The sequence below is a fragment of the Lampetra fluviatilis genome, chromosome 1 (genome assembly GCF_964198595.1).
Source record: "Lampetra fluviatilis chromosome 1, kcLamFluv1.1, whole genome shotgun sequence".
NCBI lineage: Eukaryota > Metazoa > Chordata > Hyperoartia > Petromyzontiformes > Petromyzontidae > Lampetra > Lampetra fluviatilis.
In genome coordinates this window covers 20844322-20988500 of record NC_136275.1, presented here as the reverse complement: position 1 = coordinate 20988500, position 144179 = coordinate 20844322, and the positions used below count along the sequence as shown (strand labels likewise).

The 144179-nt window shown below is 52.0% G+C and overlaps 2 protein-coding genes across 4 annotated transcripts in view; one reads left to right on the top strand and one right to left on the bottom strand.

Annotated features, from left to right (window-relative positions):
* The window catches only part of WNT1 (Wnt family member 1), a 26373-nt gene extending 6108 nt beyond the window's left edge, over positions 1-20265 (bottom strand). The window contains exons 1-2 of the mRNA XM_078864677.1: positions 20110-20265; positions 13825-14090 (exon numbers count right to left, since the gene is read on the bottom strand). Of these exons, the coding sequence (XP_078720803.1) occupies positions 13825-14090; positions 20110-20219 (376 nt within the window). The 5' untranslated portion in view covers positions 20220-20265. The remainder of the gene's footprint in view (positions 1-13824; positions 14091-20109) is intronic.
* A 31891-nt stretch (positions 20266-52156) lies between these two features.
* Positions 52157-109304, top strand: WNT6 (Wnt family member 6). Of its 3 annotated transcripts, none has more exons than XM_078859165.1 (4): positions 52157-52506; positions 69424-69644; positions 86971-87350; positions 104163-109304. In XM_078859165.1, the coding sequence occupies exons 2-4, from the start codon at positions 69446-69448 to the stop codon at positions 104622-104624; spliced, it is 1041 nt and encodes a 346-aa protein (XP_078715291.1). In that variant the 5' UTR covers positions 52157-52506; positions 69424-69445; the 3' UTR covers positions 104625-109304. The 3 variants fall into 3 exon arrangements, with proteins under 3 accessions (XP_078715291.1, XP_078715272.1, XP_078715281.1); XM_078859146.1 differs by having other exon boundaries at positions 52161-53822; XM_078859155.1 differs by having other exon boundaries at positions 52162-53822; positions 86974-87350.
* The last annotated feature ends 34875 nt before the right edge of the window (positions 109305-144179 follow it).

The window sequence follows — 144179 nt, the reverse complement described above, 5'->3', positions numbered from 1 at the left end:
TACTTTGGACACTGATGCCAGTGATACGGGCATCGGCGCTGTATTGTCGCAAACGATTGACGGGGTTGAAAGGGTCGTCGCGTATGGCAGCCGGGCACTGTCCCCGGCAGAACAAAGGTTTTGTGTAACGCGCAGGGAATTATTGACGATTGTTCACTTTGTGCATTTGTATCGACCATACTTGTACGGGCGACAATTTTTGGTCCGCACCGACCACGCGGCACTGCAGTACTCCTTGCGGATCGATCAACCCTCGGGCCAAATGGCCCGCTGGCTTGAGGTCCTGCAGGGATACTCATTTACGGTCCAGCACAGGAATGGTATGCGTCACGTTAACGTGAATGCTCTGTCCCGGTTGCATTAGGCATCGGGCTCGTGTAGATGCTCCGAAGGATCGCTGTGTTGTGGGCTGCCGCTGCAGAGCATGCCGAGCATGGCCGCTGCAGCTAATTCGAACCAGGTTGACGAAGCACCGGCTACTGAGCCTGGGTTGCTGGGATTGTCACGGGGGCGTTGGGTGCGGTTGCAAATAGACGATCCGTCGCTTACCAAGATGAGGCTACGTGCCTCTCGTTCCAAACAGTCGGATGATCGGGCCTTGACTCATTGACGACCTCCTGGTTAGATGGGATGTCGTCTTACAGAAATTTTGTATAGTGGTGCCACTGTGTTTACGAGGGAAACTCATTTCCGACACGCACGAGCGATTTGATGCACTCGGGGGAGAAGAAAACCGCTTTGACTTTGAGTAACGATTTCTATTGGCCGGGTTTACAGAATGATGTTCATTTGTATGTTAAAGCTTGTCACGAGTGCGCACGGCGGAAGGCGCCGGCCCAGCCATGCCGGGTACCATTAACAATCGATACGTGTTTCGCGGGTCAATGAAATTGTAGCTCTTGACATTCTGGGACCGTTCCCCGTTACCCCGCGGGGTCACAAATACCTGCTCGTGGGGGTCGAGTACTTAACTCGGTGGCCTATGGCATGGCCGCTAGTGGACCAATCAGCGGGATCAATCGTGGAGGCCTTCCTGCAGGGTTACGTTTTCGATAAAGGGGCCCCAGAGCACCTGCTTACAGACTAGGGTAGAAATTTTTCGTCCCGCCTTTTGAAGGAGGTGTGTGATGCATTGGGTACGAGGAAAATCCGGACATCCCCATACCACCCGCAAACCGACGGAATGGTCGTGCGTCTTCATTGAACATTGACATCTATGTTGTGCCAACAGGTTAATTCGGCTCAGACAGATTGGGATTTACATGTCCCGGCGGCTTTAGCCGCTTATAGATTGGCCCCACACGCTTCCACAGGGTATTCGCCATTTTATCTAATGTATGGGCATGAACCAGAAGCCCCGGCCTTGGTCAGGCTGGGTGTGAAATCTAAGAGCAAGTCGCCAGTGGTGGCCGTCCCCATGCGCGAGTCATTGGATCGGTTGAATTAGGCCAGGGAGGCCTCGCTGCGAAACACGGAACGAAGGCAGGCAGCTAATGAGCGTCTGCACGGTGGGCAGTCTCCACGGGAACCATGGCAGGTGGGGGACAAGGCTTGGTTACATTGTCCGATGGTGCCGGTGGGCACGTCACCAAAATTCCACCGGCCCTGGTAGGGGCCCGTTGAGATTGTGGAAGTTCGTCGGGATCAAAGTGTAAGGATTCGCTACGGTCGACGGTTGTGGCACATTCACCCGTCACGGTTGAAAAGATATGTGGTGCCATATGATGCGTCATCTCCAATCCCGGAACGGCTGGTATTGTATGTTTCTGACGAGTGTCCTGGGGGCGATGGAAGGATGCACCTCAGCGGTTTACCCCCCGTGTGTCTGCAGGAGCACCATTTTTGAGGCAACGGTCACACCGGGACGCACAAGGCCGTGGGTGGCTCTCGTCGAGGAATGGACAGGGTGATGGAGATGGATGCACGATTCGGGCAAAACGCTGCCCTGTGGCCACGGACAGGGATGCCCTAGCCCCTGTTCAATCGAGTCGGGGTGACGGACCGGCCGCGGAAACACGTTCAAGAAGATTAACTTTTACTTAATTCCTTGGGGACTTGTTGTGTGTATATTGAGCATCTGTTGTACTTCTTGTGTATTGTGGGTTCCGCGTGGCGCGTTGTCTTTAGCCGGGACGGCTATTTTTTCAACAGGGGGGGGGGGGGGTGATGTAGGACTTGAGTTATAGCGCGCCACGCATTCTCTTCCACTGTTGCTATGCGAGCGAGCAGAGTATAGTGGGGTGTGTGTGAGGACACGGTTGTTGTTGTGGCATTAGGTGAGAGGGTCGTTAAGTGTTGAGACAGGTGTTCGGGGTAGCCGGGGGGGACACAGGCAAGCGATTGGCTAAGAGGGTAATTGGTTATTAGCTGCCGTCACTCTGGCGGCAATAACAAGGTCACGTGAGACCGGGGGCCAGGGGGCGAGTGATAAGCGGGGGGTTGAGATAATTAATGGGGATTAATTGGTGTGGGGCTATAAGCCACAGCGCGATGGAGAGAGGGTCTTCTTGTCTTGGTCGGATGGAGCTGCAGCGACGGTGCCCGGGGAATCGCAGAGCAGGCGGTGACGGTAGTAGAGCAGAGATAGAGTGGGTTAGCGGCGACAGATGGAGTAGAGTATAGAGAGACAGTGATAGCGAGAACGCAGTGTGCGAACAGGGGTAGCCATGCATCTGAAGGATGCAGTGTAGAATAGCAGGGGAGTCGACAGACCTAGAGAGAGAGAGGGAGACGCGGAGGAGACGCGGCGCGGCGAGAGAGAGAGAGACGCGGAGCGACGCGGAGCGGAGTGAGGGCACGGAGAGACGCAGAGTGGTGGCGCTGCAGAGAGAGACGCGGAGCGGAGTGAGGCCGCGCCGAGACGTGGAGCGGTGGCGCTGCGGAGGTGGACTATTGAGCGGAAAATAAAGAGAACAGAAAGACAGCCGAGTACGAGTCCTACAACGATATAAAAACGCCGATCGCATTTGGTGTTCGCCTAAATCGGTTACATTTCAGCTCCGGAGGATTTAAACATCCAGGTTTTTTTTTGTTACTGCGATGTGATTATAGCGGTTGGCTACGTACGCTGCGAAAGAGGCTCAACATTGATCTGCGTGGCAAAGGGGCGTGTGGGGACGTGCTCCCCCCTCGTGTGCGTTTAATAGGGGTCACACCAAGACATCTGAGAAGTTGTAAGAAGTAGTTCAATGATGTTTCCTTCCACGGGCCGTACACAAACATGGACACACGTGCTGCGCTGCGATATTTATGAAGAGGCATGAGGACCATAACACTAAACCAATACTACTACGACCACCGATATTTTCTTTTCCACCGCACCTACTATCATAACGGTTGTCTACGCACGGTGCTAAATAAGTTAAACATTACATAATGCATTATATTTACCCATGAAACCCCTCGCCCCGAGTCCTCTACAAAAGGGTTTTCAGCTCGTGGGTGGAGACTGCGGTACCTGGAAAACCCCGCGCACACGAGGGCACAACAACTCAGAGCTCCGCACAGATAGATTCAATCCGCGGCATGGCACTGCCATCTCCCGGAAGTCCCAGGCAAATAACCCACGTGAAGAAATATATGAAACAGCAAAGAGAAAGGTGACTCTCAACATCGGCCAATTGACAGACGCGTACAAGGCACTGGTAGTTAATTATTTTACTAGATAAGGCCCACCGAGCTACGTAGCGCTTTTGTAGAAGCGACCTGGCCACAAAGTATAGCTCAGCGAAGTGGCTTATCACGTGGGCATTTAAAGCACCCAGGTACTCGAAACGCGTGTTCATTTCTAAATGTGGAGGGAAAAACCGGATGACCCGGAGAAACATCCACGCGACCACGGGAAGGGAGACACCGCAAACTCCAAATATACAGCAGCAGGCGGTCAGGGTATGGGATCGAACCCACGAACTCCTGTATACCAGGCGAGGTAGTTAAGATCTCCTCGCCACCGCGGCGCCCGCTATCTCCGATTGAGTTCCAGTTCCGGCGGTTGTGAGGCGGCGATATTCTCCTGCTCGCAGCACGGAGCCGGCGGTGGAAATTCCTCGTTCATATGACGGGAGCCAATACACCCAGACCGTCTTCAGGTGAGAGACTCTCACCTGAAGACGGTCGCTTGCGTTGCGATCGAAACGTCGTGATCTATTAATTTTCTATCTACGTGACTTTACCGAAAGAACCAAAGACTATGGATTCCTGAAGTCACGAAAGCTTCAAATCAAGATCCCCCACATAGCCTGTAACAGACTGTTGGGGCAAGTGCTGTTAGCGAGCACCTACGAAGGCCGGCACGGCACACGAGGGGGTGGGTGGCCAGCACCACACCGCACCAGTTACTCATTTTTGAGGCTGATTCGACGAACAGGGGGAGGGGGGGAGGCAGAACCGGTTCAGAGAATCGTCACCGCGAGAATCGAACTCGGGTCGCCGAGGATCGTAGCGGTGGCGCGCTAAGCACTCCTCTATCGATCACCGGTTTCGATCCCTCGCTCGCTCAACTCAGATCTCACCGAGTGCCAGGCACGGTTCCAGAATCTCCACTTCACCGTCGAATTCGGATAAGCGTCGTCTCTTCAAACACACGCGCGTTTGTGTTTGTTTTTTTTTGTTTTCTCTCTCTAAAGATCGATAGCGTGGCTAAACTTGCGCGTACGTCGTTTTTGAATGGCAGTCGAGGCAAAAGATGGGCAGTGTGTGGCCGTTTGTCGCGGATGGAGCGCGGCCCTCACATTCACCCCTTGTTTTATTTCGTGCGACAAGTTCAGCTCCAAGGGAATCAATCGCCGCTATTGCAAGTTGCGAATCGACTTCTAGTTGACGTCTTCTGCCGCACCGATGCTTTGCAACACGTGAGCGAAGCAGCAGCAGCAGTAGATGGGCAGTAGCTGACGGTGATGGTGATGATGGCCATGATGACGAGGACGGCGCCGATTATTGCTGCTGATGAATATTTATGATGATGGAGACAAGCAACGATGATGATGCCGACAATGGTGATGTTGATGATGGCAGACACGACGCGAGGTACGACGATGTTCACTCCGATGATGTGGATCACACCGACGGCGGCGGTGATGATGATGACAACGATGATGACAATGATGATGACGATGATGACGATGATGATGACGATGATGATTACGATGACAATGATGACGATAATGATGATGACGATGAATATGACGATTATTATGACGATGATGACGACGATGACGAGGAGGAGGAGTGTGGCGCATGACGGGTTGCCATGTATATTTAAGAGCACGCCGGCTTCCGCACGCTCGAGGAATTTACGATCAATGGACGAAGCACATCTGGCAAGACTCGAGATTCCTCAAATATTTCGACAATCGAAATTGATTTATTTCCTTTTTTTAGAAAGTGGGCTGAAGCCATAACAGTACGAGAGGACTCATGGTTCCGAACATTACACTTGTTATTAAGCTATGTATTGATCGTCCTCCAGGGTGACCATGTTGAAATTAAGTTCATGCGTTGAGGAGAGGAGTTTACACGTGGGACTACATGCATGTACATAAACATGTTGAATTTATTTCACACCGTACGCAGCCAACCGAGCTAATCTGAGGTGCGTGGGAGGGACATCAAAGTGCGGGTAAAGGCAGACCTTGCTTAGCGCGACCCCGTAGAACGCCGATTCGTCGTTATGGCTCTGTTTGTCCTTGATATTTTTATTTTATTACAAAAATGCATTAATAAAATAAAAAAAAAACATCAATGAAGCGCTTACGAGCGGGAACACACCGCGGCGCTGTCTCGAGCTGTTTCGCTTTGTGCGGCCTTTGTTTTTTTGGAACGCATCTACCGCATAAAGCGAGGGAGCCCGTACACCAACCTCGCAATCAGTGAACCGAGCAATTCGCCTCGCAGGGAGTGTTCCTCTAAAGCCGATAGGCAGCCGGTGGCGGTGTAATGCGAGCGCTCGACTCGAAAGGGTTCGGATCTAGGTTCCGGGGGGGGGGGGGGTTGGAAGAAGGATACATTTAGCCAATCATCCTGCACGTGGTCGATACAATCCATACAAATTTTTGTATGATTTGTATCGCGGTCGTCGCGCAGATAAACTGGCCCCCGCCATGGAAATGTGTGGAACTTTTCGACTTAAAACTTTCGTGACCGCAGGAATTCATATTCTTTGGTTCGTTCGGTAAAGTCACGTAGATAGAAAAATAATAATAAAAATAAGAAACATTTATTAAAATGTTTTATTTTTTATTTGTATTTTTTTTATCTACGTGACTTTACCGAAAGAACCAAAGAATACGAAAGTGGCTCAGGGCTGCTCAGTGTTCTTCTCAGACTGCGTTCACTGTTGACTCGCAGTGCTCCTGCTGCGTACGCTGCCGGGCTATGGAATGCATTTGCTGTGCAGATGCCCTGCGTCACAGCGTGCGAGTTCTTCTCCAGAACTCGCACGCTGTGACACTCGCAATGCCATTTGGGGGGTCGGGTGGGGGCTCATAGGTCAGAGTGCTAAGCCGGCACCGCTTAGGGATCTGGGTTCGAATCCGGGTTTGTGCGATCGCGTTACGATACACTAATTCACGGAATACGATCAATCTTGTTTAGACGCTATACGCGCAGCAGCGAATCGAGCATGCTTCGAACAGATGAATATATTTTATGGCTAACGTGACCCACTGTAGCCACTAGAGGCCGCTACATGCACTTCAGAATGTAAAAAAGAAGATTTTTGAATCGCCAAAATGTATAAATCAAAGAATGGCCCTTCCGTCAATCCACGACTTCTTGGGGGGTGGGGGCATGTCTCTCCACGCTGGTGGGCACGACAGCGAAGATCATAGACGCGGGGAGCGTACAAGTGCAGTGCAACGATGTGTTGTGTGCCGCAGCGCCCTCCGCCACCCAGCACCAGGTAGCCGAAAGCACAGCCTGGCAGCTGCCTATGGCAACCCGGGCCCGCATGCCGATCGCAAGAAAAATGCGCCGTGCACTCACGGACGCCCCTTACTTGCACATGCGTGAGCGTGTGTGCGCTCGCTCGTTTGGCTCGGCACGCACGCACGCCAGCCTCACTCCCACGTTACCACGAGGTCACAACACAACCCACTATATCACCCCTCCCTCCCGCGTCTCTTCCCACACCCCCGCCTCTCTCCAAATGCTCTACCCCCCACCACCACCAGCTCACTAGCCGCCCAGCAACATCAACCATCAACCACCCCCTCTACCGCACCCTCCCTCCTCTTCATCACGAGCAGCAGCAGCAGAGCGTTGTGTCAGTCGCGTCGCTGTTCAATCATCCCCATTAATGTTTGACGAAGAGTGTTGTTCACGGATTCCAAGTAATCGTGGTTAGACCGGCCCCTATCGCCAGCGGCTCACCGCAAGAGGCACGCGGAACATACGCGACTCTGCATTCATGATAAAAGTAATAAGATTTTGTGTGGGTTTGGGGGGGGGGGAATTAGATTTAATTAAAAACTATTATTTTATTTCATTAGGTAAGGCCCAGCGACCTGGCCACAAATGATAGCTCAAAGAAAGTGGTTTATCATGGTGTGGAAATGTATTGCGGCCAAATACCATAAACGCGTGACATTGATTCTGTATGTGCAGGGAAAACCCGGAGGACCCGGAGAAAAATCCACACGACCACGGGGAGAGAGACACCGCAAACTGCAAATATGCAGCAGGCGTCAGGGTCGGAATCGACCGGGCAACCTCCTGTACACCAGTCGAGGTTGTTAACATCTCAAAGTTGTGATGAAGCGGATCTTAATTTCTCGTGAAATACTTTTTTTTATATTTCACCAGTGGAATATTTTGATTCCTCAAACTCCCTTCGAACCTCCCTGGGCAAATATTTCACAGCTCAGCTGCCGCTATGGATCCCTATGAAGTGAAGCCTCGTGGTGAGACAGAGAGAGAGAGAGCAGTGCATCACCCTGTGACATTCAAATGCCAATTTTAAATATCTTCACCGGGGGCCACATGGTGTTAAAAGCACATGCAGTGTATAACTTGAATCTACGGCCTATCTATTTACGTGCTATGAAGGAGGACCATAGCCCGAAACGTTACCATATTCCTCCTTTGAAAACCACACTGTTAGTGGACAATATATTGAGTTTTTTGTTGCCATTTGTATTTGTGCACAACTAACAACGCATTATTACCAAATAGTGCGTTAGACAACGACCTCGGGAAGTTGATATCACAGAGCCACGTCTGAGGTTATTTCCCTTGTCTATTCTCCACACTCAGGGGGAGCTGCGCCTTCCCACACGTTCTGTTCGTCGGCTATCGTAGGTTTTAGTTTGAAGTCCTCGGAGTTGGGGAAATATGTTGCCGAATTAAGTTAAAACGACATTCAGTTAAGGCGTTGAGTTGGCGGTCGTCCACCACCACGTAGAGAAGACGACGACCTCATGGCATTGGCCAATGCCACTGTCTTATAACGGAGCAATGTAAGGAGCGTGTAGCGAGATTCGTGTGCGGTGCCTGGTGACCCGACTAAGACGAGCAACTCGCTACACGTGAAAACCCGGTCCAATCACAACTCCGTCTATGCGATCTATGGTTATCTATGCGAGTCTGTGAGTTTCTGTGTGAGTCTATGGGTCTTTTTGTGAGTCTATGGGTCTATGTATGCGCCTCTGGGTTTCTGTGTGAGTCTATAGGTTTTAGTGTGAGTCAATGGTGCTTTGTGTGAGTCTATGGGTTTCTGTGGGAGTCGATAGGTCTCTGTGTGAGTCTATGGGTCTCTGTGTGAGTCTATGTGTTTCTGTGTGAGTCTATGGGTCTCTGTGTGAGCCTATGGGTTTCTGTGTGAGCCATTGGCGACCGGGCTAAGGCCATCAACCAGCTTCTCTCGAAACCTGGTTTGATTAAGAATGGCTGTGAAACCCGGATTCTAACGCAAGGATCGAAGCGGCGATGACAGCTTATTGTCTCTGACGAGGACATCATGACCCACCCCCACCACTCCACCACCCGTACAACCCTCACCCCGACGAGCCACCACTATTAACCTCAAACGAAATGCATCCCTTTTGAAAAACATCACCGTGCGCCACTTAGCTTCGCGTTTTAAGTGACGTGCCATTTGTTATTGTAACGAACGTGCACTCTCTCCCTCTCATCGCGCTCTCTCCAACGCGCGCTCTCTCCGTCCTCCGTCTCGCCAACTCTCTCTTCAACTTCTCTCACGCTCTCTTTCTCCCATGCACCCCCTCCCCCCGATACTCTACTTCTCTCTCTCTCGCTCTCTGTCACTCTCCCACCCTATTCGTGTCCTCTCCATCCAGTCGACGACACCCCCCCCCACTCCGCCGACCCCAACAGCCAGCTCTCGACGACTAAGCTCCCCCACCCACCCCCCTCCACCACAGCCACCCCCTTCCTCCTCCTCCCTCTCGATGTGTCGATCCATCTCCCTCCTCTCTCTCTCCATCTCGGTCGCCTCTCTTAACCCCCCCCCCCCCGCGTTCTCTCATGTTATCTCTCGCTCTCTCTCTTTTTTTTTACGATCAGAGGAAACAAGAAGATGCTCGGTGTAGTCGGCACTTTGCTTCGTTCATCATTTAGTATTTTTTTCAAAGCTTTGCTTTATGTGCCCCCCCACCCCGCTGTTTAAATGAAAGATTTCACGAAATATTTCACGCTCTGCTCTCCTCCTTCTTACCTCTTCCCTCTCTCTCTACCCCCCTCTCTCCCTACTCTACATCTATGTTCCCCCTGTTTTCTATATACTCTTCTTTTTTACGACAAGTGCTGCATCTGCACCCAGCCCTCCTCGCAGTCCTACGGCCTCCGACGCTCTCTCGCTCTCTCTCTCTCCGTCCATCCATCAATCATCTCGCATCGAACGTCCTCCGCTCCTCCGCCTCTGCCGTCTCTGGAACCAGGTCCGGCACGCGGCGCGAGTGAGCCACCGATGCCGGGAGCGGGGCCCAGACGCCGACCAGAGGCGACGCCCCACGACCCTCGGCACCTGCCGCCTCGACAAACAGCGCGCGTCCTCTCGAGTGTCTGACGGAGGGGCGCTCGGCTCGTCACAAACACCGCATCGCGCAGACAAACTCGCCATCGCCTCCCCACTACCCCACCCCCGGATAGCCGGACACACACACACACACCGCACGGCTCCCCCTGACACACCGCACGGCTCCCCCTGACACACACACACCGCACGGCTCTCCCTGACACACACAGACACACACGGCTCCCCCTGACACACACACACCGCACGGCTCCCCCTGAAACACACACACACACGGCTCCCCCTGACACACCGCACGGCTCCCCCTGACACACACACACACCGCACGGCTCTCCCTGACACACACAGACACACGGCTCCCCCTGACACACACACACGGCTCCCCCTGACACACACACGGCTCCCCCTGACACACATACACATACACGGCTCTCCCTGACACACACACACACCGCACGGCTCCCCCTGACACACACACACACACGGGGGCGGGGGCAGTGATGGACACTATGAAGCTGATCGTGCAGGATTGCCAACACACATCATCTTCCACACCGTAGCCATCATCGAATCATATCGCACTATCGACATTCTTCATCGCTACCGTCGCCGTGACGACATCCTCATCGTCGCAGCTCGCTCGCCGCTCGACTTGAATCGGCAGTGGATGGTTTTTATTGTCTCCTTGATTCCCTCCGGCCAATCCCCCCCCAAGCCCGAGACCACATCTCCCTGCTGCGGTGGATGTGGAGGATCGCTGCTCAAGAGCCCCCCCCCCGCAGGCGACCTCGACTCACAGCAAAGTCGGGGCCAGAACAGGAGGTGGGGGCGGGCGGGTGGAGTGCGAGGAAGACAAAGGCGGCCGGGCGTGGTGTTGCCCACCCAACCCCTTCGTGTACCATGCCGGCCTTCATGAGGGATCGCTAACAGCACTTGGCCCTGCGGTCTGTTGAGGCTTTCCGGGGGATCTTTGCCTTTACCTGTGGCAATGCAGAGAGTGGCTGTGGAGCGACATCAATTGTCGCTCGCTGCGTGCGCTCCGACTCAACGCCAATGCCAATGCCACCAACCCCCCTCCTCCTCCTCTCACCCCTCCACTGTCACTCCCACGCACTGACCGCGTGGTCAAGTATGGCCAAATAACCAACGCGGGCACGGCGTATAGGGGAGGCCGTCACCCACACCTCCGAATAGCGCGCGCCTCCGATTGATAGTCGGTTGGCTACGTACGGCGCGAAAAAAGTCCGAACGTGCATACATGCGACAAAGTTGTGCACGTACAGTTCAGCGCATTTCACCCCCCGCCCCCCACACCCGCCGCGCGCATCGATTGCCATAGCGTTGAGCACGCATTTATTATGTATTTACATCTGCAACCGACACTCATGTACGACGTATTGATTTTCTCCCAAGGAGGTCCTCGAAACAGCGTACTCCTCCCTCGCGTGTGTTTAAATCAAGGCAAACCAAGAGGTGACCCGCTGGGCACCGGGTATCGGAGGCACTCAGCCGGCTCCGCTGGGGACGCTTGCGAATCGGACGGTCTCAACAACCCCCCCCACCCCCCCCTCGGGAATTCCTGTCAGCCAGCAAGCCAGCAAAACTTTTTTATTTCTAATATAATATGATTAATCTTGATTCGAAGCTTTCGTGACTGCAGGAATCCATGCTCTTAATTCGTAATTACGTTTTAGTTTTATTTTAGTTTTCTACCTACGTGACTTTACCGAAAGAACCAAAGAGTATAATGTCTTCTTGGTTCTTTCGGTAAAGTCACGTAGAATGGAAATAATAAAATAATAAAAATAAAACATAATACAATAATTCTCACGACGTTTCGGCCACAACGCAAGCAGCCGTCCTCAGGTGGAGAACAGGTCTGTCGAGAAGACAGAGTCAGACATTACAGCAGCCTCAGACTCTGTCTTCTCGACAGGCCTGTTCCCCACCTGAGGACGGCTGCTTGCGTTGTGGCCGAAACGTCGTGAGAATTATTTTATTATGTTTTATTTGTATTATATTATTATTTCCATTCTACGTGACTTTACCGAAAGAACCAAGAAGATGAATCCCTGCAGTCACGAAAGCTTTAAATCGGAGTATAATATGATTAATAGATGTGTGTGTGTGTTTTAAGTGATGTTGCTGCTGCTTCTTCTTCTGTGTTGACAGTGGTGTGCGAGCGCAAATGACAACACGTTCGTCAATCTTGATTTGAAGCTTTCGTGACGGCAGGAATCCATATTACTCTTTGGTTATTTCGGTAAAGTCACGTGGGCAGAAAAATCATAATAAATCACGACGTTTCGATCGCCACACAAGCAACCGTCTTCAGGTGCTTGTGTGGCGATCGTAACGTCGTGAGCTACTATTATTTTTCTTCTACCTAGCTTCGTCAATACCACTTTGGCCTTAAAAGAAAAAAAACTAAATATATGATAGGCGACGTCTTGGGAAATGACTCTTCCTCATATCACGGAGAACATTTAGATACGTTATGAATCGAAGGGGCATTTCCTTGTCGGAGGATGTTGTGGGTAAGTGCTCCGTTGAGTCTGTGAATACTGAAATTTCACGTGAATGAATCCCAAGGTCGATTCTCGCTCACGGCCAACACCAGTGATGATTATCTGAATCGGTCCTGGGCCTCCGCTAGGTCGACCCAGCCTCAAATGAGTACCCAGTGCGGTGTGTAGTAAACATCGCCACTGGGGAGACAAAGGCGGTTGGGCGTGGTGCTGGCCACTCATCCTATCGTGTGTCGCCCCGGGCTTCGCAGGTGCTCGCTAACAGCACTTGCCCCGACAGTTTGTTCAAGACTAGATGGGGAATCTTTGTCTTTGTGTGTGTATGTGTGTGGCCTCCGAAGATTGTCGAGTGTCGTCCTATTGTCAATATGTGCATCCACTTTGCCGATCCACTGCTGGATGGAGGCATCCTCCACCGTCGTTGGTTATTGACGGGAGTGGTGGACCAGGGTTCGGTTCAGAAATCACCACTGATGTGAGCCGTGGTCGGGAATCGAACGGAGGTGGCTTGGTTCATAGCGCAGTGCCGCGACCCGCAGCGCTAAATCTACCACCCGCTGAACTGCATTAAAAATTGTGCTGGAGATAAATCCATTCGAGACTCATCATGGAACAGCGCGTCACTCCGCATTACAGCAGCCTGCGGAAGCAGATGTAACAGAACTACCTATCGGAATCCCTCCACGTGACGTTCGACATTCGCACACGCAACGGCGAACTTTCCACCAAACACACAAAGAAATGCCAATGGAACTAATAACGTCTCTAACTGTGGGGGGGAGTGGGGGGGGATGGGGGGCGGGAGTGGAGTGATGGGGGGGGAGTGGGGGGTGAGTGGGGGTGAGTGGGGGTCGGAGTGGAGGAGTCGGGGGGTAGTGGGGGGGGGATTGGGGGGGGAGTGGAATTAGGGGGGGAGTGGGGGGTAGTGGAAGTTGGAGTGGGGGGAGTGGGGGGGAGTGGGGTGGGAGTTGGGGAGGAGTGCGGGGTGGGAGTGGGGGGGGAATGGGGGGGGGGGTGGGGGGGGGAGTGGGGGGGGGAGTGTGGGGTTGGGAGTTGGGGGAGAGTGGGGAGAGTGGGGGGGGGAGTGGGGTGGGAGTTGGGGGGGAGTGGGGGTTGGAGTGGGGGGGAGTGCGAGGGAGTGGGATGGGAGTTGGGGGGGAGTGCGGGGGTGGGAGTGGGGGGGGAAGTATGGGGGTGGGAGTCGGAGGGCAGTGGGTGGGTGGGAGTGTGGGGGTGGGGGGGGGGAGTGTTGGGAGTGGGAGTTGGGGGTGTGGTAGGGGAGACCACGCGCACGCAGACACCGCTCACCTCGCTGCAAGATTTTGCCGAAGATGTCGGGGCCGCTGCCCGTGGTGGGGCAGTCCCAGCGCCGGTGGCGGAACTGCCACTTGCACTCGCGGACTGCCGCGTGCACGGAGGCGAGGGCGCTGTGCAGCACTCCAGGGTTGTGCCGCACCAGACGCCGCTGCCGCTTGCCCAGCGGGGCGAGCGCCAAGTCCGTGGGTTCCGCAGCGGCCGCAGGGCCCCCGTGGGCTCGGAGCAGGTTAGATGGAGTCCCCGACTGGGCGATGCCCCTTCGGGTGGGAGACGCAGCGCGGCAAGAGATGATCAGACGCGCAGAGATTTGAGGCGGGTAACATGCAGACGCTCACGCAGACCCAAAGACATAGACGCAGGTCCCCCGTGTGTGGCCCTTAACAGACTGTTGGGGCAAGTGCTGTAAGCGAGTAGCACCTATGAAGGCCGCCACGGCACACGAGGGGATGGGGTGGCCAGAACCACGCTCGATCGCCTTTGTCTCCCTAGTGGCGACATTTGCACACCGCACCAGGTACTCATTTATAACTGAATTGACCTCAGGGAGGCCCAGGACCGGTTCAAATATTCGCCACTGTTATCAATCGTGAGCGAGAATCGAACTCGGATCGCCTGGTTTCTAGCACAGTGCGATTACTGCTGCGCCACGGCTCACCCAAGATATACATGCATACAGACACACGCGCACACAAACATAAGAGTGCACTCATACATACACACATGGACACCAGCGCACACAGACACCCATACATCTGAGTTCCACAGTGGACACAGGGATGCGTTGGGCAGACCGTGGCCCGAAATGTAATTTTTCGTGGAATGTTTCTTTTTTTTTGGCGAAATTGTGGCGATGCCTCTCCATCGCCAACCACCCATTGCGGCCAGGTGGGCGGTGTCGAGGTGTAACAACCTCTGCCCGAAATGTCTGTTCGTGTTGGGAGGGTTTTATTTGTTTGTTTGTACTCTCGCAAAAGATGAATTCGCAAGGCGCTTCTATAAATGACGCGGTTGATGAATGATTTCCCAAAGACTAATGTCTGCTTTTTTTTTGTTTCAAGCCAGTTAATCCAACCGGAACACATCTTTTACGAAATCAGCCCTGGTAAGTGCGATGAAGCATGGTGATTCCTCGATGCACACGCAAGGTTCTTTATCAATCCACTGCTGGATGAGCGCCTCTCAACTCCATGCGGGTCTGTGGGAAGGGGAGCTATTTGTCCATATTTCTCTGCACTGGTCATGGGTGGCTTTGGGAACGCAGGAAAAACTAGGCATGGGAAGAAGTGAAATGACAGAATAAGTTGTGAGTCCACTGCGCTGCCCTCTGCTGCACAGCCCGTAGCCCTGCAGCCTGTAGCAACCTGACGAACGTGGCGATCGTCCATCCAAGCGAGAAGAACTCGAGCTCTGACGAGGCCGGGGGACAGTGCTGGGCGATTCGGTCACAGCGTGTGTCGCATGAGGGTGTGTGGACTGTGTCGACTACGCACTCGGCCCGCTGTAAGTTAGATTCCCGTACACGGCTGACATCAGTGGCGCGTGGTGTCCGAGCTGGACCCCGCTCTCGTCACCCCAACTCCCGTCGCCAAAACCGACGGTGATGAGCCGTGGCGAAGTGCGGTCAAGCAACTCCCACGACAAACACGGGCTCGTGGCGTGGGAAAGACCTTCGCTCGAATAACGACCTCAACGACGACAACACGAGAAAATTATAAACAAAAAACGAAATCCTAAGCACGATTCCATAACACCGTGCGAGAGCGTGAGCGCGTGAACTCCGTGCGTCGGCTTGATCACGTGGGCGGAGCTGAACACGAATGGGAGCTGCTGCAGGCGAGAGATGCGGGCAGGGGCTGGAGGCTGGGGAGAACGATGGAGACGTTTGAAAGGCAGCACTGGCGGAGCCAGTGGGGGGGGGGGGGTGGCACGTGCCCACCCAATGATCCGATCGAAATCCCTAATTTCGATCGGATCATTGGGGTTTATTACTAATAAATCGGCATTTTGCGAGCCCCACTGCAACTGGGTAGTATATTAGTACGTGTCAGGGACTCTATGAGATGATAGGACAATAGTCTGAGTCCATAATTGGCAATAAGTAACGGCAAAGCGGTTATAAGTGACTCCCAAAATTGTGCGCAGTTGCGTATACAGTGCACGACTTCCCTGAAGGCATTCACCTTCAGCGAGCGCGATGCCGATCACACAACGCGGTTCGAATTTGACCCTCTATCGATGGCTGCGCCATCACCCCACACGCGTCGAATGAAAAACAAGGGACAAGTCCTTACTTACTAACAACTCCTATAATGTTTCATTGCTGGAAGGGTTGCCCCCCCCCTACTTGAAAATCCTGGCTCCGCCATTGGAAGGCAGGAGTGAGAGGAGTCGGGATGGGGAATGAACTTGCAGGGCCTTTGGACAGAAGCAGAACGTTGCGCCGAGGGGAAGTTTTGAGCTGCACCTGAGACGCAGAGGGCACCCAAGGCTCGACTCGCGATTCACCATACTTAGCCATCACCCCTAGCCCCTAACCATAACCCTAGCGCTAACCCTAAACTCTAACTCTTAACCATAACCCCTAACCAATAAACCCTAACCTCTAACCATAACCAATAACCCTAATCCCAACCCCCAACAGGTGCGGGACATGTAATTATTTGGCTGCTATACATTGCCACGTGATAAGCCACTTCTTTGAGCTATAATTTGTGACCAGGTCGCATCTGAAAAAAACAGCTACATAGCTCAGTGGGTTTCACCTGGTAAAATAAATAGTTAATCCTAATTCTACCTATAACCCTATAACTGGAACTCTATCCACAGCTTTCCTATGAATCTAAACTATAACCCTACCTCAACCCCTAATCGGATTTTAAACGATAACTCTAACCACACATTATAATTATAACCCTACCACACGCAAGTCAAATGATAGCCCTCAAACTAACTCTCATTTTAGCTCTAATCCTAACTTCAACCATATGCCATATTCCATAACCCTTTTACATAGCTCTAGCCCTAACCCCTAACGCTGAACGTAGCCCTATAACTGTAACGCTAACTTTGGCTACATCCCTCAAATCTAACCTCACACGTAACTCTAACTCTAACCCTAAACTTTGACTCTAACCTCATCCCCTGATCTTAAACGTAACCCTAGCTCGTTCCATTACTATGGTTCCAGCTCTCATCCTTAACCCTAAACTTAACCCCAACTCAAACCCTAACCGTGACCACCATCGCAGACTCATGCCAAGATCGTGGTGAGTCGTCACTGCGACTCGCACGCTTGGAAGCTCTCGAAGCCACGACTAATGCGTTTGCTCATCATCATCATCGCTGTCATCGATGGCGACCAATGCCTTCAATCGATCGTTATTAATCGTCCGTTATCACTGTCGTCACCGTAATCATCACCACCGTCGTAATCATCATTATTTGCACGATCATCCACATCATCATCACCACCATTGTCATCGTAATCATCAACATCACCGTCCTCATAATCGTCATGGCAATCGTCAATATTTGTTGTCGTCATCATTGTTATATTCGTGATGTGCGTCACGCGTGTTGCAGCTTGTCCATGAGCGAGGAGCCACCCTTGAGATGTTCCTCCGGAATTCTTTACTGGCTGAGACAGCTGTTCGTAGCTGACTTTCGCTCGGACTATGAAAGCTCAGACGGCGTTGATGGTGTTCTTGAAAATCACCGAAAACCGCAATGATTCAACGACCTGTAAAGGTGGGATTGTGGTGGCACAGTGGTTCAGCGCACCGCGCTACGAACCTGCCGATCGAGTTCGATTCCCGGCCACGGTGCAGTATCGGTGGCGAGCGATATCTGAATCGATCGTGACACCCCCCCCCACCTCACCAGAACCCGCAAGACCAGCGTGGTGAAGTATGGTCACAGAAGCGCAAATGGCCATCACGACAAAGAAGAGGAGACCTTCATCCAGCAGTGGATTGACAAAGGGCTGTCAATTGTCGTGGCGTATATAGTCTATGAACCTTGTAAAAGCCCCTGTCACATGCACGTGACCGCAAGTACGAACGTGAGAAAACACTCGTTAGTTTGGGGTCAGACAAACATGGCAAAACCTCCTCTAGGGAGAGTCTTGAGACTCCGTGTGGACGTTCTTGAATAAAATACACGGGGCATTGATATCGTTCGTGGAGACTGTTGGATAGCAAACGCGAACGCGCGCGTGCCTGTGACACTGCTTTGACGATGGTGCACAAACACACACACACGCACAACAACCAAAAACACGCAATTGTCGATTCAGACTGCCCTGAAAGGGGACGCGTACGCGATGAGCGACGTTTCGGGCAATGCTCCTTCATCGTAGCACATAGCTAAGAAGGAGGGTTATAGCTATGAAGAGGCCCCATTGCCAGAAACGTCGCCCTTTTAACGAGATATGCTAAGTCCCTTTTAGGGGCGGTTTATTTTTTTGGGACGATTGTGGTCGAGTGAATATGTGCGGGGTGGTGCGTGGCAGCATGGGGAATGTTCGGTGCTCGGCCCTGCTGTGCTGGATCGCTGTCTCCGGCGAGTCTGCTGCAAGTCCTTGCTTGTGTGACCCGATGCGTGCGCTCGTGCATCAGCGAGTAACGGCGTGCGTGCAGGGAAAGGTTGTGTGTGTGTGTCGACGTGTGTGTGTGTGTGTCAGCGGTAGTGTAGCGGTTAGCGCGCTGCGATATTTACCCCGTGACTCGGGTTCGATTGCCGCTCACGGCCAACACCGGTGGCGATTATCTGAACCGGTCCTGGGCCTCCCCTAGGTCTAATCAGCCTCAAATGAGTACCTGGTGCGGTGTGTGAAAACATCGCCACTGGGGAGACAAAGGTGGTCGGCCGTAGTGCTGGCCACCCCCCCCCCCCTTCCCCCTTCGTGTGCCGTTCCGGCCTTCATAGGTGCTCGCTAGCAGCACTTGCCCGAACAGTCTGTTAAGGCTATACGGGGGATCTCTGCCTTTGTTTTGTGTGGCAAGTGTGTTCGTGTGTGTGTGCGCACGCTTGTGCACGCATTAATGTATGTGCGTAACGGATTCGTCAATAACCCCTGTGAAGAAGGGTCATTGCTCGAAACGTCGCTATGATTGATGAATGCCTTATTGTTGGCTGTGCTTGTCCACCACTGCCAACGCAGCGGCAGCAGCAGTAGCGTCACCAAATAAAAAAAATGCGTTAAATGAGGCGCGTAAAATAGTGTTCCAAAAACGGCAACCGTGAAAAACCGGTAACCGTTGTGATAATCGATTACCGCCTCCGAAAGTCACGACCGGTAACCGTTTTCCAGTGGAGTTTTAGCGGCAAGAGGTGGGCGTACCCACACTTTACCCCACCGCACACGACCTGCTGATATGTGGTCTAATCTTGATTTGAGGCATTTGGTGACTGCAGGAATTCATACTCTTTGGTTCTTTCGGAAAAGTCACGTAGATGGAAAAGAAAAATCAAATAAAAATAATAGATCACGATGTTTCGATCGCAATAACAAGCCATCGTCATCAGGTGGTCTACCCATTTTATACTGCGGGGTGAACGAAGGGTGGGTAGGGGGGGGATTTCATACGGTTACCGGTTATGCAAAAACCGATTGGACCACCCAAGTGTGTATGTATGGTAACGAATGCGTGCACGTTTGTTGGTATGCGCAAGAGTATGAGTTTGCAGGTCCATGAGTCACACCACCCCCTCGTGTGCCGTGCCGGCCTTAATAGGCGCTCGCTAACAGCACTTTGTATGTGCAGCTAAGTAGAATGCACGTGTCTTGTATGAACGCACGTGCGCATTCAAGTCAGTGAATACATGCATGTGTAACTTAGTCATAGAAACATTACACGTATGTTTGGGTACGTGTGTATGCATGTGTGTGTGTACGTGTGAGTGCATGTGTGTGCATAGGTACTCGCTGACAGCACTTGCCCCAACAGTCTCTTAAGGCTATAGGGGAGATCTGTGTGTGTGTGCATATGAATGCATGTGTCAACGCGCGTTTATATGTCAGTACACGTGTGTGTATGTACGTGAATGCATGTAAGTGCATGTATTTGTAAGTATATCGTTACAAGTAAGTGCATGGATATGCATAAGCGTATGCGTGCAATAATATATCGAGGAATTAATGTATGTTAGTGCATGAATGTTTGCACGTGTGTGTGTATGTCAGTGAATGTGTGTGTGTGTCAGTGCACGTGCGTGTCAGTTGAAGCCTATACGGGTGATATATGTGTGTGTGTACGTGAACGCGCGTGTACCCACCACCACGGCCGGCGCTGCCGCACAGACGAGGCCCTCGCGGCCCCGAGACCCCCGGGGAAGGCGACGAGCGGCAGCAGGACGAGCACGAGGGGCAGGGGTAGGCTGCGCATGGCGTGACCGTGCCCCCCTGCTCGGGCAGGAGGAGGAGGAGGGGTGGTGGTGGTGGTGGTGGTACGCCGAGGAGTGACGGGAGACGCAGCCTAGAACACCACCACCACCTCCCCCTTGCAAACCCCTTCCCCACCCCCCCACCCCCTACTCAGCGAAGGGGAGACGATTCTGCTCCGTGCGTCCGCGGATGTCCCAGGGCGCGAGGTGTCCGAGGGGTCAATGCGGCCGGGGTGCCGTCGACGTTGGGATGAGCCGCGTCCCCGATGGCTCGTCTCGGGCGAGGGGCCGCGCGGATGGAGAGGGGCGCGCGTGTGACCTATCGCGCGAGCAGCGCTGACCCTTTTTCAAGACTCGGGGGGGGGGGGGCAATCGAGCGCGGCGAATCTTCTCGCGCGGGAGGACGCGGAGACAGGAGCCGCTATTCCGCGCGCAGCAGTGTGCCCCCTTTTGCTCACTTTACAGGACGCGCGCGGGGGGGGTGGAGTTGATAGAGGAGATGGTGGGGGAGGGAGTGGTAAGGGGGGGAGGGAGTGATGGACAGGGTGGGGACTAACGGGAGAACGAGGGTGTCTGCGTGGTCCTAGGGGGGTGATGGTGTGGTGGTGGTGGTGGTGATGATGATGATGATGGAGGGGTGGTTGGTTGGTTGGTTGGGGGGAGCGGTGGGAGGTGTTGTGCTGGCAGCAGCAGCAGCGGCAGGAGGAGGAGGAGGAAGGGAACTATGCGAGATGTGCCCGGAGGGAGGGGAGCCGTGCTCGGGCAAGACCAGACCTCGAGCTCGGTGAGCGCCTCTGGGTGTGCGACGGCGACTTCGCGTCAAGTCGCGAAGCGAGAAGCGACAGGCGCCGCGCTCTCGCGCGCGCGCTCCGTCGTTGTCACGCGCACGCGCAGGCACAAAGCCAAAGTTCCCCCGTGTAGACTTCACGGAATGTCGGGGCAAGTTCTGTTAACGAGTAGCACCTATGGAGGAGGGTGGAGAGGCACGCGACGGAGTGTGTGGTCAGCGCCGCGCCCGGCCGCCTTTGTCTCCCTAGTGGCGATGTTTACACACCGCGCCAGGTACTCGATTTTGAGGCTAAGTCGACCTAGGGGAGGCCCAGGACCTGTTTCAGATGATCGAATTAGGGGGTCGTGGTTAGCGCAGTGCGCTATCCGCTACACTAACGTACAGAGACACACACACAGGCACACTTACGGTTACACGCTCACAGATACGCACCCGAGGAACGTAGGCACATCCGTAGAGCAACAAAAAAAGATCACGTCGACGCGTCATACGCAAGGGCAAAGGTGCAAGATCCGCAATATAGCCTGCATGGATTGCTGGGGCAAGTGACGGTAAGCGAGCATGAGTGGCGGTGCGACCAGAGCTGCCTTTGTCTCCCCAGTTCAGATGTTTAAACGCCACAACAGAGTGCTCATTTTAGGCCGAGTCGACCAAGGGGAGATCCAGGACGAAATTGTCGTCACCGATGTTCACCATGGGGTGGAATCCAACTCGGGTTGCCGGATTCGCTGTGCGATTTGCCACTTCACGATCGCTCCTCAGTGACACGTGCACGCGTGGTCGCACTTACCGACAATACAGAGATCTCCCGTATAGCCTGTAACAGACTGTTGGGGCAAGTGCTCTTGGGTGACCAACGCCACGCCCAACCGCCTTTGTCTCCCCAGTGATGATGTTTTTACACACCTCACCCGGTACCCAATTTAGGCTGAGTCGACCTAGGAGAGGCCTCGGACCTCGTTCAGATAATCGTCGCTGGTGTTGGGCGTGATCGGGGAATCGAACTCGGGATGCCGGGTTCGTAACCCAGCGCGCTAACCGCTGTACCACCACTCCCCACACACACACGCCGACACACACGAAGGCAAAGATCCCCCGTATAGACTGAACAGACTGTTGGGACAGGTGCCGTTAGCGAGCACCAATGAAGGCCGGCACGGCACACGAGGGGGTGGGTGGCCAGCCCCACGCCCCGGTCGACATAAACACACACACACCTACACACACCGATATAACACACACACACCACACACACCACGCTACAGCACCACGCTACACCACACACACCACACACACACACACCACACACACCACACACACACCACACACACACCACACACACCACACACACACCACACATACACATACCACTCACACACCACACACAACACACAACACACACACACCACACACACACACCACACACACCACACACACCACACAGACACACCACACACACCACACACACAACACACACACCACACACACCACACACACACCACACACACACCACACACACACCACACACACACCACACACACACCACACCCACACATACCACACACACACCACACACACACACACCACACACACACCACACACACAACACACACACACACCACACACACCACACACGCCACACAGAGGGGGGGACTGTGGTGGTGTGGTAGAGGGGAGGGCTGTGGTGGTGTAGTAGAGGGGGGGGGGCTGTGTTGGAGTGGTAGAGGGGGGGGGGCTGTGTTGGAGTGGTAGAGGGTGTTGGAGTTGGGGGGGGGCAGAATGGCCATCCGCGTGCGCAGCGGGTCATGAGGTCAGAGCGACACGTGTACCCGCGCGCCACGTGGAGACGAGATATCCCTGGGTTTGATCTTCCACGCAGCTCACGAGTCTACCCTGAACCGCGTTCACTGCACAAACCGTGGCAGGAGATGCGGATTCCCTAAATGTACAAATTGGAAAAATGCAAAAAGAACTCTCCAGGAGTGTGCGACTCTGGCCATCCAGAACAGAGACCGTACACCTCGTGGCGACGCAATGTTCGATCCGAAAATACGAAGGAGACATCGCAGCGATGATGCACTACTCCTGACGCGGTTCTCTGGCGTGACCACCTGAATGTGAAATTGTCGTTGTTGATCTTTCAGCCACAACAGCCGTAGGGAAGGAGAAGAAGATCAGCAGTACAGACACTCGTCGGCAGACCGAATTGATATCGATAGACATCTGTATTGACGGATAGGTTGCGAGACCGATTGATCGATATGGATATCATCGGTAGAATAAATGACCCGCGGAATGTGCCCCGTATCGTCACATCGCGGACGCTGAGCGTCGTTGAGCCTGGGTGGTGCTTGTAACGACGACCCACGCTGTGAACAAATGAAAGGAAAGTGCAGCAAAACCCCCATTGTTGTACTGGACTTCTATGCTTCCGCGTCTATGTTTCTTCGCCCTCACCGACGACGCGCACGGCGTGGGGAGGCTAGGCCCATCATCAGTGACACGTTCATGCACGGGATTTCGTGCATGAACGTGTGCACGTGAACACAATGCGGACCACTCGTCGGCACACAAATCTCCGTGTACGTGAATCAGCTCGTCGTCGTCATCGTCATAATCCTTGGGCAGATGGCACGTCGGTGTCCACTGCACATTTTCCTCGTTTGTTTCTACTTTCCTGTCCGCCTTGTGGCAGTGAGCCAGAGTAGTTTAAAACGTAGCAGGCTTTCGCGACCGGTTTCATTCATAATAAAGGTTTTCGGGTTAGATCGCGTTATTTATAAATGTTACGTAGCAAGCCTCCACCACCCGACACGGCCAATCAGAGTAAAAAAAAGTGTCACGTTAACAAAACGCCAATTAGTTACCTCTTCAGCCCACCGGTGTGTTTGAAGAGTGAATCCACAACGTTTCGAATTTGAGCGCGACGTTCCGCTGGTAAATCACATCCAGCACCTTCGGGCGATTTGCCGGAAGCAGTGGCCACACATCGTTCTGGCGTCAATCTCTTGTGTGACGCCCTCGTCCAATCCCTCTCCGCGAGGTATTCCTCCTCCTTCCTGTGGCTTCTATCTTTTTTTTCGACGGTTTTACTTAACTCGAGTCCTGTGTTTGTCGTGGTCAAATCCTGTAATCTAAATTTAGTTGAGTCGACTTCCTGTTGTCCAATCAATTCCCAAATATTTCAACGGTTTTACTTAACTTGATTCCTGTGTTTGTCGTGGTCAAATATTGTAATTTTAAAGTTAGTTTAGTCTACTTCCTGTTGTCAAATCAATTCCAAATTTTGCACACGTGCTCGGATCCGGTGACAATGCATGCCTGTATCAAAATCAATTAATCAATTAATTCGCTACTTTAAAGCAATTTACATATTGTATGGACGCCTTATTATCGAATCGCCTGCTCCGTGTGAACGAGATACGGAAGTAATCAATGAGTTCAGGTCAGCGTTGATGTGGGAGCAGACGCCACATCATTGACGTACTTCTCGACCGTGAGTTAAACGAAGTTGTTAATAAAACCGTTGTTTTTTTTAAAACTACTTTTTTAAAGGAGTTTATTCTCAATCAGCTCAAGATTCCCCTAAATCGCGTGCTTTGTGTGGCCACTCCCACTCTGAACCCCCCCTCGCCACCACCCGCTGTGAAAACAGACGCTGTTCCAGCAGCAGCAGCAGCGTCGATGCCCTCATTGTAGCCTCCTACTCCTCCGAATCCTCGTTTGTTTTCCTCACCCCGTGCTCCCGTTACTCCGTTCCTTACGCACCTCGTGCCTCTTATTACCATTTTTGCATCTTCTTTACCCTTTCCCGTTCCTTTCTCTACATGCACAAAATAAATTCTCAACTCTGAGTACTCCGATCGGCGTGGGCGTGCCACGCACACCCTCGTACACAGGCAGACACGGAAAAATGTACAAAAATTGTGTGAGCACGTCGGCAATTTTCCCGACATACCTTCGCGGCTGCTGCAAAAACCTCAGCGATCGTCACACTGACACACGCGAATAGGTCACCAACATCACTTGTACGACCTAATAGTTGATGCGGCAAATGCTCTTTGTGAACACCTGCGCACGTGACAACTTTAAACGCAAAGATCGCCCCGTACAACCTGAACAGATGTATGGAGTGCGTGCTGTTAGGAATTCATAAAGAGCGCGCTAACCACTGCGCCACCACTCCCCATGTGAACACTTCACACACACACACGAACCCGACAACAACAGCGATGACTTCATCCCGACGTACGTGCCAGGCTAAGTGCACTTTGAGGCTAGGTGAAGTGTCCAAGGCTTGCTGACAGGTTACGGGACAGATCCAGATTCCAGGGGTTGACTGACTGAAATGACCCACAAATGCGCCACCTGTGTCTCATACTGTGCCAACTTACTGCATTTTATCCACCTTGGCTCGTTGTTGTGAGCGTTGCTCCTTAGACATCCGTTATTGCCTCCAACTCTCCAGTCGCGAGCCTCCAAGAGCCTCCTTCATAGGATCAGGCACGCACACAGACATGAACACACGCACGGACACATGTCTTATGCGCACACACCCTCAAAAACAGGCACAAAGGCAAAGATCCCCCGTATAGTCTGAACAGACTGTTGGTGCAAGTGCTATTAGCGAGCACCTATGAAGGCCGGTACGGCACACGAGGGGGTGGGTGGCCAACAGCACGCCCGCCCGCCTTTGTCTCCCCCAGTGGCGATGTTTACACAACACACCAGGTATTCATTTGAGACTGAGTAGACCTAGGGGAGGCCCAGGACCGGTTCAGATGATCGTCACCGGTGTTGGCTGTTCGCCGGAATCGATCTCGGGTCGCCGGGTTCGTAGCGTAGCGCGCTGACCGCTACGCCACCGCTCTCCACTTGAACACATACGTGCTTGAACACAGACATAGGCCGCATATACATGCACGGGTTAAGTCAGCAACCTGTTACCCGCAGTCATTAGCAAACGGGAGTAGCACGCGCTACAGAGGATATGGACTGATGCCGTACACGAGGATGTGGAGCTGATTCGACTTGCCGATGACTGGTATCAGCGTTGTCAAGATCGGCCTCTGTGGAGGAGGAGGCTCCTGAAGGACGCTGCTACTGGGCAGTTGGAGGCAGTCGCCCTCCAACAATGGTGCAGGGCGGAGGAGCGACGCTCACAACAACGAGTGGAGCGAACGGTGGATAAAATCCAGCGAGTTGGCACAGGAGAGGGCACAGCTTGGGAGAAGTGAGTGTGAGAGGGAGTGTTGGGGGGAGTGGTGGTGGGAGTGTTTGAGGGAGTGTTGGTGGGAGTGTTTGGAGGGAGTGTTGGAGGGAGTGTTGGTGGGAGTGTTGGAGGGAGTGTTGGAGGGAGTGTTGGTGGGAGTGCTGGAGGGAGTGTTGGATGGAGTGTTAGAGGGAGTGTTGGAGGGAGTGTTGGTGGGAGTGTTTGTGGGAGTGTTGGTGGGAGTGTTGGAGGGAGTGTTGGAGGAAGTGTTGGGGGGAGTGTTGGAGGGAGTGTTGGTGGGAGTGTTGGGGGGAGTGTTGGCGGGAGTGTTGGAGGAAGTGTTGGTGGGAGTGTTGGAGGGAGTGTTGGAGGGAGTGTTGGGGGGACTGTTGGAGGGAGTGTTGGTGGGAGTGTTAGGTGGGAGTGTTGGAGGGAGTGTTGGTGGGAGTGTTGGGGGGAGTGTTGGGGGGAGTGTTGGTGGGAGTGTTAGTGGGAGTGTTGGGGGGAGTGTTGGGGGGAGTGTTGGAGGGAGTGTTAGTGGGAGTGTTGGAGAGAGTGTTGGTGGGAGTGTTGGGGGGAGTGTTGGAGGGAGTGTTGAAGGGAGTGTTGGTGGGAGTGGTGGTGGGAGTGTTGGAGGGAGTGTTGGTGGGAGTGTTGGGGGGTGTGTTGGTGGGAGTGTTAGTGGGAGTGTTGGGGGGAGTGTTGGGGGGAGTGTTGGAGGGAGTGTTAGTGGGAGTGTTGGAGGGAGTGTTGGTGGAGTGGTGGAGGGAGTGTTGGAGGGAGTGTTGGAGGGAGTGTTGTTGGGAGTGTTAGTGGGAGTGTTGTTGGGAGTATTTGAGGGAGTGTTGGAGGGAGTGTTGGTGGGAGTGTTGGTGGGAGTGTTGGAGGGAGTGTTGGTGGGAGTGTTGGTGGGAGTGTTGGAGGGAGTGTTGGTGGGAGTGTTTGAGGGAGTGTTGGTGGGAGTCTTGGAGGGAGTGTTGGAGGGAGTGTTGGTGGGAGTGTTGGAGGGAGTGTTGGAGGGAGTGTTGGTGGGAGTGTTGGAGGGAGTGTTGGAGGGAGTGTTGTTGGGAGTGTTAGTGGGAGTGTTGGTGGGAGTGTTTGAGGGAGTGTTGGAGGGAGTGTTGGGGGGAGTGTTGGTGGGAATGTTGGAGGGAGTGTTGGAGGGAGTGTTGTATGGAGTGTTGGAGGGAGTGTTGGAGGGAGTGTTGGAGGGAGTGTTTGAGGGAGTGCTGGAGGGAGTGTTGGTGGGAGTGTTGGAGGGAGTGTAGGAGGGAGTGTTGGAGGGAGTGTTGGTGGGAGTGTTGGAGGGAGTGTTGGAGGGAGTGTTGTTGCGAGTGTTAGTGGGAGTGTTGTATGGAGTGTTGGAGGGAGTGTTGGAGGGAGTGTTTGAGGGAGTGCTGGAGGGAGTGTTTGAAGGAGTGTTTGAAGGAGTGTTGGTGGGAGTGCTGGTGGGAATATTGGAGGGAGTGTTGGAGGAATGTTGGAGGGAGCGTTGGTGGGAGTGTTGGAGGGAGTGTTGGAGGGAGTGTTTGTGGGAGTGTTGGAGGGAATGTTGGAGGGAGTGTTGGAGGGAGTGTTGGTGGGAGTGTTAGAGGGAGTGTTGGAGGGAGTGTTGGAGGGAGTGTTGGTGGGAGTGTTAGTCGGAGTGTTGGAGGGAGTGTTGGAGGGAGTGTGATAGGGAGTGTTGGAGGGAGTGTTGGAGGGAGTCTTGGTGGGAGTGTTGGAGGGAGTGTTGGAAGGAGTGTTTGAGGGAGTGCTGAAGTGAGTGTTTGAAGGAGTGTTTGAAGAAGCGTTGGTGGGAGTGCTGGTGGGAGTGTTGGAGGGAGTGTTGGAGGGAGTGTTGGAGGGAGTGTTGGTGGGAGTGTTGGAGGGAGTGTTGGAGGGAGTGTTAGTGGGAGTGTTGGAGGGAGTGTTGGTGGGAGTATTGTAGGGAGTGTTGGAGGGAGTGTTGGAGAGAGTGTTAGTGGGAGTGTTGGAGGGAGTGTTGGAGGGAGTGTTGGTTGGAGTGTTGGTGGGAGTGTTGGAGGGAGTGTTGGTGGGAGTGTTAGAGGGAGTATTAGTGGGAGTGTTGGAGGGAGTGTGAGAGGGAGTGTGATAGGGAGTGTTGGAGGGAGTGTTGGAGGGAGTGTTAGTGGGAGTGTTGGAGGGAGTGTTGGAGGAAGTGTTGGAGGGATTGTTGGAGGGAGTGTTGGAGGGAGGGCTGGAGGGAGTGTTGGAGGGAGTGTTTTAAGGAGTGTTAGTTGGAGTGCTGGTGGGAGTGTTCGAGGGAGTGCTGGAGGGAGTGCTGGTGGGAGTGTTTGAAGGACTGTTAGTTGGAGTGTTTGAGGGAGTGCTGGTGGGAGTGCTGGAAGGAGTGTTTGAAGGAGTGTTAGTTGGAGTGCTGGTGGGAGTGTTTGGGGGAGTGCTGGAGGGAGTGCTGGTGGGAGTGTTTGAAGGAGTGTTAGTTGGAGTGTTTGAGGGAGTGCTGGAGAGAGTGCTGGTGGGAGTGTTTGAAGGAGTGTTAGTTGGAGTGCTGGTGGGAGTGTTTGAGGGAGTGCTGGAGGGAGTGCTGGTGGGAGTGTTTGAAGGACTGTTAGTTGGAGTGTTTGAGGGAGTGCTGGTGGGAGTGCTGGAAGGAGTGTTTGAAGGAGTGTTAGTTGGAGTGCTGGTGGGAGTGTTTGAGGGAGTGCTGGAGGGAGTGCTGGTGGGAGTGTTTGAAGGACTGTTAGTTGGAGTGTTTGAGGGAGTGCTGGAGGGAGTGCTGGTGGGAGTGTTTGAAGGAGTGTTAGTTGGAGTGTTTGAGGGAGTGCTGGAGGGAGTGCTGGTGGGAGTGTTTGAAGGAGTGTTAGTTGGAGTGTTTGAGGGAGTGCTGGAGGGAGTGCTGGAGGCCGGGACTCCCACCCCGCCTTGGGCGGCGTGGGAACGCACCGAGCGCGTCTTTTCGCGAGTGCGCGCGACGCTCGCGCCGACGGAAACGCGAGTCGGTGTCACCTGCCCCAGGGGCCCCTAAGTGGGCATCACCTCCGCGCGTGTGTGGATTGTGTTTACGAGTGGGCTTGTGGTTTGTGTGGGCGTGTTTGGAGGGGTGGCGGTGGAGGGTTTTAATTGTGTGTGTGTGTATGTTATATACAGCGGTAGCGTAGCGGTTAGCCCGCTGTGCTACGAACCCGGCGATCCCAGTTCGATTCCCGCTCACGGCCAATTCCGCCGAGGGATTATCAGAGCCGGTCCTGGGCCTCCCCTAGGTCGACTCAGCCTCGTATCTGTTGCGGTGCATAAAGGCGTAGCTGCCTGGTAGACAAAGGCGGCCGGGCGTGGTGCTGATCTCCCACCCCCTCGTGCGCCGTGCAGGCCTTCATAGGTGCTGCTCGCTAACAGCACTTGCCCCAACAGGCTGTTAAAGGCTACGCGTGAGATCTTTGTCTTTGTACATGTGTGCATTGTGTGTGATCGTTTCTGTTGCATGATGGGGATTGCTTTAATTGGCGGTAACTTACAACACTCTTTGTGTTATAGACGCATTCATTAAAGAAAGTCTGAGTCTTTATAGAGTTACTTCGAAAATATTTACGAAAACAACCCCAAAGATCGTTGTTTTATAGTAGGTTTCATTAATACTTTATATATTTAAAATCTCAGCCATTCTTAATCAACCAATTAACATCAGTCGTGTGGCATTTTCAACCTGACTTCATCAGGCTGGCCAGTGCGTGATGGTGAAAGGGAGGCAGGACACGATGTCACTCGCCACTGATGCGAGCCGTTTCCGGGAATCTAACTGAGACCGCCTGGTGTACTGTATAGCGACGGTGAACAGGTAGACACGTGTCTGTATACTTACACTGCACGCAGCCTGAAGTCCCGTTTGGTTTTGTGAAATTGCCTGGGCTAAAAGTAAGTCATGGCACAGTTTCGTGCCAAATTTGTCATATCCTGCTCGGAGGGTGTCTCTCTCTATGTGTGCCTTCGTCACGACGTGCGGCATAGCGGTTCTTAATTCCATTCGAACACCACACCCACAAGACAAAGCCAAAAATCCCCCTCCTATATCCGTTCAAGAAACTTTTGGGGCAAGTGCTGTTAACGAGCACCTATGAAGGCTCGGCACGGCACACGAGGGAGTCGGTGGTAAACACTACGCCCGGCCGCCTTTGTCTCCCCAGTTCTGGTGTTTATTTTTACACGAGCACCAGGTACAGAACTAAGGCTGGGTCGATCGAGGCGAAGGACCACGACCCGTTCAGATATTTTTCACTGATGTTACAAAAATCGAACCCGGGTCGCCGGATTCGTATTGCAGCGCCGCTAACCAATCAACGCTCCACGCCTGCTGTGTGCGCGTGCGTGCATGCCTGGGTGCTGTAACGAACCCCGACCGCCCGAGTTCGATTCGCGCTCACGGTCCAACACCAGTGACAAGTTATCTGAACCGGTCCTGGGCCTCCCCTAGATCCACTCAGCCTCAAATGAGTACCTGATCCGGCTGCGTAAAAAAAACATTTGCCACTAGGGAGACAAAGGCGGTCGGGTTGTGGTGTTGGCCAACCACCCGCTCGTGTGCCGTGCCGGCCTTCATAGGTGCTGCTCGCTAACAGCACTTGCCCCAACAGCATGTTAAGGCTATACGGGAAATATTTGTCTTTGTGTGCGCGTGCGTCTGTCTCTTGTGTGTGCGTGCGTGTGCGCACGTATGTGTGCATGTGCGTGCGTGTCTGTGTACGTGTGCGTGTCTGTGTGCGCGTGTGCGTGTCTGTGTGTGTGCGCACGTATGTGTGCATGTGCGTGCGTGTCTGTGTACGTGTGTGTGTCGGTGCGCATGTCTGTGTGCATGTCTGTGTGTGTGCGTGCGTGTCTGTGTTTGCGCACGTATGTGTGCATGTGCGTGCGTGTCTGTGTACGTGTGCGTGTCTGTGTGCGTGTCTGTGTGCGTGTGGGCGTGTCTGTGTGTGTGTCTGTGTGCGTGTCTGTGTGTGTGTGCGTGTCTGTGTGCGTGTGTGCGTGTATGTGTGCGTGTGTGTGTGCGTGTCTGTGCGTGTGTGCGCGAGGTTGTTCACGCAGCCCCCCGAGCGCTCTTGCCCGTTCTCCAAATAAACGCCCGACGCCGAGGACATTCGTAGGGATCGCGTACAATGTAAAACAAGCCCGCAGTTTGTGACAATAAACGGGCAAAATCGTCCACGCGAGGGAGCAGCCGGAGTGCACGAACACCCACACCACCTTGCGCCGAGGGTGAGTCAGGGTTCGAGGTGTCTTTGGTATTGATTCAACCATGGCATCGATTCAACGAACGTATTAGATAAAATAAAACAACGTGGCAACTGTGTTTGTTTCTTTACCGAGTGAGTAATGTTTAACACGTGTGGCCGTTGAAAGATAATATGCACTGACGGGATCAACGCCTTCGACCCATGCTGCACCGTGTCTGATCAGGAGGGCTGGCTCAGACGTCGTTCACTACCGATCTTGGTTATTGGGCCGATAATCGATTTCGGGAGGTCAGGTTCACAGGGCGCTGCGCTAACTGCTGCACCACCGCTCCCCCCTACGTAGTAATTACTTATCGCCATCAGCAGCAGCAGCCATGTTCAATCCACTGCTAGACAAAGTGTCAATATTGTTCATATGCCTTCGATAGTAATTGATTTAAATGCAATTTTGTTTGGTATGGAATTTGATTTATTATTCTTGTGATTTAGTTTATTTACAATGTTTTTTTTTATATATGTACAGAACTTTGAAAGGCATCCTTTGCACGACATAGTGCTATAGAAATACAGACTTCATTGATTGATAGGCCTCGGCAAGTCCCCGCCAGCGCTCACGATCCTGCGATGCAATAGTCCGGCACCTGCGCACGAAGTGATTCCATCGTTCCTTCTCCTCGCTGGTCATCCTCTCGGCTGCACTCCATTCCACGCACAACATTGCCAAAATTGATGATGGTCGTGATTGTGATGATGATGGTGGTGGTGGTGATTATGATGGTGGTGATGGTGATGATGGTGGTGATACTGATTATGATGATGGTGATGATGGTGGTGATGATGGTAATGGTAATGATGATGTTGATGATGATGGTCATGATGGTTCTGCTGCTGCTGATGATGTTAATGATGATGATGATGGAGATGGTGTTGATGATGATGATGATGCTGGTGATGATGCTGATCGTCATAGCGATGATGATGATGTTAATGAGGAACAGCAGCCACTTCGCCACGATTCCCGTGCCGAATCGTGCAAGGCGTGAGCTCTGAGGCTCTGAGGCTGCCGCACACGCAGAAGCTGCGTGCTTCACCAGGGGGCCTCGGGTTCCACGCCAGTTCACCGACCGCCGTGTTTGAAGGTGAACGCACACGCGCACACACGCACGTGTGTTCATTGTGCAATCGTTGCTGCTTCAGTGGACACACACAGTGAACCTAAGCTCACGGCAAAAAGACAAAACGCAAGGAAATACTTTTGCCTTAAGGAGGTCGAGCGGCTGAGAAGTCGAGATCTTCCTTCCCTTTCAATTACAAAAAACAATTCCCCCCCTTTCATTTGTTACGTAGCCTTCGACTCACGCGCACGCATCCCCCCCCCCCACACGTGGGACAGACCCACTTAGAGCCCTTGGTCACTCCACTGCTGGATGAAGGCCTCCACCCACCGAGCCGCCTTGGTCAGGGCTTTGTTTGATCATACTTCACCACGCTGGTCAGTGCGGGGGGTTGATGACGGCGCGGGGGAGGGGGGGGAAAGGCCTCGATTATCGATCAGATGTCTCTCGCCCACGACGTGAGCGAAGGCTGGGGATCGAACTCGGGTGATGAAGTTTATGGCGCAGTGCCACAGTCACTGCGACAACGCCGCGCTCCATGAACGGACGACTCGTTGTGTTAAACACCAAAAATCAGCATGCTCCGTCACTCACACTGCTGAGAGACCGTGGCTGATGATCAGTCGCGAAGGTCGAGTTAAGGAATCGCACTATCTCAGCAGACAGAGAATAGCCAACGGATCTCATGGCTACGAGGGGAGGGGGGGGAGAAGATAATGATGGAAGGACACACATTACCGCCTTCGCTTAGACTAAACAAATACCCGGACGCAGCCGTACAACACAAGAACACACCGACGATTGTTTCGATGTAAGCGAGAACGTCCTTAAATGTTTCGTACCATTATACTCGAGTGTATCGATCAGACGTGCCCGTCGATGAACACGAGTCGATGCGTAACATTGGTGTGCGCGCAATTTTCCTGCGCGGTGCAAAACCGATCCTCGACCCATCTAACCCGTCCACAGCATCACTCAACGTGCAGCCACTGCTCCTCGATGGCCAGAGTTGAGAGGCAACGGAGCGTGTACTCAAGCACACGATTTGTCCTGCCTAATTATAATGATATATTTTATTTTCCAATCAAGAATGTAAATCGACATCGAACAATTATGCACATGATTATAGGTTTAAACCCTTTTTTCTGGCAACAAAACAGGGTTTAAAACACCAAACTGAAACCTTTTACAAGGAATCGTGTCTGCATTAACCACAATGCTTGTGGTCAGAATGCAAACAAAAAACATACTCTGATAATATATGCAGTGTCTTTGAAACTGATTGGTCCACACCAGAGACAGCTTTCTTTTGAGCCTCGTCTCAAACGGTGTTAGACCAGAGGACGTCAAACGGCGTACAACCCCAGACATATCTGAGGACCTGAAGCTGCTGATGAGACTCTCAAAAAAATTCATCCACTCCTGGTGTTTTTTCTTCCGTTGCTTATGAAATAATTCCTGCTGTTGTGGATTGGTCTAGAAGGACTTTAAGATAACGGACTAAACCACAGGTTATTTCATTGTACGAAGAGAGAGACGGACTGTCGGATAATACACGCGTATAATGAACTATGGGGGGTTGTTTGGCCGTACTCCCCCATGCTGGTCATTTCTGGTTGATAAAGGGTAACAGGTAGGCAGACTCAGCACTTACGTTGACTGACGTTAGCCGTGTCCGGGAATCGAACTCGTGCGTCTCAGCGAAATGTCCCCGGCACACCAATCGCTTCACCTCCTCGTTGTAGCAACGCTCAAAGAAGATTCCAGAAAATAATTTGAGATGCTTTGTAGTGGCCGGGGGACGCTCAACATTCGAATAGTGGACGGTGCGAAAAGTCATCCAGGACTGCATGCCAACGTCACGTGGACATCGCCTGTAAACAACGGGCATCGTGACACAGCCATTATAAAAAAAAAGACCACCTCGAAACAAATGAAGAGGTCTTGTCTTGACTTTTTGGAGTCAAAAAATATTCTCAACTAAAACTAAACTTACTTTAATTCTATTTTAACCAGGTGAGCTCTATAGATCTCTTTCGAAAGCGACTTGGACAAAAATGATGGCTCAACGAAGTGACTTCTCATCGCGTGGAAATATGTATAGCAGCCAAATACTCTAAACGCGTGTTTCTAAATGTGATGATAGGTAAAAAAACACAAAAGAAATGACCCAGAGAAAAATCCACGCGACCACGTGTGGGTCGGGATCGAACCCACGACCTCCCGCACACCAGGCGATGGAGTTAACATCTCGCCTGAACAGGTCTTGCTATTTTTGTTTGTTTGTTGAATCGTGAAATTCGAAAACGCGCGTTTTTTTTTCGTGTGTTTTGTTTTTCAGAAGCTTGGGAATTTATCGTCGCGATCGCTGTCGCGTCGAGGGTGGCGTCAAGAGTCGCCGGACTCGAGAGAGAGGCCCCCTTCAGCGCGATGCGCGCGACATTCTTGCCTCCTCGCCACGACCGCTCGTGATGAGAACAGCGTGACACGGGGGGAGGGGAAGTGGAGCGGGGAGGGGGAAGGCAATGGTGGGAGGCGAGAGGGAGGGAGGGTGGGAGGCGAGAGTGAGGGAGGCGAGAGGGAGGTAGGCAAGGGGGAGGGGGACGGAGGGAGGCTAGAGGCGAGGGAGGTGAGAGGGAGAACTCGGGGGGGGGGGGGGATAAAACTCCCAGCACCCAGCCGAGTGCAAGTGCCCCCTACCAACCGGGGAGTGAGCGGGGGAGGCTTCGCAGGCAGGAGGATTGCGCCGTGGTGGATGGGGGCGGGGAAAGGTCGAGGAGGAGTGGTGGAGGAGTGGTTAGGGGGGCTGCGAACCCCGCCACCCGAGTTGTAAACCCCGGCAACGGCTGCCATCGATCGGAGATTGACATCGGAAGAGTTCCTTCGGTTCCTTCCGTGCCCTTCACAACCAATACGTACCGAGTCAGCATTGTTGAAGTTGTGGCCAAACAACCTCCACGTGGATGAGTGGATTCATGAAGGGTTAAATATATTTATTTAAACTATGGCGGTGAGGTGAGGATGGTGGGTGTAGGATTGTGGGTGGTGAGAGTGATGGGTGGGAGGATGGTGGTTGTAGGATTGTGGGTGGTGAGGGTGATGGGTAGGAGGATGGTGGATGTAGGATTGTGGGTGGTGAGGGTGATGGGTGGGAGGATGGTGGATGTAAGATTGTGGGTGGTGAGGGTGATGGGTGGGAGGTTGGTGGGTGTAGAATTGTGGGTGGTGAGGGTGATGGGTGGTGAGGGTGATGGGTGGGAGGATTATGGGTGGTGAGGGTGATGGGTGGGAGGATGGTGAGTGTAGGATCGTGGGTGGTGAGGGTGATGGGTTGGAGGATGGTGAGTGTAGGATCGTGGGTGGTGAGGGTGATGGGTGGGGGGATGGTGATTGTGGGATGGTGGGTGGTGAGGATGGTGAGTGAGGGGATGGTGAGTGTAGGATTGTGGGTGGTGAGGGTGTTGGGTGGGGGTATCTCGGCCTCGCTGTGCGCTGCGTTGCACCGCTAGTCGAGTAGATAACCTTGCGTTCAATAAACCCTCGGAGCCAAGATGAACGTCCAACTCCAATCGTCATTTATTGATTGTAACAAGGTAAAACTGGTGAGAAAACACAGATACAGCATCTGTTATAATCCGGAAACACCAACACAATGAACACCACAGCAACAAAACATTGTCTTAGATAATAGATCCTGGACGGACCAGGCCCCTACATTACCACTGAACAGCTAGACAAGAGCACAAGCTGGTGCGTTGCATACAGGCACATCGTGTATTCATCCCACTGCACCCCAAATGTACAGCATTACACATACCACTAAACTGTGGATGAGATATTTCGTCATCTTTACTCTCAGGATCGCAACATAGGCACAAGTCTGACTCGACCTACTAAATCACAAGTATCATCCACAATAAGGAAAGTCGCAGGCTTCGTTACTAACTAGGCCTCGTATTTACTACAACAACTTAACAGCACCATAAAGGCATTTACATCACTATAACGGGCATTCCAACATTACAACAGCATTGCCAATATTATAGGAATATAAACAAACTCACAGACAATGCTTCTTAAGCTCCCACAATGGACAAGTGCGGCTGTGGTCTCACTGAGATGTGATGCGTGCCGCCATCTTGAATTATCAGTAAGATGGCAGATGCCCGCGTGGTTCACTGAAAATCTAACATCGTCACTTCCTGGTCACGTGACCAAAATTAGCAACAAAAACAGGAACTTCCTGTATAAATACGCTCCACATCTGCCGTGAGGCAAGAAACTCCCCATCTGGTATCTAGGAGATACCACCATTTATTTCCTATCTCATAAACAAGTGTATAACAACTTCAACGGGTCTACTTATTTGTCCACATCTTTGCGAGATAGAAGTAGTACTATCTCGACTATGGGCCTGATGAAATTTCTTGTGACACCTTGCTTCGCAATCATAACCTCGACCTTTTGAACTTTTCCATCGGCACTTGGAATCGACTTGAGGATGCGACCCATTGGCCACTCATTTCGTTAAGGCTTGGTTGTCCTTCAGTAGGACGAGATCACCTTCTTGGATGTCTGGTCTGTTAGACTGCCACTTGTTGCGCACTTGGAGTGTCGCAAGGTACTCGTTTTTCCAGCGATGCCAGAACGTGTTTGCAAAGCTCTGCACTTGTCTCCATTGACGTCTGTAAAGGTCTGCAGTGCTGGCCTCCTCTGTAGGTGCTGTGAGCACGTCTGTCTTCTGGGTAAGAAGTATAGCAGGAGTCAAGATGAATGGTGACTCCGGGTCGGTTGAGACGGGGATCAGGGGTCTTGAATTAATTATGGCTGAGACTAAGGCCATGAGAGTGGGTAAGACCTCGTGAGAGAGCCGTGTGGACCCGACATCACATAGCATGGAGTCGAGAATGCGTCAAGCAATCCCGATCATGCGTTCCCAAGCTCTACCCATATGCGAAGAGTGGGGAGGATTGAAGATCCATGTGCAGTCTTGGTCACTAAGGTATTTCCTGACAGAATCATCTTCGATATTCTCCGTATTGATCTTAAGCTCTTTACATGCTCCTATGAAATTGGTTCCACAATCAGAACGGAGTTGCTTGGCTGGCCCTCTGATGGCGAAGAATCTCCGGAGTGCATTTATAAAGCTCGAAGAGTCCATGGACTCGATGACTTCGATGTGCACTGCTCGTGTACTCATACAGGTGAACAGCACTGCCCAACGTTTGCTGTTCGCGAGCCCTCCTCTGGTGCGGCGGGAGATGACTGTCCATGGTCCGAACACGTCGATCCCTACAGAGGTGAAGGGAGGTTCCACACTGAGTCGATCGGCTGGGAGGTCTGCCATTTTCTGTTCTTCCTGTTTTACACGTAGCTTACGACACCGGATACACTTGTGGGTTGTGCTGGCGATGCACCTCTTTGCTCCAACAATCCACAGCCCTGCAGATCGGATTGCTCCTTCTGTGAAGTGCCGACCTTGGTGCTTGACCTTCTCGTGGTAGTGGCGCACAAGTAAGATTGCGATGTGGCTCTGGCTTGAGATTATGAGGTTTCGTTCATTCTCATATAATTTTGCATTCCCTAGCCGACCACCGATCCTGAGCAAGTCGTCTTTGTCCATCCTGGGGTTTAGCTTCTTGAGGGTGCTGACCCTAGGAAGGTCTTCTCCCTTGTTGATGGCCTTGATCTCACTTGCATAAGCTGCCTGTTGCACACAGCGGAAGATTGATTTCCTTGCTCTGGAAAGCTCGTCTTCAGTGCGTCGCACTGTGCAGTGATGCCATCCATTGCAGCTACCAGTGGTGCCTCTCATCGGGCGATGGAAGCAGTCTGCAATATGCGTTAAATGTGATATCGCTCGCACGAGCGTCGTCCATTTCGAGAAATGTTCAAAATGGTGTGGACTCAGTGGACTTCTTGGTCGCACATTTGTTACGAAAGTTGTCACTTGAGGACGAATCTCCTTGTCGGACTCGGGCTCTATGAGTCCAAAGGTCTCCTTGGTAGTACATGGGCCACCATCACGTCGTAACAGGAACGCTGGACCCGTCAGCCAGATGGTTTGATTCAGCCGAGATGCAGGGACGGACCTAGTTGCGAGATCTGCTGGATTCTGGTCAGTTGGAACGTAATTCCATTGCTCCGGCTGCGTCGATCTCCTGATGCGCTCTACCCGGTTGCTGATGTAGGTGTAGAACCTTCTGTTTTGGTTGTTTATGTAGCCTAGTACGACCTTACTGTCCGTGTAGAACTTGACCGCATCCAGTTTGATGTCCAATTCGTCTAAGATCAGTTTCACCACCTCTGTAGCAAGAACGGCTCCACACGGCTCGAGCCTTGAGATGGTATGTTCCGGTTGTGGGGCCTTGCTGTGGAACTCCTTCCAGGATTCCCACTCGGACGACAACTCCGAGTCGAGGAACGGAGAGGCCACGGTCACAGCGACCACCGCCACGACCACCAGCAGAGCGACGAGCAGCGGCTTCATCTTAGTCTTCTTCCCGTCAGTCAGGACTGGCTTGGAGAAACTTGGAGGAACAAACTCCAGCGAAGATGGTGGATGTACAAGCGAAGTCGTGGTGGTTTCTTCGTAAGTCTGCACGGTACAGCCTTGACTTTTCTCGCCGAGTTTCTCTTTCAGCGTGAACTGGTTGGGGCACGGTTTGAAGAGCAACGTGCGTCCATTTAGGAGCATACTCGTTCTGAATGTAATAATGTGGTCTGGTTGGTGTGTTCCATCGAGACAAACATCATCCACGATGACCCATCCTAAATCGAGTCTCTGGGCGTAGGGAGCGTCGTGAGGTCCGTTGCATTGGTCGCGAACATTGTGGACTCTCAGCATGTCCCTGCCGAGCAGAAGTAAAAGCTGTGCCGCGTGATCCAATGGTGGGATGAACTCTGCTATGGGTTTCAGGTGTGGGTGGTGACATGCAACTTCGGGCGTGGGAATCTCACTCCTGTCGTCCGGTATCTCGTTGCACTGTAGGAAGGGCTAGCTTAATGGTGCTGTCTATGGTTTCCACCATGAGGCCGCTCGCTCTTCATCCCGCTGTCTCCATCAGTTCTGAGCATGTTCTGAGCGTGTATGGAAAGGAATTCCCACCTACGCTTAGCTGATCAAAGAACTCTGACCTTGCCAAAGACCTGTTGCTCTGGTCGTCCATTATGGCGTACATCCTTACTGCCCTTTCAGGATGTCCTTTGGGATACACTCGGACAAGGCATATCTTTGAGCAAGATCTTCCTTTGAAGCATTCTCCACAGACTTCTGTGCATTTGGTTGTGATTGACGAAGTGAGTGCGGCGGTCTCGCCTTGCTCCCCGCCGTGCTCTGCTTCGAGATCGGAAGCCTTAGTGCCACTGGGTTTGGAGTAAAATGTGTGCAGAGCAGTTGCGTGTTTGTCGCTGCCACATTCCTCGCACTTGATATCTGCCTTGCAATTCCTTGCAAGGTGGTTTCTAGAAGCACAGCATTTGAAGCACACTCCAAATTCTTTCAGCATGTTCTTCTGCTCTTCCAATGGCTTCCTCCTGAACTCACGGCATTTCTGGAGGGAGTGAGGTTGATCATGCAATGGGCATTGCTTCTCTGGATCCTCTATCTTCTTCTTTGTGGTGGTTGCCTGGATGGAGTTTGCGAATGTCGTAGGAGAGACCTCAGTCTTGTGTACGGAAATTGGCACTCTCGCTGTTCCTCGTTTCGTCATTGCTCTTTCCATTTTTGGGAGATCTGGACTGGAAATCCCCGTGGTGCCAAACATGAAACTCGGGTCATTTCTGGTCTTAGCCAAGTTGCGGATAAACTTTGAGAAAAAAGAGAATGGGGGGAATGCAACCTGATGCTCTGACTTGTATCTTGAACCCGCTGTTCTCCATTTTTCCTGCACGTCAAATGGCAATTTCTCTACAATGGGGTTCACGCCATGGTAGGTATTCAAGAAAATGAGACCTGGTAAGTAGGGATCAACCTGGGCTGATTCAAGCTCCATCAAAAGATCTCCAAGCTCTCGTAACCTTTTATTGTATCTTAATTTTGGAGCTTTCGTGACTGCAGGAATTATTCTTTGGTTCTTTCGGTAAAGTCACGTATAAAAATAAAATAATAAATTAAATAATAGCATACTACGACGTTTCGATTGCAACACAAGCAATCATCATCAGGTATAAAAGAAATGGCAACAAAAATCTAACCAGAAAACTATAGACAGACATATAAGCAGACAGACATCATAAAGATACACAGAGAGAGAACACCTATCGGCACAAAGAGAGAGGTCGTCTCTGTGACGGGGCCTTGTCACAGAGACGACCTCTCTCTTTGTGCCAATACGTGTTCTCTCTCTCTCTGTATCTTTATGATGTCTGTCTGCTTATATGTCTGTCTATAGTTTTCTGGTTAGATTTTTGTTGCTATTTCTTTTATACCTGATGATGATTGCTTGTGTTGCAATCGAAACGTCGTAGTATGCTATTATTTAATTTATTATTTTATCTTTATACGTGACTTTACCGAAAGAACCAAAGAATACCTTTTATTGTCTCGACCAGAGATTTTTGGAAAGTTCTGCAACTTCTTGAAGAGAGCCTTCTCAATAGTTTCTGGGCTACCATAGCACTCCTCGAGCCTCTCCCACACCGCATGCAGGCTTGAGGCGGGGTCATCAATGTTTGCTGACCGGATCCTCTTTGCGTACTCTGCAGATTCATTTCCTAACCATTTCACCAACAGGTCCAGTTCTTCACTTGCAGAGATGTCTGCATTTCGGATTGCATTCCTGAAGGTAGATCTCCAGGCTCGATAGTTCTCAGAGTGGTCATCAAACTTAACGAGTCCTGTGTTGATTAGTTCGCGGTGAGCCAGGTACCTAGCAAAGTCCCCTAGTCCTGCTGATCCAGGGTGTGTCCATACTGGCGCTTGTGAGGTGGCATTATTGGCTGCATTGCCTTGCATGCCGTCATTCGTGATTGCGTTGGACTGTGGGCCCAAAGGGTTTCGATCACGTTGGTTTGATCCCCTTATGTGACTGTCTGGAATGTGGGTCTGACTTGGTGCATCCACGTCTGACTCCACGTGCGCGACGCTGAGTCGGCGACTAACTCTCAGGGCAGGATATGCATTTCCACCATTCCCGTAGTCAGCATTCATGTTCATTCGGTGTGGAGATGGCGAAGCCTGAACGTCCACCCTTTGTTCAGTATGGTTTGGTGGAGGTGCATTGATGCATTGTTCAGACCAGTCCAAAATATTTTTTCTGGTGAGTTGATCACGGTCCTTAACAGGTATCTGCGTGCCAAACTCACTCCAATTCTCTTCCTTATCCAGGTTGGCTGCTGCTTCGAGCACCTCTGCCTGGGCCCTTGCAGCAGCTGCTTCCTTTTTGAGTTGTAGGGTGCTTAACTTAACATCCAGCTCAATTTTCATCCGTGTGGCAGTAGCCGCTAATGTACTATCTTGGTCTTCAAGCTCTGCTTTTTCTTGCTCTGCTTTCTTCCGTGCGGCAGCAGTTGCTAATATACTTTGTTGCTCTGCGAGCTCTGCTTTCCTCCGTGCATGAGCAGTTGCTATGCTTGCTTCTTCTTGTATACGAGCCTTTTGAATTAGCATGGCTTCCTCTTCGGCCATGTAGGCAATACGGGCGTTTGCTGCTTCTGCTGCTGCACGTGCCTGAGCTGCTGCCATACTAGATGATGTCTGTGAGTGCGCTGAGGCTTTAGATCTTGTGGTGGACCTGGAATGGACAGAGTGCTGAGATCGTGTCTCTCTTAAGCCCTCCACACGGTCCATTGCATCTTGTATCACTGCCTGCACATTATCATCGAGCAGTTTGAGGAAGTGTTCTTGTGTTCGCACTCCCTCAATGCCCTCATCTGTTTTCACCTTCATCAGGAGGGAGATCTATTTATTTGCCAGGAGCTTGTAGCTTGAGCTGCTCACCTTCACTCGCTGGATGGCCCGCTGAATTGAGACCACTGTGTCTGAGGCGTTTGAAGCTTCAGATAAATCTGCTTCAACCCGGTCCCATGCCCGTTGTATCCTGGCATCAAGGTCCTGTTTCTCAGCATCATAGCTTTCCAAGGCCCGTTGTGTCAACCTGACCTCTCTTTGGGGCCTTGAACTCCCTTGGTCCTCTTGAGGCAGGATCGGATGTCCTGGATTGTTTAAATCACCTTCTTCAGCATCTCTCCCTGCCGAACTGAGGCTTTCCATGCTGCGATGCTTGCAGCACGAATTTAATGTAGACTCGTTGCAGAGCTCCTTGCTTGCTGCAGGCTGACTGCAGGGCTGGCTGGGAGCTTCAAGAAGACTGTCTTTTTACTATTTCGGCCTCGCTGTGCGCTGCGTTGCACCGCTAGTCGAGTAGATAACCTTGCGTTCAATAAACCCTCGGAGCCAGGTTGAACGTCCAACTCCAATCGTCATTTATTGATTGTAACAAGGTAAAACTGGTGAGAAAACACAGATACAGCATCTGTTATAATCCGGAAACACCAACACAATGAACACCACAGCATCAGAACATTGTCTTAGATAACAATAGATCCTGGACGGACCAGGCCCCTACATTACCACTGAACAGCTAGACAAGAGCACAAGCCGGTGCGTTGCATACAGGCACATCGTGTATTCATCCCACTGCACCCCAAATGTACAGCATTACACATAACACTAAAATGTGGATGAGATACTTCGTCATCTTTACTCTCAGGATCGCAACATAGGCACAAGTCTGACTCGATCTACTAAATCACAAGTAACATCCACAATAAGGAAAGTCGCAGGCTTCGTTACTAACTAGGCCTCGTATTTACTACAACAACTTAACGGCACCATACAGGCATTTACATCACTATAACGGTCATTCCAACATTACAACAGCATTGCCAATATTATAAGAATATAAACAAACTTACAGATAATGCTTATTAAGCTCCCACAATGGACAAGTGCGGCTGTGGTCTCACTGAGATGCGATGCGTGCCGCCATCTTGAATTATCAGTAAGATGGCAGATACCCGCGTGGTTCACTGAAAATCTAACATCGTCACTTCCTGGTCACGTGACCAAAATTAGCAACAAAAACAGGAACTTCCTGTATACACACGCTCCACATCTGCCGTGAGGCAAGACAGGGTGGATGGTGGGTGTAGGATTGTGGGTGGTGAGGATGGTGGGTGAGGGATGGTGAGTGTAGGATTGTGGGTGGTGAGGTTGATGGGTGGGAGGATGGTGAGTGTAGGATTTTGGGTGGTGAGGGTGATGGGTGGGGGGATGGTGGGTGGAGGATTGTGGGTGGTGAGGGTGATGGGTGGGAGGATGGTGGGTGTAGGAGTGTGGGTGGTGAGTGTGATGGGTGGGGGCATGGTGGGTGTAGGAGTGTGGGTGGTGAGGTTGATGGATGGTGAGGGTGATGGGTGGGAGGATGGTGAGTGTAGGATTGTGGGTGGTGAGGGTGATGGGTGGGGGGATGGTGGGTGTAGGATTGTGGGTGGTGAGGGTGATGGGTGGGAGGATGGTGAGTGTAGGATCATGGGTGGTGAGGGTGATGGGTGGGGGGATGGTGGGTGTAGGATTGTGGGTGGTGAGGGTGATGGGTGGTGAGGATGGTGAGTGTAGAATTGTGGGTGGTGAGGGTGATGGGAGGTGAGGGTGATGGGTGGGAGGATTGTGGGTGGTGAGGGTGATGGGTGGGAGGATGGTGAGTGTAGGATCGTGGGTGGTGAGGATGATGGGTGGGGGTATGGTGGGTGTAGGATTGAGGGTGGTGAGGGTGATGGGTGGGAGGTTGGTGGGTGTAGGCTTGTGCATGGTGAGGGTGATGGGTGGGAAGTGGTGGGTAGAGTGGTGTGGGGGGTGTAGGGGATTGAGGTCGTGGCGGGGGAGAGAGAGGAGGGGGGGGGCAGTGTTTTCACGATGGTGATGGGTGCGATATTAAACTTGTCCAAACGCTACAATGGGGAGCTTCAATCAATCTCGCCGCGGTCGGCCTCTAATTCCCCTAAATAAAAAAATAAACTGTCGCCACCGCCGCCGCAGTCTCGGCCGCCTCTTTGCGTCCTCACCGGCTGCTGACGAGCACCAGGGGTGGATGCGGTGCATAGCCTCGACCCCGTGAGCGAGCCAAGCGATGCCCTCTCCTGTTACGGAGCAACGGAGTCACTGAGCCCCCCATGGTGGTGGTGGTGGCGGTGGAGGGGGCGTCTGCAAACCCGCGGCTCTTTTAAACGCCCGTATCTTCGCGAAGTTATTCGTTAAGGGGAAACCCAGCATCGTCTCGTGGTCACACCACGTTGCATTGGGCGGATTTTGAAATAATTTAAGGTTGTTTTTGTTGTTTAGTTTTTTACTGAAGTCAAAGACAAAAAAATGGCTCCGCTTGTAATTTGGGTTACCCGACTCACACGCAGCCGATGAGACTCACGACATTGAAACCCGTCCGATGATATGTTTAATATAATGATACATAATAACGCTACATGTTAGACAACGTATAACAACAGGCTTCGTGCGGAGGGGCACAACAATGTCTAGTGCACTATAATATAAACCATGGTACTTGAATTCGATTCCTCACCACGGCTGACGTCAGTGGCGAATGATATCTGAACCTTTGAGTTCTTTCGGTAAAGTCACGTGGGTAGAAAAATAATAGATCACGACGTTTCGATCGCAACACAAGCAATCGTCATCAGGTGGGACAACCACAGCAAGAAAAAACTTCTGAAGTGTTTTTTTCTTTAAAAAACTGTTGAAGTGTTTTTTCAGCAGTTTTTTCTTGCTGTGGTTGTCCCACCTGATGACGATTGCTTGTGTTGCGATCGAAACGTCGTGATCTATTATTTTTCTACCTACGTGACTTCACCGAAATAACCAAAGAGTATGGATTCCTGCAGTCACGAAAGCTTCAAATCAAGATTGATATCTCAACCGTTCTTTGGCTCCCGTCCCTTCACGACACATTTCTATCATCCATACTTACGGTACTGTTAGGCTTACTAAAATGCCCATCTCTGCGTACAAATCATAGGCGAAGATAAGCCTGGTCATGTAAGCGTCGTTACTGGTATAAAAGCATACGTAATATAAGATACATAAAAAAAACTTTCCTCTGTCATTAAATCTGCATGATAACAGAAAAGGTAACTTATGGGCAATTACTTTTGTGAAGTTTATTTATGGGGCGCCACGGTGGCGAGATGTTAACTGCCTCGCCTGGTATGCAGGAAGTCGTGGGTTCAAGCCCCCCCCCCCATGCCTGTATATTTGGAGTTTGCATGTTCCACCTGATGACGGAAGCTTGTGTTGCCTCCGAAACGCCGTGATCTAATTAAGTTATTTTCATTATATATTTATTATTTTTATTTTTCATCTACGTGACTTTACCGAAAGAACCAAATAGTATGGATCCTTGCAGTCACGAAAACTTCAAATCCAGTATATAAATGTGTTGTTAGATCAGCTACCACCCGACACAGCCAATGAGTAAAGATTTGCCACGTAAACAGAACGTGGCCAATTCGTCACGAGCACAGCACTAACCGGTGTGTTTGGAGAGCAAATCCACAATATGTACAACCTGAGTACGACGTTTCGCCGGCAATTACAACCGGCGTCATCAGGCGGACAGCCAAATTTGTGGTTATGGACGACATATATATAATATGGTCGCGAACGCAACTGCCTACGTCGTTCAACTACCGCTGCTAGCCCTCGCTGGCGATGTTGCTGTCTCCTTATTGCCCGTCGCGACGCGCTCTCTGGGTGGCGCTGCTGCACAAAGAGAGGAGGCGGCCGCGGTCGAGGGGGGGGGGGTGCTTGGGGCTGCTTTGGCAAGAGTCGCCACCCCCCTTTGTGCTTGGCGTGAGAGCCACCACCACCATCACCACCACCACCACCCCCACGATAGCAAGGTGAGCGGCCAGGCTCGAGGCCGGTATAACGCGTCGGCGGTGAGCCATGGTGAGATCGAGAGTCAGAGTCGTCATCGCCGTCGTCGTTCTGAATCAGAATTTTCATTCCGCGCTGGAGGAATCCGATGAGCTAAAATGCTCTTTTTTATTTCGCGATTGTCTTAGTCGTTGTTTGTTGCAAAGCGCGCATCGGGGTTTCAGGGGGGGGGGGGGGGTTGGCGGGCTGGGGGGTTGATGCGAAGGTAACGAGAGAAGCCTTCGTCAATTGGGTCGTTATCGAGGAGTGTGCTGGCGGTACAACTGCGACGAGGTTACAGCCAAAGTAGGAGAGGGAGGGGGTCGGATGGATACGGTGTTTGTGATGGTGGGGGGTAATTATTTGCACCAGAGCCCCATTCCAACCACGCCTCGATACTAACCGACGCTTATAATTGTACGCATCTACTTAATTAACGTGTGTATTGAGGAGACAGCAAGGGCCGATCTACAGATGCCCCACGCTTTCGGACGAATCGCCCCCCCCCCCCCACAAACCCCGCTGCCGTAACGCAGCTGCACCGCCTGCACACCCAATAGCTCCCCTCCCGCTGATGGAGGCCTCTCCCGTTCGCCTGGGGGGGGGGGGGGTCATCGGGGTCGCGGTCACAACGGGCACTGAGAGATGTCCGCGTGGTCACACTTGGCGAGTGGGGGGGGTGGAGATTCTCATGTGGCGATTGGTACGTGCACCCCACATCTCACATCATTGCAGGCTGCATTCGTCCGAACCACTTCCTTGAAACAAAACATCCATCCATATCCGAGCCCGTGTGATGAATTGACCACTCCGCAGGAGATGGGGAGCTGGTAAGGTTAGACGCGAGGCCGTGGACCGCACTGTTCCCCAGCTATTTAATTAGCTATTTCATTGGTTTGATTATCTCTGGGACCTTTTTTTCGTGGCCAAGTATCAAAATGATGACACCATAAGAGTAGGGTTCACCCTTTCTGGCAATAAAACAGGAGGTGTTAATAAGACATCATCATTATTATTATTAAAGCGTGTGTGTTTCAATGTTCTGCCACAAGTAATGCAGATGTGATACCTTGCAAAATGTATCTTGATTGGTGTTTGGAAATCTTAACACAATTCCTGTTTTATTGGCAGAAAGGATATTCTTTTTGAATCATTCATTGGCTTGAGTTGGTAGGATGTTCCGCTACTGGTGTACACACGTGCACCAAATAACAACAACAACAATAATGCCCTTTATTTATCCGGGAAATCCTCACAGAGACTCAAGGTCGTTTGCAGGAGCGTCCTGCTGAAATTGGACGTGCGACCCAATTCCATTTGGCGAGCGTTTAGAATGTGCCCGGATAAAACCTAGCACGCGTGCGAGTTCCACACAGATGGATTTAATAGTCCATTGCTGTACTGCCATCTCCTGGACACCTCGCAGCTGTAGACACGAGCACGCGTATGTGGAGTGGACACACACGTGTGTGTGTATTCGTCCATCGCGCGTGTACGTGCGAGAACGGTGACGGTGATGACGACGACGACTCATGATAGCGTCTAATAATAAAACAACGCAACAATATTGTCAATTCACTGCCGAACGAAGGCTTCCTCACACTGTGTCGGTCACGAGGGTTTGCTCGGACATACTTCACCACGCTGGTCAGTGCCGATCACCGCTGAATTGGCGGCGAGGAGGGTGAGGAGGGGGGGGGGGCGAGGAGGGCTGGGAAGACATTCGCTGGGAGGGGGGCCTGGGAATCGAACTCGAGTTCCCCCCGCTGTTCATATCGCAAGTTGCGCCGAACACACGCGCCGCGGCTCCTCCCGACAACGACGGACAACGTTATTCCCAAAATATCTCGAAGTCCCCACGCCCACGGAGCGAATCGCAATCACAAAGCGATTGCGATTGTGCCGAGCGGGTATGGCGGGGTGGGATGGGTGTGGGAGAGGGAGGGGTGGGTGAGGTGGGTGGGGTGGGGGGGCTGGAAGGGGATGAGATTTAGGGGCACGGGGCGACACAATTTAAGAAAAGCGGCGGCTTATTGGCGCTCGGTTTAGCTAGTTTATGGTCTTAGCGACGTGATGGTTAAGCAGCTTAGAGAGACAGCGATCCCGGGGGGAGGTGGCTGGGCAGTTCGGGATACAGGGGGAGGGGGGGCGGGAAGGATCTGCGTCCGTGCGTGTATGTGTGTGTTTGTTCATGTGTGTGTGTTTGTTCATGTGTGTGCGTGTATATAGTGGTGTAGCGGTCAGCGCTACGCTGCGCTATTAACCCGGCGATCCGGGTTCGATTCCCGCTCACGGCCAACACCAGTGACGATTATCTGAACCGGTCCTGGGCCTTCCCTAGGTCGACTCAGCCTCAAATGAGTACCTGTGTAAACATGGCCACCGGGGAGACAAAGGCGGTGGTGCAGCCTCCCCCCCCCCTCCACCGCCCCCTCGTGTACCGTGTCAGCCCTAATAGGGGCTCGTCAATTGCACTTGACCCAAATGTCTTGAAGGCTATACGGGGGTGTCTGTGTCTCAGTGTGTCTGCGTGCGTGGTTGCAGCAGTCGCCTGCAGAGCCACCGGACTCGACACCCGACTCGCGTTCTCCACGCGCTCGCACTGCGGCTCTTGTCAATACTGAGGAGTCGTTCTCTTATATTTCCTTTTTACAAAATTCGGAACGAACACAAAATTACCTTCCTTGTAATGTTGCTTGCGGACGCCTGCCACCTCCGAGCAGGTGATTTGACTTCAGGGGGGGGATTTTTGTCTTTGTGTGAGAGCACGTGGGGAGCGGTGGTGCAGCTCACGGCCAACACCTAGTCACGATTATCTGAACCGGGCCTGGGCCTCCTCTAGGTCGACTCAGCCTCAAATCGGTACCTTGTGCGGTGTGTGAGCATCGCCATTCGGGAGACAAAGGCTGTCGGGCGTAGCGCTGGTCACCCACCCCCTCGTGTACCGTTCCGGCCTTCATAGGTGCTCGCTAACAGCACTTGCCCACTATATCGATTGCGTGTGGCTCTGCATGGGTCTCTATGCGAACACGTGAGTGTGTGCGTGTGTGCGCGTGTGGACACGTGTGCCTGGATGTCTGTGTGCGTCCCCGGCATTCTGTGGGGAGCGGTGGTGTAGCGGTTACGCTACGAACCCGGCGACCCGAGTTAGATTCCCGCTCACGGCCAACACCGGTGACGATAAACTAAACCGGTCCTAGGCCTCCCCTAGGTCGACTCAGAATCAAATGAGCACCTGGTGCGGTGTGTGAAATGTCAGCACTGGGGAGACAAAAGCGGCCGGGCGTGGTGCTGGCTACCCACCCCCTCGTGTGCCGTGCCGGACTTGCCCCAACAGGGATTTTTGTCTTTGTCTATTTGTGTGTGTGAGTACATGTGTGGTGTGGTGGAAGTGTGGTGTGGTGGGAGTGTGGTGTGGAGGGAGTGTGGTGTGGTGGGAGTGTGGGGTGGTGGGAGTGTGGAGGGAGTGTCGTGTGGTGGGAGTGTGGTGTGGTGGGAGTGTGGTGTGGAGGGAGTGTGGTGTGGTGGGAGTGTGGAGGGAGTGTGGTGTGGCGCGGGTGGTGTGGAGGGAGTGTGGTGCGGTGGAAGTGTGGTGTGGTGGAAGTGTGGTGCGGTGTGAGTGTGGTGCGGTGGGAGTGTGGTGTGGTGGGAGTGTGGTGTGGTGGGAGTATGGTGTGGAGGGAGTGTGGTGCGGTGAGAGTGTGGTGCGGTGGGAGTGTGGTGTGGAGGGAGTGTGGTGTGGTGGGAGGGTGGTGTGGTGGGAGTGTGGTGCGGTGGGAGTGTGGTGGGAGTGTGGAGTGGAGAGAGTGTGGTGTGGTGGGAGTGTGATGTGGTGGGAGTGTGGTGCGGTGGGAGTGTGGTGTGTGGATGAAGTGTGGTGCGGTGGGAGTGTGGTGTGGTGGGATTGTGGTGTGGTGGGAGTGTGGTGTGGTGAGGGTGGTGTGGAGGGGGTGTGGTGTGGTGGGAGTGTGGTTCGGTGGGAGTGTGGTGGGAGTGTGGTGCGTTGTGAGTGTGGTGCGGTGGGAGTGTGGTGTGGTGGGAGTGTGGTGTTGAGGGAGTGTGGTGTGGTGGGAGTGTGGTGTGGTGGGAGTGTGGTGTGGAGGGAGTGTGGTGCGGAGTGAGTGTGGTGTGTTGGGAGTGTGGTGCTGTGGGAGTGTGGTGAGGAGGGAGTGTTGTGTGGTGTGGTGGGAGTGTGGAGGGAGTGTGGTGCGGTGTGAGTGTGGTGTGGTGGAAGTGTGGTGTGGTGGGAGTGTGGGTGGTGGGAGTGTGGTGTGGAGAGAGTGTGGTGGGAGTGTTGTGTGGTTGGAGTGTGGTGTGGTGGGAGTGTGGTGTGGTGGCAGTGTGGGGTGGAGGGAGTGTGGTGGGAGTGTGGTGTGGTGGGAGTGTGGTGCGGTGGGAGTGTGGAGGGAGTGTGGTGTGGTGGGAGTGTGTTGTGGAGGGAGTGTGGTCTGGTGGGAGTGTGGTGTGGAGGGAGTGTGGCGTGGTGGGAGTGTGGTGTGGAGGGAGTGTGGTGTGGTGGGAGTGTGGTGTGGTAGGAATGTGGTGGGAGTGTGGCGTGGTTGGAGTGTGGTGTGGTGGGAGTGTGGTGCGGTGAGAGTGTGGTGTGGTGGGAGTGTGGTGTGGTGGGAGTGTGGCGCGGTGGGAGTGCGGAGGGAGTGTGGAGCGGTGGGAGGTGGAGCGGTGGGGCGGATATTCTAAACGCATCTGTACCGCTCAAACTCCATGCTTTGAATTATTACGTTATTATTATTACCCAACTGCGCCTTATTTGTTTTACGGTTGACAGTAATATTTCTTGACATATAATGAAGGTTGCTTTCTTGAGTTTCACGACCGTTGTAGAGTGATATTTTTTTTTACTTAAAACAATATATATATTCTTCTCGTGCGTCTTAAACAAAAATGAAATTTGAACGTCACGCTACAAATTTTAACGAAAAATTGCTGACGCATTTTTTTTCATTCGCCTTTTATTCATACCCGTCCACTTGTCGGAAGAAATGTCGCGATATTCCGGCTCCTGTGTCAGAAGAGGCCCCCGCGTTCGCGTCTCTCCCGCTAATGAATCTCGCCACCGCCGCCGCCGCTGCTGTTTCAAGTCGCTTTGGGTTTCCAGCGCGCGTGGGGTGACCAGGTGCAGCGATGTATTAGTCGGGTCCGAGGCGACTTCAAGAAACCGGGGAACCGAGGTCACAGGTCCCAACACAGACCCCACCACCACCGCCACCTCGAAAGTTAGGGATGATGATCCCGACAACGGGGGCTGTTGGAGAGGGTTGTGGTAGGGGGTGTAAAGAATCATCCTGAGCTGGCGAGACATTTTTGTGTTCGTTTCAGCAGAGGAGGCAGCTCAGAGTGGCTCTGACATGAACCCTCATTTTTGGGTGTTCATGCCTCGCATTTTTCAAATCGGGGGGGGGGGGGAGAAGTTCCGACGCCGGAGGCGAGGCACGGCTGAAGGAGCGAGAGAGAGAGGGGGGGGGGGAGTGAGATAGACGCAGGGTGTTGGTGGTTTGGTGGTGGCGGTGGGGGTGGATGCGTGGTTGTGGCGAGCAATGTGATGATGGGCTAAAGCGTGGGAAGGGCGCGCGCTGAGAAGGAGGTGGTGGTGGTGGTGGTTGTAGGGGCGGGTGGAGGAGGAGGAGGATGGGGGGATAGTGAAGCAGGGGAGGGGGGTGTGAGAGTCGGTAGGTGGAGTGCGCGTTAAGTAAAGACGCCGAGGGGAGGGACGAGAGCCCCCGTGCGTCCATCGCTTGCCCGGTGCCGACAGAGTCCCGTGTAGGGGCGCGCACCGCTACCGGGGACGCGTGCGAGTCTCCGAACTGCATTACACACTGACACACACACACACACGCGCGTACACACTGACACACACACACACACGCGTACACACACTGACACACGTGGGCGCTTGGCAAGCGGCGTCGGGACATAGGGACGCCAGCGTTGCGCTATTTAAATGGAGGCCTCCGCCCCCTCGGCTCGACCCCAGGGCGCGCTCCCCTCTCCGCAGCGGGCGCCTTCACAGCTGAGAGGCGCGGCGTGCGGGCCCTGTAGTACGTGAGCGCGCGCGTGTGTGTGTGTGCGCGCGTGTGCGCGCTAACAGCACTTGCCCGAGCAGTCTGTTAAGGGCTATACGGGGGATCTTTGCGTGTGTGTGTGGGGTTCGTACGAAACCCGTGTCCGTGTGTGTCTGTGTATTCGTCTGTCCTTGTCCGTGATAGGTACGTGGGGGTGTTCGTGTGTATATGTGCAATCGCATGTGATAGGAACGAGCGTGCGTGTTTGTAAGAAATGCACGCGAGTGTGTTAAGTGCGAACGCGTGTCCACGTGTCGCTGTGTGAGTGTGTGTGGCGTGGTGCTGGCCACCCACCTCTTCGTGTGCAGTGCCGGCCTAAATAGGCGTTCGCTAACAGCACTTTCCCCCAAAAGTCTGTGAAGGCTATACGGGAAGACCTTTGTCTTTGTGTGTCCCACGTACGTACGTGCATGCGCGCGCGCGATGCGTGTCTTTCTGCGAGCGCGATTGTTTCTCTCCGACTTCCTCTCCACAGCTGTTGTGTAGTTTTGCGGTTTTGCTCGCTGCGTAAAGATCGCGGAGTTTTTACGCCTGAGTGGTGCACGGGGCGTTTGGAGGTGGTGTATGGGGGGGGGTGGTGGGTGTGGGTGTCGGTCGTGCGGCAGTGCGTGACGTGTCGGCGGGGTGGCCCGGTCAGTCGGGAGACGAATGGTGCTGACAGAAAGACACGGAGAGAGCGAGCGGAGAGAGAGAACGAGCTAACGAGCGAACGCACACGAGGGGCGAGTAGGCTAAGGCGGTGCCAGTCCCACGCACCACGAAGACACACGGACACGCGCATGCACGACAGACGCACAGGCACACTCTCGACAGACACGGGGGGGGGGGGGGGGGGTGAGCACGGAATCAAATCATGAGAACTCGAGTCGCAACCACGTTCGCCAGCAAAGGGCCGGCGGTCACCGACGCGAACGCGCGCTGACACGCGGCGCGAGTGACCGGATTTTTGAAAGCAAACGAGAAACAAAAACAAGCAAAAAAGTACAAAGAAAGCAGCAACACTCACAATAACAACAACAACAACGACGACACAGCGACCGGGGGGGGTGGAAGTTGTGGGTGGGTGCTGCCGGTAAAGGCACAGCGAGAGAGACGAGACGCAAGAGAAGGCGAGAGAGAGAGACAGACAGAGAGACAGAGAGAGAGAGACACACACACACGGGGAGAGAAGAGAGAACACGGGGCGGAGGAGGGAGCCCTCGTCGCAGGAGCAGCATGGCTCGGCTGCCCGGAGCGCCGCTTGCCCTCTTCTTCCTGCTCCTCTACCCGACCAACATCATCGGCCTGTGGTGGTGAGAGAGCCGTGCACGACACCGCCACTTCGGGGGTCACTCCCACCCTTGACACACACACACACACACAATCGCATCGATACACACACAGACACAATCGCTTACACGCAGACACATGTACACGCGCGCAGACACACACGCGCGCGCAGACAGGCATGGACATGCACGCACACGTGTATGTGCATGCGGAGATACACATGCATGCAGGTACAAAGACGTCACGCAAACGAAGACACGCAGATACACACGCGCGCGCAGATACAAAGAGACATGCAGACACGCACACACATGCACACATGCGCAAATACGCACGGATACACGCTCGCGCGCATACAGGCGCGCATACACACACGGGCATAACCACAGACACACGCGTGCACACGAAGACGCACGCGACACACATTCGTAGACACGTACCGAGGCGCACGCATACACACGGACAGCAAAGACAAGGGCACACATGGCCGAGACACACACACGCAGATAACCATGCATCATCATTATTTATTTCTTTGTATATTTATGAGATACACAAATAAAAAGGTCACCCGTGTAGTCCTAACAGACTGTTGGGGCGAGTGCTGTTAGCGAGCAGCACCTACGAAGGTCGGCACCGCACAAAGACATGCGCAGACATCATCATCAACATCACCGTCGTCGTCATTATCATCATCATTGGTTAATTATTTATAATCGCGTTTCAATCGGTCAAAGACGCGTCCCTTAGGCGCTCGGAGTCCGGGTTTAGCGTTGCCGGCAGGTCGCTACCACAGAGCAAGTTGGATTAGCGCCGTTGGCCACGTGCGGTGCGAAAGAAGTTCAGCGTAGATTGTGCAACTCGCTCCTCTGCAATGTGCGCACGTGTCCACCACCCCCCCCCCCCCCCCCCAATACGCTCGTTTGTATTATTTGGTTATTTCGGTAAAGTCACGTAGATAGGAAAAAGAGAAGTACATTTTTATTCACTTTTTTATATCGACGTGACTTTACCGAAAGAACCAAAGAATATGAATTCCTGTAGTCACGAAAGTTTGAAGTCAAAATTTCGCACGAGTTTGTGTCGCTGACGGCGAGTTCAATTGTAGACTGTTTTACAATGTGCATGGCCACGATAAATAACTCGGATGGTGACGATTTCGTCTGACAGTTGCTTATATGTTGTTTTTGTTATACAATGCGGCAAAGCAGTGCCTTGCTTGCTAAACCGCAATTAACAAAACAACATGCGCGCGCGTGTGTGTGTGTGCATATAGAGTTTTGGGTTTACATGAAATATAGAAGAAAACAATATATTAAAGATGATTCTACTTTACCATACATGTGAAACTGAGACTGCTTGCAAAGATTGACTCGGGGGGGGGGGGGGGGGGTTGGGGATGTCCCAGAGTCGGTGAGCAGTGTCCGAGGTGGTGTTAGAGCGAAAGTAGCGAGCTGGCTTGACGGAGGTTTCAGTGGATGGGTGGTGGTGGTGGTTTAGTTTTGGCGGGGTGGCAGAAAGCTGGGGGGAGGGAGGGGGGAGGGAGGGAGGGGGGAGGGAGGCTCAGCAGGGGGCGGTGGGAGGGATGAGTCCTGACCAAGGGGATCCGTCTCTTACTCCGAGGCCAAGACTCGCGGAGAGATCCCATGAATCGTGACGCAATGGAGAGACACGTCCTGCCTCTGAAAACAAACAGTTGTGAACGCGAGGGCATGCATGTTCTCTATATTATACACAGACATAAGATCCCCCGTATAGCCTTGGTAGACTGTCAGGGCAAGTGCTGGTAGCGAATAGCACCTATGAAGGCCGGCACGGCACACGAGGGGGTAGGTGGCCAACACCACTCCCGGCGGCCTTTGTTTCCCTGGTGACAATGGTTACGCACCGCAACAGGTACTCATTTGAGGCTGAGTCGACCTAGGGGAGGCCTAGGGCGGGTTCAGATAATCGTCACCGGTGTTGGCTATGAGCGGGAATCAAACTCGGGTCGCCGGGTTCGTGGCGCAGTGGTAAGTTCACTGCGATATGGACCCGGCGACCCGAGTTTGATTCTCGGCCAAGAACGGACATCAGTGGCGAGTCGTGTCGGAACCGCTCCAACCCCACCTCCTCCCCTTGTCACGAACCCACACCGAGCAGCGTGGTTAATGTTCGGTCAATTGACGGAGGGCTGCCAATTATTATGATATGTACACACGCCCACAATAGAGTACATATATACATGTAATCTCACTATCATTGATAATGTTGACTGTCATTAATATTATATTCGTCATTTAATCAATCCACTGCTGGATGAAGGCCTCCCCACGCCGTGACTGTCACGGGGTTGTCAACCATACTTTACCACGCTGGTCAATTTGTTATTCTTGTTATCACCATATAATGTGTGTACATATATGTATATAGCCTGCAGAAGAAAAAAAAACAACGTGTCAAATGCGCGCTTGTGCAACGAAGCTCCGGAATTGTGGAGCGATGCATGCTTTAGCACGAGAGTTATTTGGAAATCTGGCTGATGACATTCGCCCACAGCCGCCCAGGCTAGCGAGGTGCGTAACTTGGGTCAGTGGACTCCCTCCGTGCCAAAGACACTTTCTTCCTATAATTGAATTACGACCGCGGCTCTGTTTGTTTAAGTAAAGTGCCGGATCGGTCGTTTGCCAATTTATAACTTTCGCTTTTGAAGGAAGCGGCACTCAATCCCCCGCGTCACCGCTGCCGCGCGTCTGCGCTGGTCGATGATTAACGGGGGGTCGAGGCTCGTGGTCAATATTGAGCGCCACTTAAGAGAACGAAAAAAAATCGATGTGTGTGTTTTCTCAGGATATGTCTGTGATTATTAATGATGATTCATTCGCTCGTTTTTATTCTTATTATTGCGCAATGCTCCTATTTAACACGTGCATTATTAACTGTATAGTCATCGTATTGATTTTACATTATTGTATTTTTTTATGGCAATTACCCTCCAATTATTAGTATCCTTTTCGGTTTCGGCTGAGTTGTGTGTGTGTGTAAATAGTTTTAGGGGGTGGGGCGCTGGCCCGGTGGTTAGCACACTGAACTATGAACCCTGTGACCTCAGTTCGATTCCCGGCCACAGCGTATTATCAGTGGCGAAGTGACATTTGAACCGGCGCTGACCGCAATTTTCGCCGACGAACGCCGACAAACGCGGTTTATGATCAAACAACACCCCCACCCCCCCCCCCATTACCGGACACGCCGTGCAGATGACGAACCCTTCATCCACGGGAGTGGATTGATAAATACACGCATCGGCGTAATGGCGCACGCGTGCACACACAGCGCCCAATTTTAGACTTCGCAATCCCCATCTGAGATTCGTTAAGTGCCCTTAGATTATTTAGAGTATTTTGGCTGCTATAAATTTCCACGCGATAAGCCACTTCGCCGAGCTATCATTTATGGCCAGGTCGCTTCTGGAAAATGAGCGAATAGGTCAGTGAGCTTAGCTTGGTAGAATAAAACATTGTATATGTTACATTTTGATTTAAAGCTTTCGCGACTGCAGGGATTCATATTCTTGGTTCTTTCGGTAAAGTCACGTAGAAGGGAAATAATAAAATAATAGAAATATAAAACAATAAAAACAATTCTCACGACGTGTCGACTGCAACACAAGCAATCATCATCAGGTGTGAAATCCACAATTTTTCTTGCTTTGGGTTTCACACCTGATGATGATTGCTTGTGTTGCAGTCGAAACGTCGTGAGAATTTTTTTATTGTTTTATATTATTTTATTATTTCCCTTCTACGTGACTTTACCGAAATAACCAATAATATTGTATAAGTTCTAAGTGATTTGCTTACTTTCCCTATACTTTGCACTCCTATCGTACATTTTTTTCGTTTGTTGTTGTGACGTTATGAGACGTCTGTTAAGAAGCGCTTTTTGGCCCATTGGATTCCTCCAGTGTTCATCAATATTTCTGCTTCTGCATCGTCACCGGCACTGTGTACAAGTGTAACGATGAATGCGACAGATTGTATGCATGTACGTTGAACTTCTTTCGCACCGTACGGAGCCGACCGCGCCAAATCGGAGGCGCCAGCGAATCGAAGATGAACCGTCGATTCGTTAAGCTCACCGTACCTGGCACCGAGTCGCGTGCCCAAGGTGACTGTTGTAGATTCGTGTCGCGCGCAATGCACGTTCGCGTTGACCACCCGCGTGTCACCGGCGTTGGAAAAATTCGATTCTCGAATCGCCGTTCGAGATGTCGTGACGATTCATCGAATTGACGGTGGAGGAGAGAGAGAGAGGGGGGTGGGGAGAGGGAGCGTGGCGGTGAATCGTTACGCGCATAGAAAGTACGCGTGGGTGTTGTTCTTTTCAGACTGTAAAATAACTCCTCTGAGTTGGTGGGCCAAGCAAAAGGCGGTGCATGGCAGTGCCACGTGACACGCCAGGCACGGTAGGGTCACGTGGCACGCAAGAGGTGATGGCAGACACCGATCCTCCTTTCCCTCTGTGTGTACCGTACGTTGAACTTCTTTCGCACCGTACATGGCCGTTTACGTCTCTCGGAGTCCCCCTCTCCTCCCCTCCCCCCCCCCCTTTGCTCTCCTGTTCATGTTTCACAAATCATCATAATCTTTATTTAGAGCGCAGGAGGAAATCCGATGAGCTAAGAAGCTCATTTTCACAGATGTCCGGTAGGGGCACGGGGTCAGCAAGTTCGCAGCCGGCACTCACTCCCCTGTCTGACAGGGAGGGTCCTCTCAGCGCTGCACAGAACGTGGCAACTGATGACAATGGATGTCACGTGGTAACTGATGACAATTGATGTCACGTGGTAACTAATGACAATTCATGTCACGTGGTAAGTGATGACAATTGATGTCACGTGGTAACTGATGACAATTGATTTCACGTGGTAACCGAAGACAATTGATGTCACGTGGTAACTCGTGACCATTGACTTCACGTGGTAATTGGTGACAATTGCTTTAACTCGAGACTACTGGCACAGAGGACATTCTGAAGCCATGCGAGCAAAAGCCACCAAAGACAAATCCCCCCACCTCCCGTGTAGCCTTAACGGAATGTCGGGGCAAGTGCTGTTAGTGAGCAGCACCTATGAAGGCCGGCACGGCACACGAGGGGGTGGGTGGACAGCACCACGCCCGGCCGCCTTTGTCTCCCAAGTGTTTACACACCACACCAGGTATTCATTTAAGGCTGAGTCGACATAGGGGAGGCCCAGAACCTGTTCAGATAATCGTCAATGGTGTTTGGCCGTGAGCGGGAATCGAACTCATGTCGCAGGGTTGGTAGTGCAGTGCACGAACAACTGCACTACCGCACTAAATGAAAACACACACACAGATGCCATACGTACCCTACCAGTAGTTGCCTCCCTGTCACTGAAAAAGAGCATTTCAGGGGCACATTAACCTTGTGTAAGGTCAAGAGTAGTTGTCCTATGGAGGAACTGCCCCCTGCCATATGATTATGGAATGTGTGTGGGTTCGTAGCGCAGTGCTCGAACCGCTACACCATCGCTCCACCACCACCACCACCTCGTGCTGAATCAGCACTCCTCCCTCCCCCTTCATCCCCCCCACGCCCGATACTCGCGCGTACCCTGCGTTCCACTCTCGTTGCTCATTCGCAGTAGCATCAGCAGTCATCTGCAGTCACATGTCCATATCGTCATCATCTACAGCCTTCTGCAACATCATCATCATCAGCATCATCCCACGTTTGCGATGGCGAAATTGTTACCCCCCGCGCCTAGTAGGCATGAGGTTCGTGGGGGGTTCGATCCCGGACCCTGACGATGCCTGTTATGTACTTGGGAGTCGGCGTGTTCTCTCTCCCCGTGGTGATCGCGTGGACTGTCCCCCGGGTTCTTCTGGTTCTGCCCCCCCCCCCACACACATTTAGAATGAACACACCTTTAGATTATTTGGCTGCTCCTATAAATCCCACGTGTGATGATATCAGCCTCTGCAACGAGCTATTATCACGTGTGGCCAGGCAGCCTCGGTTAAAAATTCAAATGTTTCAGTTTCATCTCGCCAGCGCATCCGCTCGCGGCGTTCGCATTCCGGCGGTGCTGTCCGTCTGCGTCGGGCCGTCGCGACAGCCGCGATACGCGTCACGGTGCAGGATTGTCGCAGCCAGGAGTGCACCACCCTGTTACAGAAACAAGCCCCCCCCCCCGCCCCCCCCCCCGGGGAAAAATACGTCACGCAACGAGCGACTTCTCGAGTGGTCTTCGTACAGCGATCACCCAGGCATGTATAGACCTCTCAGCTGGAACAGGCCTGATTATAAGCGCCATCGCCGACGCAAACATAGTGGCCTGTGATCAGGGGTCAACTGGTGACCGGAATGAGATCGTGAACTCGCTACACTTTCACGAGCCAGGGGGCTCTCGGCGATTACCCGGCTCAGTATCTCGGACACGGCCGTTCGGGCGAGACCTCCACCGCGGGTGAAGGCGAGGAGCATGGCATTGGGAACATAGAAAGTAGTGTACAACTGACGTGCTTACGTCCGTGGATGGAATTGCTTTCCAGCTCAGACACCGCTTGCTTGCCCATCGCCACGTATATAACCTCTTGTTGTAACAGCTCTCTCCGTAGTTTAGCAGTTCCACTGTTGGATTATATTTTTTTCCGCCTGAGGACGGCTGCTTGTGTTGCGATCAAAACGTCGTGATTTATTTTATTTTACTTTCTACCTACGTGACTTTACCGAAAAAAACAAAGAGTATGGATTTCTGCAGTCACGAAAGCTTCAGATCAAGATAGAGTACAACAATTGTTCCACTGCCCTCTGCTGCTCGCCACATAGACTTTAGAAACTTGAGTGCCCCAGTAGGAGTGTTATTATAATTACACTTGGTTACCCTGCAAAGCCTCGCCGAGTCTCGTGAATATTTTCAAGAGGGTCCTGACATTTTTTTGCGTTAGCGGTTCGTGATTGCTATAGAGGTTTCAACTGAGTAATTGCGGTGTAATCTTGCATATTTGGCAACTTTGAATCAGAATCTTTCTTTAGACTGGAGGAATCCGATGAGCTTTGAATCTTTTATTCACAAATTTTGTACCATGACGCCGGCACAACAATGGCCTACTCGTGCGAATGATGTCACAGGATCTTTAACGTTCACTGTGGAAGCAGACAGCGTGGAATTTGAATGGTAAATACACCCGCGGTATTCAACAAGGTGGCATAATCTGGATTCGGACCTTGTGAATCTCTGCAACAAGCGGCTGCTTCGCTGGCGCCGGGCCGTGTCACCATCCCTGGAGGCGGTTATGGAGTTTATTGCCCATCCAAAACACCGCTCAAGCTCAACACCTGCTTAGCTTTTGACGAGATCGGGCGCGTTATCATCATCATTGCATGTTAATTCACATGCATTGGGAATTCGCGTTGGCGAGATGTTATTTTCCTCGCCTGATTTGCAGGAGTTCGTGGGTTCGATCCCGACCCTGACGCCTGCTGTATATTTGGAGTTTGCGGCTTCTTTCTCCCCGTGGTGATCACGTGGATTGTTCTCCGGGTCCTCGGGTTTTTCCCTTCACATTTAGAATCAACATGCGCTTTGATCATTAGGTTGCCATACATGTGCACGTGATAAGCCTTTTTGTCGAGCTATCATTTGTGGCCAGTTTGCTTCTGAAAAAGAGCGATATAGCTCAGTCGGCCTTAGCTGATAAAATACAAATCGTAGTAGTAGTATAGTAATCAACCATGAGGACATTGGTACAGGTACCAAATTAAGCCTTAGTACCTTAGGAAGGTTACCGATATCATCTCTCCCTTTCCGATTCGTGCTGCATCAACTGCGAAGGTCATGGGGGAGAGGCTGTCAGCAGATATCCTCACGCTCGCCCGCCAGGGATCAATGGTGAATTCGGTACCACACTAAAAATTAAACTTTCTTTCTTTTTTCAGGTGAGGCCCACTCAGCTCTGTCGCTCTGTTTCAGAAGCGACTTCGCCACAAATGAGAGCTCAACAAAGTGGCATATTACGGGGAAATGTATAGCAGCCAAATACTCGAAACGCACGTTGATTCTCAATGTGGAAGGAAAACAGAGTACGTGGAGAAAAATCCACGCGACCACGGAGAGAACATCCAGACTCTAAATATACAGAAGGCGCCAGGGTCGGGATCGAACCCACGAACCTTTTGTATGCCAGGCTAGGTAGTTAACATCTCGCCACCGTGGCGCCCCAACATAGCCCAGCAGCAGCCTATACCACCTGTTTGATATACGGTGGCCGCCCATCCAAATACAATCCAGGCTCAAACCTGCTTAGCTTTTGATGAGATCTGGCGGATTCCGCGTGATTAAATCGTATGGCCAATGGCTGAGACGTCTTATATGTTTTACTATTCTTAAAAAATAAAATCTCCGGATTGTGCTATCGTTGATTTGTGACGAGAAAATAAATACATTTGAGATGTACTTGTTGTGAGCAGCGCACCACCACGTGTCAGATAGAATATACACCTCAGGTGTCACACCACAGAACAACTTCCGATAGTCTCTCCAACTGGGCTCCTGTAGCCACCCCTGGGACACCCCCCCCCCCCCCCCATGTACCCCGTGAAGGGTGTTCCGTGCGTGGAGCGGTGCCAATTACCTGAGTTCCATTCCGGGTCACGGCTAACATCAGTGAAAAATAGCAGATACCTCGAGCAATCTGGAACCCTCTTCCTGCTCGCGGTGGCGAGATGTTATCACCCTCGCCTGGTATGAAGGAGGTTGTGGGTTCCATCAGGACCCTGACGCCTGCTGTATATTTGAAGTTTGCATGTTCTCCTCGTGGTCGCGTGGATTTTTCTCCGGGTCCTCGGGTTTTCCTCTCCCCATTAAAAATCAACACGCGTTTAGAGTATTTGGCTGCTATAAATTCCCACGTGATAAGCCACTTCGTCGGGCTATCGATTGTGGCCAGGTTGCTTCTGAGAAATGAGCTACATAGCTCAGTGATAAAATAAATGTTTTTTGCTTAGTTTGGTTTCTCAAACTACTTCATCGTGAAGTCTGCTCAGCCCCCACGATGACCGACGCCGGGGAGAAAGGCCTTCATCCGTGAGTGAAATTACAAAGCTGCCGTAAGTTGTCGTCTGAAATCGAGAGTTGGAACCCAACTCAACCGCCAATCCCCCCCAAAACGACCGTACAAAGCAACACATTCGGCCCAAGTTAGAATCCTGCTGCTATCGCATCCGGCCTGGGATCTTACCCAGTTCCAACCTCACTGCACTTGATAGAACGCAGCGTAAGGCAACGGCCAGGATGATCGATGGCCCAGCACTCACCGATTCACTACGGCCACTCGCTCACTCGCCGGCGGTCAGCGCCTCCTCGTCACTGCTGTATCGCTGCTACCACGGTTACCCTTCCGATGAACTTCGCTCCTCATCCTAACGTGTTCAATCCCTACTCACCACCTTCACCGCATCTCCCCCCCACCATCCCCCCTCCCCCGCACCCCCCCCCCCCCCTGATCCGTCTCGACACGCGTGCATGTGCGCTGGGGAGCAGAGCCAGCGTGCATCACACGCGCACGCACGCGAGCGCGCACACAGAGACGGTGGTGGGGGGGGTGAAGTATAATTGGACCATTAAACATGAAAGGCGCTCTTACAATGCGTGTCATTGCATTGCTATTTACAGAATATTTTCCTTGGCCGCTCCAGAATTTCGTTACCGTGAATGCGGGCGAAGAAGATTGTTTTTCATTTTGCTCTCGCTCTTCCCCAAGACCACCGCCTTCCTCCTCCCGCTACCTCCAGCCACTGTCGTGTCAGCAGCAGCGGCGGCGGCAGTAGCTGATGTACAGCCCTTTGTGAATCTATCGCTGGATGGAGGCCTACCCAAGCCGTGTCTGCTCACAGAGGGATTGTCTGGCCATGTTTCACCATACTGCTCGGTGACGAAGGGGATTGCACAAAACCACCATTGGTACCTCATTTGCCAGTAAAAAATATGATAATTGTTTTTTTACCCTTTTATCTGGCAACAAAACTGACACCTTTTTTTACAAGGAGTCATGTTTGCATAGACCACAATACCTGCAGTCATAATGCAAACAAAAAACATAACTCTGATAATGTATGCACTGTCCTATGCGGGACATGGAGTAACCAATGCGTCGGATGTTATTTCTTCAACATCCAGCTCCCGAAGATATGTGACCGCCTCTCGTGTGATACATTCTCAAACAGAGACCTCCCCTCCTCCACACCTACTCCGCTCACTGTAGACCTACACACACACAAAGCACGTTGCTGTTAGCGAGCACCTATTACGGGCACCACGAAGAGGGTCGTCTGGCCAGCAAGCACCATGCACGCCAGAGGGCTTATGTCCGCATATCGCAGAATGTGTCAATTTTGGGCTGAGTCAACCTAGGGAAAGCCCAGACATGGTTTTGATGTCGTTCGCCTATGATCTTAAACTTGGCCTGGTTGGTGGCGCAGCGCGCTAACGACTACGCCACCGCTCCTCCACCGATAAAGACAGACACACTACGCACGCACATATACAAAGACAAAGATCCCCCGTATAGCATTAACATACTGTTAGGGTAAGTGCTGTTAGCGAGTAGCATCTGTGAAGGCCAGCAAGGCACACGAGGGGGTGGGTGGCCAACACCACGCCCGACCGCCTTTGTCTCCCCAGTGGCGATGTTTACACAACGCACCAAGTACTCATTTGAGGCTGAGTCGACCTAGGGGAGGCCCAGGACCGGTTCAGATAATCGTCACTGGTGTTGGCCATGAGCGGGAGTCGAACTCGGGTGGCCAGGTTCGTAGCGCAGCGCGCTAACCGCTACACTACCGCTCTCCACATATACACACACAGACAGACATGCACACGCAAACACAGACAAGAATACAGATGCATGTCTTTACAAATTCACCGTGGCATACACACAGGGACAAGCACACTGACACACATTCTCTCTCTCGCGCACTCATACATATACATATACGCATACATATACCCTACTACAAATGATAATGCTGCCATCTGTTGACGATTCGCTCCGCTATGTAAGGGGCTGTAACCGTGGCCTCGTGCGAGCGAGTTCTTCCCTTGTTGCAGAAGTTCACGGTTCAAAGCCAGCGACCGCCCTGGTCATGCCTGCGGGTGTATGAACATCAACTAAAATACGCGCCATCTACTTCACACCGGACGCTAACAATCCGAGGGCGTCGTTCGCACGAGTTATGCCATCGTGTTGCGGAGTCGTGGTCCAAATGTGCCACGTTTTGCCAACATGTACCCTGAAAAACGACTGATTTGCAAAATACCCACAAATAGTCACCGTCGTTCCCTCCGTGAAAACTTAGCAGGAGCCTCCTGGAAAAGGGTCACGGGACTACTGAGTGAGGTTTTTTCCCCAGGGTAATGAGCATGATAATAAGAGTACAACCTGGATAGGCAGGCGCTGCGGTAGTGAGATGTTAACTACCTCGCCTGGTGTACAGGAGACTGTGGGTTCGATCTCGACTCTGACGCCTGCTGTGTATTTGGAGTTTGCGTGTCTCTCTCTCCCCGTGGTCGTGTGGATTTTTCTCCGGGTCCTCCGGTTTTTCCATCCACATTTAGAATCAACATCCACGCGTTAAGAGTTATTTAGCCGCTATTCTTTACCACGTGATGATAAGCCACTGCATTGGGCTTTCATTTGTGTTAGCCTGGTCGCTTCTGAAAAAAGAGCTACATAGCTTAGTGGGGGCCTTACCTGGTAAAACATAAATCGTCATAGTTGAAGTAGTTTAGAGTTGCCATACGAATGGGGGGAGACAGCTTTCTTAGACTCCCTCGGGAATTGTCCAAGAGCCGCTGCCTCTTTTGAAGAGTCGAGTCCAGAGGTGGTTTGGGTGGGAGCCTGGGGTTACGGGGATCAGAAGGAAAGGGATATGCTGGGATGTGGGGTGGCGTGTGGTTAGGGTGGGGAGGGTGGTGGTGGTGGTGGTTCTGAGTAGTCGGATTCAGAGATGGTCGGGATAGCGGGTGGGGGGGTGTAGACGGAGGTAGGGGGGATGAGAGAAGCTGCAGGGCGATTGTTGCTCCTCGTGTTTGACTGATGCTGCTGCACGCGATGTTTGAGTGCAATTTGACCTCAAAGTCATCCGTAACCATTTACGCGACCCGCGAAGCCTCCTTCGTCCGCGCAGAGACGTTTCTAATATCAGGGGGAGGGGAAGGGGGGGGTGGGTGGGGGTGGCACGTGGCGAGCAGACGAAAAACGTGGCCGTGTAATCGGTCTGATTCACGTGAAAGTGCTGGCCGAGTGATGGTGGATGATGATGGTGGTGGATGATGATGGTGATGATGACTTTGGACAATCGGCCAGCGTGGGCAATGTATGGTCAATTCAACTCCCTATGAAAACCCGCACAGCGCGGTATATCCTTTCATCCAGCAGTGCATTGCGAAAGCGCTGGAATTTTTTTAGTTTTTATTAAATAAGGATTTGGCTGGCGTTCACATGTTTGACCTATTTGCAAATGCACGAAAACGTGTTTGCGAGTGTTCGGCATGTGCGGTGGTGACGCGTTGGTCAGTGCACTGGGCTACGAAACCGGCGATCCGAGTTCGATTCATGCTCACGGCCAGCATCGGTGACAAATATCTGCACCGGTCCTGGGCCTTCCCTAGATCAACTCAGCCTTTAATTAGTACCTGGTGCTGTGTGTAACCATCAGCACTGGGGAGACAAAGGCGGCCGGGCGTGCTTCTGGCCATCCACCCCATTCGTGTGCCGTGTTGGCCTTTGTTAAGTGCTCGTCAACAGCACTTGCCCCCGAGTCTATACGGGGAATCTTTGTATTTTGTTCGGCACGTCACGATTCGAGGTGACGGATGCGCTTCTGTCTTCTGTCAAGTTCGCTTCGTCACTCTAAACGCGACGTTGTCATTTCCCTTCATAGCGCATACAGCTGCGCGGTAAATCGATTCTTACACAGATTAGCGTTAGATTTGCGTTAGGCCGTGCTTGTGAAGCGTTCCATGTCAACCTGATATTACAACCAAAGCGTGAGAGCGACTCGCGTGCGTTCTAACGGTGTTAGATAGGCTAGAAACAGAACAAAATGTGCAAAAAAAATTAAAGTCGATTACTGCTGAAACATTTACAACAACCCCAATTAATCGAATTTAAGCTCCCAAAAATCACTGCGCGGGGATTGACTGTTGCCCTTTGATGAGCGAGGCCGCTAAACCTGAATCTGTCCCGGGATGAACGCGAACGAGTGCCGGATCCCAGTCGCGGATGAACCAAATAATTCTCCTCCAGCGGAGTGTGGTGGCACGAAAGCTAATAGAACACGAGCCGTGATTTAGCTGTCGAAAAATACAAGGGAATATCAAACTATTTAAGACAGAATAACTTTGCTGTCACTAACAGCGAAAAACTAATCTCCAGATAACTGGAATTTTCTCAGGATACTTCCTGAAGAACGCCAGTCATCCTGAGAAAGGCCGTTTGGCCGAAACGTCGAGATGTCCATCTTCTCGCGATGACAACCCTATGTTATTTATTTTCTCTACGCGTTTTTCCTTTCCACACTTTCAACGAAGTTTTCAACTTTCACCTGGCATATACGTATCCGGTGGAAATTGTTCGTAATTTCACGCGTAAAGTCCTTCAAAATGACTCAATTCCCCCTTCCACGGACGCAATCGCACGAACGCAACTATCCTCGTGAACGCACGAGAAAACACGCACTCATGTACACGAGACAAAGACAAAAATATCCCCCGTACAGTATGGACAGACTGTTGGGGGCAAGGCAAGTGCTGTGAGCGAGCAGCACCGATGAAGGGCGGTACCACACACGAGAAGTTGGGTGGCCAGTAACTACGCCCGACCGCCTTTGTCTCCCCAGTGGCGATGTTTTACACACCGCACCGGGTACTCATTTGAGACCGAGTCGACCTAGGGGAGGGCCCAGAACCGGTTCAGATAATCGCCACTGGTGTTGGTGGTGGCCGTGAGCGGGAATGGAACGCGGCCTCGCTAAACGCCACACTACCGCTCCCCACATTTACTCGAAATGCACACATACGCACATATTCACACACACATCATTTTGATAAACATAATTAAGGACGGACACGGTACAATTATGATGCATTGCGTGTGAGCGCTGCGCATAGATATATGTGTGGTTACAGACGCACGCGTGTGCGTATCGTAAGGCGACACACGTTCCACACCACAAGTGGCCCCCCGCTGTCCCTCCCCACGTCTCTCTCTCTCTCTGACACCCAGCAAATCATAAACACGCGCGCGGCATCTCACACACACACTCATGCCGGTTTGCAAAAGGTTGCGCACTCTCACTCACACGCACGAAATACAAAGATCCACCGGATAGCCTTCAGCAGACTGTTGTGGCAAGTGCTGTTCAGAGCGGCTCGGCACAAACAAGGGGGGTGGGTAGGTGGGTGGCCAGCACCAAGCCCGGCAACCAGTGCTGCTGTTGACGCAGCGCACCAGGTGTCCATTCATTTGAGGCTGAGTTGACCTTGGGGAGATCGAGCACTGGTTAACCTATTCGCCACTGTGTTTAGTCGTGAGCGAACTCGTGTCGCCGGGTTCGTAGGCCAGTGCACTAACCAGCACACGATCACTCACCACGAGACAAAGTCAAAGATCCCCAGTACATATAGCCTCAACAGAGTTTTGGGGCAAGTGCTGCTAGCGGGTTGTGGTTCTGGGTGACCAGAACCACACCCGGTCCCCTTTGTCTACCAAATGGCGATGTGTACACACCGCACCAGGCACTCATTCGAGGCTGAGTCGACTTAGTGGGAAGCCCAGAACCGATTTCAGATAATCATCTCTGCTGTTGTCCGTGAGCGGGAATACGAACTCGGGTCGCCGGGTTCGTACCGCAGCGCGTTAACCACGACACTACCAATACCCGGCATTCGCAACTAAGTGACGGTGATGTCACCACGGCGCTTGTGCCAGGCCAGGTGCACTTTTTTTTCAGAAGCGACCAGGCTAACACAGATGAAAGCCCAATCGAAGGCTCACTGATAGAAGGGCACGGGACAGTCCCAGGTGCCATGGCTTGACTGACATGAGACCACTGGCAGATGCACCATCTGTGCCCCCCCCCCCCCTTTACTGTCCCAACTCGTTGCATTTTAACCGCTCGTTGCGTTTCGAGCATCGCTCATCTCCCCTCCATCGTTGTTGCTGGAGGGCGACTGCTTCCAACCGCCCAGGAGCAGCGTCCTCCACAGAGGCCGATCTTGACCACCACTGCAAAAATCCCCCATATCGCCTTTACAGACTGTTGGGGCAAGTGCTGTTAGCGAGCACCTATGCAGGATGGCGCGGCACACGAGGGGGTGGGGTGGCCAGCACCACGCCCGGCCGCCTTTGTCTCCCCAGTGGCGATGTTTACAAACCGCGCCAGGTACTCATTTCACGCTGAGTCGACGACCTAGGGGAGGCCCAGGACCGGTTCCTATAATCGTCACTGGGTGTTGGCCGTGAACGGGAATCGAACCCGTGTCGCCGGGTTCGTAGCGCAGCGCGCTAACCGCTGCACCACCGCTCCCCGCTACCCCGCCTTACGCACCAACAGGGCCGTGGGCAGTCCCCTCGTCATGGACCCCAACAGCATCTGCCGCAAGACGAAGCGACTCGCGGGCAAGCAGGCAGAGCTGTGCGTCACGGCGCCCAACGTCGTCGCCGAGGTGGCCAAGGGGGCCAAGCTGGCGCTCAAGGAATGCCAGCACCAGTTCCGATTCCGCCGGTGGAACTGCACCGTCACCAATAAGTACTTCGGCAAGATCCTGCAGCAGGGTGTGTGCACGTGCGTGCGTGTGATGATGCGGCACTCTCCGAGCCTCTCCCACTCTCATCTCACTCTACTCCCCTCCACGCACTCTCCTGCCTCTCACCTCTCATCTCACTCTACTCCCCTCTTCGCACTCTCCTACCTCTCCCCTCTCATCTCACTCTACTCCCCTCCATGCACTCTCCTACATCTCCCCCTCTCATCTCACTCTACTCCCCTCACTCTACTCCCCTCCTGCCTCTCCCCTCTCATCTCACTCTACTCCCCTCCACGCACTCTCCTGCCTCTCCCATCTCATCTCACTCTACTCCCCTCCACGCACTCCCCTACCTCTCCCCCTCTCATCTCACTCTACTCCCCTCCACGCACTCCCCTGCCTCTCCCCTCTCATCTCACTCTACTCCCCTCTCATCTCACTCTACTCCCCTCCACGCACTCTCCTACCTCTCCCCTCTCATCTGACTCTACTCCCCTCCACGCACTCTCCTGCCTCTCCCCTCTCATCGCACTCTACTCCCCTCCACGCACTCTCCTACCTCTCCCCTCTCATCTCACTCTACTCCCCTCCAGGCACTCTCCCGCCTCTCCCCTCTCATCTCACTCTACTCCCCTCCACGCACTCTCCTACCTATCCCCTCTCATCTCACTTTGCTCCCATCCACGCACTCTCCTACCTCTCCCCTCTCATCTCACTCTACTCCCCTAAACGCGCTCTCCCGCCTCTCCCCTCTCATCTCCGCTCCCCTCCATGCACTCTCCCGCCTCTCCCCTCTCATCACACTCTACTCCCCTCCACGCACTCCCCTACCTCTCCCCCTCTCATCTCACTCTACTCCCCTCCACGCACTCTCCTGCCTCTCCCCTCTCATCTCACTCTACTCCCCTCTCATCTCACTCTACTCCCCTCCACGCACTCTCCTACCTCTCCCCTCTCATCTGACTCTACTCCCCTCCACGCACTCTCCTGCCTCTCCCCTCTCATCGCACTCTACTCCCCTCCACGCACTCTCCTACCTCTCCCCTCTCATCTCACTCTACTCCCCTCCACGCACTCTCCTGCCTCTCCCCTCTCATCTCACTCTACTCCCCTCTCATCTCACTCTACTCCTCTCCACGCACTTTCCTACCTCTCCCCTCTCATCTGACTCTACTCCCCTCCACGCACTCTCCTGCCTCTCCCCTCTCATCTCACTCTACTCCCCTCTCATCTCACTCTACTCCTCTCCACGCACTTTCCTACCTCTCCCCTCTCATCTGACTCTACTCCCCTCCATGCACTCTCCCGCCTCTCCCCTCTCATCTCACTTTGCTCCCATCCACGCACTCTCCTACCTCTCCCCTCACATCTCACTCTACTCCCCTCCACGCACTTTCCCGCCTCTCCCCTCTCATCTCCGCTCCCCTCCATGCACTCTCCCGCCTCTCCCCTCTCATCTCACTTTGCTCCCATCCACGCACTTTCCTACCTCTCCCTTTTCATCTCACTCTACTCCCCTCCACGCGATATCCTACCTCTCCCATCTCATCTCACTCTACTCCCCTCCACGCACTCTCCCGCCTCTCTCATCTCAATCTACTCCCCTCCACGCACTCTCCTGCCTCTCCCCTCTAATCTCACTCTACTCCCCTCCACGCACTCTCCTACCTCTCCCCTCCCCTCTCATCTCACTTCACTCCACTCCCCTCCACGCTCTCTCCTGCCTCTCCCCTCTCATCTCACTCTACTCCCCTCCACGCACTCTCCTGCCTCTCCCCTCTCATCTCACTCGACTCCCCTCCACGCACTCTCCTACCTCTCCCATCTCATCTCACTATACTCCCCTCCTCGCACTCTCCTGCCTCTCCCTTCTCATCTCACTCTACTACCCTCCACGCACTCTCTTGTCTTTCCACTCCCATCTCACTCTACTCCCCTCCACGCACTCTCCTGCCTCTCCCCTCTCATCTCACTCTACTCCCCTCCACGCACTCTCCTGCCTCTCCCCTTTCATCTCATTCTACTCCCCTCCACGCACTCTCCTACCTCTCCCCCTCTCATCTCACTCTACTCCCCTCCACGCACTCTCCTGCCTCTCCCCTCTCATCTCACTCTACTACTCTCTCATCTCACTCTACTCCCCTCCACGCACTCTCCTACCTCTCCCTTCTCATCTGACTCTACTCCCCTCCACGCACTCTCCTGCCTCTCCCCTCTCATCGCACTCTACTCCCCTCCACGCACTCTCCTCCCTCTCCCCTCTCATCTCACTCTACTCCCCTCCACGCACTCTCCTGCCTCTCCCCTCTCATCTCACTCTACTCCCCTCCACGCACTCTCCTGCCTTTCCCTTCTCATCTCATTCTACTCTCCTCCACGCACTCTCCTACCTCTCCCCCTCTCATCGCACTCTACTCCCCTCCACGCACTCTCTCGCCTCTCCCATCTCATCTCACTCTACTCCCATCCACGCACTTTCCTACCTCTCCCTTTTCATCTCACTCTACTCCCCTCCACGCGATCTCCTACCTCTCCCATCTCATCTCACTCTACTCCCCTCCACGCACTCTCCCGCCTCTCTCATCTCAATCTACTCCCCTCCACGCACTCTCCTGCCTCTCCCCTCTCATCTCACTCCGCTCCCCTCCACGCACTCTCCCGCCTCTCCCCTCTCATCTCCGCTCCCCTCCACGCACTCTCCCACCTCTCCCCTCTCATCTCACTCTACTCTCCTCCACGCACTCTCCTACCTCTCCCCTCCCCTCTCATCTCACTTCACTCCACTCCCCTCCACGCTCTCTCCTGCCTCTCTCCTCTCATCTCACTCTACTCCCCTCCACGCACTCTCCTGCCTCTCCCCTTTCATCTCACTCGACTCCCCTCCACGCACTCTCCTACCTCTCCCATCTCATCTCACCCTACTCCCCTCCTCGCACTCTCCTGCCTTTCCCTTCTCATCTCACTCTACTCCCCTCCACGCACTCTCCTGCCTCTCCCCTCTCATCTCACTCTACTCCCCTCCACGCACTCTCCTGCCTTTCCCTTCTCATCTCATTCTACTCTCCTCCACGCACTCTCCTACCTCTCCCCCTCTCATCTCACTCTACTCCCCTCCACGCACTCTCCTGCCTCTCCCCTCTCATCTCACTCCGCTCCCCTCCACGCACTCTCCTGCCTCTCCCCTCTCATCTCACTCGACTCCCCTCCACGCACTCTCCTCCCTCTCCCCTCTCATCTCACTCTACTCCCCTCCACGCACTCTCCTGCCTCTCCCCTCTCATTTCACTCTACTCCCCTCTCATCTCACTCTACTCCCCTCCACGCACTCTCCTACCTCGCCCCTCTCATCTGACTCTACTCCCCTCCACGCACTCTCCTGCCTCTCCCCTCTCATCGCACTCTACTCCCCTCCACGCACTCTCTCGCCTCTCCCATCTCATCTCACTCTACTCCCATCCACGCACTTTCCTACCTCTCCCTTTTCATCTCACTCTACTCCCCTCCACGCGATCTCCTACCTCTCCCATCTCATCTCACTCTACTCCCCTCCACGCACTCTCCCGCCTCTCTCATCTCAATCTACTCCCCTCCACGCACTCTCCTGCCTCTCCCCTCTCATCTCACTCCGCTCCCCTCCACGCACTCTCCCGCCTCTCCCCTCTCATCTCCGCTCCCCTCCACGCACTCTCCCACCTCTCCCCTCTCATCTCACTCTACTCTCCTCCACGCACTCTCCTACCTCTCCCCTCCCCTCTCATCTCACTTCACTCCACTCCCCTCCACGCTCTCTCCTGCCTCTCTCCTCTCATCTCACTCTACTCCCCTCCACGCACTCTCCTGCCTCTCCCCTTTCATCTCACTCGACTCCCCTCCACGCACTCTCCTACCTCTCCCATCTCATCTCACCCTACTCCCCTCCTCGCACTCTCCTGCCTTTCCCTTCTCATCTCACTCTACTCCCCTCCACGCACTCTCCTGCCTCTCCCCTCTCATCTCACTCTACTCCCCTCCACGCACTCTCCTGCCTTTCCCTTCTCATCTCATTCTACTCTCCTCCACGCACTCTCCTACCTCTCCCCCTCTCATCTCACTCTACTCCCCTCCACGCACTCTCCTGCCTCTCCCCTCTCATCTCACTCCGCTCCCCTCCACGCACTCTCCTGCCTCTCCCCTCTCATCTCACTCTACTCCTCTCTCATCTCACTCCGCTCCCCTCCACGCACTCTCCTGCCTCTCCCCTCTCATCGCACTCTACTCCCCTCCACGCACTCTCCTACCTCTCCCCTCTCATCTCACTCTACTCCCCTCCACGCACTCTCCTACCTCTCCCCTCTCATCTGACTCTACTCCCCTCCACGCACTCTCCTGCCTCTCCCCTCTCATCGCACTCTACTCCCCTCCACGCACTCTCCTACCTCTCCCCTCTCATCTCACTCTACTCCCCTCCACGCACTCTCTCGCCTCTCCCCTCTCATCTCACTCTACTCCCCTCCACGCACTCTCCTACCTATCCCCTCTCATCTCACTTTGCTCCCATCCACGCACTCTCCTACCTCTCCCCTCTCATATCACTCTACTCCCCTCCACGAACTCTCCCGCCTCTCCCCTCTCATCTCCGCTCCCCTCCATGCACTCTCCCGCCTCTCCCCTCTCATCTCACTTTGCTTCCATCCACGCACTTTCCTACCTCTCCCTTTTCATCTCACTCTACTCCCCTCCACGCGCTCTCCTACCTCTCCCATCTCATCTCACTCTACTCCCCTCCACGCACTCTCCCGCCTCTCTCATCTCAATCTACTCCCCTCCACGCACTCTCCTGCCTCTCCCCTCTCATCTCACTCCGCTCCCCTCCACGCACTCTCCCGCCTCTCCCCTCTCATCTCCGCTCCCCTCCCCGCACTCTCCCCCCTCTCCCCTCTCATCTCACTCTACTCCCCTCCACGCACTCTCCTGCCTCTCCTTTTTCATCACACTCGACTCCCCTCCATGCACTCTCCTACCTATCCCCTCTCATCTCACTCTGCTCCGCTCCACGCACTCTCCTACCTATCCCTTCTCATCTCACTCTACTCCCCTCCACGCACTCTCCTACCTATCCCCTCTCAACTCACTCTACTCCTCTCTCATCTCACTCTACTCCCCTCCACGCACTCTCCTACCTCTCCCTTCTCATCTGACTCTACTCCCCTCCACGCACTCTCCTGCCTCTCCTTTTTCATCACACTCGACTCCCCTCCATGCACTCTCCTACCTATCCCCTCTCATCTCACTCTGCTCCGCTCCACGCACTCTCCTACCTATCCCCTCTCAACTCACTCTGCTCCCATCCACGCACTCTCCTACCTCTTTACTTTCATCTCACTCTACTCCCCTCCACGCACTCTCCCGCCACTCCCCTCTCATCTCCGCTCCCCTCCACGCACTCTCCTGCCTCTCCCCTCTCATCGCACTCTACTCCCCTCCACGCACTCTCCTACCTCTCCACTCTCATCTCACTCTACTCCCCTCCACGCACTCTCCTACCTTTCCCCTCTCATCTCACTCTACTCCCCTCCACGCACTCTTCCGCCTCTCCCCTTTCATCTCGGCTCCCCTCCACGCACTCTCCCGCCTTTCCCCTCTCATCTCACTCTACTCCCCTCCACGCACTCTCCTACCTCTCCCCTCTCATCTCACTCTACTCCCCTCCACACACTCTCCTACCTCTCCCCTCTCATCTGACTCTACTCCCCTCCACGCACTCTCCTGCCTCTCCCCTCTCATCGCACTCTACTCCCCTCCACGCACTCTCCTACCTCTCCCCTCTCATCTCACTCTACTCCCCTCCACGCACTCTCTCGCCTCTCCCCTCTCATCTCACTCTACTCCCCTCCACGCACTCTCCTACCTATCCCCTCTCATCTCACTTTGCTCCCATCCACGCACTCTCCTACCTCTCCCCTCTCATCTCACTCTACTCCCCTCCACGCACTCTCCCGCCTCTCCCCTCTCATCTCCGCTCCCCTCCATGCACTCTCCCGCCTCTCCCCTCTCATCTCACTTTGCTCCCATCCACGCACTTTCCTACCTCCCCCTTTTCATCTCACTCTACTCCCCTCCACGCGCTCTCCTACCTCTCCCATCTCATCTCACTCTACTCCCCTCCACGCACTCTCCCACCTCTCTCATCTCAATCTACTCCCCTCCACGCACTCTCCTGCCTCTCCCCTCTCATCTCACTCCGCTCCCCTCCACGCACTCTCCCGCCTCTCCCCTCTCATCTCCGCTCCCCTCCCCGCACTCTCCCCCCTCTCCCCTCTCATCTCACTCTACTCCCCTCCACGCACTCTCCTACCTCTCCCCTCCCCTCTCATCTCACTTCACTCCACTCCCCTCCACGCTCTCTCCTGCCTCTCCCCTCTCATCTCACTCAACTCCCCTCCACGCACTCTCCTGCCTCTCCCCTTTCATCTCACTCGACTCCCCTCCACGCACTCTCCTACCTCTCCCATATCATCTCACTCTACTCCCCTCCTCGCACTCTCCTGCCTCTCCCTTCTCATCTCACTCTACTCCCCTCCACGCACTCTCTTGTCTTTCCCCTCCCATCTCACTCGACTCCCTTCCACGCACTCTCCTACCTCTCCCATCTCATCTCACTCTACTCCCCTCCTCGCACTCTCCTGCCTCTCCCTTCTCATCTCACTCTACTCCCCTCCACGCACTCTCCTGCCTCTCCCCTCTCATCTCATTCTACTCCCCTCCACGCACTCTCCTACCTCTCCCCCTCTCATCTCACTCTACTCTACTCCACGCACTCTCCTGCCTCTCCCCTCTCATCTCACTCTACTCCTCTCTCATCTCACTCTACTCCCCTCCACGCACTCTCCTACCTCTCCCTTCTCATCTGACTCTACTCCCCTCCACGCACTCTCCTGCCTCTCCCCTTTCATCACACTCGACTCCCCTCCACGCACTCTCCTACCTATCCCCTCTCATCTCACTCTGCTCCGCTCCACGCACTCTCCTACCTATCCCTTCTCATCTCACTCTACTCCCCTCCACGCACTCTCCCGCCACTCCCCTCTCATCTCCGCTCCCCTCCACGCACTCTCCTGCCTCTCCCCTCTCATCGCACTCTACTCCCCTCCACGCACTCTCCTACCTCTCCACTCTCATCTCACTCTACTCACCTCCACGCACTCTCCTACCTTTCCCCTCTCATCTCACTCTACTCCCCTCCACGCACTCTTCCGCCTCTCCCCTTTCATCTCGGCTCCCCTCCACGCGCTCTCCTACCTCTCCCATCTCATCTCACTCTACTCCCCTCCACGCACTCTCCCGCCTCTCTCATCTCAATCTACTCCCCTCCACGCACTCTCCTGCCTCTCCCCTCTAATCTCACTCCGCTCCCCTCCACGCACTCTCCCGCCTCTCCCCTCTCATCTCCGCTCCCCTCCACGCACTCTCCCACCTCTCCCCTCTCATCTCACTCTACTCCCCTCCACGCACTCTCCTACCTCTCCCCTCCCCTCTCATCTCACTTCACTCCACTCCCCTCCACGCTCTCTCCTGCCTCTCCCCTCTCATCTCACTCTACTCCCCTCCACGCACTCTCCTGCCTCTCCCCTCTCATCTCACTCGACTCCCCTCCACGCACTCTCCTACCTCTCCCATCTCATCTCACTATACTCCCCTCCTCGCACTCTCCTGCCTCTCCCTTCTCATCTCACTCTACTACCCTCCACGCACTCTCTTGTCTTTCCCCTCCCATCTCACTCTACTCCCCTCCACGCACTCTCCTGCCTCTCCCCTCTCATCTCACTCTACTCCCCTCCACGCACTCTCCTGCCTCTCCCCTCTCATCTCATTCTACTCCCCTCCACGCACTCTCCTACCTCTCCCCCTCTCATCTCACTCTACTCCCCTCCACGCACTCTCCTGCCTCTCCCCTTTCATCTCACTCTACTACTCTCTCATCTCACTCTACTCCCCTCCACGCACTCTCCTACCTCTCCCTTCTCATCTGACTCTACTCCCCTCCACGCACTCTCCTGCCTCTCAACTCTCATCGCACTCTACTCCCCTCCACGCACTCTCCTCCCTCTCCCCTCTCATCTCACTCTACTCCCCTCCACGCACTCTCCTACCTCTCCCCTCCCCTCTCATCTCACTTCACTCCACTCCCCTCCACGCTCTCTCCTGCCTCTCTCCTCTCATCTCACTCTACTCCCCTCCACGCACTCTCCTGCCTCTCCCCTTTCATCTCACTCGACTCCCCTCCACGCACTCTCCTACCTCTCCCATCTCATCTCACTCTACTCCCCTCCTCGCACTCTCCTGCCTTTCCCTTCTCATCTCACTCTACTCCCCTCCACGCACTCTCTTGTCTTTCCCCTCCCATCTCACTCTACTCCCCTCCACGCACTCTCCTGCCTCTCCCCTCTCATCTCACTCTACTCCCCTCCACGCACTCTCCTGCCTTTCCCCTCTCATCTCATTCTACTCTCCTCCACGCACTCTCCTACCTCTCCCCCTCTCATCTCACTCTACTCCCCTCCACGCACTCTCCTGCCTCTCCCCTCTCATCTCACTCCGCTCCCCTCCACGCACTCTCCTGCCTCTCCCCTCTCATCTCACTCTACTCCTCTCTCATCTCACTCTACTCCCCTCCACGCACTCTCCTACCTCTCCCTTCTCATCTGACTCTACTCCCCTCCACGCACTCTCCTGCCTCTCCCCTCTCATCGCACTCTACTCCCCTCCACGCACTCTCCTACCTCTCCCCTCTCATCTCACTCTACTCCCCTCCACGCACTCTCCTACCTCTCCCCTCTCATCTGACTCTACTCCCCTCCACGCACTCTCCTGCCTCTCCCCTCTCATCGCACTCTACTCCCCTCCACGCACTCTCCTACCTCTCCCCTCTCATCTCACTCTACTCCCCTCCACGCACTCTCTCGCCTCTCCCCTCTCATCTCACTCTACTCCCCTCCACGCACTCTCCTACCTATCCCCTCTCATCTCACTTTGCTCCCATCCACGCACTCTCCTACCTCTCCCCTCTCATATCACTCTACTCCCCTCCACGAACTCTCCCGCCTCTCCCCTCTCATCTCCGCTCCCCTCCATGCACTCTCCCGCCTCTCCCCTCTCATCTCACTTTGCTTCCATCCACGCACTTTCCTACCTCTCCCTTTTCATCTCACTCTACTCCCCTCCACGCGCTCTCCTACCTCTCCCATCTCATCTCACTCTACTCCCCTCCATGCACTCTCCCGCCTCTCTCATCTCAATCTACTCCCCTCCACGCACTCTCCTGCCTCTCCCCTCTCATCTCACTCCGCTCCCCTCCACGCACTCTCCCGCCTCTCCCCTCTCATCTCCGCTCCCCTCCCCGCACTCTCCCCCCTCTCCCCTCTCATCTCACTCTACTCCCCTCCACGCACTCTCCTGCCTCTCCTTTTTCATCACACTCGACTCCCCTCCATGCACTCTCCTACCTATCCCCTCTCATCTCACTCTGCTCCGCTCCACGCACTCTCCTACCTATCCCTTCTCATCTCACTCTACTCCCCTCCACGCACTCTCCTACCTATCCCCTCTCAACTCACTCTACTCCTCTCTCATCTCACTCTACTCCCCTCCACGCACTCTCCTACCTCTCCCTTCTCATCTGACTCTACTCCCCTCCACGCACTCTCCTGCCTCTCCTTTTTCATCACACTCGACTCCCCTCCATGCACTCTCCTACCTATCCCCTCTCATCTCACTCTGCTCCGCTCCACGCACTCTCCTACCTATCCCTTCTCATCTCACTCTACTCCCCTCCACGCACTCTCCTACCTATCCTCTCTCAACTCACTCTGCTCCCATCCACGCACTCTCCTACCTCTTTACTTTCATCTCACTCTACTCCCCTCCACGCACTCTCCCGCCACTCCCCTCTCATCTCCGCTCCCCTCCACGCACTCTCCTGCCTCTCCCCTCTCATCGCACTCTACTCCCCTCCACGCACTCTCCTACCTCTCCACTCTCATCTCACTCTACTCCCCTCCACGCACTCTCCTACCTTTCCCCTCTCATCTCACTCTACTCCCCTCCACGCACTCTCCCGCCTCTCCCCTTTCATCTCGGCTCCCCTCCACGCACTCTCCCGCCTCTCCCCTCTCATCTCACTCTACTCCCCTCCACGCACTCTCCTACCTCTCCCCTCTCATCTCACTCTACTCCCCTCCACACACTCTCCTACCTCTCCCCTCTCATCTGACTCTACTCCCCTCCACGCACTCTCCTGCCTCTCCCCTCTCATCGCACTCTACTCCCCTCCACGCACTCTCCTACCTCTCCCCTCTCATCTCACTCTACTCCCCTCCACGCACTCTCTCGCCTCTCCCCTCTCATCTCACTCTACTCCCCTCCACGCACTCTCCTACCTATCCCCTCTCATCTCACTTTGCTCCCATCCACGCACTCTCCTACCTCTCCCCTCTCATCTCACTCTACTCCCCTCCACGCACTCTCCCGCCTCTCCCCTCTCATCTCCGCTCCCCTCCATGCACTCTCCCGCCTCTCCCCTCTCATCTCACTTTGCTCCCATCCACGCACTTTCCTACCTCCCCCTTTTCATCTCACTCTACTCCCCTCCACGCGCTCTCCTACCTCTCCCATCTCATCTCACTCTACTCCCCTCCACGCACTCTCCCGCCTCTCTCATCTCAATCTACTCCCCTCCACGCACTCTCCTGCCTCTCCCCTCTCATCTCACTCCGCTCCCCTCCACGCACTCTCCCGCCTCTCCCCTCTCATCTCCGCTCCCCTCCCCGCACTCTCCCCCCTCTCCCCTCTCATCTCACTCTACTCCCCTCCACGCACTCTCCTACCTCTCCCCTCCCCTCTCATCTCACTTCACTCCACTCCCCTCCACGCTCTCTCCTGCCTCTCCCCTCTCATCTCACTCAACTCCCCTCCACACACTCTCCTGCCTCTCCCCTTTCATCTCACTCGACTCCCCTCCACGCACTCTCCTACCTCTCCCATATCATCTCACTCTACTCCCCTCCTCGCACTCTCCTGCCTCTCCCTTCTCATCTCACTCTACTCCCCTCCACGCACTCTCTTGTCTTTCCCCTCCCATCTCACTCGACTCCCCTCCACGCACTCTCCTACCTCTCCCATCTCATCTCACTCTACTCCCCTCCTCGCACTCTCCTGCCTCTCCCTTCTCATCTCACTCTACTCCCCTCCACGCACTCTCCTGCCTCTCCCCTCTCATCTCATTCTACTCCCCTCCACGCACTCTCCTACCTCTCCCCCTCTCATCTCACTCTACTCCCCTCCACGCACTCTCCTGCCTCTCCCCTCTCATCTCACTCTATTCCTCTCTCATCTCACTCTACTCCCCTCCACGCACTCTCCTACCTCTCCCTTCTCATCTGACTCTACTCCCCTCCACGCACTCTCCTGCCTCTCCCCTTTCATCACACTCGACTCCCCTCCACGCACTCTCCTACCTATCCCCTCTCATCTCACTCTGCTCCGCTCCACGCACTCTCCTACCTATCCCTTCTCATCTCACTCTACTCCCCTCCACGCACTCTCCCGCCACTCCTTTCTCATCTCCGCTCCCCTCCACGCACTCTCCTGCCTCTCCCCTCTCATCGCACTCTACTCCCCTCCACGCTCTCTCCTACCTCTCCACTCTCATCTCACTCTACTCACCTCCACGCACTCTCCTACCTTTCCCCTCTCATCTCACTCTACTCCCCTCCACGCACTCTTCCGCCTCTCCCCTTTCATCTCGGCTCCCCTCCACGCACTCTCCCGCCTCTCCCCTCTCATCTCAATCTACTCCCCTCCACGCACTCTCCTACCTCTCCCCTCTCATCTCACTTCACTCCACTCCCCTCCCCGCTCTCTCCTGCCTCTCCCATCTCATCTCACTCTACTCCCCTCCTCGCACTCTCCTGCCTCTCCCTTCTCATCTCACTCTACTCCCCTCCACGCACTCTCTTGTCTCTCCCCTCCCATCTCACTCTACTCCCCTCCACGCACTCTCCTGCCTCTACTCTCTCATCTCACTCTACTCCCTTCAACCCACACGATCCACTGGTGCGCCGTGACGACCTTAATAGGTGCTCACTAACAACCCCTGCTACAACAAGTCTGTGCAAGGCTACATGGGGGATATTTGTCTTCGTGTGTGTCAGCAGTGTGGGGTGCGGTAGGGTAGCAATTATCGCGCTCCGCTACCACCCGCTCACGGCCAACACTGGTGACGACTATCTGAAGCTGGGCCTCCCCTAGGTCGATTCAGCCTCAAATGAGTACCTGGTGCGGTGTGTAAACATCGCCACTCCAGTTACAAAAGCGGCCGGGCTTGGTGCTGGCCACCCACCCCTCGTGTGCCGTGCCGGCCTTTTTAGGTGCTCGCTAACAGCACTTGCCCCAACAGTTTGTTGAGATTGTACGGGGGATCTTTGTCTTTATCGTGGCAGCATGGCGCACGGAGAGATAGCGCACACAACGCCTCATACGGTGCAAGCTTCGGCGTATACACAGCTTAAGTCTATAGAGTATACAAGGTATGTGTAAGTATATATACATTTACGTATGACGTAACCTTTGCTGCTTTAGGGAACATACTTAGCTCGTGTAAATAAATACAAAATGTAAATGCAGGCCACACCATTATAATCATCATCCTCAGACGTGCATCAATCCACTGCTGGATCCACTGATTTCACGACGCAGAGATATAGTACAAATATGTAACGACTGTTTCTCGCTGTGGTCGACAGATTTCGAGGTCACAGCAACGACATGTAATTATCTTCTTGGTTCTTTCGGTAAAGTCACGTAGAAGGGAAATAATAAAATAAAAATAAAACATAATAAAATAATTCTCACGACGTTTCAGCCACAACGCAAGCAGCCGTCCTCAGGTGAAGAACAGGTCTGTCGGAATAAATTATTTTTTTATGTTTTACTTTTTTATTATTTTATTATTTCCCTTCTACGTGACTTTACCGAAAGAACCAAGAAGATGAATCCCTGCAGTCACGAAAGCTTTAAATCGACATGTAATTAGGCTAACGTTTCGGGCAATGGCCCATTTTCAGAGCAGAGTTCTTTCTGGGATCGGACGTCCGACCGCAACATTCGTGTCGTTCGTGTCGAGACACGTGCTCCACATGTCGTAGTTGACATCACTGCACAGCCACCCTTGGGCACTCCACTGCTGGGTGAAATCATGCGCACGCCACGTTGCCCGTGGCACACACACACACACACCAACAGTTCTAAAGAAATGAGTTTTCAATTTGGACCATAACCCAGCGCGCTAGTCAGTTGGGGGGTGGGTAGTTAAGGGAGGGGGTGCATGAAAACGCTTAGCATTTTGCGACCGGTTCCCCAGTATTTTGGGGGGGGGGGGCGAGTTTGACGAGATGTTAACTGCTTCGCCTGCTATGCAGCAGGGTCGCGAGTGTGGGTTATATCCCTACCCTGATGCTGGTATAATCGGAGTCTGCGTGTCTCTCTCCTCGTGGTCGCGTGGGTGCTTCTCCGGGTGCTTTGGGGTTTCCCCCCCCCCACATTTTTGCAAGCACGCGACGATAAGCCACTTCGTTGAGCTGTCATTTGTGTTCAGGTCGCATGTGAACTAAAAATTGCGATATTGCTCATCGGGCCTTACCTGGTTTAAAAAAAAACGTTTGGTTGAGTTTAGATATGACATCGATACAACATTGCGATAGGCACGTTGTTTACAGCTTTAAATACGCCGTATGAAAGTGGTCCAAATACTTTTCGTTGACGTCGACACAGTGGCATTTAGCACTTGCCAGCGCCGAGAAGCCAGCAGCGCCGTGGAAATTGATCAATTGTGGATAACTCCGTAAACAGTCCGAGCAGCTCCAACGGAATCGGCGTTCGTAATGGCCTCACTTTCAAACAACGCCAGGCGATACGTGATCCCGACGAGAAGTCCCAGAGGAAAGCGCTCACACACGCGCGCACAAAAAGACAAAGGTCACGCGTATAGCCTTGTAACAAGACTGTTGGGGGCAAGTGCTGTTAGCGAGTAGCACCCATGAAAGCAGGCGCGGCACACGTGGGGGTGGGTGGCCAGCACCACGCCCGGCCACATTTGTCTCCCCAGTGACGATGTTTTTACACACCGCGCCAGGCACTCATTTGACGCCGAGTGGACCTTTGGGAGGCCCATGACCGGTTAAGATAATCGTCCTTGGTGTTGGTGGTGGCCGTGAGCGGGAATCGAACTGAGGTCGCCGGGTTCATAGCGCAGCACGCTAACCATTGCGCCACCCGCTCGCCTATGCACACACAAATACAAAGATCCGTTTCAGATTATCGTCACTGGTGTTGGCCGTGAGCGGGAATCGAACCCGGGTCGCCAGGTTCATAGCGCAACGCGCTATCCACAACACTACCGCTCCCACACACACTACCACACACACACACACTATCACACACACACACTACCACACACACAACGCTCCACGTCTGCTTCAAGTGAGGGTAAAGACGTCATCAGGGCCAATGCTGTTGATGCCACTACACGTCGTGACCGCACTTTCCTGCTGGGCAGATCGCATGGCATTGCGCAATGCTTCATCTACTTAAGTCTGCCCTTAGAGTCGCATACTAATCGTCTGCCTCTCGTTGCAGTTGGCAAGTTCTAAAAGAGGCACGAATCACAGTCTCATCATCACCAGCTGGCCGCTTTAGGTTTTCTCACTTGTGTCAGCACAGTTGGCATGTCCGTCAATAATCACTCTCACGGTCTATCACCATTATCAGCAGCAGCAGCAGCAACATCAGCAGCAACTGGAGTTAGGTCTTCCCCCTTTATCGACGACTGCACAGGTGTCCCACCCATCACAACCTCCTTCTTCATGACACTTTTCTGCCACGTTACAATCCCAAACTTGCACGCACTTCCTCCACATGCGCACTTTTGTACCCAAATGCCAGAAGCTTAATTTCCAGTCGCTCTATTAAAGTATCCGCCCCAGAAGCGAGCGCAGTGAACTTACTCCATGCCTCGAACATCTGTCTCCGAAATATTGCAGTTGACCTTTCTAATGTTTCAAAGCGGTACGTGCAGTTCATAAAAGACGCGCCTTTCAATATATTTTATTTTAAGCCATGCCTCAGAATATAGCTGCAGGAATGTTCAATCAGAGTGCGTTTTAAGTGAAGGAGAAAAAAACGTGTCTGTGGTGAACGGCTGAAGTTCAACAGGGTCCCGAATTTGGATGTTTGGCTAATTCCATGAATGCGAGGTGGGTTTCATGTGGGGGGGCATCGGATAGCTCGGGGAATATTCACCACACTTACGAGGGTGGTCCCACAAAGATGCATTTAAGAATGCATTGTTCATAAAACGAAACTATTTATTTAATTTTTCCAGGTAAGCCCACTCAGCAATGTAACACTTTTTTTAGAAGCGACCTCGCCACAAATGATAACTGAACGAAGTGGCTTATCATGTAGAAATGTATAGCGGCCAAATACTCGAAACGCTTGATGTTGATTCTGAATGTGGAGGGCAAAAACCCAGAAGACCCGAAGAAACATCCACGCGACCACGGTGAGAAAATAGAAACTCCAAATAGATAGGCGTCAGGGTCGGGATCGAACCCACGAATACATGCATAACCAGGCGAGGTAGTTAACATCTCACCATGGTGACGTGTGAAAACTCCTGGCATATGCTCAGCCCAAGCCGACAACACCTGCTGTTTGTTTGCAGTCTGCCTACCCAAGTGTTTACCAGGTTAAAAACCTGAGCTTGGCTTTCGAGTTATGGTCGTAAACTAAGACAGCATCTGGGTGCATTTTAGTGTTAGAACAATGTAACGAATATTATAACACGCAACACATATATATATACATGAAATATAACATTACGTTTTACCTTTCTGGTAATAAAACAATTGCCAGAAAGGGTAAAACCTATTGTTTTATATAAATATACACGAGTTCGCGTCCATGGAACGTGATGTCGTGAGGCGAGTTACAGACCTGTTAAGAATAACTGAAGCAAAACATTCGCAATCGTGGCAGCGGTGATGCGATGGTTAGCGCACCGTCCCGTTAACCTGGCCACCTGAGTTCGATTTCCCAGCCACGGCTAACATCAATGGCGAGTGATGTCCGGGCCGATCCTACGTTCCGCTTGACCAACACGCACTGACCAGCGTGGTGAAGTATGGTCAAATAGTACCCGTGGCCGTCACGGCGCGAAAAAGATTCTTGATCCAGCGATTGGAATGACCCACGTCTGTGAAATGTGCAAAGTAATAGTTTCTCTTACGCATACGCGTATGCATGTGTGCGAGTTATTATATTTTACGCAGAAGGCGACGGTGATTCAAGAACAACGTGGAGTTTACCTCGGCATTATATTAAACGATTAAAAGTGAGGCTGTCCGTTTCCTCCCCATGTCTCCTCCCCATGTCTCCTTCATAAACACGCGCACGTGCTCGCGCACACGCACGCACGTGAACACACTCACGTTACCACTCCACACCCCACGCACTCTCACGCACGTATCCACACTCACACTTGCTCACAGTCACGTGCACACACACACACAACCACACGTGTATGCACAGCCACACACACCCTCACACACACACATTAACTCGCACACTCACTCACACACGCACACACACCCTCACTCGCCTTCACACACTCTCACACACCCTCACTCACACACGCACCCTCACACACACCCTCACACTCACACACGAACCCCCTTGCACGCACACACATACACACACCCTCACTCACACACGCACCCTCACATACAAACCCCCTTGCACGCACACACACACACACCCTCACTCACACACGCTTCATCACACACCGCACACACAAACCCCCTTGCACGCACACACACACATCCACTCACACACGCACCCTCACACCCCAACCCTCTTGCACGCACACACGCACCCTCACACCCAAACCCCCTTGCACGCACACACACCCTCACTCACACACGCACCATCACACACACCCTCACTTACATACGAACCCTCATACACACCCTCACACTCACACACACCCTCACACTCACACACAAACTCCCTCGCACGCACACACATACACAAACCCTCACTCACACACGCACACTCACACACACCCTCACTCACACACGCACCCTCAAACACACTTTCACACACAAACCTCCTTGCACACACACACACACACCCTCACTCACACACACTCACACACACCCTCACTCACACACGCACCCTCACACACACCCTCACACACACACACCCTTGCACACGCTCGCACATCACCCCCCCCCCCTCCACAACTTCCTCGCGTGTGTCAGCAGACATTCGCGAGACAGCCTTCGTGTACGCCATCACGTCCGCGGGGGTCACGCACGCGGTCACGCAGGCGTGCAGCATGGGCGAGCTTCCGCAGTGCGGCTGCGCCAACACGAGGAGCCGCGCGCCTCCGGGACCCCCACCGGCCCAGCACGGCCCCCCACAACCCAACCACCACGGGGCGCCCCCCACCAACCACCACGGCTCGGAGGGCGAGCGTGACTCCGAGGGGCACCCCACGGCGTGGGAGTGGGGGGGCTGCGGGGACGACGTGGAGTTTGGCTACGACAAGTCGAGGCAGTTCATGGACGCGCGGCGCAAGAAGGACGGCAGCGACATCAAGACGCTCATCGATCTCCACAACAACGAGGCCGGCCGACTGGTGAGTTGCCCCTCCCCCCCCCTGTCTCGGGGAGCGGTGGTGCCGCGGTTAGCGCACCGCGCGATGAACACGACGGCCCAGACGAGTTTTGATTTCCCCGCCGCGGCTAGAGTCAGCGGTGAGTGATATCGGAATCGGTTCTCGGGTGTTTGCCGACCACCCTTCACCAACACCGACCACACAGGCGACGTTTCAGGCAATGGTCCTTCTTCATAGAATATTCGTATTTTTTACTATTTATTTTAGCAGGTAACGCCCACTGCGCTATACAGCTCGTTTTCAGATGCGACCTGGTCTCAATTGATAGCTCAACAAAGTGGCTTGTCACGTGGACACGTTGATTCTAAACGTAGAGGTGAAAACTGGAGGACCCGGAGAAAAATCCATGCGACCACGGGGAAAACACGCAAACTCCAAATATACAGCAGGCGTCAGGGTCGGGATCGAACCCATGAACCTCCTCTATACCAGGCGAGGTAAGTTAACATCTCCAAGCCACCGTGCCGCCCAGAGATGTAGAGTGGGTACCAATAAGGGCTGGAGACGACACTTTATACCGTGGGAGCCTCGTGAGAATTGCATTGCAATCAGGACAACGGCACGAACGGCAATGAGTTTCGACCAAATCCACGTTGGTTTGCATTGCGCGAGTCGCTTACATACAGGTGGTTGTGTGGGCTCAGAGAGAGTTTCCTCCTCGTGGCTGAGGCATAGAACCTTGAGCCGGCACGGCTGAAATTCTCCACGGCATTTGGGTAACCGGGGTTCAGCCGCCCGCGATAAAATCGGGTTTCTCTCTTGAAAAATAGTTGGTGGTCTCAGACAAGGTCACACAGAAGCTCGCCCATGTTGCATTTGGTTTCTCGCTTAATTCGGGTAAATTCCCAGCTCAGAAGAATTCGTGTTTAGTTTGTTGTCCCACCCCTCCCCGCGCACCTCCGATTAGCACAGTTGGCTTCGTAGGGTGCGAAACAATTTCAATGTACGTACAGACGTACAATAATACAAAAAAAATACGGTTTGATTGAAAAAATAAGAAGACTCTTAGCAGGGAGTGTAACTGCATGCACGAAGTGTGGACGAATATGCCCCTTGATGAAGGGATTCAGAAGTAGTGCTGTGACGCGACTCTCAGTCACAAGGTGATGCACTCCCTGGCTGGGGCGCATGGGCTGAAGCCACCAGCGGTAGACGCTGGCACGAGGCTGCTGATGAGACTCGGAAAGTGGAAACCAGAAAGGGCGACGGGACGATTGACGAACACGTTCCTCGCACAGGATGTATTTATCGCACGCGGTGAAACAGACTCCCGTGTACCCCGTGATGTGCCGTATTCAATGTTTAATTCCATAACCAAACACTAAGTCAATAAACCAAAGCGTACCGATACTGAATATCCTACGAGCTCTGAATCGATCGACGGACGGACGATCCGAAATAAATGCAGCACCTCGGACAAGGGATCTCAGTTGTCTTGTGGGGTTGCAGTGGAGGGGGGGGATAGCAGAGGCGAAGGGAGGGGGGGTACGAGAGCGCTGTACATCACTACGTGATCCACCAACCCACGTCTCCATATCTCTGTGTTCCAGGTGTGCCACCACATCCTGGCTATATATTTATGATAGGTGATCTTGATTTCGTTTCTAAGTAGGAAAATTACCCACACGTACTTCGATGGCTTCTCATCACTCACGTGTGGACTGCTTAGTACGATGTGATTTTGCGCTTCAGCGTTTTTAGCTTGTTAAATGGCAGCTAGCTCACTCCACGGAGCAATGCGTCGGTGTTTGTCCCCCTTGTATCTTCCCAGACGATGCAAATCGCTCATTGCAGTTGCACTGGCCCAATAACCCAATCCAGGACGCTACTGACAAGGAATATAGAAAGTCAGAAAGAGGGGAGGCTTTCTCTGGCAACGTAGAGGTCATTCCATTCATCCTCTCAGCACACCACCCGGATTGTACCTTTATTGCACACGGATTTCACCCGGATTGTACCTGAATTGTATCCGGATTGCATGCGGATTGTACCCGTCCATCGGGTGAGAATCGGACGAACTGGAGACTCGGGGTTGGTGTTGTCTCGTGAAAGCTGAGCTGTCTTGGCTTGTGCTTACAAGATCAGTGGTGGTGGATTTATGGAGTTGTCTGAGTTAATGGCGATGTTTAGTTTTATGTATATGCATATAGCGTCGTCGTCGTTCACGCAAATTGCATCTCACAATCGCTAAAGGAACCATGGACGAGCCAGAAGGCAGCAGCAAGGCCGTGTTGCGTCGCTAATCAACAATTGGCCAATATCTGCGGTCCCCTATGTATTAAGATGTTTTCAGACAATGAATGTTCCGTTGATGGCATTCGTTGAATTGGCGTAATCGGCATCATGGTCCTGTCTCAGTTTAATTGGTGAGAGGCGTTGTCTTGGGTTAAGTGACAACACTAGGTGTGTGGGGTTCATTGTTGAAGCTATTGCGGTTTAATTTTTCCGAGTTGAGTCATGTTTGGACTTGGGTTGTATTGACTTTGCTGGCAAGTTGAGTCCTGCTGGTTTCTATGATAGGCTGAGCTTTCTTTGTGCCATTGGATATCGTATTTGTATCGGTGTGTATGTATGTTTGTGTGTACGTTGAACGTATTTCGCTCCATGAGTAGCCAACCGTGCCATCGTAAAAATGAGTTGTGTTTAATTATATGAGCTGTTTGATTTTATTGAGTTGCATTAATGTGATTGGCAATGTCAGATGCGTTGCTTAATTGAGCATTGCTGATGGCATTGATTTATGTTGAATCAATCGGGCAGTGCCAGTTTTAACGGAGTTTACTCAGATTTAGTGATGCTATGCTAATTTTACGCGAGTTCCTCACCACCACCACCACCACCACCATCATCATCAGCCATGATCTATCCACTGCTGGACGAAGCCCTCCCCCCAGCCGTGGTGATCTCTCACGGCCCTGCGATGCAGAGTTGTGACTTTTGAATGACGTCTCTGTTAAATGTGGCTTTGTGTCGCAAGGCCGAAGTTGTGCCGGCTTTAATTGCGTTGCGTCGTTCTCAATCGAACTTGCGGTCCCGACGTCTTTAGATTTACACACAAAGACAAATATCACCCCCCCCCTTAAAACCTTAACAGACTGTTGTGGCAAGCGCTGTATGTGAGACCCTATGAAGACCGGCACAGCACACGAGGGGGTGGGTGGCCAGCACCACACTAGTGGCGATGTTTTCACATTGCACCAGGTTCTCATTTAAGGCTGAGTCGACCTCGGTGTTGGTGGCCGTGAGCAGGGAATCTAACTCGGGTCGCCGGGTTCGTAGCGCAGCGCGCTAACCGCTGCACCACCGCTCCCCACACACTCACCCCACACACTCGCACACAAACAGTATTTCGTTTACATAAACACCTTACCACCGCAGGCAATCCCACTTTACTGACACTCCCCACGTGGTATGGGGCTATATGATAAGATTGCCGTGCTCACGTGTTCCTAGATCCACGTACTGTAATCCTTTTATTTCCGTTGCCACGTGTATGAAGGGTCGTAGCCCGAAACGTCAGCCAATGATGTCTGTAATGCAATAACACAAGCCACTGCATGACGCAATGTCATATTCTCAGTCGGCGTGTAACGATTAATATCGATCTCCTCGACGAGGATCGACACTTACGATGCATGTGCCGAACTTCGCGTGTGAACCTATCGATTATTTTACGCCTCATGCAAATTCGCATGCAATTTCCGGCGATGCGCGCGTGTGGGCGTGGTGGTGAGCGCGCGCTGTCTTTACAAAACCTTTGCCACGTCGATCATCGGTGTCACGTGATATCTGAACCGTTCCCGGGAAGCCGAGGCTCCGCGACACGGTGAAGTATGATCAAGCAGCACGCAGAGGCGTCACAGCGTGGAGCGGCAGTGGATTGACAAAGCGGCCGTAACCGTTACGCGCGCGCGCACGTCGACAACACTTAGGGGCCGTCCATAAATGACGTCACGCACCTAGGGGGGGGGGGGGTGTGAGACATTTGTGACGATGTGTGACGAGGGGCTGGGGGGTTGGGGAAATGTGACGTTACATGAAAATGCGCAACTTTAAATGAATATAGACAACACGTTCTACTTAATTAAATATAATTTTTAATAAATGTTTTCTCTTACAACATCAGAGTGCAGCGCCATATTAAATATGCACTACAATGACAATAGTTGAAAGCGATTTGAAGCATCTTTTATTTTCAAAATGGAAATATGGTTTTGAGGGGGGGGCAGAGCTTTGTGACGCTGTGTGACGAGGGGGGGGTCAAAAATCGTCCAAAATCGCGTGACGTCATTTATGGACGGCCCCTTATTTACACACATGTCCTAGGCGTTCATACGAAGGCGCGTGCTTGCATGTGCTGCGTTGTCTAACCCTATATTCCCGGTTGGTGTTTATAACCACTCCAGTGTAACTGTATCTCTCGTCTTCCAAAGCAGGTGTTTTATGTTCAATACGCAGCGTGCCGACTCGGGAGGGGGGAGGAGGGAGGGGGGGCAGCGGTGGCACAATGGGTTTGCGCACTGCCAGCGAATTGAAATCGATGCACGACCACGGCTAGCGTTAGTGGCGAGTAATATCTCTCCACCGGGCCGAGGTGAGTGCCTAACCGACAATTGGTGGTGAAGTATGGTCACGCGACCTCCATAACCGACATGGTATCGGTAGGCCGTCATCCGGCAGTGGATTCCTCCAATCTAAATCAAATAAAGATCCTGACTCTGTGTTCTTAGGTTTTTTCGGTAAAGTCACGTAGGTAAAAAAATAAAATTAATACAAGGCAACACAAGCGTCCGTCTTCAGGTGGAACCGTCACAGCACGATAGCTGTATCAAGTGAGAGAAATTCCAAGAAACATTATTTGTATCTATACTGGTTGAGGGTGGGAGGAGCCAAGGTATTTATTTTATTTTAGTTTTATTTTATTTTTTATTAATTTTAATTTTTTACCTACGTGACTTTACCGAAAAAACCTAAGAATATGAATCCTTGCAGTCACGAAAGCTTCAAATCTAGAATCCTGACTCTGGACTGACAGAGGCTTGAGCATGATTATCGTGACTCTAGGCTTAGTGAGAAATAAGCAATAGTGGGTAGTTCACCCGTCACGAGAGGTTCATAGCCTCCCCGTGACCTCGTTCTTGTGTACATAGCGACTACATTTCAACGTGAACTGGAGACACGGACGGTTTGTCATTGTGTCGACGATATTCACACTCTATGTGGCTCTGGAGAGTGGCATAACTTGCCGGTGTAAAACTAAGAACTAAAACTATTTTTGTTATTGTTCGAGGTTAAGGCCCACTAAGCTACGCAGCTCTCTTTCAGGAGCGACCTGGCTATCGCAGATGATAGCTCAACGAAGTGGCTTATGGCGTGGAAATATATAACAGGAGCCATATACTCGCAACGCGCGATGTTGATTCTAAATGTGGAGGGGAAAAAACCGGAGGACCCAGAGACAAATCCACGCGGCCACGGGGTGAGAAAGACAAGCAAACTCCAAATATACAGCAAGCGTCAGGGTCAGGATCACACCCACGACCTCCTGCATACCAGACGAGGGAGATAGCATCTCGCCACCGTGGCGCCCTGCAGAGGTCCTGATATTAAAACCATTTCTGTTACCGCCCGCCGAGTCTGGAGACTCTCGCTTAAGAGGGTCCTGCCACATTGTGGTGTTGTTTGTCTAATTCCGCGAATGAGCGTTTGACGTCGTGTGGGAGGACGAAACCTGCACACCTAGAGAAAACCCTCCGGGCATACGAGGCAGGGGGTAACGTTCAAAGCGTCGCACAGATAAATTCAAGAATTCACGGCTGTCACATCGTATCTGTTGGCCATCTCGCAGCGCAAGGCGGTCCTGTTGTCCGAGTATTGGCAGACGCAAGTGCTGCCAAGCTTTGCGAGATCTGTCGAGATCGACTGCATTCAGAGTGATACAGACGTAAAACCGTACAATTCCTTATTCAACTTGACATCGGGTTACATGTTAAGTCAATTCAATGTTAGTTCTAAGCCAAATTCTATTGCTTATAATAACAGTAACGCAGAACGATTATTCTTCAAATTACTCGAGCCAGCTCTGAAAAACACAAACCCCCGCGACCTCGTCGCCTCCAGGCGCTCCTCGCCAACCACCACGGCTCCCCCCCGAGTTGACCAACTTAGCTCCGATTCCATTACAAACCGTTCAGTGGTCACACGCCGCACGCGCCTGATGGTTGATAAACACGTACCACGTGATACGCGGAGACCAACGGCGATTTAGAATGGGCGCTCTTTATTACGTCACGAGCGACAGAGACAAAGTGGGTAGCCTCAACAGGCTGTTTGGGGCAAGTGCCCTTAGCGAGCACCTATGTAGGTGCGGAACATCACGCACACGACGGCGCGGCCAGCACCACTCCCGGCCGCCTTTGTTCTCTCCAGTGACGATGTTTAACGCTGAGTAGACCTAGGGAAGTTCAGGTAATCGCCACCGTTATTGGTCGTGAGCGGGAATCGATCTCGAATGGGCGGGTTCGTAGCTCAGCGCGCTGACCGCTACCCGACCGCTCCCCCTCCCCCAACGAGTGACGCACACGTGCGCAGACTCAACACTTCCGTCTTTATTTGAATAATTGTTCTCTACATCAAGTGCGATGCACACACACGCGATTGTATGAACAAGCACAATACCTCACCCTAATGTTAATTAGCTCTCTCTCTATGCTGCGTTAGGTTACTCACGTGCGCACATTAACGTTCCCTTGTGGCTAGGCAGCTATTAGGCTGTCACGTATCGTCTATGTGTGTGTGTGTGATGGGTAGGGTTGCCACCTCTGCAGTGCAAATAATTTGGTACATATGAGAACATGTCACCGCATCGCGCGCTTTCAGACGCGCTTCTGCGGCCGTGTGGAACGATCATCCTTCCGACATTGGAGCTATGCACTTTTAGCCATTGGAGCTATGCACTTTTAAATCATCTAGATTGAAAACTCATGTATTTAGAATGGCCTTTTGTGTTCAGTTTGTTGTCCTACCCCGCACCTCCAATTAGCACTGGTGGCTACGTACGGTGCGAAAGAAGTTCAACGTACATACAATGCATACAGAGACAGTCGACTTGATACAGGTCGTGAACTTTACTCGAGATGCCCCCTGCCAGGCCCCGCTGTTAACCCGTGATGAGAGAAGGTCCCGGATGAAGCGGGAAACGAAATGATTTGACGAATCTTCGAGGTTCATTACAGGAAAGTAGAGTTGGAGAGAGACGTGGAAGAGTGTGATAGAAGCAAACATAAATTATGTAAGGAGATGGAATGGTGGAGAGAGATATGTAGGTGGGTGGCACGGTCGCGATATGTTGACTACCTTGCCTGTGTAACCAGCCTGCCCTATCCCTCTCATCTTGTGTTCGTTACGAGGGTACAGGCCGGTTAATAAAAAACACAACAACAATAATAGTAGATGAGTTCGGAGGCGGTGAGTGGATACTCTGCGTTGTGTTCATCCCTCCCTCTGAGAATCGGATGACTCCACCCACCAAGGGACACCAGATGATTGTGTGACTGCAACTCTTTATTTCAAAGTGTTCTTCTGAGGAGCATTCACGCATCTGTAATTATGACCAGATGCACAGCAATCAACCCCATTTCACATCATCTCACTGCTCAACCCCTGTACTGTACAGCGTCCACCCGAATCTGAATAACTAGACTTTTGCCCATCCAAGGACGGGTGTATTGCAGTAAATCTGAAACTTGCAAGCGAAAAGCAGACCGCGACGTGATATTCATTGCATCAATGCGTTTGCAATTTGTAAGGGCGCGGTGACACAGACCTATTTTATTTTAAGGTTATAATCCCTTGTTCATCATGACGTCCTTTTTACTTTGATGCCTCAATAGCGTTATGGAGATCGCGTGACGCGAGGGTTCTGCCTTTGTAGTGAGGGTTGTAATTTGACGCCGAGGAGGGGGGAGGAGGCGCCTCAGCCCCCCATGTGGAGTGACGTCAGCCACTAATTGTTATGATGGGGGGGTGTCCATTTGGAGGTGACGTTATGAATGGGGGGGGGCTGTTTTATGTGGAGTGACGTCACCTTATGATTATTAATGAGGGGGGCTGCTTGATGTGGAGTAACGTCAGTCTGCTCATGATTATTAATGAGGGGGAGGGTGCTCCATGTGGAGTGATGTCACCTGCTCATGATTATTAATGAGGGGGGAGGGTGCTCCATGTGGAGTGACGTTCCCTGTTCATGATTATTAATGAGGGGGGCTGGTCGACGTGGAGTGACGTCACGAGCGTTAAGGACAGTCATTCCTGGGTGATTATAGTAGGTATAACACCTGCTTATCATATACAATCGTATAAGATCTGAAAGATGTAACATTTAACAAAAACTTCTTAAATATTTCACGAAACTATCTTCTAGAAACATCAAGAGTATTTTCTAAATACTGTATTCTAGTCAGCCACTGTGAGAATACTGCTCAAATTAAATAATATAATACAATATTTTATAATCCAATTATATTAATCTAACATAAATTTGGCAAATCATTTTATTTACCATAAATCTATAAAGCAACTATTCTTTCTTATATCTTAATCAAAACAATCTCTACATATATAATTCTGCTCGCCCCATCAGGTCAATGTTAAATTAAATGCTGCAGGACGGCCATTTTGTACGGCTTTTATTTCCCAACAATATAACTACATAAAACACAAAATGTAATCAACTATCAAAAAAATAACTCCTATTTTTACCACTACAACATTCAAATCACATTCTCAGTACTATATATGTAACAAATTATCTTGAACTTATAAAACTAAACAAGTTATTACCACTTGTGTATATAATGACGTAAGTGAAATCACGAGGGTGTCGCCGCCATCTTGTTTTTCAACTTTGGCGTGCAAAAACGACAAAATTAAATAAAACTAAAAATAAATCAACTTATCATACCTGTAATTATGACCAGGTGCACAGCAATCAACCCTAATTCACACCATCTCACTGCTCAACCCCTGTCCTGACGGGATTGAGTGCAAGTATTAATATTCAAGAACCACACCCTCAATTATGTGAATATATTTACTATCATTAAACAATCAGCAGATAATTAACACAACTTAATCACTATTCGTGCATATTATAACAATGATACTAATTATAAAAAGTTATATTTATCTATGTTTTAATGGAGCTGTAAATCTGTGTGTTACCTGTACAGCGCCCACCTGAATCTGAATAGGTGCCCTGTATTCTAGATTTGAAGTTTTCGTGACTGCAAGGGTCCATAATCTTTGTTTTTTTCGGTAAAGTCACGTAGGTGACTTTACCAAAAAAACATAAATTATAGGTGCCCTGTACCCCGAATTGATTGCTCCACAATGTCGTGGAGAGGGAGATGACGGGGATTGCATTGGTGATCAAATAAGCGATTGGGATGACAGGGAAATCAAATGTAGACCAGGAGAGAAAGATGAGATGATGAAGATGAGAGCGAGGGAGATAAAAGGGAAATGCTGTGGAGACGTGGAGAGAGCGCGTGTTTGAGATGAGATACGAGAACGGAGATGGGTAGAGATGAGCAGAGGGAAATGTGAGAGTCAGAGAGTGGGAGATGCGGATAGGGGGGGAGGTGTGTGCATAATAGAGACATTTATGGAGATGATTATACAGAGAGAGATTGAGATGAGAAAAATAGATGACACAGGGATGATGCTATTGATGGAGATGATAGACATGATGCTGTTACAGACGAAGCTCGGCCAAAGACGGTGACATAGATCGTGTTGACAGAGGTGGATATGAAACGGAGGGAGATGATGATTATTTATTTAATGAGACGAACAAAGGTGACACGATGGTGAATATAGATGGATGTGACACTTGCTAGATTGAAGCGAGACAGACCAATCAGAATCAGAATATGTATTTATACTGGAGGAATTCGATGAGCTATAAAGCTCTATTTCACAGCTGTCCAGTTGAGGCGGGTAAGAACCTTACAACAACCACGATAGCAGTGCAAAGTACAATACACATCTCCCAAAACACATACAAATACAACTAAACCATCCCCATTCAACCAGGCAAAGCCCACCGAGGTATTAACTTATTTTTCAGAAGCAACCTGGCCACAAATGATAGCTCAACAAAGTGGCTTATCATTTGGACATTCATAGCAGTAAAAAAAAACACGATCTAAATATCTTCTTGGTTCTTTCGGTAAAGTCACGTAGAAGGGAAGTAATAATATAATAAAAATAAAACATAATAAAATAGTGAGAATTATTTCATTTTATTATGTTTTATTTTTATTATTTTATTACTTCCCTTCTACGTGACTTTACCGAAAGAACCAAGAAGATGAATCCCTGCAGTCACGAAAGCTTTAAAACGATCTAAATAATCTCGTGTTTCTAAATAACGGTACGTGGGATACGAATAGCGATGGCGAGGAGATGCTAACGCGGTTATATAGCGCGGATATACAGCGTGGGGGGTAACAACGGCATCGAGAGTTAGAACGCACGGAGCGAAGCGAGACAGAGTAGCCGCCTTTAATTTGACCCCCAAACCACGTGGCGACGGTGACCGCGTGGAGTTGGCGGCCGACTCGCCCAACCGCATTGTGATGCAGATGGTGGCGGGGGAGGAGGATCTGGCCTGGGGTTGGTTACAAAGGGGGTGAGAAGGGCGCGACCCCGGTGAACAGCGGGGGGGGGGGGCTATAATGCTGGGGGGGGGGGGGGGTGTAGGGGATTAGGGGGAGCGTAGAGGAAGGGAGAGGGCATCCAAGGAGGAGAAGAGGGGTAGGGGGTTAAGGCGGATTACAGCGAGCCCCCCAGCCCACGCGAGAGAGAACCCCTTATTCGTACCCTTTCAGACCATTAGCCCATTAGCGAGCAGCACAAAGCGAGCCCCGCGGCGTTCCCCTCTGTCCGTGTGTCTGTGTGTTAACTGCTTCGGATATCCATCGGCCCTATCCATCCCACCCGTGCACCCCCCCCCACTCACACACAAAGCGGCGGGCAGCAAAGTTAAGCAGGAAGGGAGAGATATGCTGCGTAAAACCCGGCCCCCTCGGGACAAACACCGCTTAGTGGAAATAAATATTCACTCGTCCACCGGACCTGAGTGGTTTCCCCGAAACGTCAGTTTCCCCCTCGAGGCACAGTGGCCACCAACATCCCCACCACCAACATCACCATCACCAACATCACCACCACCAACATCACCACCACCAACATCACCACCACCACCAACATCACCACCACCAACATCACCACCACCACCAACACCACCACCGCCGCCGCTGCTAATGCAGCTTTTGGCCGTTTAACCAATCTCCTCCGTTTTATCGAGAACAAATCCAGTCGTTACACGCTGCACGCGCCCGATGCTGATTGCTTAAACACGTCGCGTGTGATGACACGGAGGGCGCCGATTCACATTGGGTTGTTCTTGTTTGTGTGTTTGTTTGTTTGTGTGTTTGTTTGTCTTTGTGTATGGGGAGCGGTAGTGTAGCGGTTAGCGCGCGACGCTACGAACCCAGCGACGAGAGTTCGATTCCCGCTCACGACCAACACCAGTGATGATTATCTGAACCGGTCCTGGGCCTCATCTAGGTCGACTCAGCCTCAAATGAGTACCTGGTGCGGTGTGTAAACATCGCCACTGGGGAGACAAAGGCGGCCGGGCGTGGTGTTGGCCACCAACCCCCTCGTGTGCCGTTTCCGGCCTTCATAGGTGCTCGCTCACAGCACTTGCCCAAACAGCTAAACGGGGGAACTTTGTTTTTGTTGTGTGTTTGTGTGCGCCAACGTGGCTATGCACGTGCAGTCCACATGGCGTGCAATTCCGTGTACAGACAGACCCTTTATTAATGCACTGCTGGATGGAGTCCCTATACCATGCGGCTCTATAAGGACCATCACAGCCTCAGCCTTGGCTGAGGCTGTGACACCCATCGCTTTAATTGGGACTAATTGTTATAGCATAATTTTGTTTGACTCGATGCGAATTTGGAATGGGTGGGGGACGGGGTGGGGTGGGTGAGCCTTCATCATCCCCCCTCTCTCTCCACCCGCTCCCCACGCCCCCCACGCCCCCCCCCCCCACGTGGTGCTCCCTAACAGCCCTCTCATGAGAGTGGCCCGAGGGTGAAGGAGTTGCGACGCGAGTCGACCGACATCTGACCGGTCACGTGACGACTCATCAATTCTCCCTTAAACCCCCGACCCATCGGCATAATGAGGACAAACCATTCACCAAACTTCGGTCATCGTCACGGCGGCGGCTTCAGGCTGCCTGGCCATTGAACGAAGACGGTGGCCACCGCATCGCGCGGCACTTTCAGATGCGCTTCTGCAGCCCGTCTGGAACGCTCTTCCTTCTAGTATTCGGACGCCACTGGAGCCATATACACTTTTACATTTCGATTGATAACTCGCTTCTTTAGAGCTGCTTGGTGTGGTTTGTTTGTTGTCCTCCACCCGCGCACCTCCGATTAGCGCTGATGATTGCGTAGCGTGCGAAAGGAGTTCAATATACAACCTATTGGTCCTGGCAAAGGAGGTCCCATGATACATAAAGCGATTAAATCAGCTCGTGTGCAGGACCACGAGAGATGGTAACGACTTCATCCAGCAGTGGATTGGTTGTGGCCCCCCCAGTTGAACAGACGTACCGAACCAACACAGAGGTAAATCGATTAATTCCTCACGATTCGAGGGTCTCACGTTACCGTCTCATTCGTATCGTTGGTTTTGTTTCTTGTCTTGTTTAAACAGCTACGTTCGTGTAATATATGTAATTATCAGACTTGTAAATGCCACCCCTTGAAATGTGTACATGCGCCGCCCAATCTCACCGTCTGGCACACAGTCTGCCCCAAATGGGACACCGCGGCGGATGATGCACATGTGATGGTAGATGCAGTCCATCAGAAAGCTGTCTTTAGGTCGATCTGCGCTAGCGGCCAGGACCGGTCTCTGACTTTAAAGGGTAAAGCTAGAGTCCGTGGCCTTAGAGGCGACAGTCCGAGCGGCGTGCGTGAGTTGTACCTGTCAGCAAGCGCTCTTGGGTAAACTAAACTTTGTATTAACCAGGAAAGGCCCACTGAGCTATATAGCTAATTCTTTTCAGAAGCGACCTTGCTATCACAAAGTGGCTTATCACGTGGACATTCATAGCAGCCAAATACTCTAAACGCGTGTTTCTAAATGCGGAGGGAGACACCAGAGGACCCGGAGAAAAAAAATCCACGCGACCACAAGGAGAGAGAGAGACATGCAATCGCCAAATATACAGCAGGCGTCGGGGTCGGGATTGAAGCGACGACATCCTGTATACCAGGCGAGGTCGTTAACATCTCCTAGCCACCGTGGCGCCCGTGGCGACTCTGCTGCTGTGTTGGCAGCGGTGCACAAACACGCCCGGTGATTGTCGAGCGCGTCATGTTAGATAGATGATTAGCATGGTGAATTGAAATATTCTGGACTACGGCTTTCGGCCGAGAGCAGGGGTAGGCGCCCTGCTGCCCCGCAGCCGCGCGTGGCTCTTTAAGGACTGCTTCCTGACGTATTGTTGTTTTGGTTGCCTGACCCATGATGTAAAGTCTAGCGCCTCCAGTCTACAGTCCATACATACTCTTAGTTCTTTCGGTAAAGTCACGTAGGTAAAAAAAATGAAATTAAAATTAATAAAAATAAAATAATAAACTCACGACGTTTCGGAGGCAACACAAGTCTCCGCCATCAGGTGGGACCGTCACAGCCAGATTTGCTGCATGGTCCCACCTGATGACGGAGACTTGTATTGCCTCCGAAACGTCGTGAGTTTATTATTTTATGTTTTATTAAAATAATTAAATTTTTCTACCTACGTGACTTTACCGAAAGAACTAAGAGTATGAATCCTTGCAGTCACGAAAGCTTCAAATCTAGAATTACAGTCCATACAGCCTACAGTCCATTATCCATGCAGTCTACGGCCCATGGTCCACATATTCACCAGTCAGTCGACATCCGACACTCGCTGGAGGTGCGCCGAGTCAACAGTTGCCATACGCGTGTTTAATTTCAATCACACACAGATACGTGCACACGCAAAGACAAAGACCCCCGTATAGCCTCAATAGACTGTTCGGGCAAGTGCTGTTTGCGAGCACCTGTAACAGCCTGCACGGTACACAACCACGCCAATGCTGATGTTTACACACACACACACCGGATACTCGTGTAAATAATCGTCGCTGGTGTTGGCCGTGAGCGGGAATCGAACTAGGGTGCGCCGGCTACGTAGCTCAGCTGTGCACTGACCACTCCGCTGCCGCTCTCACCGTGCGTAGCGCGACCGTGCTCATCGGAGGTGCGTGGGGGGGGGATGGACAACAAACTAAACACGACAATCATCTTCCTGAAAAAGAGCGACATAGTTGCCTCGTAGACCTTACCCCGTAACACAAAATATATAAGCATGGATCTTGATTTGAAGCGTTCGTGACTGCAGGAACCCATACTATTTGGTTCTTTCGGTAAAGTCACGTAGGTAGAAAATTTTAATAAAACACAAAAATAATATATCACGACGTTTCGATCGCAACACAAGCGGTCGTCCTCATGCGGACATCATAATGCTGAACCAGCCTTGCTGGAGGAGGAGGAGCAGAGAAGTCGATCGGGAGGCTACGCCGACCAACAGCGTGGGCCGGCGTGCTCGTGAAAGCCATCGTCACGCACGCGTGCACAGAGGCGTTACGGGGTAGGGGGGCCGCCTCAGGGAGGGCCCCCCACCCAGTCCAGCCCACCCCCGTAACAGTGCCGCACCTCCGATTAGCACCCCCCCATCTGCCCCCCCCCCTCTCTCTCTATTTAAGGCCTCGACACAGAAGCGTTGTCTTTTTGTGTGCCTCTGTGTGTCTATGTGTGTCTCTCTGTGTGTCTGTCTGTGTCTCCGTGTCTGTGTTTTGTCTCTCTCTCAAATTTAGCAATCTTCGGAAGAACGTAATCAACCAGGTGGGGTGTTGGCTGTTGTGTTGGCCGACTCTCTGTGTTGTATTGCATTATATTTCCAAGTTTACTATGTTTGTTTTCTCATTCATTTGTACCTGATGATGGTTGCTTGTGCTGCAATCGAAACTTCGTATTCTATTATTTAATTTAATTTCTTTCTACGTGACTTTACCGAAAGAACCAAAGAGTACACATATGCTCTGTGTGTATAAAAAATATGCTGTGGATATATGCACCTATAGGGAAGAGTGATTGTAAAGCAGGAAAGTCGATTTATATTGAGAATTGTTATTCATACTTGGGGAATCCGATGAACTACAAAGCTCAGTTCAGGGCACGGGGTCAGAAAGTTACAACAACATAGAATAAACAAAAACTCGACAGGAGTGCAAACTCTAGGAAATGTTAAGAGAGACATCAGACATAGAAGACGAGGTGAAGCCCTTTGAGCTATTAGCTTCGTTCTCAGAAGTGACCTGGCCGCAAATTATCGCTCAACGAAGTGTCTTGTCACGTGCCAATGTATCGCAGCCGAATAATCGACACGTGTTGCAAACAAACACACTCGTATTTAAACGATAAACATCCAAACACTCGCGAATCAATGATTTCCCCTGTTTAGGGTGACTGAATGGACTGTCGGAGTCTCTTACTAAGGCGGGTAATGGGCAACGAGGCGGCGATGTTGTCAGAACCGCGCCCGACCGCCTTTGTCTTCCCGTATTGGTATTGACAAACTGACCTAGGTTCTCGGTTAACGCCGAGTCGAACTATTGCGTAGACCCAGGCAGGGTTACTGCCTGCCAATTGCTGCGCAATAGCACACGCGTATACAAGCATATACACACTTTCAACGCCACACACACACTGAACATCACACGCGCACACAGTCAGGCACTCAAATAAATCAACACACGCAACACATACTCGGCACACAGAGACAAATATGTCCCCGTATGGCCTTAGCGGACTTGGGGCAAGTGCTGTTAGCGAGCACCTATGAATATCGATAATGATGCTGCTGCTGATGATGATGATTGTGATGACTATAAGATATTTTTTTGGGTTAGATCGCGTAAATACGAATGTGTCGTTAAACGCGCAAATGAGTAAGGTTTGTTAAATAAACAAAACATTCCAATTGGTTACGAGTACAGCACACCGGCGTGTTGGAGAGGAAACCCGCAACGTGACGTTTCGCCGGTAATTGCAACCAGCATCATCAAGCGACGGCCAGGGTTGTGGAGAAATCCTCCTGCTGCGGTCTTAAATCGAGGGGGTAAATGTAGTGTCGTCACTTGCGAGCGAATCAGGAGCGACGACCATGAAGGGGGCGGGGGGGGGTTAATGTAATCAATCATATAAACTTTTTGGTTCTTTCGGTAAAGTCACGTGGGTAGAAATAAAATCAAATAACGCAAATGCCCACGTTTCGATCGCTACACAAGCGAGCTTCATCAGGTGGGACAACCACAGCAAGAAAATGCTGAAGTCGTGGTTGTCCCACCCGATGAAGTTCCTGCTTGTGTTGCGATCGAAACGTCGTGATTTGTTTCATTTCATTTTATTTCTACCCACGTAACTTTGCCGAAAGAAGCAACGAGTATGGATTCCTGCAGACACGAAAACTTCAAATCAAGATTGTAATAATATGAATTAAAAATAATGTATTTAATATGAATGTATAATATTGGTCGCCAAAGACTGCGTAATGACGACCACCCCCCACCCTTCCCCGCACCACTTGCGCAGGCGGTGAGTGACTACATGCGCGTGGAGTGCAAGTGCCACGGCCTGTCGGGCTCGTGCGCCCTCCGCACGTGCTGGAAGAAAATGCCCCCGTTCCGGGAGGTGGGCGACCGCCTCAAGGATCGCTTCGACGGCGCCTTCAAGGTGATGGGCAGCAACGACGGCAAGACCTTGCTGCCCGTGGGTCACAACATCAAGCCGCCAGGCAGCCACGACCTCATCTACTCGGCCGAGTCGCCCGACTTCTGCTCGGCGAACCGCAAGACCGGCTCGCTGGGCACTCGCGGACGGACGTGCAACAGCACGGCGCTCGACATGAGCGGCTGCGACCTCTTGTGCTGCGGCAGAGGCGCCCGCCAGGAGACCCTCACCTTCCAGGAGAACTGTCAGTGCCGCTTCCAGTGGTGCTGCGTGGTGCACTGCAAGAAGTGCACGGTGCAGAGGGAGCTCAACATCTGCCAGTGACGAACGCTGTTGGTGATTTATGACGAGGGGTTGATGACGGACGGTCGGTCGGTGATGATGATGGTTCACATGGTGCAGAGCGTGAAGTATTTGGCAGTGACGGTGATTCATGAGGGTAGTGGTGGTGATGACGAGGATCGAGATGATTGTTGCTGATAGTGGTAATGTGGATGACGGTGAAATAAGAGCTGAGCATCTGCCACTGATGATGATGGTGGTGGTGATGACGGCCGTGATGGTGATCATAATTAGCGTGGTGATCATCGTTATGATGATGACGGTGGTGGTGATTTGCACAGAGGAAGCTCAGCATCTCTCAGCAACTCCTCTGCTGCTGATGATGATGGTGATGATGATGGAGATCGAGGCAGTGGTGGTGGTGATGGCGATAGATTTTTTTGCGCATGCACGGCCGACGTGTCCACACACGCACACAAAGACACAGATAAATATCCCCCGTATAGCCTTAACAGACTGTAGGGGGCAAGTGCTGTGAGCGAGCACCTACGAAGGCCAGAACGGCACACGAGGTGGTGGGTGGCCAATACCACGCCCGACCGCCTTTGTCTCCCCAGTGGTGATGTTTACACACCGCACCGGGTACTCATTTGAGGCTGAGTCGACCTAGCGGAGGCCCCGGACAGGTTCGTGTTGGCCGAGAGCGGGAATCGAACCTGGGTCGCCGGGTTTATAGCGCAGCGCGTTAACCGCTTGCACACACACACACACGCGCGCACACAGACACACGCACACACACGAACACACACGCACACACGATGAACGACGATGGTCCTTCGAATGGATCGTTTTTCCTTTCGTCGTGGTCCCGTGTTCTTCCGATCGTCTTGCGAATGATCGGGCCAACCCCGCACGGCCTCGGAACGCCTCCCTCGCAGAAGAAGGTGAACGGATTCAACAACCGCGAAGAACACCCCCGCCGCCGCCACCACCACTACCGACACGATCGTCGTGGAGCAGTTACTCTTACTGAGATGTTGTCTTTCGACTAAAGTATATATATATACACATGTTATATATAAATAGAAGCACACACAAGTGTGGTGCCTACTTTCCAGTGAAAAGTGGCCTCCTTCACAGACGCTGTGACACCAACAAAGCCCGACGGACTTTGATAAAGAAGAAAAAAAAGAACACTGCCAGGCACACGCGCGCGTGTGTGTGTGTCTGTGTGTATGTGCCTTCAACGTCTCTCGAGTGCCTTTAGCAGCCCTCCTCAGTGCATACCGGCGTGCCTGTGCGTCAGCGAACGAGCGTGAACCGCGCTTTATCGTTAAGTGTTATTTGTATTATTATTGATTATTATTATTATTTTCGAACTGTCGTCGTGTGCTGCGTGCAAAGCGTTAGGCGCAAGCGCACGTATTACGCGCACACACACACACATTCCTTTGCACACTTGCCTGCGTGGCACGCTTTATGTGGTGGTGGTGGTGATGATGATGATTATGACACAGAGCACGCGCTGTAGATGAGTGCGGGTGACGGAGCAGCGAACGTTCACGCTGCTCCACTCCATAACTCGTGGCGTGCGTCCTTCTCCGGAGAGATTGGCAGAGCCCCCCCGTCCCTCTCCCCGCCCCCCATATTTCCGTTCATTGGTTGAATGTGAAATGTTCAGTCGCGAGGAATGGCAGCGGCTGCCGCGAGCAAGTGATTCTGGATTCGCGTTCACTGTTGTGTGTTCTCGAGCACACCGAACGCGAGAGACAGCATTGTGCCTTACACAGCCTGCTCTTTCATTCCCACCCTCGAATCCGCATCTCCCTTCATGAACGCACTCATTCAGTTCAGTCATGGTTTCCTTCTATCGCCATCATCCATCCGTCATCAACGACACTCCCTCTCATTATGTCAATCTTACCTCCATTTCTACCCATCCCTCCATCTCTCCTTAGCATCATCATCATCGGTATCCTTCGATACCTCTCTGCGTCCCCATCACCACCATGCCCAAACCGTCTGGAATCATCCTCGCTCTCTCCTTCTCTCCCTCCAGCCCTTTCAGTCTTCATCGGAATCATTCCCGGCCTAAATCATATCCCCGTATTTACTCCCGGGCACCTTGTTTTAAACTCCCCCCCCTACCCACCATGCCCCCCCCCCCCCCCCGTAAGTCTCCATGCGTAGCTCGCGTTTCAATAGACAGGACGAATGTATACTACTGACTTAAAGATCACGAACGCCCGTTTTGTAGCAACGAGGACACACAGTGACAAATGACACAGTATGCTTTTGCATCTTGCCTCAGCGCTGCCCGCTGTTGTTCTGCCATGACATTTGCAGCGGCCCGGATTTCTACCGGAATGTGCGCCCCTCTCCATAGTGGGGTTGACGCGCTTGCGCCGCACAGCTTTCGAATGCGTTTTCGGAATGTGACCGCGATGTCCGACGTTTCGCTCCAGCACGCTGGGTGGGGTGGGGGTCATATTCTTAGGTTTTTTCGGTAAAGTCACGTAGGTAAAAAATTAAAATTAATAAAAAATAAAATAAAACTAAAATAAAATAAATACCTTGGCTCCTCCCACCCTCAACCAGTATATATACAAATAATGTTTCTTGGAATTTCTCTCACTTGATACAGCTATCGTGCTGTGACGGTTCCACCTGAAGACGGAAGCTTGTGTTGCCTCCGAAACGTCGTGATTTTTATTTTACTTTTATTAATTTGAATTTTTTACCTACGTGACTTTACCGAAAAAACCTAAGAATATGAATCCTTGCAGTCACGAAAGCTTCAAATATAGAATGGGGTGGGGGTGTTTCTTCTGGAACCGAATTGAGGTTGTGACAGAGAGAGAGAGAAAGCCGCCCAGTAAACAGAATCAGAATCTTTATATTCTTGGTTCTTTCGGTAAAGTCACGTAGATAGAAAAAAAAACCACGACGCAACAAAAGCGGTCTTCAAAACAGAATCAGAATCTCTATTAAGACTGGAGGAATCCGATGAGCAATGAAGCTCTTTTTCACAGATGTCCAGTAAATAACAGCAGCAGCAGTGGCGGCGGCGACCGGCAAAGTTGTCTAGTTGAGGCAGAGAGTGAGCTGCTCAGTTCAGTTCCTGAAGAAGCTCCCAACTCGAGCGCAGTGAAACGTCGGATGTTACGCCGAACAACGCCACGGTACAACCGTAAAGAAAGAGAGAAAAACAACACGTCCGATTAGATTCGAAGCTTTCGTGACTGCAGGAATGACTCTTTGGTTCTTTCGGTAAAGTCAGGTAGAAAGAAAATAAATTAAATAATAATAGAATACGACGTTTCGATTGCAACACAAGCAACCATTATCAGGTACAAATGAATTGTGTATCTCCGTGTCTATGTTTTGTCTCTCTCTCGAATTTAGCAATTTTTGGAAGAACGTAATCAACCAGGTGGGGTGTTGATTCTCGGTGTTGTATCGCATTATATTCCCAAGTTTACTATGTTTGTTTTATCTTTCACTTGTACCTGATGATGGTTGCTTGTGTTGCAATCGAAACGTCGTATTCTATTATTATTTTATTTATTTCTACGTGACTTCACCGAAAGAACCAAAGAGTAACACGTCGGATATTGTCTTCTTGTAGATTTCTTTTTTTAACTTAACGAACAAAAAAAAACCGAGATGATCTCGCCTGAGTTTGTCCACGCGGTTCGTCCGTTGTTTGTTGTTGTTGTTGTGAATTTGTTTTGGAGCCAAGTGTCGGCGTCACCGCGTAAGCGTCACCGTGTCTGCCGTGGAAACAAAATCCGCGAGAATAGAAGGAGGAGAAGCAGCGACCACAACAAAAGCCGAAAGAAGATGCCTCGAGATGAGTGTAGTTGATGGACGAGAGATGAGAGGGGAGACAGCTCGAGAGACGTATTTATTGTTAACACGTGTGCCTGTCCCATATTCTGCTGCTGCTGTTTGTTGTTGTTGTTGTTGTTTAAAAATGCGCATTAACTGACACGTGCATTCGGCTACGGTGGAGTCCGGGCGGGAGTGAGGGCCGTGGTGAAGCGAATGAACTCACACCCAGCGGACAACCCTGTCATTCCTTTGTTGGTCATTTAAAAGTAATGCAATCTCACATTGGTGGCGGGTGATGTCTGAAATGGTCTCCGATGCACCAATTCGCACCGACCAGCGTGGGCGAGGTACGGCCAAAGAATAAACAACCCCCCATGATCGACGCGGCATGGGGGATCGCTTCACTTAGCAGTGCATTCGTGTCGTTATACTCCAGTCAACCACCCATTCCAGACCCCCTACCCCTTTCCCCACAATGGAACATTCCCAATAACGGGTGCCCACGTCCACAACACCCAGCCTCGTGGATTTTAGAATGTTCCATTTGGTGCAGGGGGCCGGGGTCAGGCTGGGAGCTTTCCAATGTTTGGGTTTCTAGAGCCAGATGTATCAGACGTACTTGCCTCCGTGCTCTTCAGAACAAATGAGCGCGCCCTGCATTTTCTAAGGAGCTCGATGTAGCCACCACTGAGTGATGGTGACGATGATACTGATTATTATGATGATGATGACACCTAAACCTGTCACCTACTTCGATTTAAACTTCTGTAAGATGCCTCATATTTATATGTGCAGTACAGTATTATAGTTGCATGGGTAACGTATCGCCCGCTATTACTAACCGTACGTTGCTACTATACAGAGTGTATATATAGGAGATTAACTTAAGTCCACCGACATGCAGTCTTGGAATAAACTCATTTTGTTCGTGGAGGCGACAATGTTCGAGGATTTATTTGTCAGAGGTGTGAGCATGGACCGAGAGATTTGCCGCTTCGCACCAAAGAGCCCAAGAACTCCACTCACACACATCCCCGCAACAACGAACGTGGACCACATCAGAGCCACATACGCACCACGTGCGCGCCACAGCCGCGTCACTGACGCGCAGTCGGCTTTAGCGACCAAAATTATTCCACAACTGAGGTTTTTTTTTGGGTTAGATCGCGTAAGGGGCCGTCCATAAGAGACGTCACGCACCTGGGGGGGGGGGGGGGGTCAAACATTTGTGACGATGTGTGACGAGGGGGGAGGGGGTTGAAGAAATGTGACGTCACATCAAAATGCGCAACTTTAAATAAAGAAAGACAACACGTTCTACTTAATTAAATAGACGTTTTAATAAATGTTTTCTCCAAAACATCAGTCCAGAGCCACATTAAATATGCACTACAATGACAATATTTTAAAGCGATTTGAAGCACGTTTTATTTGGGGGGGGGCAGGACTTTGTGACGTCATATTTGAGGGGGGGGGGGGTCTGACTTTTTGTGACGCCTTGTGACGAAGGGGGGGGGGGGGGTCAAAAATGGTCCAAAATCGCGTGACGTCATTTATGGACGCGCCCTATACATCAATTCGTCGTTAAACCCAATTAGTACGGTGTGTCAAGCAAACAAGACGCGCCGGTTTGGTTACTAGTTCAGCACACCGGCGTGTTGGAGAGTAAAAGTACAGCATGTACAATTCAAGCACGACGTTTGGCTGGTGATTACAACCAGCTTCATCAGGCGATAACCATAATTGTAACACAAAAGTCATCTGTGTTCGGTCTTAGACCACATCCACACCACGAGCACAAAGATCACCCCCCCCCCCCAATAGCCTTAACAGAATTTTGGCGAAACTACTGTTAGCGAGCACCTATGAAGGGAAAGACGGCATAAGAGGGGGTGGGTGGCTACTACCACGCCCGTCCGTATTTGTCTCCCCACTGCTAATGTTTACACATCGCACCAGGTAATCATTTGAGGCTGAGTCGACCTAGGGGAGGCCCAGGACCGGTTCAGATATTCGTCACCGGTGTTGGCCGGGGTTCGTAGCGCAGGCTGCTAAAAACTGCGCCACCACTCCCTGCTACATATACACTGTGTACACAAACACACCACAAACACTTCACCTTCATCCATAAATATACACCACAAACAGGCTGCAGCCACATCACAGAGGTGCCGCATACAAAGGGTTTCACCACAGTCACACCACCATCACATATCGCATGTAACGCGAGAGTGAAACAAACACCCCCCCCCCCATGCACACCACAAATACATCAAAGCTACAACACATACACAGTCACGCCACGTGTACATCACAACCAACATAAATATACACCACAAACACTCCACCTTGATCCATAAATATACACCACAAACACTCCACCTTGATCCATAAATATACACCACAAACACTCCACCTTGATCCATAAATATACACCACAAACACTCCACCTTGATCCATAAATATACACCACAAACACTCCACCTTGATCCATAAATATACACCACAAACACTCCACCTTGATCCATAAATATACACCACAAACACTCCACCTTGATCCATAAATATACACCACAACCGCTCCACCTTGATCCATAAATATACGCCACAAACACTCCACCTTGATCCATAAATATACAACACAAACACTCCACCTTCATCCATAAATATACACCACAAACACTCCACCTTCATCCATAATAGAGGTTTGTTTGGGTAAGATCGCGTAAATATATAAATGTGTCGTTAAAACCCGCCACCACCCGACACAGCCAACTAGTAAGGGTTGTCACGTAAACAGAACGTGGCCAATTCGTCACTAGTGCAGCACAACCGGTGTGTTGGGAGAGCAAAGCCACAACATTTACAATCTGAGTGCGACGTTTCGCCGGCAATTACAACCGGCGTCATCAGGCGGACAGCCATAAAGCCCTGTATTATTATATTATGGATGATATTGGTCGCGAAAGCCTACGGTGTTAAACTCCACCTTCGCTCACGATCTTACGTCTGACACAGTTGGTCTAGGTCTGGTTGTCAAACCAAATTGTTATTTCCAGGGTGAGATTTAAGTTTGCGTGGGCAGCGGTGGCATAGAGGTTAGAGCACTGCGTTATGAAGCCCACCAGCCTGGGTTCGATCACTGGCCATGGCTAACATCAGTAGCGGGTGCTATCTGAACACGGACCTCAAGTATGTCGACTCAGCCTAAGGTAAAGTGCAGCGTTGCAGTGTGTAAAACTCAGCATTCGGGAGACATAGGCGGCCCTCTGTGGTCTTGTCGACACCAGCCCGTCGTGCGTGCTCTGCCAGCCTTAATAGGTGCCCCGCTAGCAACACTTGCCCCGACATTTTACGTCGGCTTTCTTTGGGGGAGGGGTATCTTTGTCTTTGTGCGTCGACAGAGAGAAAGTGTTGAATGGGGGCAGAACGTGCCTGTGACTGAGCGCAGCATGGCCCATCGAGAGGGCTTTAGGGTCGTCCTTCGCACTTTCGGTCCTGTGACGGGGTCCCTGACCCTCGGCTCACTATCGCTGAGGCCGTGCGTGGCGATAACGCTGCGTGGCCAGACGTTACAGCCATCCCACCGTCACCTTCAACTAAACTATTTTTATTTTACCAGGTAAGGCCCATTAAGCTACACAGCTCTTTATTAGAAGCGACTTGGCCATAAATACTAACTCGACGAAGTGGCTTATCACGTGGAAATTTATAGCAGCCATATATACTCTAAGTACATGTTTTCAAATGTGGAGGGAAAACCCGAGGGACCCGGAGTAAAATCCATGCGACCGCGAGAGAACATGCAAATTCCAAATATACAGCTGGCGTCTGGGTCGGGATCGAACGCACGACCTCCTGTATACCAGGCAAGGTCGTTAATATCTCACCACAGTCACGAGCCATATGTACATGCTCGTTCTATTCAACTTCATTTCTTCGCACGTAGTTAGATGAACGTTTCGTGACTGCAGACATTGCATTTCGTGACTGTAGACACTGAGGTCAAAGGTCAAGGGATGGCTCCCTACTCATAAACCACGTAGTGTACACAGATTACTTGCTAAATTGCTGCTCACTCTGAGCAGGAGTTGCTTTTGCTGAACCTGGAGCGTACCCCGAAGAGGCGAGGCCTTACCATCAGCCCCACCAAAACAAAGCACCTACCTGGGACACCGCATCATGAACTCAAAATCCTGGGTTAGACTCCCGATTCCTGGCAGCATGTCACTCCATAAACAACAAGAGATTGCGAATATGCAAAGCCAGCATCACGCGCACACGTTTCTGTCCCAAACACTCGAAACTTGCCCTTGTCATTATCAGCAGCAGACTTTGGTCTATCTATCGCCATCTCTCACGGTTCTGCGATGCAATAATCCACCGATGACCTGCAACACGATCTGATTTCATCCCTCCATCTCCACGGCGGTCGTGCCGTCCTGCCGGGTGCGTCACCGATGTAAACTGTTGAGGAAGACGAGCCAGACACATCGTCCACTCGCCTCCGTTCAAGTTGACCCCGAATTACGTTTCCCTCGTCTTTCTCTCTCGCTCTGTCTCCGCGCTGCTTAATGTCACATTCCGACGCGCGATTTTTTTGGCCTCTGCCGCGTTTGGCGAATGTGTGCACATCGCGTGGTATTTTCCCCGAATGGCGGAGATACACTGTGGATATAACGGATGTAAAGATCAACACCATCAACTCCATGCATTCGTCAACAATGCTGCCTTATTTTCTTTTTTTTCAAGTATACAAGAGGCAACGTTTCAGGCAACGGCCATTCCTCACAGCACAACGAAAGGCCAACGAGGCGCAGCGAGAGACCCGGCTCGCGGTTCCCCACGAACGCGTTCACGAACCCCACTTGCTGCGCTGACCGGTGTGTGGTTTTGGGCTTTCACAAATCTCTGCGTGACCCACCAACCCTTTGCGTCACGAGGTTACAAATAGGCCGTGGCAGACGTGATAAGTCGACAGGGAGACGATGACTGAACGCAACGGGAACAGCAGGGAGTAATTCACCCACGTGCGACTTCAGCCTCATTGTTGTTAATTGGATGATGTTTGTTGAAGCGGTCGAGAAAGATACACTGTGGATACAATGACCTTAAGACCGAAACAGGATGATTTCTCCACAATTGTGTCTATCGCCTGATGAGGCTGGTGGTAATTACCGGCGAAAGATCGTACTCGTATTGTAAATGTTGTGGGTTTACTCTCAAACACATCGGTGGTGTTGAACTAGTAACGACTTGGCAAGTTTTGTTATCGTGACAAAGCTTACTAATGCATGTTTATGCGATGTAATCAGAAAAAAAAACATGTATTGTGGATTATATTGGTCGCGAAAGCCATACGACTACGTGTTACACTCATTGTAATTTAGTTGAACGGTGGATTGTTAATGGGTGGTGGTGGTGATTTATACCCAGTGGACATTCTCTTCCAATGTGAGTAGACGGGTGAGAACGGGAGAAGTTTTGTTAAGTTGGGTGTGCATGCATTTCAAAGAGAATGCAATATTGCACCGATATTTAATCAAGGCCACTCCCAGATCGGTATTTGAGGGCTGAACAGAAAATGATGCGAGGCTCAATCGAGAGGAAGCCCGACAGAGGAGTAGCAGCTGCTACACGCGGATGCACCTCCGATTAGCACGATTGGCTACGTACGGTGCGAAAGAAGTTAAACGTGAATGCATACACGTAAGCAAGCTGTTGTTGTAAGAAACTTAGTGCGCTACACGTATAATATTAAGACTGCCGCGGTAAAATACGGCGCTCGTGGCGACGTTTCGGTAGGAAGGTGGAGGCCGACTGCTCCGTGTCTCCTCGGACCTCAGAGCGTACGCGGTTTAATGAGGGTAACGAGGGGAGATTTGATTGGAATGGCGAGTGAGTGAATGAGAGGGAAGGGAATATTTCGTGAAATTCTAGGGGGCCATAATACGACAGAGTGCTCATCCACACACAGCCTTGAGGGTGCAGGGCTGAGGAATAAACAATGGACTTTCACAACGAGGTATGCGCGACATTGGAGGTTGAAGATCCAGGTGCGACACAAGGCTCCCAGCCGCCCAGGCGCGAGCAACACGGCTGTCGGCAAGGTGGTGGTGCTGGTGGTCTTGGTGCAGGGGTGATCGGGCAGCATCAGCTGCTTGTAACCGCTCGACGCAGCGACATCCAGTTCCAGGAGAGCGGTGAAGACCGGGGACACTTTGGGAGGAGGTGGGGGGGGGGCAAGACCTCACCCAAGGGGGTGTACCTGCTGATGTCTGTGTGTGGGGAACGGTCGTGTAGTCAGCGTGCTGCACTACAAGCCCGGCGAACCGAGTTCAATTCCTGCTCACAGTCAACACCAGAGATTATGGTTAAGCCATGTTTGTTTGTTGATGTACTGAGTTAGCCTGATAACTTTAATTTCAATTGTTTTTTATTTGTTTTTTTTACTTAAACCCCATTGGGATTTTTGCACACAGCCATGTTATACAATGTTTTTGTCTGGAAGATTTTGCTGATTTTTCCTGGATGTTTCTGTTGCGTGTCGTCACTTTAAGATGTTCTTTGTTCATATTTTTGTTTGTTGCGGTTGCACCCGAGTCAAGAGCCACATGGCTCACAGGGCTATACCTAATAAATAAACCTGAAACTAAATTTGAATCGGTCCTGGGCCTCCCCGAGGTCAACTGGGCATCAACCGCAGCTAGGGAGACAAAGGCGGCCGGGCGTGATGCTGTCAACCCACCCCCTCGTGTGCCGTGCCGGCCTTCATAGGTGCTCGCTAACAGCACTTACCCCAACATTCTAAGGCTACACCGGGAATGTGAGTGGAGCATCATGCACGGTACGTCTTGTGTGCATTGTGGTTACACATGGCGTGCACGTACGTATCATGTATGTGTCCTATATGAAGCACGCGAACAGGCGCTCTTCCCAGCCAGCCTGGTCTGCTACCAATTAACATCACATTCAGGAAACCCGACGGCAAATGTTGGCATAATTTAGTGCATAACTTCTCGACTTAATGGTGCTATCATTTTCTTTCTTTTTTTTAATCCCCGGGAAGCCCTGAGTGATGGTGGACGCTCGCTGCCGAGTTTGTGTACATAATTGTGCACACACACACGCGCGCACACACACGCACGCGCGCACACACACGCACACGCGCGCTCGTGCGCGCGACACGTGATCGCTCGCGCCGGTGCTGAACGCATCCCGACGACGGAACGAGTTCCACGTCTCACGCTCCGTCATCCGCGCCTCGTGCACGTGTCCATCGTCCGTGTCCGATGGTCACGTGTTTCCACGCGTGACCACGGACTCTCGTCGCGATGTTTACACCTCGCACTAGGTACTCGTGTGAGGCTGAGTCGACCTAGGGGAGGCCCAGGACCGGTTCAAATCATCGTCACCGGCGTTAGCTGTGAGCGCCAATCAAACTCGGTTCGCCGGGTTCATAGCGCAGTGCGCTAACAGCTACACTACCGCTCCCCACACACAGTCGGACACGCGTGCTAGCACGAGGTAACATTCGTGGAGGCAAGAGAGGAGCCACCAACGGAAGATTTGGACGAGCACCCAACGCGGGCATGAGCGTGCAAACCTTGGAGATTGGCCGGGCGTCAACTCAGCGAAGTGCTGCACGATTTGGTCAGAAGGAAGCGAGGGATGGCCGTGGTACGTTGGCAATCGGCAGCATTGTTCCGCAATTGGCTATATAACTTGGGGGAAGGCGAAGGTGGGGAGCGCATGGGATCTGCTTCGCTGTTATGGATGAGTGGTGGGCATCCGTGTAGTGTCCAATGCCTCGCGCTGTGTGTGTACACGCGACGTGGCGCGATAGGGCCCCGAGTTTGAAAGTGTGGTGGTGGTACGCATGGGTTTAGGAGAAGGAGTGGTTTTGGTGGGGAGTGTGTTCAGTGCAACGGTACGCGCATCTGCGATACGAACCTGGCGTCCCGAGTTCGATTTCCGCTTACGGCCACCACCACTGACGATTATCTGAATGGGTCCTGGGACTTCCCTAGGTCGACTCGGCCTCAAATTAGTACCTGATGCGGCGTGTAAAGACATCGCCACTGGGGGGACAAAGGCGGCCGGGCGTGGTACTGGCCACCCACCCCCCTATTTGATGGTAATTGCTGAGGCTAATGACAACGCTGGTCTGCCTGACGGTCACGACATTGCGCGCTTTCAGATGCGCTTCTGCGGCCGTCTGGAACGATGCATTATTTTTGTTTATTGAAAACTCATTTCTTTAGAACTGCTTTTGCGTTTAGATTTTTCCTGGCCCCGCGCCTCCGATTAGCACGGTTGGCTCCGTACTGCGCAAAAAAAAAGTTCAACTGATGCTGCTGCTGCCGACGATGATGATGATGATGACGACGGAGCTGTTAGTCTGCATCAGAGGTGGGGAACGTTTACCTCGATTCCGAGAAGAGTCTTTAAAAGTACCCTGAGGCGCCCTCACACATCAACAGCAACGCACGCCCCCGTCGCTTCTGTCACTGCAAGAGCAACAGAGGTGGACGCGCGGTGCGATACAAATCTAAACACGTAGTTTCCCAGGTCTGTGGGGGGGGCGAATGGGGGAGGGGCTCTAACCTCCCCCCCCCCACCACTCTCCCCCACTCCCCCCCCACACACGACGCTCTGGGGTCGAAGGAGACACGCAGAGCCGTGGGCCTCCCACCTTCCACCCCCCCCCCCCGAACCTCGCCACGAGCGCAATCCGTGTCCCCGGTAGAGGGCGCCCCCCATAGTTCCCGCACCCCGGGGCGTAGCGGAGAGGTGGGAGGCGCGGGGGCGGGGGGGCGTTGGTGGGAGGAGGGGGGGGCTGTGTGCGTGAAAGTAGGATTGGTGGTGCAGCGGTTAGCGCACTGGCGCTACTACACTAATCCGGGGGACTTGTGAGTTTGGAGCCCTTGCCACGGCTAGCATCAGGAGCGAGTGATATCTGAATCGGTTCTAATCTCCACTCCCCCCTCCCTCCCTCTTCAACCCGCACTGACCAGCGTGGTGAAGTATGGCCATGCACCCCTCCCCCCTTAGCCGACACGGTGTGGGAAGGCCCTCATCCAGCAGTGGAGTCACAAGGAACCGTCTATTATGAAGTGAAGAAACTGATGACCATATCCTCGGAGCAACAAGACGCACGCACCCCGTTGTGCATTTAAAGCAAACGCTGTAGGAATGTTTTATCATCCGGTGGGTTTGCGTGCGTGAGCAGATTTGTATGAACACCGGGAACACATATTGGGAGTGCGTCTTATTTTACGCACCGTCTTATTATCAGAAGAATACGGTCATTATATGACCCTATAAGGGGATTGGATGGTTGACGGCTTAGGTGGTGGTGGTGGTAGTGGTGGGAAGGGCTGCTTTATCCAGCAGTAGATTGACAAGGGACTGTGCAAGAGAGAGAGAGGGCGATAGCGAGGTATGGGAGACGTGGGGTGGGTGTGAGTGGGGCAAACTGGCAGAGGGCAAGCGCCACTGTCGCCGTTCTCCGTGAACTTTGCGAGCAGCAGCCGCCGTGATCCAAGCAGCCGGGCAAAGTGTTTGGTGGTCGGAGCCTTCGGCTTTCAAGAGAACACTCGCTGGACTCGGCTCGCGTTCGACTCACTTAGCTCCACATGGGTTTAATGGCTGGCATGGGTCCTTGTGCAAGAAATCAGATGCGGGCCGCCCCCACCTGCCCCAATGGCCACCCTCCACGTCCCTCCTCGTGGTGTCGGTGCCCCCCCCTGCCCTCACCGTGCGCACTTGGTAGCTGCAGCACTGTGCAAGACTGACATGTATGTTGCACTTCTTTCGTACCGTACGTATCCACCCGTGCTCATCGGAGGTGCGGGGGGGGGGAGGACAACAGCAGCCCGTGTGCGTCCCGAGGACTGTCCACCAAGAATTAGAAGTTATATTGATGATAAAACAAATATTAAATAAATAACTTTGAAGTTACTTTAACGCTCGCGAACTGGTGACGTCAATGGAGTCATGTATTACATATTTGCGGTGGTCACAAGCGAGATTCAAGGCAGCACACATTTTATTTCAATCATAAGCAAAGTTTTTTTTAACGTAGTGGCGTTGTAACGAGTGTGCAGGCGGTACAACTGCACACGGTGCCCACGGGCAGAAGACAGAGATCCAGGCGCCGGCATACGAACTGCAAGGGGGCATTCGACACGAGAAGGTGACCATTTAATATCCTTGCAACCAGGGCCCATGCGGGCCATTCTATGCCACTGCTTACATCTCCCGAAGGACGGTCCCGATTTGCGTGGTCCCCGTGTGCAAGCTACAAGTTGAGAGGCCGTCAGGTTGAGAGCGTTTATGAATTGCCTCTGTCCATCTGTAATGCGAGCGTAAACGGCCTCGCGGATATGACGTAACAGGTGGGAGGAGTTGGGTCACGTGGGGAGAGAGGAGAGCTTTTAAGGGCAGGAACCGGAAGGGCTGGAGGAGAGTGTGGGAATAAAGACAGGAGGAGGCCACGCAGGGCAGGAGGTGGAAAGTGGCGCGATCGCCACAGGTCGAGACTCGGCACCGTTGGCCAGCGGTGTCCGGGCACGGAAGAGATGGAGAGCCAGCAGCGGGGCTGCACGGAGAGCAGCCGTGGGGCTGCAGGTCGGGGACAGAGAGGCTGAGTGAAGAGCCAGCAGCGGGGCTGCATAGTGAGCCGGCAGCAAGTCTGCAGGAGCGACGGCAGCAGTGGGGCTGTCGAGCGGGAGACGGAGGAGACTCTGAGCGAGACGCCGTGCAGGCAAAGTTGTACGAACCACAATAAAGGACAATGGAGACAGACCCAGTGCAAGAGTCCTTTATTACACTGGTGTCAGAAGTGAAACGGCATGTCAAAACAGCTCAGAAGAAAGAATATCCCCGCACCATCGTCTGCTACATCTTCCGACGACGACGACCTTCCTCAGGCAGTGGGGCGGCCAACAATGGAGGAGGAAATCCAGGCGGGAACGAGTGGTGGGCCGGGGGTGCAAGAGATCGCCGCGTCGGTGGATCCGCCCGCGCCAGAGGACGCGGACCAGCGATGGAGACAGATGGCGGCCCAGCTGGAGACTTTGAAGACCGTCTTGGCGGAACTGTGCGACCTCGTCACGCCGGCGACGGCGTCGGGGAGGCCCAGGGGTGATCGACAGACCAGGGCCTTGCCTGCGCCGCCAGCGCCCTCTGCCACGCGGCGCGAGGACGCCATCTTGGGCGTGGCAGAAGAAGAACTGCGGGAAGCCGCCATCTTGCGCCCTCCGCGGCGGGAAGCCGCCATCTTTGACACGTTGCAGTGCGACGCCATCTTGAATATGCCACGCGACGCGCCGTCTGCAGAGGACGGCGGAGCGAGGACCCGCAGCCCTCACTTGACAACAGTTAAAGAATTTTCGATTGGAGGCGATTGGAGTGTATTCGCCTTCATATTTTTGGCGGCGGTGCGCTCCGCCAGATGGACTGAAGCAGAGGCCCTGGAAGTTCTGCCAACTCTTCTCAACGATGAGTCGGTCAGATTTTTCCGTTCCATCAAGGCCGAGAAAAAGAAGACACTGAGAGGGGTTTTTGACGAGATGGCGGATGCGTACGAGCCACCGGATAACGCTCACCGACGATTCATTCAGCGCCAGTGGGCACCCGAAGAGTCGCCGGTGGCATACAGGGGTGCTGTCTTGGAATTGGCCATGGCCGCATACCCTGAGACGGAGCCTGACCTACTGGAACCCCTGATTTTGGGCAAAATGCTTGAGCTGTCGAGAGATTTGCGGCCATGAGAAGCTGACGATTCGGGCGGCTGCGAAGTGTTTGGATGCCCAGTTTAATCTGCACCGTTGGAAGCAGGTGACAGCGTGGACGGGGGGGCCCATCGTGGAAGGGGGTGCCGTGGGTTGGGATCCCAAGAAGGCGGTGTACGTTCCTGACGGGGGGGGGGCCCGCAGGAATTGACGGCCGCCTCTGCGCAGTGGCCTGCCCGCGGAGGACCGGGGCCGCGATCTGCGCCGCCGACGCGGCAGCGTCGAGATGGGGGGAGTGCTGTGCATCGTAATGACGTCAAGTGCTTCCGCTGCGGTCGCAAAGGCCACTACGCCAGGGATTGCTGGGCCCGTATCCCGGGGCCGCCCCAGCAGGAGGCCTCGACCACAGACAGGCAAGTCGGTGCACACCAGACACCCGGCAAGGCTTGGCACCTCATTCATCACCGTTGCCGCGCGATCCGGGTGTCGTTAACAACGGGAGGCCACCGACTGGCCCATGGCATAAATTGGCACGGCGGGTTGTTGCGGCCGCTACTGGTTCGTCCACTGTGCCGGGTTCTATACAGGGGGTTGACGTGCGCATTTTAGTGGACTCCGGTGCGTCCGCGACGATTATATCTGATGTCATTTTCCATCGGTTGGGCATCCCGCCGGATGCAGTGCGCCCGTTTACGATTCCTGCGTAGCAGCGAACGGGGGAAGTATGGGCATTGTGGGCCAGGTGGACGCCAATATATCCATCAGGGGGGTGTCGGCCTCGGGAATTGTGTTGATTTCGAGGTCCCTTGCGGTTCCGTGTTTGTTGGGAACTGATTTTCTGGCCAAAATGCCCATTCTAATAAGAGTTAATCAAAATTGCATCGAATTACCGGGGGGTCGACAAATTACATTTTTGCCATCGCCCTGGGGGCGACCTGCTCCGGTCTGCCAGGTGCAGGCTCTGTCGAAGTATCGGTTGACATTCCACCTGGTTCACAGATGCTTATCCCCTTGCAATATCGGAAACCAGTGCCTGGTCGGGAAGGAGCGCCTGGGGTTTTGTTATCACCGTCCGCAACCATAACGGGCGGATCGGCGCTGGTCGGGGCGCAAACTATTATCCGGCCGGACCAGCAGCCATTTTTGCAGGTGCTTAATGGGAGTACGGAAAATGTTTGCGTGCCGGCCGGAACGGTTGTGGCCCATGCCACAACGGCGTTCACGGCCCAGGACCATCTGGGCCGCCGGGATGTGGTTGCCGGAGTTTCGGGCCCGGCGGGCCCAGATGATCGCTGGATCGCCGAATTATGCGCCGAAAATTCTTCCCTGACCGGGGAACAGCGATCCGCGCTTCGTGCACTATTGTTGAGTTATTCCGATGTGTTTAGCTCCGACGATTTGGACTTGGGATGCACCTCCCTGCTTTCCCATCATATTGACACGGGGGACGCTGCTCCAATTCGGTTGAACTCGCATCGGATGAGCCCGGCGGAGCGAGACCATGTTCGTGGAGCAGTGGATGACATGCTGGCTGTGGACATAATATCTCCGTCTAACAGCCCATGGGGCGCGCCTGTGGTCTTGGTCAAAAAGAACGACGGCAAATTGTGATTTTGCGTCGATTTTCGCAAATTAAACAAAGTGTCTGTGGCGGATGCATACCCCTTGCCGCGTATGGATGATTCCCTCGATGCCTTGTCGGGGGCGAAGTTCTTTTCGACGCTGGATCTCTCTTCGGGTTTCTGGCAGCTTCCCCTCGATGAGTCCTCGCGGGAAAAGACTGCTTTCCGTACGCCGCACGGTCTATTTCAATTTAATTGTCTTCCGATGGGGTTGAATGCTGCCCCCGCCACATTTCAGAGCTTGATGGAGCTGGTATTAACGGGGTTGCAGTGGGAGATATGTCTGATATATTTAGACGATATTATTGTCTTTAGCCGCACATTTGATGAACATCTACAGAGACTGGAGGCGGTGTTCGCCAGAATGCGCTCCGCCAATCTGAAATTTAAACCTAAGAAATGTCACCTACTGCAACGGTCCGTGCGCTATTTGGGACATATAGTAAGTGCCGACGGGGTTGCCACGGATCCGGAGAAGACGGCGTGCGTCCGCAACTGGCCAACCCCGGCCACGGTGGGGGATGTGCGTCGCTTTTTGGGGTTTGCCTCATATTACCGTAGGTTCGTTCCCAATTTCGCAACGATCGCGAGGCCTCTGCACCTCCTTACAGGTAAAGGACGGAAATTCAGTTGGGGACCGCCAGAGGAGGCGGCGTTTAAGGGCCTGCGCGATCGTTTGGCAACGGCGCCAACATTGGACTATCCCAATTTTGATCACCCTTTCATTCTGGACACGGACGCGAGTGACACGGGCATTGGGGCCGTGCTGTCACAGTCCAAAGGCGGTGTGGAACGCGTGGTGGCGTACGGTAGCCGCGTCTTGTCCCCCGCCGAGACCCGCTACTGCGTCACTCGCCATGAACTTTTGGCTATCGTCTATTTTCTCCGCCAATTTCGGCCGTATCTCTACGGCCGTTCATTTATTGTGCGCACGGATCATGCGGCTTTACAATATGCTCTGAAGGTAGACCAACCATCTGGCCAGCTGACACGATGGTTGGAGACTCTGCAGGAGTTTTCCTTCCAAATTCAACATCGGAAGGGGGCGCGTCACGCGAATGCGGACGCGCTCTCCAGGTTACCGCAGGGATCCCCTTGCGCTTGCGCGTCGGGGACGCATAGGTGTACGCCGACCCAGCAGCCCCCTCGGCCTATTGCGTTAGCGGTCGAGGTGCCTGAGGCTCCAGTTTGCCTGGGACCGGCCGATGGGGTTTTGAACCTTCCATGGGCAGTGTGGATTCGTGAACAAATGCTTGACGACTCGTTGGGGACCCTCGGGAGTCGAGCTGCAAAGGGAGGGGGGGGACTGGGTTCCGGGGGGACGCCAGGGGCCGCTCTCCGCGACGGACTGCTGATGTGGAGGGAGGGGTTACATGATCGCTGGCGTCAGGTTGTATCGTCGTCGTTACGGTACGAATTGATTAGGACTCTGCATTGCGACACACTATTACACCTGGGGGTGCAGAAAACCTTTTTGACGTTGCAGCGAGACTACTTCTGGCACGGCATGACGACGGATGTCGTCGGGCACGTTCGCGCATGTCCCGAGTGTGCCCGGCGGAAGCCGCCTAAACACCCATATGTGCCGCCGATACAGTCTATTCAAGTGTCTCGAGTTAACGAGTTGGTGGCGTTGGATATTATGGGACCCTTCCCGCCATCCGCTAAGGGTAATAAATACTTGTTAGTTGGGGTGGAGTATCTCTCCCGCTGGCCGATGGCCTGGCCCTTGCCCGACCAGTCGGCGGCGTCCATTACGGACGCCTTTCTATTTGGATATGTCATGGACAAAGGGGTGCCAGAGAGGCTGCTCACGGATCAGGGCCGGAATTTTTCTTCTAAATTGTTGGGGGAGGTGTGCGCTGCTCTGGGGACCAAAAAGATCCGGACATCCCCCTACCACCCGCAGACGGATGGCATGGTGGAACGACTAAATCGGACGCTGTCAGCCATGCTGTGTCACACGGTTAATGAAAAGCAAGCTGACTGGGATTTGCACATCCCTGGGGTACTCTCGGCATACCGGATGACGCCTCACGCGTCCACGGGATATTCTCCGTATTTTCTCATGTACGGTCGCGACAATGTGCCGCCAATGGATGTGCAGTTGGGAACAGGAGTGAGAGGACCTACTAAGCCTCTCCCTGATTACATTCAGGACGCCGTTCGCCGCGTCGCTGAGGCGCGGGAGGGGGCCCGAGTGGCTACTGCCAAAACCCAGGCCCGGAACGAACGTTGCGCTCGACGCTCGAAGGGGAAGTGCCCCTGGAAGGTAGGGGACATGGCTTGGCTGCATTGCCCGCAGGTGCGAGCAGGGACCTCCCCTAAATTGCATAAACCATGGCAGGGGCCTGTTAGGCTCATTGAGGTTCCTAACCCGCAGTCCGCGCGCGTTCGGTTCGGATCTCGGCGCTGGTACGTCCATACGTCTCGCTTGAAACCATACGTGGCCCCTCGAACGGATGCGTCATCTCCTGATGTTGCCTTGCCGGTGTCTGTTGCTGCCGACGCACCCTTGCCTGTGCCTGTTGACCCTGCAAGAGCGCCTGTCGTGCCTTCTACAGACAATCCGGCCGTGACACTGCAGGAGGCAGCGGACTCTGCTCTGGGTGGGCCTACCATGGCTGCGGGGACACCTGGCCCCGCCGCCCCTCCAACCCCACCACAGACACGGTTGCGGGACGCCCCGGACTCTGGTCCTTCGGGGGAACGGGACCTTGGCGTTGGCGGGCCTCCAATAGCGACAGGCGGTTTTTATCCTGTTGCTCCTAAAACCCCGTCGCGTTCTCGGTCTGCAGGGGGGCCGCCGCTCATCCGGGACGGGCCGGCTACCCGCACACGTTCAAAGTCCCTTTCTTTTCGTTGATTGTTGTTCTCGTTCTTGTTGTTATTGTTATATTCGTTGCATTCTCCGTTGTCTGTTCACGGCTGATGGTTGGTGGTCGCTCGCATTACTTGTTCTGTTTCAGCTGAGGACGGCTGGAATTTTCTCTACGGGGCAGGGTGGTGTAATGCGAGCGTAAACGGCCTCGCGGATAAGACGTAACAGGTGGGAGGAGTTGGGTCACGTGGGGAGAGAGGAGAGCTTTTAAGGGCAGGAACCGGAAGGGCTGGAGGAGAGTGTGGAAATAAAGACAGGAGGAGGGCATGCAGGGCAGGAGGTGGAAAGTGGCGCGATCGCCACAGGTCGAGACTCGGCACCGTTGGCCAGTGGTGTCCGGGCACGGAGGAGACGGAGAGCCAGCAGCGGGGCTGCACGGAGAGCAGCCGTGGGGCTGCAGGTCGGGGACAGAGAGGCTGAGTGAAGAGCCAGCAGCGGGGCTGCATAGTGAGCCGGCAGCAAGTCTGCAGGAGCGACGGCAGCAGTGGGGCTGTCGAGCGGGAGATGGAGGAGACTCTGAGCGAGACGCCGTGCGGGCAAAGTTGTACGAACCACAATAAAGGACAACCGAGACAGACCCAGTGCAAGAGTCCTTTATTACACATCTACTGAGATAACGTCGTGCTCCGCGTTATAGAACAATGACCTCATCTTCACAGCCGCCACGAAGACATCGACCCAACTGTGCCCCCCCCCACCCAGCCATCTCGTCACATCTAGGAAGCTAAGCAGAGTTGAGCCTTGGTTAGTAGTTTTATATGGGAAACTGACTGTGGAGCTATGGTGGCTGTGAGATGTTATCTCCCTCGCCTGTTACGCAGGAGATCGTGGGTTTGATCCAGATCCAAATCCAGACCCCCGACGCCTGTATATATATATGTATAGTTTGCATGTTCTCCCTGTTATTGCGTTGATTTTTTTTCCCCTCCACATGTGAATCAACATCACGGTGTTAGACCAGAGGACGCCAAAAGGCATACAGCCCAAAGACAATGCACTATCATAATAATGAGAGCTCGGGGTGAGCATCTCACCCCGAGCACTCATTACTCTAAGATGCTCACCCCTAGCTCTCATTACTCTGATAGTGCATTGTTTTTGTGCTGTACGCCTTTTGGCGTTCTCTGGTCTAACACCGTTTGAGATGAGGCTCAAAAGAAAGCTGTCTCTGGTGTGGACCAATCAGTTTCAAAGACAATGCATATATTATCAGAATATGTTTTTTGTTTGCATTCTGACCACAAGCATTGTGGTTAATGCAGACATGATTCCTTGTAATAGGTTTCAGATTCGTGTTTTTTAATCTTAACACCTGTTGTGTTGCCAGAAAAAAATCGGAAAAACCTATTATTATTATTTTAATATTAACGTGTTTAAGCAAACAGATAGTCCACCGCCGGACTATCTAACTAATTTGAAGGCCAATGCAGACACATTATTATCGAGGCTTCACCCTCCCCCCCCGTTTCCTATGCGTACATTGTCAGTAGACCCCCCATACGCAAGCGTACGCATTTTGGTCAACCCCCCCTCCCCCCTCCATGCGTACGTACTAAATGGATGTCCCCTTAGTAGTCGTGTGTGCCGAATGGAGAAGGGACGGTTACCAAGACTGCAATTGTAGAGGCACCCAGAGGTCGGTGACTAAGGGCAAGATCTCAAGCTGGATCGCGGTGGTCGTGGTGACTGCAGGAGTGGACTTGTGTGGGTCTCATTACAATGTTGCTGCAGCTGTGAAATCCAAACGGAGGACAGGAAGATTTGGCGGAATCTGCGGCATCGGCCATGGTCAGGGGTCGGCAACCTGCGGCTCCTTACGGACTGCTTCGTGACGTAATGTATATGTGTATTCGCATTGCATTGTGGCTCTTGGATTATATTGAGTTTTGTACCGAATTCGAAAAAATAAAATGTCTCTTCTTGTTATTTTGGTTGCCAACCCCTGGCCATGATGAACTTGATTCACACCCACAAGAAAGTATTTAATGTGCAAAGCCACCAGTTAAGAGGATTACATAGAATGTCATCATCATCACCGTCATGGAGATGAAGACCTGCTAAACGATTATGATGATCCATAATAGAGGGTGTTTAGGGTTAGATCGCGTAAATATATAAATGCGTCATTAAAACCTTCCACCAGCCGACACAGCCAACTAGTAAAGGTTGTCACGTATCGCCAGTAATTACATCTAGCTTCATCAGGCGACAGCCAATCTGAGTACGTCGTACTCAGATTGCAAATGTTGTGGCTTGGATCTCCAACACACCGGTGTGCTGTATTCGTGACGAATTGGCCACGGTCTGTTTACGTGACCACCCTTACTAGTTGGCTGTGTCGGGTGGTGGAAGGTTTTAACGACGCATTTATATATTTACGCGATATAACCCCAAAAACCTCTATTATGGATGGTATTGGTCGCGAAAGTGTACGTGTTAAGCTGATGATGATGATGATGAAGTTGGGATTCATAATCACAAGTGTAGTTGGCTGTGTCGGGTGGTGGAAGGTTTTAACGACGCATTTATATATTTACGCGATATAACCCCAAAAACCTCTATTATGGATGGTATTGGTCGCGAAAGTGTACGTGTTAAGCTGATGATGATGATGATGAAGTTGGGATTCATAATCACAAGTGTAATTTGTATGGCACCAAAAAACACACAGCCGGTCAAATGCCGCACATAACGCTATTACAAGGAGTCACACTGTAAACCCAGCAACTCGCATCCCACTCGCTCTGTCTTGCAAAACTTCACAAACGAACGTCCACATGCTGGCGATAATTAGAGCGAACACATTTTTTTTAGAATCCACCCAAGCATGGCAAGCTAACCACAATCCCACCCACAGATTATCCTGTAGGCTTTAGTAATTATCCATTACAGCAGCCCCATGCCCAAACTCAACCCTGCCTCGCGCACTCACTGAGTCTACTCTCCCACAAAAAAAGCCCTCGACGGATGCAAATTAGCCGGCAACCCCTGCCCGCACCGAGCCACGCACGAAATAGCGGTGAGAAATGAGTGGTGTAGGGAGCGCGATGCAGTTAGCGGTATTTATGAGCCCCTCGTTGCCACCGGGCAGCCGTTAAGTGCTGAATAATCACGCGACACGGAACCCTGAGTGGCTCGCGTTTAACGGGGGGGCCAGGACCTAAACATACATCCAACTCCCCCCCCCCATCCCCACCGACAAATTACACGGACGCAAATTAATCCGCGTACAAAACATCCCACGTAAGTGTTACGTATTCGAGTGCGTGAATGCGAGCTTTGTGCGGTGTATAAAGGAATTCGAGGTTGTCCGGAGAGAACTTCGATGGCTCCATTCATCCATCCATCCATTCAGGACATTTCTTATTCCATTGATGGATGAGGGACTTCCCCAAGCCGTTGTCGTTCATTGTGCTTGTTTGAATATACTTCACCACGCCGGTCAAGTTCAAGTGTATTTTGTTTAATCAGGTTACATGTCAAGAGACCAGGATAGGGGCGTCATTCGCACGAGTGACCCGGGCCTGCCAGTGGGTCCTGGTCGGTGAAGTGCGGAGGCCCAGGACTGGTTCAGACATTAGCGGTGCCTGGGAATCAAAAACACGTCGCCCCATTCACAGTGCAGTGCAATGCTAATCACCTGCGCCTGCCACTGCTCTTACCAAAGGGTGGATACAGGCAAGCATACATTGATGTATACAAGAGACTGTTAATCAGTCCCTCCAGAAAAACGCGATTATGCGATCGCAAGATTTCACGCAAAATCAGCCAAAGTCCGCATATTTATGCGGGGGGCGCGTTTTTTCAAATACGCCGCACTTTCGCCGTATAAACTGCAGATTTCCGCGCGCAAAATATGCGGGCTTGTATGATTTCATAATCCCCGCATTTTCGTTGCAAAAAGTCACATATATCTTAGCAGAAAGTTGAAAAATGTTGCGTTTACTTCACACAAGCGCAGCCATTTCCCCTGTTGCCATGGGAACGTTATGAAGTGACGTCACTCATTACGCGACATCATTGAAAAGCTGCAAACCCCGCGATGCCAATGAAACCATGATGAAGCCTGAAAATCTTTCTCATTTGCCAACAAACATAAGCGCAAAAGACCACGCAAAGCAGTTCCCCAGTGTGTTACATGACAGTGGGGGCAAATAATTTTGCATAGCTACCTCTGTAAAACAGGAAGCACACATTTTATTTTTTAATATTTTATTTATTCATTTTTACAGAAGTTGTAGCATATTCATTTTGTAAAGCTACAGAACTTGTTCGACTCAATGTTTTGTAAGTTTGAGCCATCTGTTTGTTAAGGTCTGAAATAAAACAAGATGAGAACTTAAATATTCCCAGCACTTTCTGTGATGTAGTATGCTTGCTTATCATAGGAAGTAATAAGAAATGAATCTTTACATTAAAGTAGTAGCCTAGTGAATAGGGTGTTGGGGGAATCACTTTTTTTTCTCTTTTTCATCAAACCGCAGTTTTTGCAAGTTCCCGCAATTTTTGCAAGTTCCCGCAATTTTTCCAAGTTCCCGCAATTTCATCGCATAAAATTGCATAAATATCCCGCATATTCCATCGCATTTTTAAAGAAAACGTGCCGCATAATCAACGATTTTTGCCCGCAACAATCACCAAAAAACTCCGCGTTTTTCTGGAGGGACTGGTTAATGTAAATGGTGTCATACCAATTACACTGTAGCATTTTTTCATTCAATTGAAGATGACACTTTTTCTGGACCAGTGTGATCATGTAACATCGCAGACAGAAAGGAGAGGGTGAGCTTTGACACAGTGGTTAGCGCGTTGTACTTTGCATCCGTGACGTAAGTTCGATTTTGGCCAAGACTAATATCATGGGCAAGTGATATCTGAACTGTTCGCTGCATGTTTCGTGAGCTTAAACTAAACTATTTTTTCTATTTTACCAGGTAAGGCCCACTAAGCTATATAGTTCTTTTTTTCAGAAGCGACATGGCCACAAATGATAGCTTATCGAAGTGGCTTATCATCACGTGGAAATATAATGCATCCACATACTCGAAGCACATGTTGATTCCAAATGTGGAGGGGTCCGAAGAAAAATCCACGCCACCACGGTGAGAACACGCAAACTCCAAATATACAGCAGCAGGCGCCATGGTCGGGATCGAACCCACGACCTCCTGCATACCAGGCGAAGGAGTTAACATCCCGCCACCGCGGCGCCTGTAAAGACGGCGAGTGCACACCGAGCCGCAGGGACTCGCGTCTGCCACCCATAAACGCTTCTAAATGCGGCAAGCGGGAGATACATTCGACACGGAGACCTCGCGAGATTGACACTTTCACCCCATTTCACCCAGACGATCTATTATATCCATCTATCGGCCGCGCGCTCCCCACCTCCATCCCTCCTCTCCCCACTTGCCCACCAGCACCGCTGAGCTACCATCTGCTCCGAATCTCGGTGCGTTCGCGAGACGGTCCTGGCCACCACCACCACCCCCCCCCCCCCCCCCCCCGTTTGGAGGTGACGATGGCGATGATTTCGGTTGCTTCCAGGACCTCGTCGCGTGAGTGGGCAAGCGAGCGAGCGGGCAGGGGGGGGGTTACAATGCGGCCGTAGTCGAACAGCAAGCTCGGGGTTGGTGTTTGTGCAGAAAAATCTCGTTTGCTCTATGAACCCCCTGGGGGGGATGTGTGCTGTGTGTGGTTTTCTTTTCCCCCCCGCGATTCCTTTTTCCTTTTTATTTAACTTTTTTTGCGGGTTTTTTCTTCCTCCCTCCCCTCTTCTCTTCTCTCTCACTCCTCTCTCTTTTTTGAGTTAAACTGGACTGGTAATAGTTCACACATGGGGCTTTGGAGGGGGGTTGGTGGTGGTAGTGGTGGTGGGTAGCAGCGGTCGTGGTGGCGGCACGCAACAGGAGGCCGTGTGCTGTGATTTTAAGCGCGGGCGAAGGGTTTCCCCTCCTCGCGGCAGCGCGTACGGCGTTCGTGCAAACGTCCGAGCGAGCACACGTCCATGTGCGCGCTTGCGTGTGTGGCCGCGTGGTGTGGGGAGCGGTGGTGTAGTGGTTAGCGCGCTACGCTACGAACCCGGCGACCCGGGGTTCGAGTCCCAGCTCACGGCCAACGACCGGTGACGATTATCTGAACCGGTCCTGGCGGCACTCCTAGGTCGACTCAGCCTCAAATGAGTGCCCGGTGCGATGTGTCGACATCGTTACTGGGGAGACAAAGGCGGTCGGGCGTGGTGTTGGCCACCCACCCCCTGGAGGTTATGTATGGTGGATCTTTGCCTGTTTTTTGTGTTCGTGTGCGAGTGAAGCGGGTTAGCGCGCTGCGCTACGAACCCGGCAATCCGAGTTCGAATCCTGCTCACGGCCACCGCAAGTGACGTTTATCTGAACCGGTCCTGGCGCCTCCACTAGGTCCACTCGGCCTCAAATGAGTAGATGGTGCGGTGTCTAACGTTTCCACTGGAGAGACAAAGGCGGGTGGGGGCGTAGTGCTGGCCACCCACCCCCTCGTGTACCGTCCCGGCCTTCATAGGTGCTCGCTAACAGCACTTGCCCCAACGGTCTGTAAAAATGCAACGCGCGGACTGCACGCGGTCAAGAAACCGCGTGCGCCATGGATTGTGCAACGCTTTCCAACGCGCGTTTTACTCTCGGAAGCGTTCAATTAGCAAAACAATAACAAGAGGGAGTGCTCACGCCAGGCGCGCAGCAGCAGCAAGCGATTCGGCCCGTAGGCCGTGGTGAGACGAAGCGGCTGGGATAGCGGCCTCCGACGCGGGGGACGAGGGAGGGGTGGGGGCGGTGAACCCTTTGATCAACGTGGCCGGTTTTATCCAGGGGTGAGTGCCCAAAAGCAGCAACACACAACTCGAGACGAAAGTTTCCTTCGTATTGGATAATCGTTGCACAAATTATAGTGCAGCCCCCCCCCCCCATTCCCTCCACACCAAGGCCGTAGCCATGGAGTCAACATTGGGGGGGGACCAAATCTTCCAGGGGGTCTGGGGGTCCCCCCCAGAAAAAAATCTCAATTTGAAAACGAATTTCCTGCCTAAAATATTAAAAAAATTCACTAACACATAGGATGGACCTTTTTTTATTGATTTTTTACAATAATATCTAATAGTGTATTGTATTACATTGCTCTGTTTTTTTTACCTTTTTTTGTTTCATTGTATGTAATGGCAGAGATTATGGATTAATAAAATACAACCATAGCCACAATCATATAAACAGAAATTTAGTTTATAGCAATATGTTGGGGGGGACATTTTGAGCATATTTGAATATTGGGGAGGATGATGATGATGTGTGTCCCCCAATATATATTATAATTACGGCCTTGCTCCACACACACACATTACAGAGATGGACAGAGGGACAACAGCTAACGCACAATTGCTTTCAATCTTAGTTTGAAAGCGTTAATACCGAGTGGGACAGTTCGAGCTGTTACGTTCCGAGCGATGATGAGGATGATGGTGGTGGTTGGGGGGGCCCAGCTCGGCACATCGCATTGTTGTTCAGGCTGCCCGTGCGAGTGGACAGAGCGGATGATGAGCAGCGTAGAATTTGTCCGCACGTGTTTTGGGTTAAACGTATAATAGAAAATAAATCACGCTTTCACTTTGTCATTCCTCAAAAAATGGGATTACATCAGTCCTGTTGGATGAGAACGGGACTTGAAAATAATTCACCTATAAGTTTAAAATTAGATCCACATTGGGGTGGTTGGAGAGAATTTTATTTTTTTTGTCTCGTTTCAAAGACATCGCGGGCGTTCGCTCATCTGGCGTCCGCACGGCGCCGTGGAGCGCCCGCCGGGGACCATCTAATCGCGCCCTCTCATCTGTGATGCGAGGGCGTCAGGTATGTGTGTGTGTGTGCGCGCCATCAAACGGCGGACGAGAGAGGCGAGGAGGAGGGGTGGTTGGTTGGGGGGTGGTGAGGTCAGCCCCGTGCGCTTCAGCTTGTCGGCACATCGCGCTGCGAACGCTAAACCAGACCAGGTCCTTCCTGCTCAACTTAGCGCGCGCGCCACGAGGGTCCGCTTCCACGCGGTCGTTTGTCTCACCTTTTGTCCCTCCTTAACCCCGTGAACCACGGAGACAAAGATCCCCCCGTGTAGCCTACGCAAAAGTGTCGTGGCTTGTGACGTTGGCGAGCACCGACGAAGGCCGGAACGGCGCACGAGGTGAATCTAGCAACAGGCCCGGCAGCCACTGTCTACCCAGGCGCTGTTTACGCACCGCACCGGGCACCAATTTAAGGCTGAGTGGACCAAAGAGAAGCGCAGACTCGGTTCAGATATCACCACTCGCCACTGATGTTATCCGTGGTCGGGAATAAAGACTCGGGTCATTGGGATTTTTGCACCGCGCGTGAATTACCGCACCAGTACACTGCTTTTCTCACACACGCAAGCACGTATAGCCTTAGCGGACTTTTGGGGCAAGTGTTGTTAGCGAGCATCTTTGTAGGCCGGAACGACGCTCGAGGGGGTGGTGTGGCCAGCACCATACCCGGCCGCCTTTGTCTCCGCAGCGCTAATGTTTACACACCGCACCAGGCACTCATTTTAAACTGAATCGACCAAACACAGACAGAAACACATACACGCGCGCGCACAGTATCATCTGATCTTTCTTCTGCTCCCTTCCCCTCTCTATTCCGCACTCCCCAAGCCTCATCTCGAGCTCAAGTCGAATCCGAAGAGGGTTTCCAGATGTAAATAACCTAAACAGAAGTGAAATGGCCTCAATATAATTCCGCACACGTGTGGCGAATACGCGAGAGCTCTCAAGTTGGCGTACAGGTGCCGCCCGTGGAGTGCCTCGTGGTTCATGGCCGTTTTTGTGCGATTGAAAACACCTCCACTATATGGCACACACATATATATGTGTGTGCCATATATATGGCCATATATATGGCACACACATATATATGCCATTTATTTTGTGTTAAGTTTCTGTACGGGGCTGAAAAATTGTCAAAGAAAACTATTTATTTGTTTAAAGCTTTCGTGACTGCAGGGATTCATATTATTGGTTCTTTCGGTAAAGTCACGTAGAAGGGAAACAATAAAATAATTATAATATAAAACAATACAATTCTCACGACGTTTCGACTGCAACACACGTAATCATCATCAGGTGTGAAAAACACTTTTTTCAAATTTTCTTGCCGTGTTTTTCACACCTGATGATGATTGCTTGTGTTGCAGTCGAAACGTCGTGATAATGTTATTGTTTTATATTTAAATATAAAGAAACCTATATTGGCTAAATTTTGACTTAACGCTTTTGTGACTGTAGGAATTAATATTCTTTGGGTCTGACTTCACCGAAAGACCCCAAAATATATATTGACTGTTTTTTGTTAACGATATTCTTCCGTATGGCTGATGTAACAACTACCATTTCACATTGAGGTGGTAAAGCCAGATAACCGCGTCTGGAGGAGTGGAATAGTGTATCATCGCTGTGATGTCTCCTTCGTATTTGTGAAGCAGGCATTGCGTCGTTATATGTCGTATGGTCTGTTCTGGATGACCACAGTCACACACTGAAAAGTTTTCAATTTTACATTTGTACTTTCGGTATCCGCATCTGCCATGGTGTATGTAGATGAGGTTTAGGGTGGATCATGAGCTTCGTGGATGATCAAACCCTAGGAGCTTCTCTGTTGGGTCTTTCACAAGATGCTTGTTTGTGAGTTCTTTTGAACTCCATTCAGCTCTCTAAGCTGCATCGGGGCTGAACTTGCATTTAGGAAAAATTACAGTGACAGTGCCGGATTAAGCTAGTGCGGGGCCTGTAGCATATGTTATAAAGGTGTCCCTAAATAAATAAATAAAACACTTAAATATTAAAACATACATTTTAAATTTTCGATTTAAAGCTTTCGTGACTGCAGGGATTCGTCTTCTTGGTTCTTTCGGTAAAGTCACGTAGAAGGGAAATGATAAAATAATAAAAATAAAACAAAATAAAATAATTCTCACGACGTTTCGGCCACAACGCAAGCAGCCGTCCTCATTCTTCACCTGACGACGGCTGCTTGCGTTGTGGCCGAAACGTCGTGAGAATTATTTTATTATGTTTTATTTTTATTATTTTATTATTTCCCTTCTACGTGACTTTACCGAAAGAACCAAGAAGATACATTTTTAACTTGCATAGTAAAGTAATTGTATTTTTTAAATCCTTTATATTAAGTTCACTTACTTTCTTGCTTTGCGCGCTTACGACCGTGCAAATCTTTCAGTCGTTTTTTATACCACTTCCCGTGATCCAATCGAGTTGACATTTTGCACACAGACTTGTGCGTGACAATTTATTTTCGTGAAAATGTTTTTCCACTTTCTAGGAAAAAAAAAATTCATACTTAATTTAAAATACCAATGTGATAAAAATGAAACTCTTACTCAAGAAAAACAGAAATGAATAATAAAATAAAACCGATGCCACGCATATAAAGGATTTATAGTGAAAAACTTTGTTTTTACGGGTTAATTTTTCATTCGCTATACAGCCAGATAAAACGACAATTCGCTAACCTTAAACACCCAGTCGTTCATGGAAGTTGAAGGCAGTACAGCACTATAGTAATAGAGCAAGTGCAGAATCACTTAACGGTAATTGATAGCTTGAAAGCATTTAGCGCGGGGCCCTTGAAAGTGCGGGGCCCGTAGCATATGTAGCTACTTTTGCTACGAGGATAATCCGGCACAATGCGGCTCCCAGGCAGTTCAAGTGTGTCGCGGCTTGTGATTTGCTCTCCAACTGAATATTTTGTTTTAAATATGGAAAGAAGAAAACAAATCTGCAGAAGTAGCCTTTTGGCGTCCTCTGGTCTTAACACCGTTTTGAGACTAGGCTCAAAAGAAAGCTGTCTCTGGTGTGGACCAATCAGTTTCAAAGACAATGCAAAAATTATCAGAGTGCATATTTTTGTTTGAATTCTGACCACAAGCATTGCGGTTAATGCGGACACGATTCCTTGTAAAAGGTTTCAGTTTGGTGTTTTAGCATCTTAACACCTGTTTTGTTGGTAGAAAAAAGGGAAAAAACCTCTTCACATAGCCCAAAGATGTCCTCGTTAAAAACTTCACAGCCAACCAGCGCGACCGCCCCACGTGACCGCACCACGCTGCCGTGTATGTTGTGATGCCAGTTGTTATTGCGGTATGATTTATATTTGCTTCATTGCTGTACATGATTCTTGTTTCTTTTTTGTTTGGGTGACCAAGGTCACTTTGACAAATAAGGACTCATCCCGGTCTCTTAGAAGTTCTCACCCACTCGGTTAAACGAGTTCACTTGAACTCGTTCGTCTTGTGGCTCTCGGCTATAACGAAAGCTTTGGTATGCGGCTCGTCGGGTTAGGAAGTGTGTGACCACCCGTCCTGCATGCGCTGTGTTAGGGGGGTTTGAGCGGTGGCGCAGTGGTTCGCGCACTGTACCGCACTGTGGGCCCGAGACTGGAGTTCGATTCCCAGTCAGGGCTGATGTCAGTGGAGAGTGTTATCTGAATTGTTCCTCGGCCTCCCCATGCACCCGACCCACGATGACCAGCGCGGTGAAGTATGGCCAAACAACCTCCATGACTTCTAGATTTGAAGCTTTCGTGACTGCAAGGAATCATACTGTTAGGTTTTTTCGGTAAAGTCACGTAGGTAAGAAAATTAAATTTAAAGTTAATGAAAGTAATAATGGAAATAAAATAAATTAATAAATCACGACGTTTCGGAGGCAACACAAGTCTCCGTCATCAGGTGGGATTCAACTGTATTAGTGTCATTTTGAGCTTTCGAGCGCTTCCAGAACATAATTAGACTTTATATCAGAATCAGCTCATTTATTTATACTGTTGGAATCCGATGAGCTATGAAGTACATTTTCACAGATGTAGAAGTAGTTTTCACAGATGCCCAGTAGTATGAGTCACTAATGACCGGCTCTGTATTTAACGGACCGACAAACGATAAACAGATTGCACACTGGATCAAAACAAGCCCGAAGTGTCTCATTGCTCGAATGAGCAGGAGGCTGTGGTGATCTCGACTGCAGCCTTGAGCCAGTCATGGACATTCTATAATCCTATGGCAGGGGCCAGTTCCTCCATAGGACAACTACTCTTGACCTTACACAAGGTTAATGTGCCCGTGAAATGCTCTTTTTCAGTGACAGGGAGGCAACTACTGGGAGGGTACGTATGGCATCTGTGTGTGTGTTTGCATTTAGAGCGGTAGTGTAGTGGTTAGTGCACTGCACTACCAACCCTGCGACACGAATTCGATTCCCGTTCACGGCCAAACACCATTGACGATTATCTGAACCGGTCCTGGGCCTCCCCTAGATAGACTCAGCTTCAAATGAGTGCCTGGTGCGTGTGTAAAATCCTCGCCACTGGGGAGACAGAGGCGGCCGGTCGTGGTGTTGGCCACCCACCCACTAGTGTGCTTTATTTGCCTTCATAGATGCTCGCAAACATAATTTGCCCTAACAGCCTGTTTGGCGAAATGGGAATCTTTACGCTTTGAACATCTCCCTCTTGTGAAACCAATAGGGGGTTACTCTTGTGATGAGTTACAATGCTTTTAACACTTAAAACAAAATTACGTTGTTTATTATTATTATTTAGATGTAGGTATGTTTACATGGTAGCCTTGCACAATGTCTTGAGATCAACCCATTGTCAATAAACTGTTGGAAGAATCCGCTCCACCCCGCGCCTGCATTTAGACACTCGACAAATCAATATTAGTACCGTGGTCTCTGACAAAATCACCTGCAATGCGTCTCATCTCGTCACAACTCAGAGTCTCAGCAGGCTTGCACCTGGATAGTGTTTGGATGGGCGACCACCATGTACCAACAGGATGGGATCAGGCTGTGAGGCGTCGTGATGGGCAGATGAGGGCAGCACATCAAGGGACATTATTGCACTGCACTTCTAGGCTCCCTGCCTGCAACCAAACCACACTGACCAGCTTGATGAACTATGGCCAGACAGCCACCCAAAGAGATTGATTTTTTAAAATGGCTGTACGCGGACATTATTGTGTGACGCTTGTCATGATCCTGCATCTTGTCACCTACTAACCTCACCCTTCACTCTCCGTCGGTCTTCGCACGGTCCACGGTGGCTAGGAGATGTTAACTACCTCGCCTGGTATACAGGAAGTCGTGGGTTCGATCCCGTACCCTGACGCCTGTATATTTGGAGTGTGGTGCACGTCTCTTTCTCTCCCCGTGGTCGCGTGGATTTTTCTCACAGGGTCCTCCGGTTTTTTGTCCCCCCCCGCCCCTCCAGATTTAGAATCCACATCAGGCGTTCGGAGAATTTTGCTGCTGTAAATTTCAACATGACGATAAGCCACTTTGTTGAGCTCATCATTCGCGGTGGCCAGGTCGCTTCTGAACAAAAAAAAGGAGCTTTACAGTACAGCTCAGTGGGGTTCTTACCCGGTAAAATAAAATAATTTGTAGTTTTAGTTTTTCTTTCGTCAAAGCTCGAGCCGATGGGCCGGTCGCGCCAGCGCAGATCCTCCGCTAGCCCCCGGGGGCGCTCAGCGCTGGCGATGGAGCGAGATAAGCGGCCCGGGCACGGCTCTAACGCGTCGCAGGTGACAGCCGCGGACGGTCACCCGGCACGCGGCGCCGTGGGAAATGCCGAAAGATAAAAGAGTGGAGCGCAGCAGAAAAATAAACAGAGGTATAGAGGAGGAGGAGGAGGATGAGGGGGGGGGACGTCGTCGCATTGAGACGTGGGGAATAATACGCAGAGAGAAGAGCGGCACAGATGCGATGTTTTAGAGAGGCTCTACGGCGCTCGGGATACACAACGTTACCTAAACTGGTACTCTCGTTTTTTTGTTGTTTTAGATCTGCGAGCGTGGCGAGGAGCGATGATTTGAACGTTGCTCGCCACGAGCAAACGCTCGCCCGTCGCCTATTTGTCGCACGCGTTGTCGACCGACCGGCGCGAATGAACGACGGCCGGCCATCACTGCGGGGATGGAGGGCCGTTGAGAGTTTGAGATGTTTTGGTGATGTGCGCGGGGTGATGGAGAGGTCCCCTGGCCTGACAAAGAAAGACGTGAATGACCTTGGTGACGAAGTGTCGTTGCTGCTGCTGCGTGGTCCTCTTGAATTGCAAGGCACTTGGGGTTCATCATCACTGTCATCGATGTCCCAAGGCTTTAATTCCTCTTAAAAATAATAATTGTAAACAACTCTTTTTGTGCATTTTTACGTGTGTGTGTGTGCTTTATCAGCTTTTCTCAGGATACACCTCAATTATTTGTATTGCATGTATGTTGAACTTCTTTCGCATCGTACCTAGCCAACCGCGCTCGTCGGAGGTGTTACGAGTGAAATGCGTGCACAGTCGGCGTCACTCAGAGTGGAGTTCCACGCGATGGGAGTGAAAAGTCACGGCGAGTATTTGGCCAAAAGAACCCAAATCATCGACGCTACTTTTACTTTCAAAAATATATATATAACAGACAATGTGACCAAAGGAAATGAACAGAAAATCCGCTTGCACCGTCGCGTAATTGTTGTGTTTTAGACATTGCCACCGTGCCAGAGGAAATGACAAGGCCCAGCCGAGAGCACCGCCACTGAGCGAGAGGCAGCGACGACATCTGCTCCCGTGCGGGGCTGTTCGACGAATCGTGGCATCCCGTGGAACCGCGTACGGATGGATTGAGCGTGCAGAGGCTTTTATCCGGCAGTGGAGAGATGACGACTTATGAAATAATCAAGCCTGTGTCCTCTCGCCCCCCCCAACCTCCACATTCCAACTCAGAATGCCGCCCTCGCCTTACATAATCGTACGATAGAGGAGACATAATTTGATGAGGACTCCAGACTAAGTTGGCGTGAGCGTGTTTTTATAAAGGATTTCAAAAGAACATGCAAACATTCTGATGACGGGCTAGCAAATAGAGATGCAGAGAGGCAGACAGACGCGGGCTTGAGAGACTTAACTTACCGGCGAAGGCCCGGGGTGTTGTGAATTATCTTCACGACACCACGGGCAGGTGGGCAGGTAGCTCAGAGGTCAAAGCGACAAGCCAGGACAGCTTAGTTCGAATTCAGGTGTCGGCCGCTGCCTGTGATTTTAAAAGCGGGCCCTCAAAGGGTAGCGACGAGCTGATGGTTTCAAATCGTTCACCAGCGACGGCACGCAACACAACCGCAGCGTGTTGAACTTAAAGATGTTCTCTTAAATATGGGGAACAATTTCGGCTCTGACAGTTTTAAAAGTCGATTGATTGTCACGCGTCAATCTCACGGCGATAAAACTGATACTATACAAAGTTCCATTTAAAGTGTTTTGAGGATGTTGAACTTAAAGATGTTCTCTTAAATATGGGGAACAATTTCGGCTCTGACAGTTTTAAAAGTCGATTGATTGTCACGCGTCAATCTCACGGCGATAAAACTGATACTATACAAAGTTCCATTTAAAGTGTTTTGAGGAAGAAGTTCTGTTCTCGGACACATGGAGTTGCACTGCACGGTGAGATTTCCTAACGGATTGCACTTTGTCTGCTGTGTGTGTACCGTGTGTGTACGTACGGTGTCTGCTGTGTGTGTACCGTGTGTGTACTGTCTGCTGTGTGTGTACCGTGTGTGTACTGTGTCTGCTGTGTGTGTACCGTGTGTGTACGTACTGTGTCTGCTGTGTGTGTACCGTGTGTGTACGTACTGTGTATGCTGTGTGTGTACCGTGTGTGTACCGTGTGTGTACTGTGTCTGCTGTGTGTGTACTGTGTCTGCTGTGTGTGTACCGTGTGTGTACGTACTGTGTCTGCTGTGTGTGTACCGTGTGTGTACGTACTGTGTATGCTGTGTGTGTACCGTGTGTGTACCGTGTGTGTACTGTGTCTGCTGTGTGTGTACCATGTATGTACTGTGTCTGCTCTGTGTGTACCGTGTGTGTACTGTGTCTGCTGTGTGTGTACCGTGTGTGTACTGTATCTGCTGTGTGTGTACCGTGTGTGTACTGTGTCTGCTGTGTGTGTACCGTGTGTGTACTGTGTCTGCTGTGTGTGTACCATGTATGTACTGTGTCTGCTGTGTGTGTACCGTGTGTCTACTGTGTCTGCTGTGTGTGTACCGTGTGTACTGTATCTGCTGTGTGTGTACCGTGTGTGTACTGTCTGCTGTGTGTGTACCGTGTCTGCTGTGTGTGTACCGTGTGTGTACTGTGTCTGCTGTGTGTGTACCGTGTGTGTACTGTGTCTGCTGTGTGTGTACCGTGTGTGTACTGTGTATGTACTCTGTCGTCTCACGTGGTTTCACTTTGTGCGCTCTTTTATCGGAAGTCATCCACTGCTAGCGCATAGAGCGAGGTTAACCTGCATCGCCTTTTCCTCAATCCACTGCTGGAAAAGCCCCCCACCCACCCCCGCCCGAATGCTCTGCAGGCAATGGGAATTTTTGGACCATAAGTGACCACTCCGCTCAGTGCGGGTTGGTGACTTCAAGGAGCATAGATTTGGAAGCGTAAAGTATCGGGGAGGTGGGTCGGGGGGGGGGCATCGCCCCCGCAGCCCTGCGACAAACCTGCGAGCGTGGACGTCACCCATCCAAGCACTATACAGGCCCAAACCTGCTTAGCCTCCGAGACTTGACGAAGGCAGGTGTGTTCCAAGTGAGATAAAGGTGGGCATTTCTGTTGAATCTCGGTCAAGGTTTCAGTTGTTGCATTGCCATTGCTCGCGTTTGCTGTACATTGCCCTGGTTTCTTCTGCACCTGATTTAGCATTTGTTTGGCGTTCGTAGTCCCAAGTCTCATTTTGCGAATAAAGAGGCGTTTCGTCTCGGTGTGCCTGGATTCACCCATTTCGGTAGAACTATTGTAGGGAAGCGAACGCGGCGCAGTGGTTATCGCCCTGCGGAATGTACCCCGTGGCCTCGGTTCGATTCCAAGCCATGACTGACACTAGTTGCGAGTGACATTTGCACCAATTCCTGCCTCCTCCATCGCTCGCTTGCCTGCATTGCACCATCGTGGAGAACGCGCGGACGAACAACCCCACATCATCATCCACGTGACGTGGGGAAGCCTTCATCCAGCAGTGGATTCATGCTGTGATTTGGCAAGTTTTTGCGGCACAGGCCATACTATAATGCACATAGGCTGATGATCCGTGCACATATATAATTTCGGAACGCGTGTAGCAGTGACAGGCAAAGAAGACAATGCGGCCGAGGAGACGTCGCCCGCGGAGATGGATCAATGAAATCATCGCCGTGTGCGGGCGCTAGACGGATCTTTGCATCGCAGGGCCGTGAGAGTGTTACTGCGTGGGGGAGGCCTTCCTACAGCAGTGGATACATCATGGCAGTCAATCGATAGTACGTGGATATTATCGAGCCAAAATAGCAGCTGCATGGGGAACGGAGAACAGATGTGTTTAATACACAAACGATAGTTATTTTTGCAAAACTCTATTCACTTTGCCCCCCCCCCCCCTGTACATTACATTATAATCTGGATATAGGCACAGCCCATGGGAGCAAGGGCACGTGTGCTCTTATATCCGAAGTCGTGTGCTTGTACCGGGGAACGGTGCTTGTGCGAGGCGCGTTTATACCCGACTTCTAGCGTAAGCATTTTGGGCCTTACTTGGTAAAAAATAACAAAAAGAATGTGAACGGCCATGGCAATAGCGTAGCATACACTAGCGGGTACGCACACGCCGACGAATGCCGAGCACTTGGTTGGAGCAGTGACGGCTCCATCTGGAGAGCGGCTTTAATAAAGCTGTTGTCGCGCTCGCCGCGACCGCAAACAGAGCAGCGGCCAGCACGAAACAGGTGCCCCTTTGTGCTCGCTGGAACTCGCTCCAGCCCTCGCCAAAGTTGATTTATCAATAAATCATCTCCGACAGATTAAAGACAGTCGTGATGTGAAGGACGGGTGAGGGGAGAGAGAGCGGGGGGGGGAATGGGGGGGCTTTGATTCGCTGAGCAGGTGAGCTGAGCGGTGCTAGGCGAGCGCAAAACACTAAACGAGAGCCACGTGCGGTGACGGTCGGACGCGCGAGCATGGGGGGCATGGCTCCAGACGCGGAGCGAGTGAGCGAGCGAGCGAGCAAGTGGGTGGGTGGGCGAGCAGGCGGACCAGCTAGCAGTGGAGAACAGCCTACCTCTCCACCTTCTCTTCCTCAATTAATTTCTGAGAATAAAACTGAACCGACAGAACGCTTGCTCGCTCGCTCACTCACTCGAAGTGTCACTTTGGTTTTCGCCCAGCGAGGATTTCTGCAAAGCTACGGAGCGGGGCGATGGGACGGGGGTCTGACGCACGGCGTTGGCGGAGCAACGTTCTCTAAAATACGTGTTGAAATAATAATGAAAAGCTTATACAAATGTAAACCTTGGTTTCCCACTAAAATTGGCACAGATTTCCGTCACGCTCACATATCACTTCGGACACCATTATACTTAGCAGTTTGGAAAGCATGTTTTGTATCTCTATAACATGTAATCTTGGATGAAAATGTATCTATCCACCTCGCTTAATATGTTTATCGTGTTTCAAAAAGCATGGCTATTGCTCGCTGGGTCAAAAACACGGAAACTTTTATCGTAATTTATGTAATGTTTTGGAAACACATTGTACTGTGAAAGAAAGTGCGATAAGCCGGAGGACCTTTGAAGCGAAATTATTGTTTTAAAAGTCAGTTGCTCTCTGGAATGTAAATGTATAGATTTTTTCTATTTAAAACAATGCATCAACTTTTAATGGAATTTTGTGAAAATCTATAACTTTGAAAACTTCAAATAGATTTATTTTAAAATTCATTATTTATAAAATGGAAACTGATCTTCTGGTGCGGATAGGCGAAGCTCATAATAGCCATGGGTGGCAAGGTGAGGTTTAATACAATTAGGTTTGATAAGGTTTAAATAAAAAACCTCAATATCCTGAAGGGCCAGTTAGGGTGAGGTTTTGTGGTTTATTATAAAAAGACGCCATTTTAGTTTTGCAGCAAGTCTGACTGAAGTAACGATCTGCGGAAGGCCGGAGCCCGGAAATCAGAAGTTTTGGCATCACCTGAGTGACTAATGACATCAAATGAACCCAATTTCCACCGCGAGCAGGATTATGAATCAGGACCTGGATGAGGATTTACTCGATTCCAAAGAATGTGATAGCGATGTCGTAATTGTGATGGAGAAGAATGGAGTGGCCGACGAGGCGTCCGCAATTGCAGGGAAGGCCAGAGGACGCTCGGTGGGCCAGTTCCGGCACAACTTCACCCATGAACCGGAACCGCGCAAGTTGAAGAGTGCTGTCTGCAAACATTGTCGCACCAGATTCAACCATCACAAGGAGAGTGAGCAGGCAATGATGCACCTGAATGCATGCGTGCCACTTTTCGGAGGGCAATGAATGGCACCGAGATAGATGATCGTCCCAGGTGGTATGCGTCGAACAAGAAGCGGGCGAAGCCATCGAAGGCAAGCGGCAGCTCAGCTCCATCTACA

What these genes read in the sequence shown, in the direction of transcription:
- WNT6 (XM_078859146.1), top strand. Translation starts at nt 53,746, where the DNA reads ATGGCTCGGCTGCCCGGAGCGCCGCTTGCCCTCTTCTTCCTGCTCCTC. An exon ending in AACATCATCGGCCTGTGGTG is followed by an intron (nt 53,823 to 69,423) that starts GTGAGAGAGCCG and finishes ACGCACCAACAG; the next exon opens with GGCCGTGGGCAGTCCCCTCG. An exon ending in ACAACGAGGCCGGCCGACTG is followed by an intron (nt 87,351 to 104,162) that starts GTGAGTTGCCCC and finishes CCACTTGCGCAG; the next exon opens with GCGGTGAGTGACTACATGCG.